Source organism: Canis aureus, chromosome 27 (genome assembly GCF_053574225.1).
Source record: "Canis aureus isolate CA01 chromosome 27, VMU_Caureus_v.1.0, whole genome shotgun sequence".
NCBI classification, from domain to species: Eukaryota; Metazoa; Chordata; class Mammalia; order Carnivora; family Canidae; genus Canis; species Canis aureus.
Window position 1 is genome coordinate 47,454,055 of NC_135637.1, and position 144,179 is coordinate 47,598,233.

General features: G+C 43.9%; 3 protein-coding genes and 2 pseudogenes across 6 annotated transcripts; 4 read left to right on the plus strand and 1 right to left on the minus strand.

Annotated features, from left to right (window-relative positions):
* The first annotated feature begins 22,310 nt into the window (after positions 1-22,310).
* Positions 22,311-43,301, plus strand: LOC144299420 (uncharacterized). 4 transcript variants are annotated; one of them, XM_077874958.1, is made up of 8 exons: positions 22,311-24,932; positions 25,575-25,669; positions 31,347-31,452; positions 32,808-32,980; positions 40,428-40,711; positions 41,471-41,613; positions 42,204-42,290; positions 42,463-43,299. In XM_077874958.1, the coding sequence occupies exons 5-8, from the start codon at positions 40,496-40,498 to the stop codon at positions 42,989-42,991; spliced, it is 975 nt and encodes a 324-aa protein (XP_077731084.1). In that variant the 5' UTR covers positions 22,311-24,932; positions 25,575-25,669; positions 31,347-31,452; positions 32,808-32,980; positions 40,428-40,495; the 3' UTR covers positions 42,992-43,299. The 4 variants fall into 4 exon arrangements, 3 of the variants coding, with proteins under 3 accessions (XP_077731084.1, XP_077731085.1, XP_077731086.1); XR_013366164.1 differs by lacking the exon at positions 41,471-41,613 and having other exon boundaries at positions 42,463-43,297; XM_077874959.1 differs by lacking the exon at positions 31,347-31,452.
* LOC144299421 (peroxisomal trans-2-enoyl-CoA reductase pseudogene) lies at positions 29,137-31,340 on the plus strand (annotated as a pseudogene).
* Positions 43,302-60,208: 16,907 nt separating the features above from the next.
* LOC144299423 (DNA topoisomerase 3-beta-1-like) lies at positions 60,209-65,544 on the plus strand. Its single transcript, XM_077874961.1, has 6 exons — positions 60,209-60,340; positions 61,596-61,702; positions 62,353-62,427; positions 63,749-63,945; positions 64,394-64,550; positions 65,338-65,544. The coding sequence occupies exons 1-6, from the start codon at positions 60,214-60,216 to the stop codon at positions 65,527-65,529; spliced, it is 855 nt and encodes a 284-aa protein (XP_077731087.1). The 5' UTR covers positions 60,209-60,213; the 3' UTR covers positions 65,530-65,544.
* A 5,745-nt stretch (positions 65,545-71,289) lies between these two features.
* On the plus strand, positions 71,290-73,368 carry LOC144299588 (melanoma antigen preferentially expressed in tumors-like). Its single transcript, XM_077875001.1, has 2 exons — positions 71,290-72,166; positions 72,584-73,368. Exons 1-2 carry the CDS (start codon positions 71,877-71,879, stop codon positions 72,738-72,740), a joined length of 447 nt encoding a protein of 148 aa, XP_077731127.1. The 5' UTR covers positions 71,290-71,876; the 3' UTR covers positions 72,741-73,368.
* A 69,045-nt stretch (positions 73,369-142,413) lies between these two features.
* LOC144299590 (large ribosomal subunit protein uL1 pseudogene) lies at positions 142,414-143,054 on the minus strand (annotated as a pseudogene).
* Positions 143,055-144,179: the final 1,125 nt, after the last annotated feature.

Here is a 144,179-nt window from a genome sequence, read left to right on the forward strand (position 1 = left end):
CCCGTCTGCTAAGGGCGTGCGGGATCCTCGGCGGGAACCGCCCGAGCACCGATTGGCACAGCCCCGTCGGTGAAACGGACCCGGCCGGCGTGTTGTCGGGCGGCAGCCTGCATTCGCTCCCTGTCCTCTGGTGGAAGGGGGGTGGTCTGCACCACATGCAAATCCTGCCAAGTCAAGCAAGCCCTCTGCCTGGGCCAAATACTGAATTCTTGGCTGCAGTCCCGGGTTAGCAGAGTAAGAGCCCAGCCCCCTTTTCCATGTGGGAAAGGTCCTGAAGGGAGAAAGCGTGGACCCGAACGATCCCTTCAGCTCCCACCACCTGTCGCAGGGGGCCGGCCAGGTCAGGGGAGGCGAGACCTTGTGGGATCTTGTGCACCTGGATCGGAGGGGAGGTAGGGGGGTGAAGGTTGGGGGTCAGAAACGGGTAAGGAGGTGTGTGGTTGGGAGGCAGGAGGAGGAGAAGGGGGCAGGGGGCAGGGCTGGCGTTCCCCTAGTAGGTGTTCGGGCCAGGGTGTCAGGGGACCCTGAGACAGGGGAAGGGGGAAAGGATTCGGGGGCTCTTGGAGCTGAGGGAATGGGTGGAGGGGGCGGAGGGAGCGGCTCCCGCGCCGAAAGGACCTGGGGGGTGGAACATTGGGAGCAGAGAGAGGGGCGAGAGCGGAGGTCCCAGAAAGCCTGCATGTCTGGGACCTTGGTCCGCTTGCCCTGAGGTCTAGAGATTGTCCTGGGCCGTGAGAATTTGGTAGTCAGAAGTACCCTCAGGGGCCGTGGAGACTGATTGTCCAGGTAATATTGGGGCCGGGCCACCGTAGAGAAATGAATGAGGCTGAGGCGGCGCCTTTTCAGGTCCTGGGAAAGGCCCCGGGTTTTCTTTCTTTTCTTTTTTTTTAAGTTTTTATTTATTTATGATAGTCACACACAGAGAGAGAGGGGGTGGGGGGCAGAGACACAAGCAGAGGGAGAAGCAGGCTCCATGCACCGGGAGCCTGACGTGGGATTCGGTGCCGGGTCTCCAGGATCGGACCCTGGGCCAAAGGCAGGCGCCAGACCGCTGCGCCACCCAGGGATCCCGGCCCCGGGTTTTGAAATTGGACAGTAGACAACCCGTCGGAGTTTCGGGGTCCCATTGGGATTGGGCAGTTCCATGATTCGCACCGGGTAACCCGGAGACTGAAGACAGGCGTCCCCGTTTGCAGCCCAGGGTCACCAGAGAAACAGAGGTGGCCCTAAGGATGAGGACGTCTCCTGATCCCCAGGGAGCACCGGAGAGCCACCCGCTGGCTCTGTGGAGTCGCCCTGGCGCGGCCGCGGCTTCCGGCAGGACCAGCGGGACAGGGGCACGGAATCAGGGGGCGCCTACCCGGCGTCTCGAGGCGTGGGGTTCAGTTCAGGTCCTGGTGGTGAGAGGAGAGGGGCTCCCTCCAGAGCGGGGCCTCGAACTCCTCCCGGGTTTCGGCACCAAATCTCAGGTTTCATGCGACTGGTAGGCAAATGAACTAGAGAGGCCAGGCAAAGGTGGGTCAAAAGAGGCTTTCAGTGGGCGCATCTGGGGCGAGGTTCCCAGGCCCCGAGAGGGAGCAGAGCCGGGGAAGGCGGCTTTTGAAGGGGGAGTGCTAAGGGCTCGTGTCTGTACGGGCTGATAGGCATTGGGGCATGTGACTGGAGGAAGCGGTACGGGGCGATGAGCGCTTCTGCCTTTCTATGGGGTCTGGGTAAGTAAGGTATGGTTCAGGTTTCCTACCTGGGTCCTGTCTCGCCAGTGACGTGTCCTTGGGCGGCCACCAGGGTTGAAGCCGGGGAGACCCCGATAAGTAGTGGGAGAAAGATCACTCGTTTGTGCTTCTCCGGGAGGCTGGCCAGGAGGGCTACTTCTGCCCGACTAGAGAGAGTTCGTCGCGGAACCAGGGAGACAGGCAGACAGAGGAGAGAGGCAGAGGTACCTAGAGATTCAGAAAGGCTGCCCGTTGCGCCAAGAGAGACCACGGATCGGGGCGTGATGAGAGGTAACATTTGACAGGGTGACTACACGCAGGGAAGACCTAAGGGTGGAGTAACACAAAGGGAAGTGGTGGTTGAGAGGGTCCGTGAATAAGGCATTGTCCAGGAGAGAGGGAGAATGCAATGCCCTGGAGGTGCGGGTGTGAGGTTGGCGCAGTTCAATGCGTTAGGGAGGGGAACGGCCACCAGGGAAGAGGGGGGCTTTGCCCCAGGCGGCACAGATAAAACAGTGGGACAGATTGCCCATGCCTGAAAGGCTGGAGCGGGAAGGAAGTGCCTTGTTGGCTAAGTTTCATCTAGCAGAAGGGGCCCCGCCCCGGGCCTGAGCTGGGGTAGCCTGTAGGTGGGTTTGGAGAAGTTGCTCCTGTGCACGTATGGTGGGAGTCTGGTTCCTTCGGTCGGGTTGGATTGGTGGAAGTGAGAGCCGCACGTGTGTATGTCGTGTAGATGCGGGGAGAGAAGACGGTAGGGTAGGAGGAAAAGGGGCAGCGGTACAATTTTGCGGTTACCCCCGTCGCCCAGTGGGAATCCCAAGGGTCCAGAATAGTTAGGCTATAGTTACTGTGTGTTCTGTAGAAGCGGCCTCATGGGTCACTGGTTGCAAAGGTGCCGGCGAAAGGGTCCCGGCACAAGTGGCCAAGGCGATGAATATTCCAGTAGCGATAAGGGCAGCATCCGTGGATTTCAACCGGGTAGTTTTGGCAGGTAGGATGGGTCTTGATCATAGGTGGAAGAGATTCTAGGATCAGATGTGGATACAGGAATTGACTGGCAATTGGGGATGGAGAAATTGATGAGGGCCTGGCAACCCAGTGGTTGACAATCAGTGGTGGACATTCCCCGGTGCCAGGTTTCTGTCATGTAAACGTCCACCTAAACCAGGGTCAGTGGTGGAGTAACTAGGAGGTAGGACCAGGAGGAGGAGGATGGAGCTTTGAAAGCAGTATTGGAGTAGGTCCCAAAGGTGGTCCTGCGCATCCGTGTCGTGAGGGGCCTCGCTTTCACTTAGAGCTGTGTACCCCGCGGGTGGTGTGCTAGGAGTTTGGCGGCCGTGGGGGTCGTAAGGGCCACCGTTATCGGGACCGGTGCACTTAGGCTGTAAGGTTTTTGGGTATAGTTCTTGTAGCAGGACGCAATCCCCTGGGGCCAGGGCTTGGGGAGTATCTGCTGTGGGTTCCCCTGGAGTCGGGCTGACTGAGTCGCATGGGCCCGCAGGAGGGCTCTTAGAAGAGTTAGGTAAGGTAGGCAAGATAGGAGCAGAGGAGGCGGTGACGGGAAGATTTTGAGTGAGCAGGAAGGGCCGCCCACGAGAAGCTGAAAGGGACTTGGAGCCCACGGCCCTCTAGGGGAAGCTCTGAGCCTTGTTAAAGCCAGCGGGAGGAGGGTGGCCAGGACGGGCGGGCTTCAAGGGCAGTTTGGTGAGACGTCCCTCGAGAAGGCCGTCGGCCCGCTCTCCCTTACCCGAAGACTGGGGTTGGTATGGGATATGGGGTTTCCAGGTAATATTTAGGCTCTCGGAGACTTGCTGGGTGATGCTGGAGATGAGGCCGGGCCGTTGTCAGATGGTAGGGTCCGCGGGAGGCCGAACCTCGGAATGACGTGTTGGAGGGCTATGGTGGCCGCCGCCTCCGCAGTGTCCCGAGGTATGGAGAAAGCCCCTATCCACCGTGTAAAGGTGTCCACTGAGGCTAACAGGTAGGGAAAGGATTTATGGCGTGGCACGTGGGAAAAGTCAGGCTGCCAGTCCTCGCCAGGTTGGTGTGCGCAGAGCTGGGGATTGGGCCCCGCCGGGCCTGCGAATTCCCCCTCGAGCGTTGACCGTGGAGCAGGGTTTGCAAGACTTCGGCGCCTCTCCGGTAACCTGTGGCACATGTGGAGGGTGGAAAAGGGGTTGTAGGAACTGGTGTAAGGCCTTGGGCCCGACGTGTAGGGACTGCCGTATGTCTGAAACGATCATGGGGGCTGAATGGTCTGGAAGAGCGAGTTTCTTTGGAATGAAGATGCGGCCTTTGTCCCTGGCGATTCCTCCCATCCTTTTGGGTGTCTGTCTGAGTTTCCTGGTGTGTGTAAGAGGGGGACTGTGGTGTGTGGAGGAAGAGGAGGGGAGCTGGTGGGGGTCTAAGGCAGTGGGTCGGGCAGTGGAGAGTCGGCTTTGTTGTTGCCTCGGGACACCAGGTCCTCGGAGGGTCGGTCCACGACAGTGGACAGTGGCTACTTGAGTGAGGTTGGGGGGTCTGAGGGTCTGGGCTGAGGGTCTCCAGTAGTTGTGAAATGAGGTGCCCATTGATTATGGGTGGTACCCTTGGTGGTAAGACACCCTCGCTCTTGCCAGAGGACAGAATGTGTGTGTGTGATGAGGGAGGCGTATTTGGAGGCAGTGTATGTGGTGTCCCGAGGGGGAGGGCAGCCGCCTCCAGGACGGCATCGAGGGTAAGCAAGTACGGCGTAGGCCGCGTGTCTCTCTCTGGCCGTCCGGGGCGACGAGAGAACTACCATCCACAAAGAGGATTCGGTCAGGCTTCGGGAGGGCTTGATAGGAAAGTCCCGACGTGGAGGAGTCAGCCCCTGCAGGAGTTGAGGGCAGGAACGGGAGGGTTCTGAGTGAGTCGCGGGGGGAGTACCCACCCGCGGGAGGGGAGCAGGATTTAGACGAGAGGTTGGTGGGTGGTAGATGTCCGGGTTTTCGATGAAGAGGAGAAGATCAAGTTGGAGTCTAGCGGGGTCCAGATGAGAAACAGATTTCTGGCTCAGTAGATCTGTGTCCCAGGCGGTGAGAGGAGAAAACGGCGAGGGGCCTTGGAGAGTGAGTGTAAGGGCCTCCTTTGTCAGGGAGGCGGCCCCAGCCAGGGCTCTGAGACATGGTTGCCAGCCCTGAGCGGCGACATCTAGCTGTTGTGAGAGGTACGCCCGTGTCCGCTCCGTTGGTCCTGTTGGCTGTACCAGGAGGCGAGGGGCCGAGCGGGAACGTTCATCAGTCAATAAGTAGGGAGGTTTTGGGGGATCTGGAAGAGCTGAAACGGGTCCCAGAGTAAGGCAGTCTTCCCGTTTGGAGAGAAGGTGTTTGACAGGGGAGGGGTCTGTCCGTGGCCCCCGTGGGGTTGGTTTGGCTGCCCTGTGGAGGGGTCGTGCCAGGAGAGCGAAGTCAGGCATCCAGTACCAGAGGAAACCCACGAGAGCCAAGAAAGAGAGAAGGTTGTCGGCGTTCTGGCGGGGAGAGGGGAGGCCGGAGATGCTGGTGTTGTGGTAGGCGGAGGCGGTCTCCAGTGAGTGTTTTCGAGGTGTAGGGGTTAAGGATATACCCAGCTAGGTAACCGTGGGGGTGCAAAGTTGCGCTTTGGAGGGAGTGACCGGGTACCCTTTAGAACCAAGGAAGCTGAGGAGGAGAGCAGTGTCTTCCTGTGAGGAAGGTCGGGAGGGCCTACAAAGGGGAAGGTCATCGACTTCTTCGAGGAGTGTGCTCTGTGTGAAAGAGCCTTGTTGGAGATGTCTAGAAAGGGCCTGGCCAAAGAGATGGGGACTATCCTTGGAGTCCCTGAGGCAGGACCGTCCAGGCCAGTCGTCCTGAGGTATGTGTGTCGGGGTCTTCCCATGGGAAGGCCAAGAGAACGTATGAATGTGGGTGTGGAGGAGCAGTGAATGAAGAAGGCGTCTTTGAGGCCTAAGCGTGAGAAGTGAGTAGCGGTGGAGGGAACAGTAGAAAGTGGGGCGTATGGGTTGGGCACCAGCGGGTGGAGAGGGCTAGCAGCCTCGTTGATGAGTCTTCAACCTTGTAGTAGGCGATAGGCTCCAGAAGGTTTCCTGGCAGGGAGAATGGGGGTGATGCTCGGGGAGCTGTTGGGGATAAGGAGGCCGTGCTGGCCAAGTCGGTCTGTACTAGGTTTAAGTCCCCGTCGGTGAGTTTCCGAAATGGAGAATTGGGGCTGAGAAGGAGAGGAGGCGGGGGGGTTTGATCTTTTAAGTGGGTTTTGACTGGGGGGTGGTGAGTGGCCACCATTGGTTTAGAGGTGTCCCAGACTTGGGGGTTAAGGGGTAGAGGGAGACGGGGGGCGTGGAGTGGAGGGATCAGGAGAAATGAAGGGTAAGACGAGGTGAGCAGAGGCAGTGGGTGAGGGAGAAAGACGAACGGTGGCCTTGAGTTTGTGTAGGATCTCCCGGCCGAGGAGAGGAGCCGGGCAGGAAGGAGTTCTAAGGAAGGAGGGTGAGAGGGGAGCCCGTCCGTGGAGTCGATGGAGGTGCCATCAGTTCCCACCACCACCACCACTGGAGAGGGGAACCCGGCACCCGAGTGGAAGGCAGAATGGAGCCAGTCGCCCCGTGTCCAGCAGGAAAGAGACGGACTTCCCCGCTCCCGGGAGCAGGACCCCACGTTGTGCCCCAGGTAGCAAATCCGAGAAAGCCCCCAGGAGCCGACACCGATGCAAACACACGAGGGTTTCTTTACAAGCTCGAGCTTGGGTCCAAGTATACCCGACACGGCGGAGCAGGGACTTGGACCCCGGGGCTCAGAGGCGTAGCAGCTTTCCGGGGGCCAGTGGCCCACGGGATTGTAACACACACAGAAGGTTGCACAGTCATGTGAGTCCGCCCGCAACTGGGGGCCAGTTGACTCCCAGTTTACCCTCCCTATGGTGACCGTTTGAACTGGCCTATCACTCTGGTCAGAATTGGCGCGCAGTGTTGGGGGGCACAAGCGGGGGTTACATTTTTATGATCTGATTTCGGGTAAGGGTGTGCTCAGTGGCTTGACTAGGGTGGGGCAGCGCCTTAAGCAATAAGCAGGTCCTGTGGGGGTCATAGCAGGAGGTGGCGGGTGCAGCAGAAAATGGAGTTAGTCCTGCTCCGCTTGTCCAGGGGTAGGGGATTTTTGTGCTCGCTTCGGCAGCACGTATACTAAAACAGGGGTAGGGGATTTTTGTTAAATTCCCTGGGTGCCACATTCTCCTCTTTTCCTAGGATCCTAAGCAGGACCCAATTTCCGGTTCTGGGTTTCTGTCTAAAGAGGCAGTGGTTGTCATTGTTGCCTGAGTACCATGAGTTGGACTGTATTGACTCCGATCTTTGACAAGAAGCTACTCATCGATTAATGATGCAGGGTCTGAAGGTTAGAAGGAGGAGGCTGATGATGAGTGGGATGGCGGGAGGATAACATGGTAGTCAGCCAGGGGGAATGATTAAACCAGGGTTCGATCCAACCTTGTTCCTGTTCTCGCCCCGATTTACATTTCAGCATAGAAGCAACAGCCTTCGTTTGTGGCAGCACATAACCCCCCACCCTTTGTTGTAAGAAGACTAAGTATAATCGCCTTCTATTTTGAAGGACAACCTAAGACTAGGGAGTCTTGGAGGTGGGAAATAAGTGAGATTAGCTCAGTCTTAGCTTTCGGGGATTGACCTTTTCTGGTTGGCTTTTCCATTCTGGAACAAAGTCCTTGAGAAAGGCGTGTGGGTCAGCTGGCTGGTCGTGGGTGTAGTGGAACCAGGGCGTAATCCTGTCAACCTTGAGAGTGGTGGAAGTGGTCACGATCACGATGTAAGGGTCCCTTCCCTTCCAGGGAGGTTGAAGTGTCTGGTGTTGGTATCTCCACACGTACACCCAATCACCTGGCTGATATTGATGGGGGTCCGGGGGTGGCCCAGTCTCCTAGAGGGCCCTCAGCTTAGGCCACACCTGCTCATGGGTTCATTGTAACATTTGGAGAGTGAAAAGAAGTGGGTGATCATCCAATTCAGCAAGCACCTCAGGTTTTAAATTGGGGATAACAGGTGGAGGAAGACCGAACATGATCTCGTAGGGAGTCCGTCCCCCCTTATATGGGGAGTTCCTCACCCTATATAGGGCAAAGGGGAGGAGAGTCACCCAGTTCCCGCCAGTCTCCAGAGCTAATTTAGTTAAGGTCTCCTTGAATGTTCTGTTCCTCCTCTCTACCTGTCCTGAGCTTTGGGGCCTATATGCACAATGTAATTTCCAATCTGCCCCAAGTATTTGTGCCACTCCCTGTGTTACCTTAGAGATGAATCCTGGGCCATTGTCTGATCCAATTCTAACAGGAAAACCATACCTCGGTAAGATGTCTTTAGCAGTTTCTTGGTCAAGGTCTGTGCTGTTTCATGTTTGTTGGGAAATGCCTCTGTCTGCCCTGAAAAAGTATCCACAAACACTAGTAAATACTTGTCCCCGTATTTTCCAGGTTTTTTGTCAGTGAAGTCCACTTCCCAGTAGGCTCCTGGGCGGTCCCCTCAGAGTCGGGTACCTGGGTGAGATCCACGGGCAGTGGCATTAACTGGTATGCGTGGCAGCTCGCCAATATCTGCTTGATCTTTGCTCTAGAGCCTTTAATAGTGATCTTTTCGTGCCGTTTGAGGTCTTCCATTTTCTTTGTTCCCATATGAGTACTCCGATGCATTTTGGATAGGCCTCGCCGTCCTAGTTCCTCTGGCTGGATGAGGCTGGAGTCTGCGGCCCTCCACCAGCCACGCAAGCATTGGGTCGTAGGCAAGCGTTTGATCCAGTGCAAGTCAGTGTCAGTATAGTTGGGAGTATCAGGCAGGGTTGCAGCCCCCGCATCAGGTAGTGTGGTTGTTAAAACCTGGGTCATCATAAGGGCCACGTCCTTAGCTTTGGAGTCGGCTATTCGGCTTCCCCTGGCTACTGGTAGTACTGCTCTGTGGCGTTCCGGACAATGAGTGATAGCTAGGTCCTTGGGCAGCCAGGGGGCCCTTAGGAGTTCAAGGATTTCTGTTTTATTTTTATTTTTTTAAAGATTTATTTATTTATTTATTCGTGATAGACACATAGAGAGAGAGAGATGCAGAGACACAGCAGGAGGGAGAAGCAGGCTCCATGCGGGGAGCCCAACGTGGGACTCGATCCAGGACTCCAGTATCGTGCCCTGGGCCAAAGGCAGGCGCTAAACCGCTGAGCACCCAGGGATCCCTGTTTTATGTTTAATAGTTTTTCCCTCTGCTGTCAGAAGCCCTCTCTCCCTGTGAAGGGCTCCGTGGATATCGCGGTGGCAAAGGCATACCTGCTGTCAGTATAAATGTTTATTCGTTTACCTTTCTCCACGGTTAGCGCCTCGGCCAGTGCGATCACTTCTGCCCATTGAGCCGATATTCCGGCTGCCAATGGTGCTGCCCAGATGCTCTCCGTTTCCATGGTTACGGCTGCCCCCGTGAATCTGATTCCTTCTAGGACAAAACTGCTGCCGTCCGTGTACCAGGTGGTGTTCACATTAGGCAGTGGCTGGTCCTGGAGATCAGCTCTGATTCCATGCACCTGTGCCACAATTTCTTGACACATGTAGAGGGGGGTCCCAGTCTGGGTTAGGGAGTAGCTTTGCCGGATTCAGGGTTGTTGGTGCCTTAAATCAAATTCTGGTGGGGTTTAGCAGCAGGCTCTGATAATGGGTCAGACGGGCATTGCTGATCTAGAAGTCTGGGGGCTGTTTAAGTACCCCTTCAATAGCATGTGGGGTGGTAACATGCAGTTCTTGCCTCATGGCCGGTTTGTCTGCGTCCTTGACCATAGTGGCCACCGGCAATAATTTTTAAGCATGGGGGCCATCTAGTGGCTACCATGGCCAACTTTTTCGAGAGATAGGCTATCGGTCTCTTCCAGGGACCTAGGTACTGGACGAGGACCCCTTTTGCCACCCCGTCTTTCTCGTCCACATACAGGTAGAAGGGCTTGGTTAGGTCGGGCAACCCAAGAGCTGGGGCAGACAGCAAGGCCTGTTTAAGATCATTAAAGGCTTTGTTCATGGCCTCTATGCATTCAAAATTCTGCTGGTTCCTGGTGGCCTCATAGAGGAGGGTCTAGCCATCTTGGCAAAACCCGGAATGGATAATCGACAGAACCCTGCTGATCCCAAGAATTCATGTACCTGGCATACGGTTTGTGGCTGTGGGATCCTTAGGACAGTTTCCTTCCGTGCGTCTGTCAACCATCTTTGTCCATCCTCTAATGTGTACCCTAGGTTGCTCACCTCTGCTCTTCAGATCTGGGGTTTTTGAGCTGAGGCCGGTTATCCTAGAGCCGCTATTGTCTGGAGCAAGTCCCTGGTGCCTCGCAGGCATGTGTCCTGGTCTTCCGCTGCCAACAGGGTATCATGTACATATTGCAATAAGGTCGAATGAGGGTGCTCGGACTGGAACTCACCCAAGTCTTCGTGTAAGGCCTCATCGAAGATGGTCAGTGAATTTTTGAATCCTTGTGGCAGTCGAGTCCAGGTGAGCTGGCCATTGATGCCTTTCTCGGGGTCTGTCCATTCAAAGGCGAAAAGGTCTTGGCTCTTGGTTGCTAAAGGCAGGCTGAAAAAGGCGTCTTTTACATCTAATACAGTAAAGCAAAGTTTGTGTGGAGGCAGGGTGGATAGGAAGGTGTATGGGTTTGGGACCGTAGGGTGCATATCCTCCACTCGCCAGCTGACTTCCCTTAAGTCCTGGACTGGCCTGTAATCATTAGAGTGCGGTTTCCGCACCGGCAGAAGAGAGTGAGTGTTCCATGCCGACTGGCAAGGTCTCAATATGCCCAAGTCCATTGGTTACCATATGTGGGGTGTGGTTCCCGTATGGGCTATGGGAGGCATGGGGTATTGGCGGACCCTGACAGATCTGCCCCTGGCTTTAGTTCTATGTAAATGGCCAGTCGGTGCCAGGCAAGCCCAGTTCCCCCAATTTCTGCCCATGCTTGGAGAAATTCCTGCATCCAATGGTCAATGTCAGTCACTGGGGCCGAGGGCATTTGGTGAAGACGATATTCGTCTTCTAAACTCAGGACAAGCACCTGAATCGGGTGCCCCTCCTTGTTTAGGATTTTTGCCCCTTCGGGGTGGAAGCAAATTTGTGCCCCCATCTTGGTGAGCAAGTCCCAACCTCACGATGGGTAGGGACACTCAGGGATGACCATGAAGGAGTAGGACACCCGGCCCATGCCTAGATCCACAGTTGTCCGGGTAGTCCATGAGTACTGTTTGGTGCCCGTGGCCCCTTGCACCCATGAAGTTTTGCTAGCCAATTTACCTTGGGGTTGTAATAAAACCGAATGTCGTGCCCCAGTGTCCACTAGAAATTCAGCGGGTTGCCCCTCCACTCTGAGAGCTACCCTGGGCTCAGGGAGGGGCGCCGAACCCCGACTCCTCTAGTCGTCCATGTCCTCTATCTCCAAGTTTTTGGTAGGGGCCTTGGGTCTTTTGTTAGGGCAGTCTTTCACCCAGTGGCCCTCCTCCTTGTAATAAGCACATTGGCTTTTGTTCAGTTTAGGGCACTCCGGATGGGAACCAGGGCCATCGTCCTTACCTGTCCCTGAAGCCAGTTTCTTGAGGTATCTCCGACTTTCCCGTGGGTCGTCCATGGTTGTGGCCAGGAGGATCTTGGCTAGGTTTCGGGTCTGCCGGTCACTTAGTTTGATGCTCTTCCAGACTTTATTATTATAGACTTTTTCTGCTACTATTACTAAGTCCTGCAAGCTCTTCTCCCCCAGTCTCTCTACTCTTTGCAATTTCTTTTTAATGTCCGGAGCGGCCCGGTTAACAAAGGCCATGATCATTGCGGCCTTCGTTTCTGGGGCTCCTGGGTTCATAGGGGTGTACTGCCTAAAAGCCTCTATGATCCTTTCTAAGAAGGCTGCTGGACTCTCATCCTTACCTTGTCTTACTTACATCATACTCCTGGGCCAGATTTGTAGGCTTGCCGGGAGGACGGAAGTCGGCAGGCGTAAGGGATGTCTCCCAAGACCCTTGGTCGACGGTCTGCCAGCACAACCGCCTAAGCCAGTGTCGACCTAATACAGATTGGAATTCCTACAGGTAAAAATACAGTTTAGAGCTCTCGGGAAATATGCGCGCAAAAGGTGGAAAAAGTTGAGTATACTCTCCATGCCTGGCACCCTCCAGATGGGGTCCTAGGGGTCTCTTGGATCCCGGACGAGCCCCCAAATGTTGTGCCCAAGATTGCATATCTGAAAAACCACCAAGGAGCCGACAGCGATGCAAACGCATGAGGATTTATTTACAATCTCGAGCTTGGGTCCAAGTATATACCCGATACGACAGAGCAGGGGTTTGGACCCTGAGGTGGGTTACAGCTGGGTTTTTATGGGCTGGTCTAGGGGTTTAAGATGGTAGCCAGAGATCTTCTCTCTCTCGGCCTCCACAGAAAGAGGCTTGCTTTCAGTACTTGAGAGGGTCTAACTATAGCCCATCCGGCCTCACTTATTCCCTGCTCTACAAAGCATCTGCCATCAGTATACAGATTCCACTCAGGATTGTCTAGTGGAGTCTCCTGCAGATCCTGCCTGGCAGCATCATCTTGCATTATCATTTGTTCACAGTCATGTTCCAGTTTAGCAGCCTCCGCTGGCAAGAAAGTTGCAGGATTTTAAGATGTACAAGTTGTAATGCAAATATGGGGTTTCTCTAGGAGTAAGGCTTGATATTTCAAGAGGCGACTATCAGCCAGAAGCCTCCTTTTGATTCCCATAGTCTTGTTACATTAGGAGGGGGGTAACCAGTTCTTTCTGCCCCCAAGGTTATCTTAGTAGCTCCAGGTATTAGAAGCTCAATGGTGCTGCCACCCGTAAACAAGCCAGCCCTCCTTTTGGCACCATGTCTGATTCTTTGCTTAGGTATCCTGTTGGTTGCTGAGTTGATCCCCTCGTCTGGGTCACAACTCCAAATGCTATTCCCTTTCTTTCTGTAACATACAAGTTAAACTCTTTTCCTACAGGAAATTAGAGCTGGAGCTTTTAATGAAGCTTGTTTAAGTTTGTAAAAGGCCCGGATGCCTGAGTGGCTAAGCTGTTGAGCATCTGTCTGCCTTTGGCTCAGGGTGTGATCCCAGGGTTCCAGAATAGAGTCCCGAATCCAGCTTCCTGAATGGAGCCTGCTTCTCCCTCTGCCTAGGTCTCCCCCTCTGTGTGTGTGTGTGTGTGTGTGTGTGTGTGTGTGTCTCTCATAAACAAAAAAATTTAAAAATCTTAAGAAAAAAAAAGGATTCAGCATTATATCTCTGCAATCAAATTCAAGCATTTGGCTTGTATTTTGACAGACTTCAGTATAGTGGTCAGGATTATCTACAAATTTGCCCAAGTCACTCTTGATCTGTTTATAAAGTCTTGGAGAGAGAATGGCACGTGTACCTTACTTGGGCCAATTCTACTACGCTGTCAGTTCATGGGTATAGCTAGTGCACCTTCCTCTCATTGGAAGGTTTCTCAGCTTGAGGCAAGCCTGGGTAAGGCCGGCAGGGAGGTTTGACAGGTACCTCTTGATGGGAGGGAGCCTCAGGGGGCAGGTTATCAGCATTTGCCCCTTGTGATCTTTTGCTTTGGCTAGGGAGGTGTTTTCTTTGCAAGATTTACAGAAGTCGGCCTGCTCTTGTAAGGCACAGAAGGGACTTTGGACCATTTAACTCCCCTTTTACAGTATGAATCTAATTGCAAGATAGCTTTGTTTCAATACTTCCCTTGGGGGACCAGGTCTCTCCATCCTCCAGATGATCCTGAAGCCAAGCCTGGGAACAGAAAAACATCATACACTTCCTTTTCAGTGTCAGTGGGTCAATTTCCCCAACTTTTCAGAATGCAGTGCACAAGCATCTCTGCAAAGGCTGATTGGTTCCCACCTCGAAATTCTCGTAGGAATCTCCTGCCCTGTACCTGTTCTAGAGAGGTGACCATCCCTACAAGTCAGTTCTCACCTAAACCAAGGTGCCCCTTTGCTGCCTATCCAAGGTGATAGAGTGGCCTGACATCTTGGGATAAGGAGGGGTGAGGCCAGCGGGAGTAGCCACTCTCACCCGTCTGCCACCTAAATGATCCTGCTTCCTCTGGATCTTGTGAAAAACCGAGTCCTAATCCAGAGCTTAGCGAAGCTTAATAATTTTTTTTATTTTTATTTATTTATGATAGTCAGAGAGAGAGAGAGAGAGAGAGGGAGGCAGAGACATAGGCAGAGGGAGAAGCAGGCTCCATGCACCGGGAGCCCGGCGTGGGATTCGATCCCGGGTCTCCAGGATCGCGCTCTGGGCCAAAGGCAGGTGCTAAACTGCTGCAGCACCCAGGGATCCCTGAAGCTTAATAATTTAAACGGTGATATTCCTTTTAGAAGGCTGAGGAAGTAAGTGGAACACCTATGGTCTCTCAGCGGGAGGCCTGTGCTGCTTTTGGATGAGGCTTCCCAGGGTGTCACCCCCAGGGCCAGTCTCCTTTGTTTTTGTTTTTTTTTAAAGACTTAATTTATTTATTCATAAGACACACATACAGAGAGAGAGAAAGCGGCAGAGACACAGGCAGAGGGAGAAGCAGGCTCCTTACAGGGAGCCCGACCTGGGACTCAATCCCAGGTCTGCTGGATCAGGCCTGGGCTGAAGGCGGGGCTAAACGGCGGAGTCCCCGGGGCTGCACAGGTCTCCATCCTTTAACCTGTCTTGGGGACCCCAAGGCCACCAGAGGTAAGCAAAGGCAGGTTCAGAGTGCTGGATTGCCAGTCCTTATGTGCACTCTCCAGATGAACCTTAGGCTAGCAAGGAATCCTATTTTTGGGGTTTTTTTTGTATATTTTTTTATTGTAGTTTGATATGCCAGCATGTAGCATAACACCCAGTGCTCCTCCTAGCAAGTGCCCCCCTCGGCGCTCATCACCCAGTCACCCTGTTCCCCCACCCACCTCCCCTTCCACTACCCCTTGTTCATTTCCCAGAGTTAAGAGTTTCTCATGTGTTGTCACCTTCCCTGATATTTCCCACTCGTTTTCTCTTCCTTCCCCCTATAATGCCTTTCACTATTTTTATAGTCCCCAAACGAATGAGACCATATGATGATTGTCTTTCTCAGATGGACTTCACTTAGCATAATTAATACCCTCCAGTTCTATCCACATCAAAGTGAAGGGTGGGTATTCGTTGTTTCTAATGGCTGAGTAATATTGCATTGTATGTATAGACCACATCTTCTTTATCCATCCATCTTTCGGTGGACACCCAGGTGCAGGTATCCCGCTGTTTCCCTGCCTCTGTATCATTGGGGTAAATCCCCAGCACTGCAATTGCTGGGTCGTAGGGCAGGTCTATTTTTAACTCTTTGAGGAACCTGCACACAGTTTTCCAGAGTGGCTGTACCAGTTCACATTCCCACCAACAGGGCAAGAGGGTCCCACTTTCTCCACGTCCTCTCCCACATTTGTTGTTTCCTGTCCTGTTAATTGTCATCATTCTCACTGGTGTGAGGTGGTATTTCATTGTGTGTGTGTGTGTGTGTGTGTGTGTGTTTTAAGAGTTTATTCATTTATTCATGACAGACAGAGAGAGAGAGGCAGAGACACAGGCAGAGGGAGAAGCAGGCTCTATGCCAGAACCAGACATGGGACTCCATCCGGGTCTCCAGGATCACACCCTGGGCAGAAAGTGGCGCTAAACCGCTGAGGCACTGGGGCTGCCCTCATTGGGGTTTGGTTTTGTTTTGTTTTGTTTTTCATTGTGGTTTTGATTTGTATTTCCCTGATGGCCAGTGATGCAGAGCATTTTCTCTCGTGCTTGTTAGCCATGCCTGTGTCTTCTTCTGTTAGATTTCTGTTCATGTCTTTTGCCCATTTCATGATTGGATTGTTTTTTTCCTTGGTGTTGAGTTTAAGAAGTTCTTTATAGATTTTGGATACTAGCCCTTTATCTGATACGTCATTTGCAAATATCTTCTCCCACTCCGCGGGTTGTCTTTTAGTTCTGTTGTTTCTTTTGCTGTGCAGAAGGTTTTTATCTTGATGAAGTCCCAATAGTTCATTTTGCCTTTTGTTTCCCTTGCCTTCATAGATGTATCTTACAAGAAGTTGCCGTGGCCAAGTTCAAAAGAGGTGTTGTGTTGCCTGTGTTCTCCTCTAGGATTTTGATAGAATCTTGTCTCACATTTAGATCTTTCATCCATTTTGAGTTCATCTTTGTGTGTGGTGTAAGAGAATGGTCTAGTTTCATTCTTCTGCACGTGGCTGTCCAATTTTCCCAGCACCATTGGGTTGAATAGACTGTCCTTTTTCCAGTGGATTGTCTTTCCTGCTTTGTTGACTATTAGTTGACCCTAGAGCTGAGGGACAATTTCTGGATTCTCTATTCTGTTCCATTGATCTATGTGTCTGTTTTTGTGCCAGTACCACCCAGTCTTGATGATCACAGCTTGGTAGTACAACCTGCAATCTGGCATTGTGATGCCCCCAGCTCTGGTTTTCTTTTTCAATATTCCCCAGGCTATTTGGGGTCTTTTCTGATTCCACACAAATGTCAAGATGATTTTTGCCAACTCTCTGAAGAAAGTCCATGGTATTTTGATAGGGATTTCATTAAATGTGCCAATTGCCCTGGGTATCATTGACATTTTCACAATATTAATTCTTCCAATCAATGAACATGGAATCCTATAAATCACCTTATGTTCCTGGGCTCTCCTACAGGAGACCTCATCCTTTGGTCACATAAATTCACTTGCATCCCTTGCCCCATGGTGCCTGATGAGTCAGGCCGATCATGATTGTTGTGCCCAAGATTGCGAATCCGAGAAACCACCAAGGAGCCAACACCGATGCAAGTACACAAGGGTTTATTTACAAGTTCGAGCGTGGGTCCAAGTATACTCCACACAACAGAGCAGGAGCTTGGACCCTGAAGTGGGTTACAGCTGGGTTTTTCATGGGCTGGTCTAGGGAATTTTCAGAAGGGGTGGAGGAATGTTTTTTTCCCATTCCAATATGAGGGGAAAGGGTGGGGGAGTTTCTTAAGATCTGTAAGGGATTCTCTGAGCTCTGTAGTCTTTCTGATATGGGACTTCCTGCCAAGGGCGTTCTGAGCTTTGTTCTCATTCTAATATGGGGCTTAACTGAAGGAAGGTAAAGTTCAGCTCTTCTTCACAGGGCCTGAGATGGCTGTATTTGTGCTAATGCTGAACTTGAGGTGAATGGCCTTAATTTTCTCGGACTCCACAATGATCAGTTGCAGTTAAGTTTCCTGCCTCACCCTTGCTTCTCTCTGTTCCAGTACCTGGGGCCCCGTTTGCAAGCATGACCCCACAATAAGCGAAGGCCCTCAGGCGGGGGGAAAAGCCAATGCAGAAAGCCAGAAAACAGAAAGTGGAGCTGGTTAGGCTTAGGCCAACATTCCCTTCCTTTAGGGAAGGGGGATTGAGCAAACCTTTCTCCAGAAGCCTGTCAACGTGAGTCTTTAAGACCAGCAGCCTCGCTATCTGCCTTTAACTGGCTGACAAGTACCTGGTTTTGCTTTTTGTTACAAGAAGCGGTTACCGAAGGGAGAGATGTCACCCAGGAAAGAAAGGATAGAATCCACATTTACTCACCCTTTAAGGGGAGTGGCCCCCGGTTTGGGCACCAAAATGATACAGGAGAGCTTGGTTCTTGTCTCAGGGAGTCAAGGAATGAATCTAGAACAGACGACACAGAGTGAGCAAAGTGATAGAAGTTTTTTAAGCAGACATGCAGAGAAAGTTCTCAGAATTGAGACGGCCCCCCTGACAGGGGTGCCACTGAGGGCTTTTTATGGTCTTTTATAGGAAACTGCTCAGGGAACTTGGTAAATTTCTTGTCAGTATCTGGATGGATATTTAGAACAAAAGTGGTGGATTTGTAACTATCGTAATAACAAGATGTTCTTATAAATATCATGAGCAAGGTGTTCCTTTGTCTCTGGTTGATCCCTCCTCCATAATATTTCTCTACATCTGGGATATCTGTGAGCCTGGTCACGTAGCCCATGAGCTTGCGATTCTTGTGATGTCTTGGTTTGAGCAGGGACTGTATTGAAAACATCTTAATGACCTATTTCTTTTTAGTCTGGTGAGTTTCTGTGATTACTTAGTAGCCATGCAAGGGGGGATAGTCCCTAGCATTTTGGAGTTAGGGAGCCACGTTTATTTCTTCTGTTTTTGCTGTCTTATGTCTGTTTTCTTGGGATGGGTAGGAGCCTGACTCTGGGGCCTTTCCTTGATCTTTCCCTGCTTAGGCCCCCATCTGCCACTAATTCGTTCCTACATCAATTCCATGGAGGTCAATTTGCAAATAACAGCATCAATCAAATTGAGTAAAATTAGTAAATAGGGAATATGTTGCCTTTGAGAACCCAAAAAGACAAAAAGATTTTCGACTTCTGTGCTGAGAAGGTTAACAACTGTTTCTTGACAGTGTCAGGGACGGTTTACCAAATAATTTTCAGGTACTTTAACTGAAAATGATGTGGTGGGACTTGCATTGTGTATGGAACATTGAGGACCCATCCTCCTTTTGTGAGCTCTGGGATTCATATCTTCATAACGAGTGTGTCAGAAGACTCTCTTTGGAGGAGGTATGTCATCAATATAATGTCATACCTGTGCGTGTCAAGAAAGTTGGGTCCAGTTAAGGGCTTGCCCTCAAAGATTGTATGTGATGGATCCCAAAGCTGTTGAGGTACCCATGAGGTACCCCCATGGGTAAAGGTGTATTGTATCCCTTGGGAGGTGAAGACAAACTATGGCTGAGAGGCATTGAAATACACAACGAACAGAATTTATTAGCCAAATCTGTAATCTCAGAATATTTCTTTGTTACTGATGGGATGGACTTGGAAATTTCAATAATGTTTGGTAATGGAGCCTTAGGGAATGGGACCTCAGAATTAAGGTTGCAGTAGTCCACCATGAGGTGCCTGCCTTCTTTCCAAGTTTATTAACGGGCAAAGTTTAATAGGTAAATTTAAGTTTTTAAACGGAGCAGTAGTAGGGATAATCACTTCTTCAATCATTAGGTTTTCCCAAAGTTTCAATCATTGAAGGAAGGCGTAATACCAGCCTTGGACCCAGAACCCTGAGACCAAGACCTGAGCTGAGCTAACAGTCGGACCCTGAACTGACTGAGCCACCCAGGTGCCCGAAGGAAGTCCTATTTTATTTTTAATTTTTATTTTGCACTGGGCTATATTAACTGTTTTAATAGATGAGGGGCATCCATGGGGATTCACTTTTGTCAAGCCAATTTGTTACTACCAAAGTCTTTTTTTATTATTATTATTTTTAAGGTAAGCTCCATGCCCAGCATCAGGCCCGAACTCACGACCTTGAGATCAAGAGTCACATACATGCTCTACCAAGTGAGCCAACCAGGTGCCCCTGTAATTACCAAAGTCTTTTATTTTTTTTAAGATTTTTAAAATTTATTTTTTCATGACAGACACAGAGAGAGAGAGACAGAGAGAGAGCAGTAGAGACACAGGCAGAGGGAGAAGCAGGCTCCGTGCAGGGAGCCCGATGTGTGACTCCATCCCAGGTCTCCAGGATCATGCCCTGGGTCCAATGCGGTGCAAAACCACTGAGCCACCGGGCTGCCCCCAAAGTCTTAATTTTAATTTATTACTCACTTGGGCAGAGCTTTCTCACCCAATGTGGGATATTTTGAGGCAATGGGTGCTATGACTGTGAAGATTTACGCAGGACAGTAATAGTTTGGATGATTAAGGTAAAACTTACCTATTTGTCCTCCACTTCATATTCAGTAACTCTACTAAAGGGTTATAATGAGTACCTTGGTTAAATTTTTGGGGTCTCCAGATACAACTATAACTTGAGCCTCAGGATTAAGGCTGTGAAGCTTTACCAACTGATACATTTAAGGCAAATATTAAAGAATCAAAAAAAAAAAAAGAATCTGTGTTAATAGCGGCACAAAGCCAATGTGTGTCTTTTTGTTATTGTGCCCAAGATGGCGTATCCGAGAAACCACCTAGAAGCCAACACTGATGCAAGCGCATGAGGGTTTATTTGCAAACTAGAGCTTGGGCCAAGTATACCCGACACAGTGGAGCAGGGACTTGTACCCCGAGGGTAAGAGGCGTAGCAGTTTTATAGGGGCCAGTGGCCAATGGGATTGTCACACACACAGACTTGCACAGTCATGTCGGTCCACACGCAGGTGGCCAATTGAATTACAGTTTACCCTACAGTGACCATTTGAACTAGCCTATCACTGTGGTCAGAATTGGCGCGCGGGATTGGCAAGCAAAAGGCGGGGTTTACATTCTTTGCGGTTTAGGGGTTCCGCATTCCTATATGAGCCCGTTTCCAGTAAGGGTGTGCTCAGTGGCTTTACTAGGGTGGGGGGAGTGCAATAAGTAGGTCTTGTGGGGGTCATACATGAGATGGCGGATGTAGCACAAAATGGAGTTAACCCTGCTCTGCTTGTCCAGGGGTAGGGGATTTTTGTTAAATTCCTTGGGTCCACAGTTATCATATGAAATTTTTAGTAGATTTTGAATTTCCAATTGGATCAAGTGGTGGATCCTTATTTTAGCTTTGCTTCAGTTCCTCACTGTCAGGTTTCTTCCTTCCTCTAGACACTCAGTATACACTTCAGTGATTCTCCTACATTTCTTCTCATCTGTATAAATTTCTTTCTCCAAAAATTTTCCAGTTAGCACCCTCAGGGTTAGGAGCCTCCCTCATGGTATGATGGCTTTATAGTGCTTAAGGACCCTGGGCTTCCAATTAGTTTGAATCAACCCCTTCACTGTGCTACAGGCATGCCATAAGTGTTTTTTCCCTATAGCCCCGACAATAAGGATCTTTGTTACAACAGAGGAAAAGGTAGCAGAAGGGTGCTGGACCCCTAACCCAATGGTCAATGGATCAAGACCATTCTGTGCTACAATCCTGCTTTTTCTGCCAATGCCATTTTTTCTTCTCTTTTCTCTTTGTACAAAGATTATGTTGGGTTTCTGGCCACATAAAGTCATAGCTTTCAGTTTCTGTCTCTGTCCAGTCATTCCTACTGCAACTCTTCTGGGTAGTTATGGGAAAAGTTCAGGAACCCAGTAGCCAGGCTCATAGGTGGGTGTCTATTCCTCAAGAGAAGGCTAGTCAATCTCCCACAGAATGGAGTTCACATCCAGTAAGGTCATTTTGTCTATGGTATATTTATTACCTAAGCACTTATCTCTTAATTTCTTTCTAAGCACTGCTGTAGCTGTGCCCCACAGCAGGGCTCTTGAACAACATGTTTGAACTGCAAAGGTCCACTTAACGCAAGGGTGGATTTTCTCTTTTTGGACAGATACAGTACAATAGTATAAATGTGATTTTTCTTAATGATTTTATTTTCTCTAGCTCTATTTTAACAATACAGTATATAAGACTTGTAACATACCAAATGTGTGTTAATCGACTATTAGGTTATTAGTAGTTACATTTTGGGAAATCCAAATGTATATGTAGATTTTTGCCTGTGTGAAGGTTTGGTGATGAGAGGGTTAAATTTTTCAGCCTCATCCCTAACCTTCTAGGAGGGGAGAGGCATCAGAGATTGAGCTCAATCACCATGGCCACTGATACAGCCAATCACGCCTGTGTAATGAAACCTCCATAAAACCCCTCAAAACAAGTTCTAGAGAGTTTCTGGTTGGTGGGCACATGGATGTGTTGGTAGGGTGGCACCCTGGAGGAGCCCTGGAAGTTCTGTGGCACCCACCCTCTACAGTGTCCTATGCATCACTTCCCTTTGGCTGTGTCTGAGGTAGATCCTTTATAACCAGTCATTGTAAGTCAAGTGCATTCCTAAGGTGAGTCGTAATCATACCTGAGGGGTCAGGGGAGCCCCCACATTTGCAGTTGGCAGAAGCACAGGTAGCCTGAGCACCCCCCCCCCATTCCTATCTGGCATCTGAAGTGCACATAGTCTTGTGGGACTGAGCCATTTAACCTGTGTGGAATGTGATGGTAACTCCAGCTAGGCGGTGTCATTAAATTGAATTTTTAGATACCCAGTTAGTGTCAGAATTGGTGTGGAAAACAACACATATTTGGTATCCGAGGAAAAAAACCACATTCTTCTCATCTTACTATTTTTATTCTGTTTGTTCCTTCCATTTTTCTATTCCTGTTTTCCCTTTCCTGCTGTCTTTTCCTTTCCTGGGTTCACTGTTAGAGGCGCCACTTGCCCAGGATGGGGAAGGGGCAGGAGGAGTGAGCTGGCTGAGGTCTCAGGCAACAGAGATGCTGACTTCCGGTTCTCCTGTCTCCCCCAGGACCTTGGAACCCTTCCCCCCATGGTGCCGCACATCAGAGGCTATTTTGTTGAGTTCCTCAGACTTTCTGACTCTGTGAGCCTTTTCGATCTGAACAATAGGCTTTTCTTCTCCCTGACAGGTGCTATTAAATTCAGTTTCTAGAAAGTACTTCTACCCCTGCCTAAACGAATTTAACAAACATTTTTAAGGACCTGAGCGATAGGTGGCCATCTCCCCGTGATATGCAGGGAGTGTTAAGTCCGCAGAGACCTGCTCCCAGCACCACTGAAGACAGATGACCCTGCTGTGAGTCCTGTTGGTCTTTGTTGGTGCCACCAATTCTTCTACCTACTGCTCACTTATACAAAAGATCTCTATCTTAAAGGGTTAATAGAAAAAGAAACTGAGGGACACCTGGGTGGCTCAGTCAGTTAAGTGCCCTCCTCTTGATTTTGGCTCAGGTCATGACCTCAGGGTCGTGAGATCAGATCTTATGTTAGTTAGGCACCGAGCTGGGTGTGGTGCCTGCTTGGGATTCTCTGCCTCTCCCTCTCCCTCTGCCCTTCACCCTCTGGTCATGCTGTCTCTCTCAAAAAAATAAAAAATAAAATAAAATACAGATTTTTTTAAAAAAGATCAAAACAAACTGAGGGCAGACCCCTCCTATTTGGATTGGTGGAGTTATTTTAAGTTTCATTCCAATCTCCTGATAGTGACCAACCCCTGCGTTTTATGGAATATAGGCTATTTATGGGAGTTGTGAAGTAGGCCACTGTGTAGACAGGCCTCAGCTCCTGTGACATCATGGAATAGCATGAACTTTGAACCAGGTTTTGGATGCTGTCACTTACCACCTTTGTGCCAGGAGCATCTTGAGGTCAGCACATTCCCCTAAAGGGACTGCATAGATCCAGAGCAGCAGGGAACTGCACAGAACAGGATGCAGAAGAAACCAGAAGTAGAACCATGAAAAGACGGGACAATCCGGTGAAAACGATGGACATGTATTTAGCCACCCAGGATCAGGGTGATGTCCAGAGTAAAAGAGTCTGTGGCTAGGAGTACGCAGTGGACTTGGTGGATAAGAGGTTTACGTGTGCATTGCAGGTCATTGTTACCTGAACTAGGATAGTCTGTGACCTGGCTTGTGAATTCAGTCATTTGAGAAGTAGTTCAAGTGATCTTATAAAACCAACTTGAAGAATCAGTTCCCCTCACTTTTATGAGGAGAAGACAATAACAAGTGGCTCTCAGAAAACAGCTGGAAAAAAAAAAAGAAAAGATAACAGCTGGAGCCTGGATACACAGTGCCATCGTGCCCCGACAAAGCTGAACAGAGTGTCTGCTACTTTGGCACCCCAGTCCTGCATGAGACCCCCAGGACACCACAACATTCTATGATGGGATCAGGGTCTTCAAGGTCCACACCATCCCTATTCCTCTTGCACCTGAACTCTTCTGGTCCCAAGCTTCTCAGAAGGCTTCCCTTCAAAGTCACCGGGGGAATGGTCCCCTGAGTCCACACAAAGCACTACTGGAATGCCAGGCGCTGCAGCCTCTCAGGCGGGGAGCCTGCTTCTCCCTCTCCCTCCCGTCTCCTCTACCCCCCACTCCTGTGTTCAGATACTCTCCCTCTCAAATAAATAAGATCTTAAAAAAAAAGAAAAAAGACTGGAGGACTCTATTTCAGGGTGGTCTTGGGAGTTAGCCTTTTGAGTTCTCAAACATATTTAATGGGAATATGGGAGGGGAACAGTCGATGAGCATTAAGCACAAACTCAGTATCCATTGCTGTTCCCCAAAATTAGTACCATAATAACTTGTAAGTTATTTTAACAACCAAGAAGGATCACAGTTCTCAATCTACATATCTCAGTCCTTCTTTGTTGCAGGGAGGAGATCATTGGGCCACAACAGGTTAGAGTTAGATATAAGCAGATGCCCATATCTTTAGGTCCAGAACACCAACTAGGGACCCAGAGCCTTAGGGGTCCTTGAACCTGAAGAAAGGAATAAGAGAAACTGGGAGGCTCCGTGGTTTCTGCTTATACCAGAAGCTGTGGCTCAGGGTGCAAGTGAGTGTGGCAAGTCGATCCCAGGGCTTTGGAGGGCAGCTGAGAGAGCAGACACACAGATCACTGGGCTGGGCCAGGTTCCACCTGCTCTGGGGTCTGAGTCCGAGGGGGCCGACCCATCTCTGAGGACTGTCCCTAAACTCAGTTCAGTGACAGGGCAACTATTTCCTGTTGAGGGAAAGAAGCTTAAGTTGACTTGCATCTAACTTGGGTTTACAACCTCCAGATGACATTAATTCATTCAAGCATATATTGAGTTCCTGCTATGTGTCAAGCTCTGTTCTAGAAGTTAGGGATATGGCAGTGAACAAACATCAGAGAACCTGCCATTCTAATGGAGGAAGGCAGACAATCTAGGAGGAAGTAAGATAATTTTAGGTAGTGATAACTGCTACCAGAAAACAAAACACATAATAGGGGAGAGATTTGGGGAGGAAGAACTCTGGTTAGGGAGATTCCCTAACTCTGGTTAGGGAAGTGATTTCCAATGGACCACCTGTGAGCAAGAATTTGTTCTCATTGCTAGGACAATAAGGGGATAGAATAGCCCCTTCTAGGAGAGGTATGTCTCTAATTATATATACACAATTGATAATATGATTTAAAGATTACTTATTTGGTTAGTTTGGTTCATTTTAATAATTTCCAAGAGCCTCAGTAATTTTCCATAGACTGACTAAGTTGAATTTCTGGACTGCAAGTGTTGAAAGTCAGACTCCAGAATGGAGTACCCATCCCAAAGTGCTGCCGATGGACTCCTGACCAGAACATTGTCCAGCAACTAGGATGGCCCTATTACCTATTACAACATCATCCTGACCCACAATTTCACAAATGGTGAGTTAAAATTTGAACTGTGAGTACTTCTGTATTCCTAGTCTTAACCCTTTATTAATTTATAATCACAAAGTTGGAGATATTCTCACTTGTGTGCTATATGATCTTGAAGTACAGGAATTGAATAAAACGGTTGGAAAACCTATACATAGGACCCAGATATGCACAATGAATAACTTAATTGTTTTATTTGTATTAATATAATTTAATATTAAATAGTAATGATTCAATACTAATGGCGATCATATAATGACTACTTACTCCATGGCAGGCAGGAGGCTAAGGAAACAATGTGCCTCAGCACATCTAATCCTCAGAACTGCCCTTTGAGTTCAGTAGCATCCCCAGGGTGAAAAGAGTATGCAATGTTAAGAACCCCTAGCTCCAATTACTAGCTGCATGACCTCAAGCAGAGCATTCCTCAGCTCTGAAATGGGAATTAAGATGCTATATACCACATAAATTGTATGTGTGTGAAGATTAAATGAGATAATGGTTATAAACTAATATTGAACGTGCTTAATGGGAGCTTTTAGAGTTACTGTTGTAAGTCTAAAATGTTCTGTACTGAGTAGAAATTTGGTAGTCATTCAGTTCCATTTTCTTTTTGCTCTCCATGTTTTTATATGACCAATCTGGAAGGCTTCTGGCTGAATGTATGCCTGCTTACAATTTATCACAAAAAGAGCCTCGTGTGCACTTCCAGCCATTCCCCCAATCCCTGAAGCCGAAGGGAAGTAAGTATACGTAAGCCAGCTGGAAGGACTGTGTGAGCTAATGAGAATGTTTATAGCAGTGTGTGAAGAGTGAAAACAATAACATTTTGCTGTTTTTTCTTTAAGGTTTGTTTGGAGCATATATATCTGTTTTAAAAAGATTATTTATTTATCTATCTATTTATCTATCAATCAGAGAAAGAATAGTAGGGGGAGCAGCAGGCAGGCCCAACACGGGACTTGATCCCAGGACCCTGGCATAATGACCTGAGCCAAAGGCAAACATTTTAATTGACAGCTTCCCAGATGCCCCTGGAGCATATATATCTTAATAGATTCAAACACACTACAGAGAGAAAAAATTTTTTTGCTACACATAACTTTATTTTTCCTTTGGGTTAAGAAGCTTTATTACAAATTTGACAGCATGACCAAAACAAATAACACATGGATAATTACCATAAAGCTTTATGGATCTAAAAATATTTGCCATGAAAAATAAGTCACTGTGTATCTCTCGTTTTAAGAATCACAATGAGGAGCACCTGGGTGTCTCGGTTGAGCATCCAACTCTTGATTTTGACTCAGAGCATGATCTCAGGGTCATGAGGTCAAATCCCACATCAGGCTCCACATTCAGTGCAGAGACTGCTTGTCCCTCTCCCTCCTCAACTTGTGTTCTCTCTCTCTAAAAGAAATAAGTAAACTCTTTAAAAAAGAAAAAATCATAATGATACCACAATTTAGATTTATTGCCCACCTTTACAATTAAATATTAAAACCTGTTGGGGGATCCATGGGTGGCGCAGCGGTTTGGCGCCTGCCTTTGGCCCAGGGCGCGATCCTGGAGACCCGGGATCGAATCCCACATCGGGCTCCCGGTGCATGGAGCCTGCTTCTCCCTCTGCCTGTGTCTCTGCCTCTCTCTCTCTCTCTCTCTCTCTCTCTCTCTCTGTGTCTCTCATGAATAAATAAATAAGATCTTAAAAAATATATATCCAGCAATTTTACTTCTGGGTATATACCCCAAAGAATTGAAAGGAGGGTCTTGAAGAATTTGTACAGCTGTATTCATAAGCACATTTATTCACAATAGTTAAGAGGCGGAAGGAACTCAAGTGTCCATCAATGGATGAACGGATAAACACGATGTAATATATAAGTACAGCAGAATTTTATTTCAGTCTTTAAAAGGAAGGTAATTCCTAACACATTGTAAGCATGGATGAACCTTGGGGACATTATGCTAAATGAAATAAGCTAGTCACTGAAGGACAAATACTGTATGATTCCACTTGTATGGATCCACTTATACCCCTTGAGTTGGAGCAAGGTTATTTTAAACTGAAGTCATTTATGACACAGCAAATGCAGAAGCCTTTCTGGGTCTCATGTATCTGACTAAAGGCTTATCCTTCTGAGAGAGAAGCTGCCATAAATCCCTCTTTGGGGTAGTTTCACTCTCAGCCTGGACCACTTGCATCTGAGAAGTGGCAAACATGACAATATTATACTTTCCATTTGTTTTCCTAAAAGCTCCTTAGTCTTTTCCAGAGAAGCTCTTTCTTTGCTTTCCATCGCTTTCCCCTGTTCAGTTGGTATATAAACGTCTATCTCCAGCTCTTTAGGGAGCCTCTTCATCTGAATGCTCCTGCGTGAGTGTGTAAATTAATCTTGTCTTTTCTCCTGTAAATCTGTCAGTTAATTTTTTTTTAATTTTTTTATTTATTTATGATAGGCACACAGTGAGAGAGAGAGACGCAGAGACACAGGCAGAGGGAGAAGCAGGCTCCATGCACCGGGAGCCTGACGTGGGATTCGATCCCGGGTCTCCAGGATCCCGCCCTGGGCCAAAGGCAGGTGCCAAACCGCTGCGCCACCCAGGGATCCCAAATCTGTCAGTTAATTAATAGTCTCTAGATCACTGCATCTGAATTGGTAGGAAGTATTTCCTCCTAGCACACTTACAAAGATACGTAGAGCGGTCCAATTTATAAAGACAGAAAGTTGAAGGGTGGTTTCCCAGGAGCTTAGGTGATAGAGGAATGGAGGGTTATTATTTACTGGGTACAATTTCAATTTAGTAGGATGAAAGAGTTCTGGGGATGGATGGTGGTGATGGGTGCACAATAATGTGCTTAATGCCACTGACCCGCATATTTTAAAAAATGGTTAAGATGGCAATTTTATGTATATTTTACATAAATATACATAATATAAATATATTTTTACAATAAAAATAGATTATTTAAAAATGATAAAATCATGACTCATGCAGATACAAAAACGAACAAGTGTTAAAGATTTATTTAACCGGCTAGTGAGGAGAAGTCAATTGAATAGGACAGAATGTACATGTCCAGAGACAAGAATTATTTTGCATTGCTATCACTTGTCTTCTGAAGTAGCTTAAAAACCATGAAAGACTAGGAAATAGTGAAGACTAGACTGAACAAGTAAGATATGAGCAATGCATAGTTTTTCACGGAAGTATCCTCTTTCCACCTATCACAGGATAGGGTCTGTCATTCAGCCAGCTCATTCACCCCAGACCACACTAGATTCAAGTCAAAGTCCAACACAGATCAAAATTGACAGAGCTATTTCACTAAAAAAAAAAATCCCAAACACAAATTCACAAAACGGTCTCTAAAAGAAAATTACAGACGAATCTCATTGATAAATACTGGTGCAATGGCATTGATAGTCATAATAGCATGTGACTAAGTGAGAAATACTAGAAATGCAAGGATAGTCCAATATGAGGAAATCTTTTAATAAAACCCACCATATTGGGGATCTCTGGGTGGCTCAGCAGTTTAGCGCCTGCCTTCGGCCCAGGGCTTGATCCTGGAGACCCAGGATCGAACCCGTATCGGGCTCCCTGCATGAAGCCTGCTTCTCCCTCCGCCTGTCACTCTCTCTCTCTCTCTCTCTCTCTGACATGAATAAATAAAGTCTTTAAAAAAGACAAAACCAAACCTCACCATATTGACACAAAAGAGAGGAAGAGATCCCACATGATCATCTCCATAAAGGAGAAAAAGATGTAAAGGAAGCATATACTCAATAACCTGAAATTTGGATAAAGGCATTTAACAAAATTTATTTCTGGGTTATTTATAGTTTGAAATTCAAAATAACTGTCAATAAGAGACTTCTGATGGAATATCAGTATTTAAAATGATAATCTATTTTTAATAAAATGAGATAATTTAGACAGGCTATTGATTTTTTTTTAAACATAAAAATTTTCCTGTAGGGACACCCGGATGGCTCAGGAGTGGAGTGTCTTCTGCCTTCGGGTCACGGCATGATCCCGGGGTCAGAGATGGAGTCCCACATTGGGTTCCTTACAGGAAGCCTGCTTCTCCCTCTGCCTATGTCTCTGCCTCTCTGTGTATGTGTCTCTCAAGAATAAATAAAGTAAAAAATATTATTATTATTATTATTATTATTATTATTATTATTTTTTACCATGTAAGTGACTTTAGCACTCCTAAGACTCAGATGCTTGGTGGAGATGGGCACTTGGGACAAGGGCAAGAGCTGGCTGGTTGCTGGCTTGCTGCAAGACCAACTGGCCATCATCACCAGAGGGGACACAGGTATCAGAAAGGCCATCATGACCAAGATCTTGCAGCTGGGGTGTAATGTGGTCATTGCGTCACGTAACTTTGATTGACTAAAATCTACTGCAGATGAACTGAGCCCACCAGGCTCAGGTCACTCCCATAAAATGCAACATCTGCAAAGAAAAGGCGGTGAACAATTTGGTCAAATCCACCTTAGATATTTATGGTAAGATCAATTTTTTGTAAACAATGGAGGAGGTCAGTTCAGGTCTCCTGTAAAACACATCAGTGCAAAGGGATGGCATGCTGTGATCGAAACCAAATTGATGAGCACCTTCTACATGTGGAGAGCAGTTTACAACTCCTGGATGAAAGAGCATGGAGGATCCATTCTGAATAATATTATCCTTGTTTAAAATGGATTTCCAGGACTTGTGTATAGTGCAGCTGCCAGAGCAGGTGTTTACAATCTCACCAAATCCTTGGCTGTAGAATAGGCCAGAACGGAGTAAGGAGCAACTGTGTTGCCCCTGGCGTCATTTATTCCCTGACTGCTATTGACAACTATGGCTCTTTGGCAAAAGACGTATTTGGACGGTTAAGAAAATTCCAGCGAAGCAAATTGGAGTTCCTGAGAGATCTCCCTATTGGTCTGCTTCCTGCTGTCTCCTGTAGCTTCTCTTATCACTGGAAAATTGGTGGATGGGGATGGGGCCAGTCTTTGTATATGGGAGTATTTGATATACAACTGGCCTTAGCGAGCGGGGGATATTTCTGTTGTCAAAAGGATGAGGGAGTCTTTCAGGAATAAAGCCAAGCTATGGAAACTACATATGTTTTTTATCCCCAAATGTCTTAGTATCTCCAGAATGCCCTTTGGTACTTTAGAGTTATAATAATTTGTACGGAAAAATCACTTTCTGCCTTTTGAATGTTATCAGTTATGCCCAAGCAGAAACTATTCCTGAAATAAATGCATTCTTAAGCCCCAACCAATGTTGTTTAGCCTGTGTTTAAAGACTTTTTTATGAATGAAATTAACATACTTTATTTATTATTTTTTAAAGACTTTATTTATTTATTCATGAGAGACACACAGAGAGAGAGGCAGAGACACAGGCAGAGGGAGAGGGAGAAGCAGGCTCCATGCCGGGAGCCCAATGTGGGACTCGAACCAAGGATTCCAGGATCACGCCCTGGGCCGAAGGCAGGCACTCAACGGCTGAGCCACCCAGGTGTCCCTCTAGAAAATTATTTTTTCACGCTATACGTCCACCTACCAAAAAGTCCTATTCATTGTGCATCATGGATACATCAGGGATTGGCATCTCAGTAATCAGTATGGGCCTTACCCTCACTGGGTGTTTTATTGGTAGTGGATTTTTTTCTTTCCTATGTGATGCATCTTACAAATTCTTTTTTTTTTTTTAAAGATTTTATTTATTTATTCATAGACACAGAGAGAGAGGCAGAGACACAGGCAGAGGGAGAGGGAGAAGCAGGCTCCATGCAGGGTGCCCGACGCGGGACTCGATCCCGGGCTTCCAGGATCACACCCCAGGCTGCAGGCGGCGCCAAACCGCTGCGCCACCGGGGCTGCCCGCATCTTACAAATTCATCTCTCTCAAAGCTATCCGATGTTTGTGAAGAGAGGAGCATTTTATTTTAAAGATTTTATTTATTCATGAGAGACACGGGGTGGGGGGGGAGAGAGAGAGGCAGAGACACAGGCAGAGGGAGAAGCAGGCTCCATGCAGGGAGCCCGACGTGGGACTCGATCCGGGGAATCCGGGATCATGCCCTGGGCCCAAGGCAGGCGCTCAACCCCTGAGCCACCCAGGTGTCCCTGAGACAGGGAAGCATTGCGGAGGGTTTGTTGCTGCTGGATTTGTGGGAAAGCTCTGAGAGTGGAGGTTGGAGGACGAAGAGTTAGCTGCCAGATTCTCCTGCTGCCTAAACCTTAACTGTGACAGGCAGTTTCCCTCACTTTGCTGAGCCACCTTTCACTGGAATCTTCTCCAAAGAAGCTCGTCTTTTTGTCTTAGCTATCTGTAGTCAACAATCTGGATACTGAAGACTAGATCCTTCTTTTTTTTAAGATTTTATTTATTTATTCATGATAGACAGAGAGAGAAGCAGAGACACAGGCAGAGGGAGAAGCAGGCTCCATGCAGGGAGCCCGATGCGGGACCCGATCCTGGGACTCCAGGATGGCGCCCTGGGCTGAAGGTAGGCGCCAAACCCCTGAGCCATGCAGGGATCCCCTGAAGACTAGATCCTTCAATAATACAGTGAGCTCTTGGGAGAGCTTCCTTTATTTATGTTCATCAGTTGGTTTTTGTTCTTGGGTCAATATTACTTTATGCAAATATCTGGTAAAGTTAGTATCTTTTAGCATTCTCTTGTTTTGTTGTTTCTTCTAGATTAAAGTTATAATTATTTAGACAGATTACCAAAAATATTCTGATTATAACAATAAGTTAAGAATTTATATCTTTTCAATATTTGCTTTCTGCCCTTTGACAAGTCTTTAGTTTTGTTAATTTTATTCCATTACATCAATAATTTGCTATTCTTAATTTTATTTCACATATTTATTATTAATGTCATCCCTAGTGATAGCCTGGTTAGGGTGTGGTTTCTTTCATGTGTCTAAGTTACTTTGCCATTGTACATTTACTATTCAGTTCTTGCTGGATATACTCAACATTCCCATCCAGTCACATCAATAAAAATATTCTTATTATATTAGCCTTTAAAAAATTTTTTTCTTTTAGCTTTCTATTGGTAAAAAAGGTAGAATCATGACTCTCATATAGAGTTATAAAGTGAATATGTGAGGCAGATGTTCTAGCCAATTCAAAAGAAGAATCCAAACAGTGCAGTTATATGACATAAAGGGATGGTGAGATGAATTATGAATAAAGATAAAACTGCTTTTCCACAGGTGGAAATTAGTGGAAAGTCACTACCAGGCTAGATAGAATTATATATCTATCAGTTACCTACAACATACAAGGAGTTACAAAATCGCACAAAGATAATGAACAGGAATCTGAGCTGATAATCTAGAATCTGATAATCTAAAAGGGTATACATTATAAAGGATGCATAGTTTTCCACTGAAATACATGGGTTTTTTTCTATCTCTTTTTCTTTTAATTGCTATTGAGAGCACCAGCATTACATGTCATATTGCATTGGCCACAGCTTTCCCAATGTTGATAGTGTGTATGCTTGTCCTAATTCAAACATCAACAAAATACTGATAGTGCTGCTCGTTCTGTCTTTGTTTCTCTTGGTTCTCATGATATGATCCGTGTCCATAGGTATAGTCACTTTGCCATTTCTAATTCTGATTAGTTCTTTTTCTCTTCTTTACAGTCTGCCTATTTTTCTCCTAATGCTGTTTTTCTGCTAATTATTTTATCTTCAAGTGCTCGTAATTATGCCCTTTCTTCTGCTGCCTTTGTGGTTGATTTTATTCTTATTAAATGAATTGTAGAGTTTATATGTTCAGTGTTCTTTAGTAATTGAAGAATCTGACTATGAATTTGCCTCTAACTAAAAACTTTACTTTACAGCAATGTCCACAATAGCCAAACTGTGGCAGGAGCCTCGGTGTCCATCGACAGACGAATGGATAAAGAAGACGTGGTCTATGTATACAATGGAATATTACTCAGCCATTAGAAACAATGAATACTCACCATTTGCTTCAACATGAATAGAACTGGAGGGTATTACACTGAGTGAAGTAAGTCATTTGGAGAAGGACAAACGTTATATGGTTTCATTCATTCGGGAAATATAAAAAATAGTGAAAGGGATTATAGGGGAAAGGAGAGAAAATGAGTGGGAAATATCATAGAGGGTGACAGCACATGAGAGACACCTAACTCTGGGAAACAAACAAGGGGTAGTGGAAGGGGCGGGGGGACGGGGGGACTGGGTGATGGGCACAGAGGGGGGCGCTTGACGGGATGAGCACTGGATGTTACACTATATGTTGGCAAATTGAACTCCAATTAAAAAATATACAAAACAAATAACTTTGCTTTAGTCTCAAGAACTTTGATGTGTCCCTCGTGCCAAAAGGGAAAGAACACTTTCTTCCCCTGCTTTTCTTTCCAGCATTTCCTTTTGAAAATTTGTGATCCGGGATCCCTGGGTGGCACAGCGGTTTAGCGCCTGCCTTTGGCCCGGGGCGTGATCCTGGAGACCCAGGATCGAATCCCACGTCGGGCTCCCGGTGCATGGAGCCTGCTTCTCCCTCTGCCTATGTCTCTGCTTCTCTCTCTCTCTGTGTGACTATCATAAATAAAATAAAAATTAAAAAAAAAAAGAAAATTTGTGATCCTAATCTTCTTTGTTCTTTTCACACATATGTAATCTTTTAAAAAGCTGAACAAGCCTTTTGCCCGTTTTGCATTCTAGGTGTGTCTTTCTGGAGCCACCTCTGTGAAAGGTGAACACAGAGGAGTGTGGGGTTCTGTCTCCCTAACTCTGTGGAAGTTTTGTCCAAGCACTTGGCTCCAAGTTTTAATTTTTCCTTTGGACTAAGACAGTTGTATGTATGTAATGGATTGTTTCTGCCTAGCTATCTAAAAGGGTGAGATTTCTTTATCATTCCAATTTCTTTAGCTGAATGCCTGTGATATGCATCATGGTCTGGTTTAATGCTTAATAACAAAACTTTCATTCTTGTCTACATTTTGTGAAGGGGTTGTACTGGGTTGACAGGAGATTTTTTTTAAAGAGTTATTTATTTATGATAGACAGAGAGAGAGAGAGAGAGGCAGAGACACAGGAGGAGGGAGAAGCAGGCTCCATGCTGGGAGCCTGACGTGGGACTCGATCCCGGGACTCCAGGATCCCGCCCTGGGCCAAAGGCAGGTGCTAAACCGCTGAGCCACCCAGGGATCCCCTGACAGGAGATTTTATTTAATTATTTCTCCCCCCCCCAAAAAAAATTTTATTTCTCCCAACAGTGTACTTTTTTAATTACTTTATTTATTTATTTATTTATTTATTTATTTATTTATTTATTTATTTATGAGAGCCCAAGAGGGTGGTGGGGAGGGGCAGAAGAAGAGGGAAAGAGGGTCTCAAGCAAACTATATGCAGAGCGCAGAGCCTGGAGCCCTCTGCAGGGCTCAATCCCACAACCCCTGGGAGAAACCAAGAGTTGGACGCTCAACTGACTGCACCACCATGCAGCCCCCCAGCAGTGTCCTTTTGCTGTCTTAACAATCCGTGTGTTATGGTTGTTATTATCTAAAACTTATAAGAAAGTTAAAAGTCAATTTAAGTGATTGTCACGTTATATATACTCTGGTCCAAAATTTTGAAATCTTTTAAAGACATCTTGAGAAACATTTGTTGCTTTTATTTATTTATTTATTTATTTATTTATTTATTTATTTATTTTGTTGTTTTGTTGTTGTTGTTGTTGCTTTTATTAAGGACCATCTAGTACACTGGTGATTGGGACCTTATAATCATGAGGATTACATTTTTCAAATGGTTGTTACTGATACATACTAGCACCACTGATGTCTATATGTCAATCTTATGTGACACAACCTGGCTGAACTCTATTATTCTGTAGGTTTGTCTAGGATTGTCTTGGATTTCCTGTGTAAAGAGTCATATGATCTACATTTATTAGCACTTTTGTTTCTTCTTTTCCTGTTCTCATACAACCTTTTTCCTTGTAAAAGTGTGACAGGATGTCCAGTACAGTGTTGAATAGAAGCGGCGATATGACATCTGAGTTAGTCCAGGCCCCACAGGAACCAGATGCTAAGATAGGAAAATGTGCAAGGATTTTACTAGGGGAGTTGTCTATGAAGGAAAATGAGGAAGGAGCCAAGGAAGGCTTGGAGAGCTACAGATGGACATAGGCGATGAGGCAATTAGGGAGGCAAGGTGAGGTGGAAGTGTGCCAGATCCACCAGGCACTCTCAAGCAGGTTCAGCAAAGTCCTTGGCAAGTCCTCAAACCAAAGTGTCTCCCAGGAGCTAGTCTGTTGCACGCAGTCCTTGGTGCAGAGCAACACATGTGAGGTGTGGCCCTTGCTCCAGGCTGCCAGGGATTCTTGTGGGCAACAGGGTGGGCCCTGGATCAGTGACACTCCCTGAATTGGACGTGCAGGGTGCATCAGGTGTGCAGGATGTGAATGGTGGCTCTTATTTGACTTTAAAGGCAGTGTATATAGAACACCACTACTAAATATCAGGTTCAGGAATTTTCTTCCTATCCCTTACTTGATTTTCCTGTCGCCATTGACACAGTTAAATAATTAATGACATTAACCCTTCTTGCATTCCTGGTATCAATCATACATGATCATCTTTTTAAGAGAACGATTTGTCAGTGTTTCATTGTTTAGGACTTTTACATCCAGCTTCAAAAGTGAGGGGATCCCTGGGTGGCTCAGCGGTTTGGCAACTGCCTTTGGCCCAGGGCGTGATCCTGGAGTCCTGGGATTGAGTCCCGTGTTGGGCTCCTGGCATGGAGCCTGCTTCTGCGCCTCTCTCTCTCTCTCTCTCTCTCTCTCTCTCTCTCTGTCTCTCTGTCTCTCATGAATGAATGAATGAATGAATGAATAAATAAATAAATAAATAAATATCTTTATAAAAAAGTGAGATTGGCCAATAATTGCCAATATTCACTGTTCCTTAAAAAGGGACATATTATATTTCTCAGTTTTCTTGCCAACGCCATAATAGCATCATAGGAGTGGATTTCATAGCTTGGTGAGATTACGAATGAATGTTTCCTGTCTCTGACTTCTATAGATTCTAGTTTTGTACTGTCCAAAAATGTAGCATGTAGCTACATGTAGCTATTAATTGAAATTAAATAAAACTAAAAATTGAGTTAGTCCCATGAGCCACATTTCAAGTGGTCTGTTGTCACATGTGTCTCATGGCTTTCACATCAGACAGCACGGGTCTAGAAAATTTCTGTCACAGCACAAAGATCTGCTCTGTAGCCTGGGTGGCCTTGGAGGGTAATGGGATGGGGCTACACTTCCCTAGGAAGTGTAGGAAGAAAGCCTAGGAAGCCTAGGAAGAAAGGAGGGTTTAGGCCGTGGAAAGAATATAAGTGACCTGAAATTAACCTGATGCTTCATGAGTGAAGAAAGAAAACCTCCGGTTAAGGACCATCCTGCTAAAAGATAAAAGGGTCAACCAGGAAATTAAGGAAGAATTAAAAAGATTCATGGAAACTAATGAGAATGAAGATACAACCGTTCAAAATCTTTGGGATGCAGCAAAAGCAGTCCTAAGGGGGAAATACATCGCAATACAAGCATCCATTCAAAAACTGGAAAGAACTCAAATACAAAAGCTAACCTTACACATAAAGGAGCTAGAGAAAAAACAGCAAATAGATCCTACACCCAAGAGAAGAAGGGAGTTAATAAAGATTCGAGCAGAACTCAACGAAATCGAGACCAGAAGAACTGTGGAACAGATCAACAGAACCAGGAGTTGGTTCTTTGAAAGAATTAATAAGATAGATGAACCATTAGCCAGCCTTATTAAAAAGAAGAGAGAGAAGACTCAAATTAATAAAATCATGAATGAGAAAGGAGAGATCACTACCAACACCAAGGAAATACAAACGATTTTAAAAACATATTATGAACAGCTATACGCCAATAAATTAGGCAATCTAGAAGAAATGGACGCATTCCTGGAAAGCCACAAACTACCAAAACTGGAACAGGAAGAAATAGAAAACCTGAACAGGCCAATAACCAGGGAGGAAATTGAAGCAGTCATCAAAAACCTCCCAAGACACAAGAGTCCAGGGCCAGATGGCTTCCCAGGAGAATTTTATCAAACGTTTAAAGAAGAAATCATACCTATTCTCCTAAAGCTGTTTGGAAAGATAGAAAGAGATGGAGTACTTCCAAATTCGTTCTATGAAGCCAGCATCACCTTAATTCCAAAGCCAGACAAAGACCCCGCCAAAAAGGAGAATTACAGACCAATATCCCTGATGAACATGGATGCAAAAATTCTCAACAAGATACTGGCCAATAGGATCCAATAGTACATTAAGAAAATTATTCACCATGACCAAGTAGGATTTATCCCTGGGACACAAGGCTGGTTCAACACCCGTAAAACAATCAATGTGATTCATCATATCAGCAAGAGAAAAACCAAGAACCATATGATCCTCTCATTGGATGCAGAGAAAGCATTTGACAAAATACAGCATCCATTCCTGATCAAAACTCTTCAGAGTGTAGGGATAGAGGGAACATTCCTCGACATCTTAAAAGCCATCTATGAAAAGCCCACAGCAAATATCATTCTCAATGGGGAAGCACTGGGAGCCTTTCCCCTAAGATCAGGAACAAGACAGGGATGTCCACTCTCACCACTGCTGTTCAACATAGTACTGGAAGTCCTAGCCTCAGCAATCAGACAACAAAAAGACATTAAAGGCATTCAAATTGGCAAAGAAGAAGTCAAACTCTCCCTCTTCGCCGATGACATGATACTCTACATAGAAAACCCAAAAGTCTCCACCCCAAGATTGCTAGAACTCATACAGCAATTCGGTAGCGTGGCAGGATACAAAATCAATGCCCAGAAGTCAGTGGCATTTCTATACACTAACAATGAGACTGAAGAAAGAGAAATTAAGGAGTCAATCCCATTTACAATTGCACCCAAAAGCATAAGATACCTAGGAATAAACCTAACCAAAGAGGTAAAGGATCTATACCCTAAAAACTATAGAACACTTCTGAAAGAAATTGAGGAAGACACAAAGAGATGGAAAAATACTCCATGCTCATGGATTGGCAGAATTAATATTGTGAAAATGTCAGTGTTACCCAGGGCAATATACACGTTTAATGCAATCCCTATCAAAATACCATGGACTTTCTTCAGAGAGTTAGAACAAATTATTTTAAGATTTGTGTGGAATCAGAAAAGACCCCGAATAGCCAGGGGAATTTTAAAAAAGAAAACCATATCTGGGGGCATCACAATGCCAGATTTCAGGTTGTACTACAAAGCTGTGGTCATCAAGACAGTGTGGTACTGGCACAAAAACAGACACATAGATCAATGGAACAGAATAGAGAATCCAGAAGTGGACCCTGAACTTTATGGGAAACTAATATTCGATAAAGGAGGAAAGACTATCCACTGGAAGAAAGACAGTCTCTTCAATAAATGGTGCTGGGAAAATTGGACATCCACATGCAGAAGAATGAAACTAGACCACTCTCTTTCACCATACACAAAGATAAACTCAAAATGGATGAAAGATCTAAATGTGAGACATGATTCCATCAAAATCCTAGAGAAGAACACAGGCAACACCCTTTTTGAACTCGGCCATAGTAACTTCTTGCAAGATACATCCACGAAGGCAAAAGAAACAAAAGCAAAAATGAACTATTGGGACTTCATCAAGATAAGAAGCTTTTGCACAGCAAAGGATACAGTCAACAAAACTCAAAGAAACCTACAGAATGGGAGAAGATATTTGCAAATGACATATCAGATAAAGGGCTAGTTTCCAAGATCTATAAAGAACTTCTTAAACTCAAGAGCAAAGAAACAAACAATCCAATCATGAAATGGGCAAAAGACATGAACAGAAATCTCACAGAGGAAGACATAGACATGGCCAACATGCACATGAGAAAATGCTCTGCATCACTTGCCATCAGGGAAATACAAATCAAAACCACAATGAGATACCACCTCACACCAGTGAGAATGGGGAAAATTAACAAGGCAGGAAACAACAAATGTTGGAGAGGATGTGGAGAAAAGGGAACCCTCATACACTGTTGGTGGGAATGTGAACTGGTGCAGCCACTCTGGAAAACTGTGTGGAGGTTCCTCAAAGAGTTAAAAATAGACCTGCCCTACGACCCAGCAATTGCACTGCTGGGGATTTACCCCAAAGATACAGATGCAGTGAAACGCCGGGACACCTGCACCCCGATGTTTATAGCAGCAATGGCCACGATAGCCAAACTGTGGAAGGAGCCTCGGTGTCCAACGAAAGATGAATGGATAAAGAAGATGTGGTTTATGTATACAATGGAATATTACTCAGCTATTAGAAATGACAAATACCCACCATTTGCTTCAACGTGGATGGAACTGGAGGGTATTATGCTGAGTGAAGTAAGCCAGTCGGAGAAGGACAAACATTATATGTTCTCATTCATTTGGGGAATATAAATAATAGTGAAAGGGAATATAAGGGAAGGGGGAAGAAATGTGTGGGAAATATCAGAAAGGGAGACAGAACGTAAAGACTGCTAACTCTGGGAAACGAACTAGGGGTGTTGGAAGGGGAGGTGGGCGGGGGGTGGGAGTGAATGGGTGACGGGCACTGGGGGTTATTCTGTATGTTAGTAAATTGAACACCAATAAAAAATAAATAAATAAAGAAAGAAAGAAAGAAAGAAAGAAAGAAAGAAAGAAAGAAAGAAAACCTCCATCCTCCGTCACCCTAAGCTCAATCAGTGGGATTGTGGTGAGCTTACAATGTGCAGACTTGCTCTTGTAATGCACTTAAAATATGCCTCAGTTGCCTGTTATATGTTGGTCCCTCAGACTACAGCAATGATAAGAGCAGACACCTCTTTTATTTCATGGAGCTTACAGTTTAACAGAGATAGACAACAAGCAATGATACGTGTGTGTGTGTGTGTGTGTGTGTGTGTGTGTGTGTTTGAACGAGTGGGTGGTAGGGTAGAAGTGGTAGTACAAGAGCTATGAAGCAGAGTAGGATAGAGTCATCATTAAGGGACGGGAGTGTTATCCTATGTGAGTGTTCAGTGTTCAGGGAAGACTTCTCAAACAAGGGGAAATATAAGCAGAGACTGAAAGAGAATAAAGTGAGGGAGCCAGCCAAGTGGATTTCTAGGAGAAATCTTCCAGGCAGAGAGAAGAGTAAATGTAAAGGCCCTGAGATAGTTCTGGGCCCTGTGCCACCAGTGCCTGGGGTGGGGGGTTGGGGGAGACAGTCACAGAGTCAGGTTTGCAAGACCCAAACTCTGGATGTGGAGTCATGAATGGAGGGTGGAGCGAGGCCTCCAGTTCCTTGGCTAACATCTGTCCTGCGATGGACATGAAGGACTTGGAGCCTCCGTGCTGACTTGGGGGGATGCTGAGGCAACAAGTCTCCTGACTCTTCACCAGGTCCATGGAGATGAGCAATCCTGCACCACCCAAGATCCTGGAACTTGCAGCCCACAGCCTCCTGAGCAATGAGGCTTCACCCATACCTGCCTTGGAAGAGTTCACAGTCAAGTACTTCCCACCACTGCTCATGGCTGCTTTTGCCAAAAGGTGGCGGCTCTGAAGGCACTGGTGCAGGTCTGGTCCTTCCCCTTTCTCCACCTGGGCTCCCTGATTGTACAGTGGCCCAACCAAGACAGCCTGCAAGCTGCGCTTGCCTGCCCTGCCCAGAGGACTTGTCCCAGGTAAGGGGGTTGCTGGACTGAAGTATGGGTGCTGAAAGAGCTCTGAGTTGGAGGTAGAGCTGGGAAGGAAGGGAGGGAGTACTGGAATCTGCTAGGGCTGTGAGTGAGGATCTCTGCGTGAAGTGGTTGATGGTGTAGCTGAAGAGCATTAAGGGGTGTGCTTTTTACCTTCTAGGGATTGTGGTAGAGGTTGTGTGAGGAATAGGGACTGGAAAGTAGGAAGGGAAAAACCCATTAGAGAGGAGAGGACTAGGGGGGCACCTAGGAAGGGCTGATGCTGAGACTGGGGACTTAGACTCCACAGTGGCCCAGGGCTGCTGCTGCTGCTGCTGCTGCTGCTGCTCTGCTTACCCTGGGCCCTGATGGGCTCCCCAGATGTCAGCATCTCCTCACACTGCTCTCATCTCCACAGGAGGTCAGAACTGAGGGTGCTGGATTTGACCTTGGACTCCGAACAGGTCCAAGGTAAAGGCGCCTCTGAGGCCCTGGCCAGGTTCCCTTTTTGGTTACCATTCACAGTGATGCCCCCGGCCAGGGCCAAGCCCAAGCCAGCAGAGTCTGCAAGAACTAGTGGAATTACACATGGATCTTTTCCTATGAAGGCCCCTCAAGTTAGATACATTCCTCTCTGGCCTCCTGAATAAAGTGGAAGGGAGCTGTGGGTCCCTGCCTCTCTGCAGTAGAAAGTTGCATATTAAAGAAATGCCTTTTAATAGCCTTATAGGGATCCTGAAAATCCTGAACCTAGATTTCATTCAGGAGCTGGAGGTGTTTGACTGGTTCTGGGCACTGTCTGAGCAGAGCCTGTTTGCCACCCAGCTGGGCAGGATCTGCAACCAGCAAGGCCTCAAGCTGGCCTGCTACCACTGGGCCTTCTCCTCTGAGCCTGAGCAGCCCTCCAGGTACTTCCTGTCATAGCTCAGCAAGCTGGGTCACCTTCAGAAGCTCTACTCTTACTCCTACCTGTCAGGCAACCTGCATCAAGTGCTCAGGTGAAGGGGTGGGCAGGGTCCTCTAAAAAGTACCCAGGATGCCCCCTCAAGTCAAGTCAGGGCAGAGGGTAAGACAGGAAGTGGTGGCTCTCCTTACTTGCTCATGGCATCGCAGGCAGTCTGGGAACTTGGGCTTCCCCTGTAGCCAGTGGCTGGGATCTCCTTAGGAAGAGAAATTTAATGGGGAAAGATGCATGCAGCGATTTCCTCAACAATACTTTTGGGCTCTGCTGAGTGCCTGGCATTGTGCTGGGCCCTGAGGAAAGAACTAGAGACAACACAGATCAGTCCTGGTATTTGTGCTGCCCTGGAGAGGAGTGTGCACGGCTCCCAGGATGATTATGGGAGGGAAACATCTGCTCTGTGCTGCCTCCCAGAAATTTCTGGGTGGAGGCCTTCTGCACACCCCAGCCAAGCTAAGCTCCCCCAAACCCAAACCTGTATAAAAAACAAGTTTATGCTATGGATTCTTTATGGTCATATAATCTCTTTCCAAACAGCTCCTGTCAGCAGTCCTACCAGGTACTAATGTGGTCTCCATTTCACCAGAGAAACTGTGTCGGAGGTGTTGGAAGAGAACCTAGGAGGTAGGTCTGTTGAGACTGGGCCAATCCTTGGTACACCAAAGGACATACTCCTAAATCTATTGGTAAATGGCAGCCCAGGTGAGGTGCTTGCCGCAGGACTGGCCCCGACAGGGACAGGCAGGTGTTTGCCGGCCCGGCCCTCCCCTGACAGAGCCGCACCCTCTCTCCTCAGTCACCTGCAGGAGCCACTGCACTCCCTGGAGATCCGCTCCTGTACGTGGGCATCACCTACTTGTCTCAGAACTTTTCACACCGCCTCCCTGAAGAAGCTGGATCTGAGTGGTGACAACCTGTCGTACATGGTCCCTGGGCCCTTGGAGACTCTGCTGGAGGAGGTCTCGGGGACACCGCAGCACCTGTACCTGAAGCACTGCCAGCTGAAGGACGCCGACCAGGCTGCAGAAGCTGTTGGAGACCATGCAGTGGAGCTGCCCCTGTGGCTACTGCAGCTCCAGAGGGGCGGTTCGGGGGTGGAGGGGTCTGGAAGCTCGCCTGGGGCCCCAGGCTTCCTGGGGGGTTCTGTGCTCTCCTTCCTTTTTTTTATTTTTATTTTTCATTTTTTATTTTGTGTGTGTGTGTGTGTGTTTGTGTGTGTGTGTTTTTTGTGTGTGTGTGGTTTTCTTTTTTTGTGCTCTCCTTCCTCAGCTGCAAGCCTCAGCCCGGTTCCGACACCCATTTGTTCCCGTCTCCTGGGCATGTGACAGAGATTCCAGGAGCCCAGCCCTCGGGGAGCTCTTCTTTTCCTCAGCATGCCCCTCTGGACACTCGTTGGTTTTTTTCTTCTTGTCTTTGCTTCTGGGTAGAAGGAAATTGGGGGGATCCCTGGGTGGCTCAGAGGTTTAGCGCCTACCTTCGGTCCAGGGCGTGATCCTGGAGACCCGGGATCGAGTCCCATGTCGGGCTCCCTGCATGGAGCCTGTTTCTCCCTCTGCCTGTGTTTCTGCCTCTCTCTGTCTGTGTCTCTCATGAATAAATAAACAAAATCTTAAAAAAAAAAGTTTTCTTATCTGTAAACATGGGCTATTATTTATTCGTTTTTTAAACTTATTTTTTAAAGTTTTATAAGTATCCCCATATAGGTTTTCAAAAACTTTTATAGATTTTCACTAGATATCTTATAATTTTTTGGTGTGGTATATAGTTTTTATTATTAAATTTTCTGCTTATTACTGGTATATAGAAATGTGATTGGCTTTCATGTATTGATCGTATAAGTCACCTTGTAAACCTCTCCTGTAATTTCTGTTAATTTTTCAATTGATTTTTCTCAGTATTCTAAGTAGAAGATCATATTATTGGCAAATAATTATGCTTCATTTCTTCCGTTCCAAACCTTATGCTTTTAATCTCTTATTTCTTCTCCTACTAAATTTTACCAAATGCTTTTTCTACCTCTATTGAGATGATAGTATTTTTTTCTTTCATTTATTTTTGACCAAACCTAATTTCATTTACTTCAGCCTATGGGTTTTCTAGTATTAAAATGCATTGCTGGAGTGAATATAACCTGATTATGACATGTCCTTTTAATATTCTGTTGGATTTGGTTTGCTAAATATTAGTTTTGGATTTTGTATATGTCTTTTTTTTTAAGATTTTATTTATTTATTCATGATAGTCACAGAGAGAGAGAGAGGCAGAGACACAGGCAGAGGGAGAAGCAGGCTCCATGCACCAGGAGCCCGATGTGGGATTCGATCCCGGGTCTCCAGGATCGCGCCCTGGGCCAAAGGCAGGCGCCAAACCGCTGCGCCACCCAGGGATCCCTGTATATGTCTTCATTAGGTGATAACAGCTAATCGACACAGCTGTACTAATCACCCACCATATAGGGGTTTATTAACTCCTCCCTGTAGTTTTATCAATTTCTGTTTTATATATTTTGAGAATATTTTGTCATGTGCATACATGTTTAGAATTATTACATCGTCTTGATAAATTGATCTTCCCCTCCTAGATAGTTCTATTCTAAGGGTCACAAAGCAGTTATTCCTGCATGCCTGGGGGAAGAGGGCCAGAGACTGAATGACTCTCCTCTACCCTGTCCTACCCACGTCTTGAGGATTTGGACTGTTTCTAGTAGGGATCAATCTCAGTACTGGGGTGGGAACTCCACCTGGTTCCTGGAAGCCCAAAGTATTGGGATGGTCCTATTCCCCAAGAGGGGGCCTTGCCTCTTGGCTCCTACCTGATGATCAAAGGCAAGACATCTACCAAAGGAAGCCAGTCAGAAGCCTTTCCCAGACCATAGCTCATGTTGCCCAGGGGGCCCGAATCAGCTTCACTTCTTCCTATGTGTGCCTCAGCTAAGTCTGCCCAGTGAGGGCTCTTCTAGCCTCACATGCCCAAGCTTGGCATCTTCAATTTTCCTGAAATTATACAGAACACATTTTCTGGGGTTCTTGTATTGTGGGGCTCTATCACTAGGCAGAGGCAGAGTTGAGGATTTCAGGTTCTAATGCAGAGTTAGACCAAGGTTAGCACAGCTCTGGCTTCTCCAGAAGCAGCTTCTGAAGAGTATGAGTAGAGGCTTGAGTTTTCCTTCCCTGTCTTATGAGGGACAACATGCCTTGTAAATGTGCTCTCTAGAATTCTGTTTTACCCTGCAACAAATTCCATCCTGGCAAGGAACCCAGCCCCTTCCATGCACTTGGTACGTGCGATCTGGAACATGCTGGGAGGCAAAGCCTCAGCTCTTAGCCACCTGGAAGAGTTCCCCAAGAGCCTCTTCTCACCTCTGATTCTTGCTGCTTTTTCTAGTTGACCAAAGAGGCAGTGAAGGCCATGGTGCAAATCTTACCCTTCCTCAAGATGGAGCTTGTTTCCATAACATTAGGGTTGAAGGCAAGTAGAGAAGGAGAGTCAGAGAGTTAGAGCCATGTGAGAAAGGAGAGGCTGAGATGGTACAAAGCTGATTGGGCCAAGGTTGATCAAGATGAGATTGATTAGTGAGAGCTATATACCTCCTATAGGTGGTAATATGGATGAGTACTAGGGATGGGAATGAGGGAATATCTGAGAGGGAAGAAGGATGGATGAGGTAGAGGAGGGACAGGCTGGCAACAGGGACATAGGCCTAAGGAAAAGGAATCTGGCCCTTGCTCGAGGTCTCCAACCTCTGCTGGGTTTATTGTGTGGGGGTACACTGTCCTAAAAGGCAGCCTCTCAGGCCAACCTCTCCCATCCCCACAGAAGGTCAAAGCTGAAGAATTTGACCTGATTCAAGACTTAGAACAGGATCCCTAGAACACATAATCATCTGTTCCCAAACAACAGCCATAATTGTGCAGTCCAGCCAGTGGCCCAGCCAGAGAGGAGGCGAGCCCAAGGCAGGGGAAGCACAAAGCAATAGAAAAATGCACAGATCTTGTATTGAGCTGTTTATGCAAGATGGATGAGTCATAGGTGCCTGGGTGGCTCAGTCAGTTAAGCATCCAACTCTTAATTTTGGCTTGAGTCATGATCTCAAGGTCGTGAGATCGAGCCCTGCGTTGGGCTCTGTGCTGAGTATGACACCTGCTTGAGATTCTCTCTCTCCCTCTCCCTCCCCACTTGCTCTCAAACTCTCTCTCAAATAAGTAAATCTTAAAAAAAAAAAAAAAACAAAAGATGGACAAGTCCTCTATCTCCTAAAAAAGATCAAACTAAGCCTTGGCCCTCTACTCCTCTGCTGCCAGACTGTGTGGTCAAGATAGCATCAGAATCTTCATCAAGATGGTGTTGTGGGTGTTGGACTGGACCCAGACTTCCTCCAGAAGGCAGAGATGCTGGAGCGGGACTTTCACCCTTTTGCTATGAGAAGGCTTTGCCAGGCATGGCACCCGTGACCAAACTGAACAGGGCCACGATTCCACTAGCATCTCTCTGGGAAAAAGGGGTAGGACAAGATCTCAGCAACCTTGTTGTCCACCTTAGGAGTCTGGGCTACTTTGAAGCAAGGATTTTTTTCTCAGGTGAGCAGGGAACAAGTGGAAGTATCCTTTTAGACACAAAGGCCATGAACCCCTTGAATACTCTGAAGTATTCCCCCCGCCAAGCCAGGTGGGGACTATTCAGACACTCATCATAACTGGGAAGTTGCTGTCCTGGACTAGTTGGGGGTAGTAACCCAAGGGGAGGAGAAAGTTATGTCTGAAAAGCAACAGTCCATTCATTATTCTTCCAGTGAACATCTCTTCCAGAGACCATGCTAAGCATGAAGATTTCAGGGGTGCTGGTGGCAGCCTTGCCTTTCTGGAGGATCCAGTCTCCCCAAGGAAGGTGAGGGAACAAATAGCTAAATGGCAGAAGCCCTGCCTTATCAGTAATTGCTTTAAATGTAAATAGATTAGGGATACCTGGGTGGCTCAGTGGTTGGGCAACTGCCTTTGGCTCAGGGCATGATTCTGCAGTTCTGGGATCGAGTCCTACATCGGGCTCCCTGCATGGAGCCTGCTTCTCCCTCTGCCCATGTCTCTGCCTCTCTCTTTGTGTCTCTCATAAATAAAAAAAAATCTTTTAAAAAATGTAAATAGATTAAATTTTCTACAAATGGCAGAGATAGGCAAAATGCATTTAAAAAATTATTCATAGATATGGTTCATTTGAGATATAAAGACTCACGAGATACAGAGACACAGAGTTGAGATAAAAGAGTGGAAAAATAGGGATCCCTGGGTGGCGCAGCGGTTTGGCGCCTGCCTTTGGCCCAGGGCGTGATCCTGGAGACCCGGGATCGAATCCCACGTCGGGCTCCCGGTGCATGGAGCCTGCTTCTCGCTCTGCCTCTCTCTCTCTCTCTCTCTCTCTCTCTCTCTCTCTCTCTCTGACTATCATGAAAAAATAAATAAAATCTTTAAAAAAAAATAAAAAAAAAGATTATTTATAAAAACAAAAACAAAAAAAAAAAAAGAGTGGAAAAATATATTCCATACAAATAGTAACCAAAGACTGAAGTAGCTTATGTAGCTCTGCCAATATCAGAAAAAGTGCATATTAAGTCAAAAACAGTCTCGAGGGGATCCCTGGGTGGCGCAGCAGTTTGGCGCCTGCCTTTGGCCCAGGACGCGATCCTGGAGACCCGGGATCGAATCCCACATCAGGCTCCCGGTGCATGGAGCCTGCTTCTCCCTCTGCCTGTGTCTCTGCCTCTCTCTCTCTCTCTTTCTCTCTCTGTGTGACTATCATAAATAAAAAAAAAATAAAAAAAAAAACAGTCTCAAGACAAAAGTGGACATTATATCTTGACAACAGAGTCCAAAATGTATGAAACAAACATTGACAGAATTGAAGGGAGAAATAGTTCTACAATAATGGAGACTTAGTTATACCTTTTTCAATAATGAATAAAACATCTAGACAGAAGATCAACAAGGAAATTGAGGACATGAAGAACACTGTAAGCCAATTCAACCTAATAAACATCTATAGAACATGCCACCCAACAACAGAAGAATACTCATTCTTCTCAAGTGCACATGGGACATTCTCCAGGTTGACCATATGTTAGGCCACAAAACAAGTCTTCATAGATTTTCAAAGACTGCGGTCACCCAAAATATCTTTTCTTATCACAAAGGAATGAAGCCATAAGTCAGTAACAAAAAGAAAAATTTACAAGTGTGTGGAAATCAAACACACTCCTAAAAAGTCAGTGGGTCAAAGAAAAAAGCTACAAGCGCAAGGAGAAATAGTGGAGAGGAATGAAAAAGGAAACACATAATGGCAAAACTTATTTTTTAAAAGATTTTATTTATGCATGAGAGACACAGAGAAGGGCAGAGACACAGGCAGAGGGAGAAGCAGGCTCCATGGAGGAGGCCCGACTCAGGACTCGATCTCAGAATTCCAGGATCACGCCCTGGGCTGAAGGCAGGCACTAAACCGCTGAGCTACCCAGTCGTCCCCATCATGCCAAAACTTATGGGATGCAACAAACACATCACCCAGAGTCAAATGGAGAGCTGTGAGTGCCTATATTAAAAAAGAAGAAAGATCTCAAATCAGTAACCTAACTTTATCTTGAGTACCCAGGAAAAGAAGAGCATCTAAATATAAAGGTAGCAGAAGGGCAGCCCTGGTGGCTCAGCGGTTTAGCGCCGCCTTCCCTGGGCATAATCCTGAAGACCAGGGATCAAGTCCCATGTCGGGCTCCCTCCACGGAGCCTGCTTCTCCCTCTGCCTCCCTCTGCCTCTGTCTGTCTCTGTCTGCCTCTCTCTGTCTCTGTCTCTGTCTCTCTCCCTTTCTCTGTGTGCCTCTAATAAATAAAATCTTAAAAAAAAAAAAAAGCTAGCAGAAGAAAGCACCTACCTAAGCCCTGTCTTGGGTCCCACAGGCCCCCCACTTCTACGGTGCGACTCCACCCTTCCCTCCCCAGCACCCTGGGAGAAAGGCATCCTTTCTGCACAATGGTGCCCCTCCCCTGATCCTTTTCATCCCCACCCCACCCCACCGGCTGGGACATGGCCCCAGGGACCCTTAGCAGAGGTTGGCATGCAGGAAACCAGGGGCCTGATTGCCCCACTGTGAGTGGACCCCAGGGACAGCCCCATGAGCCCCTGCTGCTTCAGGGCCTAGGCCCTGACTCTACCCCTAAAGAACACTCTTGTCTCCACCCCCAAAGAATAATGCCAAGTGATATCCACAGAGAGAAATGAAATTGGAGTGGAAATGGGAAAAGATGGAGAACAACGCAGTCTTGGGGAGGGAGGAGCTTAAAAGAATAATGTAAGTAAATTCATGTCCATAAAATTGACAACCAAATGAAATAGACAAATTCCTTGAAAACAGATTTCAAAAGGTAACAGAATACACATAGAAAATCTAAAATGTCCTATATCTGCTAAAAAAATAGAATCTCTGATTTTAAATTTTCTCAGAAAGAAAACGTATGCCTAGATGGTTTCCCTAGTGAATTTTTCTAAGCATTTAAAGACCTAATACTAACCCTATCTCCAAGGCCCCACAGCTGGAGATGAGCAGTCCACCATCTCTCCTATTCTCCCAGTGAGGCAGGGAGATTCTCTTTGTGCAGATCAGCTCCCCTCCTTAGCACTGTTCTCTATAGGGAGGTGGTCCTGTGAAGGGTGGCCTGGGTAGGGGCTGGAAGACAGCTCTGGACTCCAGGGAGCACTGAGCACCCACGGAGTCAGAGTTGGCGTCCTATTGCCAACACCCTGGGCATCTATCAAGGACATGCCCACAGCATCCCCAAGAAGAGATTACAGGCCCTGCTTCCTCAGTGGAGCCTGAATCCACACTGAACACACATGTATACACACACACACACAGAGCACAGGGCAAATTCAACCTTTACCAGCAGAATATGAGGGAGTACTGACTGGGCAGCCACTAAGAGTCCCTTTTGGGGTGTTGGAAATTTTCTTTGTCTTCATCTGGAAGGTGGTAACACAGGTGTTTGCATACAAATGGAATCATCGTGTGTACATTAATGATGACTGCCTTTGCTGTCTACAAATTTTACATTAACTTTTTTTAGTCCATGGAAATGGAAGTTTACTTGTTTCCAGCACCACTTATTGAAAGGACTTTGCTTTCTCCTATTGAATTGCTCTGATGCTTTTGTGAAAAATCAATTGATATTACATATGTTCATCCTTGACTGGCAGCTGTATTACATTTCATCGAGCTGTCTTTGTCTTCTCCTTATGCCCGCACCATGCTGGTATAAGGAGACTTGCTGGTTTTCTTTGTGAGAAAATTTGATGACTGCCTTATAGAAGGGTTGAGGACAGGTTATGTAAGTTCCCACCTGTGTTCTTCTCATTCAAGTATGTAAAATAAGCAGACTGACAAAATAAATTTGAGAAAAAAGTTACAAGTTTAGAAGATAGGTGCATACACACACAGATACACACACACAAGGAGCCAACACCTGTATAATATAGGAGACTCTGAAAAGAAACAAGAGGATAGTACAAAGTCAAGTACAAATAGTACAGATTTGAGAGACCTTTCCTTAAATTAGAAAAAACATCTTTGAAACCATATATTCCAAGGGAAACTGTAAACCTGAGAAAACTGATCCAAGTGACCGACACCAGGATGTATTCTAGCAAAAATCAATAAACTTAAAAAGAAACTTGGAGCATTGAGGCAAAAAAAAAATCACAAGAGAAAGAAAAATCAGATTATCAGACTTCTTGAGAGCAACATTTTATACCAGAAGGAACTAGAGTGATATATTTAAGATATTCAGGGAAGGAAAACATGAGTGAAGGATTTTATGTCCAGCTACACTGACTTCCAAGGATAAAGACCACAGTTACCAATACGCCACCAGCAGCCAGGAAGGCAGAGATGCACGTGGAGCCAGCATACGTAAGGTGTGAACACTAAAACCACAAAAATGCCAGAATTGACTTAAAATCATCATGGTGACAAGAAAGTAAGATTTACCCAGCAGATGTCATGAATGTGCTAGAAGAGCTAAAAGGTTTGTGTGTGTCACTTACTCTGGGGTCTGGAACTCTGAGCCATGCAGGCTCAACTGAGGCGTCATAGGATTGACAGTAGTAACTAGCTTTGTCCTCAGCTGAGAGCCCAGCAATAGTCAGAGGGACTGTGGTGCCCAAATTGGAACCAGAGAATGAGTCAGGAATCCTAAGGACTGGTTGTTGTTCTTGTAGATGAGGACTTCAGGGACCTGGCAGTTGCTGATGTGGCTTAAGATAACACATCCTGCAATGTTGCTGCCCCTTCCTGTGGAGGATACAGTGACCTTGTCTCTCAGGGATCTGACCTTGAGGCCAGCTGAGTCAGCATTGACTGGGCTTTGGCAAGAACGCTCTTGAGATCCCCCAGAACTGAGCACGCCGTGCCCCCTGCTGGGTCCAGGCCTCAGATCTTACCTCCTGGTGGGCAGAATGATCCCCAAATGGAATTAAAGAATAAAGGGGCTCTGGTGCTGCCTCTCTGCCAACTGGTCTCACCCTTTAAATCCAGTCTTAGACCTGACCGCTAGAATAGTGTGGGAAACAGACCATAGGGCGCAGAGTGAGACTAGGAGACCAGGAGGGAGATGGGCTTGGGTCAGGATGGTGGCCGTGGAAGCAGGGAGGATTGATTGCATCTCAGATATATTTTGAAGACAGGGATGGCAGGATTTTCAGATGAGAAATAAGCGAGAAAAAGAGAGGAATCCAGGACGCTGTCAGACACTGGGCTTAAGCAACCAGGAAGATGAAGCTGCCATTTTGGAGACGGAGACCTTGCCAAGGAGTGGGTTTGGAATCAGTTCCGTTTTGAAAATGAGTCTCATTATGACTTTTAATTCTTGGCATTTCTCGACCTTAATTTGACCATAAGATGTTTCTTTGTCCAGAGCATCTTTCAAGGCTCCTACTCAAAAAAGGCAGATTGGAGAAAGAGCCTACAGGGAGCAGGGGAAATGTGTGTCTGCTATTACTTAGAACATATTTAGGGACACCATAAAAGATATTGAAATAAGGCCATGAAAAGTTTTTTAAGCCTTCCATAATCCTAATGCTTTAACACACACACAAAAAAGTTGTTTTTATTGCCCAATTCATCTTCCAGATGGATTTTTTTTCAGATAGATTTTCTATTCATTCATTCGTTCATTCCACAGTCACAGCATTAAAAAGAGTCGGCTATACGCTCATCTGCGAATTTGATTATTTTAATTTTTTTTTTAAATGGGGACATGACCCTTTTTTTTTTTAATTTTTATTTATTTATGATAGTCACAGAGAGAGAGAGAGAGGCAGAGACACAGGCAGAGGGAGAAGCAGGCTCCATGCACCAGGAGCCCGATGTGGGATTCGATCCCGGGTCTCCAGGATCACGCCCTGGGCCAAAGGCAGGCGCCAAACCGCTGCGCCACCCAGGGATCCCTTGATTATTTTAATTATGAACAGCATATATATTTTCATATTTATCATTCCGTTTTTACGACCATTGTAACAGCTGCCTTTCTTGCTTTCCCGGTGGCGGAGAAGAGTAAGGTGGGGGGTTTGGGGAGGCCGCGGGGAGGGGTCAGGAGGCAGGGCCGGTACCCGCGAGCCACGGAACCCGCGGACGCGGACGTGCGCGCCCCGGAGGACAGGCGAGGGGACGCCAGCCGCGGGGACGCCCGCCGCGGCCGGACCGGAAGTGGAGGCTGCCGAGTCCGCCCCCCGAGCGGAAGCTGCGGCGGGAGCCCCGGCGGGGGCCGCGGCGGGGCTGCGGGTGAGCGGCGGGCGGCGGGAAGCGCCGGGGAGGTGGGCCCCCAGCCCCGGGGCGTGGGAGAGGAGGCGGCGCCTCGCTTTCCCGCGCCCTGCTTCCCGGCGGGGGCGCCCGCACCCCGGGGCTGGCGGTGGGGGTGCCGGGAGGTGGTGAGGGGCGACCTCCATCGACCCTCCCGCGGGGCTCCGAGGTGCGGGCTGCGGCCACAGGTGGGGAGACGGAGGTGCGGGGGGCCGCCTGCCGCCCCGGGCCCGGCCCGGCCTTGAGGGCTCCGGGTGTGTTTCTCCGAGTTGTTGGTGGACAGACTCGCCGGATTCAGTTCTCGCAGGTGAAAGGGAAGACTGGCCTTATCCTGCCTCTTTGCCACTCAGCCTTCGGGAGAGGACGTGGGAAGGTCCGCCCAGAGTGGGCTTGATGGCCGCGGAGCCCCGAGGTGCCCCTAGAGCCGCGGCAAAGGTCGCCTGGGCCTCGGCCGCATTGTTCTGAGCCTCGGTCCGCTCGCAGTCAGAAAACTGCCCAGGCCAGCCTCGAGGCGTGACGGGCCAGGCTGGAGAGAGCGGCGGCGTGCGGAGCGGGCTTGCGTGCAGAGGAGGGGCTTGCTCTCCGGACCCCGCGGCACCGGCTTAAGTGGCCAAGGTGGAGATCCTGCTCTCGGTGCTGTCTGCGCCACCGCTGGGCCTCCACCCCCAAGCCGAGTTCCGTTGTTCGTAAGACGGACAGGGGAGGACTTGGTGTACCGCGACCCCCGAGGGCACCCACCGTTGCTGATCCTGCTGCCGAGAGGAGAGTCCGCCGACCGACCGGCAGTAAGTGCCCACCTGACGCTCTCACTTCACAGTTCCAGTGTGTGTTGTTTGCTGTCAACACGCCCTCAGCACTGGCTGATTCTCCCTTTTGAAATGAGAGAACCAACTTCAGATGCAGCTTTAGCAGGCGACGAGATCAAATGTGATGAACCACATAGGTTATGGAAAAGAAGGCGATCACATTTCCCTTTAAAAATAACAGACATTTAAGATTTTATTTATTTATTCATGAAAGAGAGAGAGAGGCAGAGACACAGGCAGAGGGAGAAGCAGGCTCCATGCGGGGAGCCCACGTGGGACTCGATCCCGGAGCTCCGGGGTCCCGCCCTGGGCTGAAGGCAGAGCTAAACCGCTGAGCCACCGGGGCTGCCTTAAGATTTTTTTTTTTTTTAAGATTTTTTTTAAAATTTTTTTATTGATTTATGATAGTCACAGAGAGAGAGAGAGGCAGAGACACAGGCAGAGGGAGAAGCAGGCTCCATGCGGGGAGCCCGATGTGGGACTCGATCCAGGACCCCAGGATCACGTCCTGAGCGGAAGGCAGGCGCACTTAACTGCTCAGCCACCCAGGTGTTCCAAGGAGAGAGAGAATCTCAAGCAGACTTCCCACTGAGTACAGAGCCGGATGGATGGATACCAGACTTGATCCCAGGACCCTGAGATCATGACCTGAGCCAAAGTCAGACACTTAACCTGAGCCACCCAGGCGCCCCTCTTCCGTACTTCTAAATCGTAGTTCTTTTTGACCACTTATGTGTGTCTACTGCACTAAATGTAACAAGTAAAAAAGGAAGTATGGTTAGCAGAAGGCCCCCCCAGGTCCAGCTTCCAGACCCTAACCCCACTCTTGCCCCCAGGTGGTTGCTTTGCCATTTCTTGAGTGTGTGTGTGCACGCATCCATAGATGGCAGTGCTTTGTACAGTCACACACTTCACTTCTTCATGTAATTTCTCTGAAACTCAATTCACATTAGTATTTACGGAGCAGATGCACTTCTTTCTCATTGCTGCTTGGTGTTCCATTGTCTGCCACACTTTATTTAACAGTTCCTTGTTGGCATACCCTAGAACGTTTCTAATGTCTTCTGACTGATAATGCTGCAGGGGATTCCCCGGCGGTGTGTTACCCGCTGTGTCCTGCCTCAGGAACCCAGTGTCCACGTGGACAGTCTTGCCAGCGCCCACTGCTTACTTCTGCAGTCTCCTGTCCCCCTGCGGCCTCATCCCCCACGCCATTCAGGCCCCCACACCAGTGCCCAGGCACCTTGCCCTCTGACTTTTTTTCTTCTTCTTCCACCCCTGCTCCCCACTCTAGCACATAAAGATTTTAGACCCCACCAGCGCATGCCCTGCGTGGACCTTCCCACGTCCTCCCCTCCTCCTTGCCCATCCTAGAGTATCTTTCCCCTCACCCTCTCACTCCTACTCACCTGGCACATCCCATCCCTGCTAAATCTAGCCCTTCCCCTGCTGGCAGCCTGCCCCCAGTGCCATCTCCTGTCCTCACTGCTGACCTGCTGACATTTGTACTTCTTAGAGGGGCCCTCTGGCCAAGGACAGCCACTGCTTCCCACCCAGAGACATCACTCCAGCAATTCCCCCCTCACCTCCTGCATCTTCTCTTTTCCCTCTACTCTACTACTTCTATCCTCCTTACAAACATGCTGGTTTATCTTCCATCTTAAAATGTAAAAACCTACTCACTGTTCCTCTTCCCTCCTTCCAGGTCCTCTTGAGCTCACCCCCCTCAGGCTTTTCCCTTTGGCACTCCTGCATGAAACAGCTCCCATCAAGGTCACCTGGCGCCTGTAGGTCTCCAGACCCCAATGTCAGGTCTCCATTATCACCTCCCCCAGGCTGCAAGTATCTGTAGCCTTCGATGTGTGATGTGCAATGACTTCCTGCCTCCCCTCCCGCCCTCCCCACCCCCGCCACCAACCCAAGTGCCTCTTCTCTGGCCTTTGAGGATCTCCCCTCTCCTGAGTCACCTTATCTCCCCAGCCCCCAACTTGGGCTCCTTTCCCTGCTCCACATGCCACCACATGCCACCGCCTCCTCCATGGCCCAGCTGGCTATTAGGCAGCTCACATTTAACATACCTGACAGCTCCTGCATCTTTGTCCCAAACTGCTCCTTCCTCCTAACTTCCCATCTCAACAAATGGGAATCCCATCCTTTAGCTCCCTAGGCCAAAGGCACTGGAGTCATTCTGCACTTGCCTCACTTCCCCTTCTCAGTCCTGTTGGCTCTGCCTTGGGAATCAGCCCCAGACCCCAACTTTCCCTCAGCACCTCCATCGCTGCCCCCAAGGCCCAGTGACTCCCTTCTTAGAGCCAGAGGGATCTCTTGAACACTTGAAGTCAGGTCATCAGGCTCCTGTGCTACCTCCCAGTTCCCTCAAAGCAAACCCAAAGTCTGAAACTGCCCTCCCCACTGTCCCCCAATCCTCTGTGGGTCTTAATGCCTGGACTTTGTCCCACGTGGCACATAGCAACACATACTGAGCATGTAGTATGTGCTCAATAAATTCTGGTGGGGTGATTGAATTCATTCCCAGGGGTGGGATTGCTGGGGATGTGCACTTGTAGTTTTGAGAGAGATCGTCTAATTGCTCCGCACAGAGGTTGGTCCAGTTTTACTTCAGCCACCTACCTTCATAGTTTGCCTGTCACCAGACCCTCCTCCACGTGTGCTCATCCTGTGATCATTGCTAGTGAGATAAGCATGAGCTCATTTTACTTCTAATTTGCCATTACAAGTGTTGTTGGCCATCATATCACAAAGGGCTAATTTCCTCATTATATAAAACAATTACTAAAAATGAGAAAACAGCAGTCTGGCTGGGGAGAGAAAGGGTAAAGAAATAGGAATAGACCATTCACAGAAAAAGAAAGCAAATGCTTTCAAACATGAGATATGTTTCTGAGCTTCTGAAATCCTTATGTGTCTTTCCTTCATACCAAAGTTTATGTTTTCTTCTAGTATTTTTCTAGTTTTTTTTTTTTTTAAGATTTTATTTATTTGAAAGAGTGATGGAGGGCAGCCCCAGTGGCTCAGTGGTTTAGCGCCGCCTACAGCCCAGGGCGTGATCCTGGAGACCCGAGATGGAGTCTCACGTCGGGCTCCCTGCATGGAGCCTGCTTCTCCCTCTGCCTGTGTCTCTGCCTCTCTCTCTCTCTCTCTCTCTCTCTCTCTCTCTCTCTCTCTCTCCCCCCTCTCTGTGTATTCTCATGAATGAATAAATAAAATCTTTAAAAAAAAAACCCTTTAAAAAAACAAAAGAAAGAACGTGATGGAGAAAGAGCACAAGTGGTGAGAGGGGCAGAGGGAGAGGAAGAAGCAGGCTCCCCACTGAGCAGGGAGCTCGATCCTGGGACCACAGGATCATGACCTGAGCCAATGACAGACACTTCACTGACTGAGCCACCCAGGCACCCCTAGTATTTTTTCTAGTTTGATCTTTTTGCGTAAATTTCTGCCAGCTCTGGAATCTGTTTTGGTGGCAATTCTAAAGTAGGAGTCTAGGGCAGCCCCGGTGGCTCAGCGGTTTAGTACCACCTTTGGTCCAGGGCATGATCCTGGAGACCCGGGATCAAGTCCCACGTTAGGCTCCCTGCATGGAGCCTGCTTCTCCCTCTGCCTGTGTCTGCCTCTGTGTGTGTGTGTGTGTGTGTGTGTGTGTGTCTCATGAATAAATAAATGATATCTTAAATAAATAAATAAAGTAGGAATCTAGCTTTAACCCTCCCAGCCCACCCAGAAGGTTGCCCAGTTGTTTAAGTAGCAGTCATGTTGTTGGGTTGGTTTTTTTTTAATACAGTGTCATATTTGTCAATGTTAAGGCCATATATATAGTGATCAAAAAGACAGCAGGAAGAAAAAAAAAAGCAGGAATTCAATGTCCTGTAGCAATCATGGAACCAGTTGTCACAGTGGCCTGCAGTGATCCAGACCTCAGGCAACTCGTGCTGGTGTAGAATGAGACAGTAACTAACCGTGGCGTGGTGCGGTCTATTGTAACGGACTCGGGGCAGCAGGAAATGCTTTGTCCCGCCCCAGGGTGTTGGGAGAGCTCTTTAACCAAGAGTTGGCACTAGAGCCAGGCCTTCAGACAGTCAAGCTGCATTCTCTGGGCTTGGTGGTACATTCCGAGCAAGGGAACAGAGGCTTAAGAATATGTTTTTCTTTAGATATGGTGTCCAGTTTAATTGGCCAGAGCATGATCTGCAATGCTAGAGATTGTGAAAGGCAGGCAGGAAGGTAGATTGGAGCCCATTGGAAAGGGGCTGTCGAGTACTACTGGGGTCTGGACTCCATTGGCCAATGGGTCTCAGGCCTCTTTTGGATCAGAAAGATCTAGGGAACATGGCCTGGCATCTGCATTTTATAAAATGTCCCAGGGTGGGGCGCCTGGGTGGCTCAGTCAGTTGAGTGTATGAGGACTCTTGATTTCAGCTGGAGTCATGATCTCAGGGTCCTGGGATCACGAGCCCTGAGTTAGGCTCCCTGTTCAATGGGGAGTCTGCTTCTCTCCCTCTGCCCCTCCCCCGCCTGTGTACGATCTCTCTTTCTCTCTCAAATAAATCTTAAACAAAACCAGAAAATGTCCCGGGGCATCCCGATTCTCCGCTGAGGTGGAGGTACTGCTCTCAGCCCTGGGGAGCAAACAGAAGTGTGCCCTGGGTGGAGGGCTGGCCCTCTGCGCTACCCCAGCCTGTCAGTCCAGATCCAAAGGCCCCCAAGTCTCCCTAGCACGGATTTGGTGACATGACTAACCTGAGGTCAGGGAGCCACATCAACTTCTGCCAAAGGAACCCAAATTCCCAAGGTGTTCGTTTCTAAGCCAATTCCATTGCCCTGGTTTATCCCATGTCTTTTTTTTTTCTTTTTCTTCAGGTTTGTTTGTTTAAGTAAACTCTACACCCAGTGTGGGGCTTGAACTCACAACCCTGAGATCAAGAGTTGCATTCTTTACTGACTGAGACAGCCAGAAACCCCTATGTGTGGAGTTTGGGTTTTGGGGGGGGTGTTGTTTTTTTTAAGTAGGCTCCATGCCCAACGCGGAGCCCAACACAGAGCTTGAAAACTCACAACCCTGAGATCAAGACCTCAACTGATATCAAGAGTCAGATGCTTAACTGACTGAGCCACCCAGGAATCCCAAAGAAATTGTGTCTACTTGTGTTTTGCTTTTTGGGTTTTTTAAAAAGATTTATTTGTTGGGCACCCGGGTGGCTCTTTTGGGTCCTGGGATTGAGCTCCTGTTCAGCGGGAGCCTGCTTTTTCCTCTCCCTCTGCTGCTACCCCTGCTTATTCTTTCTCTTTCATAAATAAATTAAAAATCTTTTTTAAACATTTAAAAAATATTTATTTACTCGAGAGAGAGAGGGAGCGTGTATGAGCAGGGGTAGAGACAGGGAGAGAGAAACCCAAGCAGACTCCCCACTGAGCATGGAAACTGAGGCAAGGCTCCATCTCACTACCGTTAGGTCAAACTTGAACTGAAACCAAGAGTCTGATGCTCAACCAACTGCACCACCCAGGCACCGCTGGTTTTTGTTTTTTAAAATGAGTTTCCTTCTTGGTAGAGTTTCCATTAGAAGCATTTGTTTTCTGTGTGTCTTTCAGAGGAGTCAGCTTTGATGGTAGTGTTGAGCTGCAGAAGAACAGTTTCTGAACTTCATCTCCATCCCTCTGAAACTGGAGTGTGAAGGGCCAAAGCCCCGGGCAGCTTTCAGACAAGATGAAGACCGTGCTCATGGTTGCAGAAAAGCCGTCCTTGGCCCAGTCCATTGCTAAAATCCTCTCGGGGTAAGAAAGACAAACCGGCGGGTTTGTGGGAGGAATCACTAAACATGGTCATTTCTTTTTTTCTGGAGTGTGACTCCAGCCCTCTGGAATTGACTTGGTTCAGGACAGTGGGTGTTACTGAAGCATCTCAGTATTAGTTTTTGTGGGTGCATTTACTGCTACATTCAGTGTGCGGTCCAGGACTCCCAAAAGGTACAGACACCATTCACAGCGTAGCACCGGGCAGTCCACTGTTGCTCATAAAGCAGCACCCAGCCCTGGTAACTTACACAGAAAGAGAATTCACTAGAAGGAAGAATACAGAGCCAAGATCTCGCCCTGGTCTAAGTCTGAGGCCATGCCACAGACCGTATCGCCACAGGAGCTTTGCCACTGCCCTCAACCACTATAGCTGCAGCCTGTGTGCCTCATGTCACTCAAGAGCAGCATTAGGCTGGCCCTGGTATATAGCCCTACTGAGACACCAGGGCACTAAGAAAGGGGACATCTGTCCCTTAACTCCATCCTGGCCACTGGGGTAGTTGGTGGGGTGCTCCTTTCCTTCCTATCTCTGACTTCCCTCCAGATAGGAAGGGTGCTTGGGTGCTCTGGGTACCTAGAAATGGCCTATGTCCACCGTGACCTCCCCTGGGTCAGGACAGTGGGATGGTGTCTCTTTGAAGGGGAGGGGAGAGCTGAGAAGTGCCCGATCCACAGAAGCTAAGAAAGTTCAGTTGAGAGGCTGTCAGTGGGGAGCGGGAGCATGAGAAGACGTCAAGGGACCTGGTAATGAGGAGGTCCATGGAGACCTAGTGAAGTTTGAAAGAAGTGGGGCAGAAATGAGAGGAAGGGCCCAAGTGTCTGCTGTGGAGAGCCTTCAGAGAGGGTGCTCCTGGCCTTCAGCTGGCCCAGGGCCCTGCGTGGTGAGCATACCGTGCTGGTTGGTTAGCAATGAGTGGTGTTCCCCGGAGGACCACGACATTCGTCAGCACTGTTACATGCAGTGGCCTGAGGAACGCTGCCACTGACTGCTCTGGGGAAGGGGGACTCTGGCCCTGTGAGTGGTGGCTTCTGGGTCTGGGGCCTCTGTGGTGGCTGTGGCCTGCTGGAGCAGCCATCACTGTGCTTCTCTGCAGGAAACATGTCCTCCCACAAAGGGCTGAACGGAACATGCTCCGTGCATGAGTACAGCGGGACCTTTGCTGGCCAGCCCGTCCGCTTCCAGATGACATCCGTCTGTGGTCATGTGATGACCTTGGATTTCCTGGGTGAGCCCCCTGCACCCTGCCCAACCCCTATCCCACTGAGGGAAGCCCGGCAAAGTGCTGCCCCAAGTCTAGATGGAGCCAGGGAGGGCTCCAGGCAGACAAATTAGTGCAGAACCCATGAGTCCTGAGGCCAGCAGGTCCTGGGTCATCTAGAACCCAGGTTTTAGAGCTCAATGCCCGTGGGTCCCCATCCCAGAGGCACCCCTTAGTCACTGCATGCCCTATGCTCCTTCCTGTGCTTCCTAGAGGTGGTGGATGCCCACCTCAGAGGGGCTGGCCCATGCAGGCACTTGGGAGGTGAATGTGACTGTTGCCCAGTGGTCGTTTGGTGGCTGTCATTGTCATCTTTGTTATCTGTTACCTTGGAAGGGCCAGCATTAGTGACCCAGCAGAGCCACATGCAGGGCCCTGTGGTTGATGAGAGACTCCAGCCTAGGCTCTGTCTCATGCTCTACAGGCTCATGGGCTGGGACTGGAGCCTCTAGAAATTTCTGTTCCACATGTGTGATGTGAGTCTTACGATAGTGCCATCCACTTCCTAGGATTGAGGACTCAGTGTGACGGTGAAGGAAGAGAGCTTAGTGCACAGCAAAGTCTCAATACTTCTTGTTGCCCAGTGACAACAAGGACATTGATTCAGTCGTGTGGCCAAGCATTTGGACTCTTGAGTTTTATCACCAGCCAGCAGGTGGGGAGCTGGGATTTGAACTTGACTCTGTATGACCCCGTTCTCCCAGGCTGTACGAAATGGGGACAAAAAGAAAGCCAGAGGGCTAAGCTTGCAAGCACTGAGCACTGAGTAGAGAAGTAGGTGGATGTACCAGACACGAAGCCCAAGAGACTGATTCCCCATGGGGTTCCCCTGAGCACCTGTCATGTGTGCAGTCAAGTGCTGGGTAGGGGGAGAGTGCAGCTATTCAGGCTGGAAGAGAAGACAGAGGTAGGAGGGGTGTGGTTCAGTGCTCTGGCAAAGTGAGCCAGCCCAGGAATGGCGCTCCAGCCACAGGGCATGTCCTGAAGTGAGGCTGGAGCAGCAGCAGCCCTGCCCAGCGGTGGCTCCTGGAGGTGACCAAGGTGTGGTGTCACCTCAGCAGCCCAGGGGAATGAAGGCCCAGCTCTGCCTCCAATTGTGGGGTTCCCCTGGGCAAATTGTTCTCCAAGCCTCCCTCTCCTCCTGGGCCTATGACAATTGGAGAGATCAAGCTTGGTGAGCCAAGAAGTATGATTCAGCTGTCACTGTGGCTATGGTTTGTAGGAAAGTACAACAAATGGGACAAGGTGGACCCCGCAGAGCTGTTCAGCCAAGCCCCGACAGAGAAGAAGGAGGCTAACCCCAAGCTGAACATGGTGAAGTTCCTGCAGGTGTGTGGGCGTGCTAGGGCATGGGCACCTGAGAAGCCTCTACTCTGGGCCCTCTGCACTGCAGGTGGTCTCCAGAGTCCTCTCTTTCATGAACTGGAGGCCTTTGCTGGAAGCCCTGGGTGGGCCTCGCAGCCCTTTCTGCGAGCTCCCCCTGCTGGCCCACGAGGCACCTTTCAGACTGTTCTCACAACCATCCACTGGCCCACCTGGGCAGCCGGGTCACTCAGCCCTGGAGAGCAGAAATTCTGCTTTTTAAACTGTTTGTTGGTGGTGGCGGTTTTTCTAATCTTAAATGCACACACATTATGGAAAATATTAAAAAGTAGAAGGAAGAAAAAATATATAATCACACTACCTAAGACAACCACCATTAACATTTAGGCTTATTTCATTTCAGCCCTCTTCCCATGCAGTTTTGGGGGTTAAGATCATTTTGCATTTATAATTTCTTTGTGTCCAAAAAACAAAGTCCTGAGTGAAGTTCTCTGAGTGGCTAAGGCAGCCTAACTGCGTCTAGCGCCGCTGCTCAGCCCGGGCCCAGTCTGGGTGGCAGTCCTGCTCCATGGGGCTCAGGGTGTGGTTGGGAGCACCGTCGGTGGGCACTACGGGCCGGGCCACGGAGGGGCCAGTCACTGTGTACTCTGTGGCAGGTGGAGGGCAAAGGCTGCGACTATATTGTGCTATGGCTGGACTGCGACAAGGAGGGAGAGAACATCTGTTTTGAGGTAAGAGGGGGCCTACTGCTGTCCTTAGTTCGAGCCTTCCCACGGACCTGTCCTCGCATTTGCGCCATGCCAGGGGTGCGGCTGGGAATCTGCTGCGTTGCCTTAGAAATGCCTTTTTTCCTCCTTTAGTTTGGAAATTGCATAGACACTTTGAAATGTATGGACTCTGCCAAGGGCAGAGGGGTATTACCTATTCCCCTACTCGGGTGCACTGTGTGAGCAAACATACAGACAGAGGGCAGAATTTTCTCAGTGGATAGGAAGGTTTTCAGGCCTTCTGGGCACCTCTCAGGGACCTATGGCCAAGGCTGGTTGCCACTTAGCTACCTTTCTTCCTGCTTTTCTCACTTCCAGCCTTCACCGTCCCCTCCAAGATGCCATCAAGCCTCCCCCTCCCGTCTTGTTTCCACCCTCCCTGCAAGGACACAGGTGTCTGCCTCTCTTGTGGCTGTGACGCCCTCACGCGGCTCCTGACTGCAGGTGTCCCCTGGTGCAGCTCACGCTCCTGCCTCTTGCACCCCCAGTTCTCACCCGGAGCCTGTTACACTTTGGGGCTTAGGAAATGCTTCCTGTGTGGCCAGGGAGCTCAGGACACCCCAAGTTCCAACACAGCACCCTCAGTCAACATGATCACGCTTTGTCCCTTCCTAGGCACTCTTGTCCCGGCCCCACCCCTATGGGACTGCTCCTTCCCTGGGGGCGGAAGCTCGGGGGCTTTCTCCCCTCAGCAACAAAGGCACCCCCCACCAAAGAATCTACATGGCCAGGGTCCAGTGTGACTCCCCTCCCACTGCACAGCCTTCATAGTGAGTCTGGCTCCAGGCCCCCTGCTGGGCTTAGCCCTCAGTCCCTAAGGTGGGGGTCCCCTGTGCCCTCCCTGCTCCTGCCCTTTGTCTTTTCCTCTTCATTCTGTTTTCCCTCCCTGGCTTTTCTTCAGCTTCTTAAGAGTTCCACCCACCCCTCCTTGCACTCTGCCCTCTAAAAAGAAGGGAAATGGGTCAAGTGGGGTGGATTGCATGACTGAGTTTCCCTGTGTCGTGGCATTAGCATTTCCTGGTTTGGCAAGGGTGAAAGCAGATAAGAGAAAGGATGGTAGTAAGGGGGGGTGTTTGAACAAGTTTGTCAGTGGAAGGAAAAGAAGCCATGTAGCAGGAGTGATGTGGAGAGACAGACTTCTGGACAGGCAAGGAGGTGGAGGAGGGTCTGGCAGGATGGAGAGGAAGTCACACCAGCAAGGTTCAGCCCCAGAGAGGAGCCCTCACACGAGAGGCGTGGAGGCAGAGATTTGGAAGGTGAGTGACAGCTGGGCTGCCTCCCCCAGGTCCTGGACGCTGTGCTGCCCGTCATGAATCCAACCCATAGTGGCGAAAAGACCGTGTTCCGGGCCAGGTTCAGCTCCATCACAGACACGGACATCTGTGCTGCCATGGCCCGCCTGGGCGAGCCAGACCACAACGAGGCGCTGTCGGTGGACGCCAGGCAAGAGCTGGACCTGCGCATCGGCTGTGCGTTCACCAGGTGCCGGCTGCCCTCCCTTTGGCCAGGGCTCCTGCCTCATGGGTCCCCATTTGCTGCCCCTGGGCCTGGTTAGTACTAGGCCAGTGTCCATATTCTAAAAACCCTGAAGGCAACTGTCTCTCTGGCAGGGTGTTTGCCTCACTGCATGGGTCTTGAGGAGAGGGTGGAGGGCATAGAATAGAATAGAAGGGTTTCCCAGCCCCAGGATGGGGGAAACTCTTCTCTCTTGCCTTCCGTGCCATGTGTGCAAACACATGATTCCTCTCTACCCACACACACCTTTCCCGGCCCCTGTGCTGAGCCACGTTCTCACTCTGTCCCCTGTCTTCTGAGCAGGGGCACTGCCGCCAGCTGGCCCCATGCTGGACTCAACGTGGGTGATTAACGATGGTGGCTTTGAGTGCATACGTGACCAGAATATCTTTCTCTACCCCATGCCTCCTTGTAGATTTCAAACTAAGTACTTCCAGGGAAAATATGGCAATCTAGACAGCTCCCTCATCTCCTTTGGGCCATGTCAAACCCCTACCCTGGGCTTCTGCGTGGAGAGACATGATAAAATCCAGTCCTTCAAACCGGAGACGTACTGGGTGCTGCAGGCCAAGGTTTGCTTTCCCTTCCCTACACACGCTGGGTCTTTCCAGGTTCGGGCTGTGGACTCTGAGGGTCTTCTGTCATCATCCGGCCCATTAAACCCCCGAGGCCAAGGGCACAGGAGGGACGCCAGAGTGGTCTGTGGGGTGCTCAGGGAAGGGATCCCAGCCTTCATAGGCCTGAATGCATTGAATTTAGAGAGGCAAGAATGAACTCAGCCTTGAGGGGGAGGGGGCCGGGTAGATCATGCCTCAGAACAGTCAGCTGTGATGGTCAGGTCCGAGGTTTGGACCAAGGGCCATAAGCCACTGACTTTCAGACTTTTTGAAGTCTTAGAACCATTTCTCCAAATAATGCCGTCCGTGTAAGCTTCTTACAAGATTTAAAGCAATACAGAGCTGGTCTGGTTGACATAGGGCTGGGGGCCCCTGTAAGGACTACACCTAGTGCTGGCCAGGTGTCAGAGGGTGGGCAGGGATGGCATTTGTGACGGAGGTTCCAACACCCTTAAGGATACAGCAGCCTTGGCTCTGGGCTCCCCTTACGAGACTACTTGCCGAATCTCAGGGGAGAGGCCTGGAGTCAGGGCAGCCTTTCCTTGGGACAGGGCTGGGTCTCAGCCTACATATCTGTGCACCTCTGCACACCTGTATAGGTATGGCTGTGAGACCTTAGAGCCGGGACCATTTTCTTCCCAGAGGAGGACCAGCTTCATCTACCTCGATTCTCTTCCCTGGCAGTGTGTGCTCACCTGGACATTTTCTTTCCCGTCTTCTGCCTTTGTACTTTTTCCTATAGGTCAATGCCGATAAAGACAGATCTCTTCTTTTGGACTGGGACCGAGTACGAGTGTTCGACCGGGAGATCGCACAGATGTTTTTAAACTTGACAAAGCTGGAGAAGGAAGCCCAGGTGGGCCTGCCCCACGTGTATCTGTCACGTTTGCTCGGGGCAGGGGTAGACCTTGGATGCCTCTGGCTAGAAGAGTAGCTCGTGACCTAGGGTCCCATCTTTCTTTCCTTTCTGGAAATAGACATCTTGTAGAAAGATGGACAGTTATTGATGCAAGCGGTAACTGTGTGCTACATCCCTGCTCTGTACCAGGCATTGCCCCACATCCACGACCTGCAGCCCCTATCCATGTGACCCCAGGGGCATTATCTCTTTTTGGCAGGACTCCATTTCACACCAATGTGCCTTTTCTGTGATACGGACGCTAACAACTCTAGAGGGACCTGTGTGCATGTCAGTGAACTCGGCCGAGGTCACACAGCTAGCATGGGATATCCCAGCCTCAGTCAGCTTTCCTGGCCTTTATGGTGCTGTGTTTTTTACTCAGGTTTTTTATGAATTTGAGAGTCATGTGCTGGGCTTTTAGGAAGAAGGTGATGCCACCTGGCAGGGGGCTGGCTGCCTGGGGTGGGGGCAATTCCACCGCCACTGCAGTGGCCCACAGCCTTACCAGCTACCACAGTCGTGCAGGTACGGCCTGGCCTTCTTCAGCTGCCTTCTCGTCCTTTTCAAGCTTTCCTTGGGTGCCCTCTGCTTAGACATGCAATTGATGCAGGCTTCCAGAACTTCCTCCAAAGCTGCTTCACACTTTTTCTTTTTTTTTTTTTTCTTAAGATTTATTTATTTATACATGAGAGACACAGACTGAAAGAGAGAGGCAGTCATAGGCAGAGGGAGAAGCAGGCTCCTTGCAGGGAGCCCAGTTTGGGACTCGATCCCAGATCCCAGGATCACAACCTGAACCAAAGGGCGCTGCCCAATCGCTGAGCCATCCAGACGTCCCTGCTTCACGCTTTTATCCTTGATCGTGTTCTCAGGATACCCCTCGCCACCATCTCCAGGTCTCACCCATAGTGATCCCAGCTTCCACTGCAGCACACACCCATTTTGGACTAAATTTGCCCCCACATTTGTCCTTCTGGAATCCACAAGGCACTGCCCTGATGCATGGCTGGTCTCTGTGGTGTTAGGAGGGGCAAAGCATCACAGCTGTTTGGATTGTTTTAGCCACAGGCAAGACAGTCCTCTCTTCTGACAACCGTTCAGCCCAGAGTTTGAAGCTGATTGATATTTTATTTAAACTACATGCTGTTTACAAACATTTCAAAACAGTTACCAACATTGGAAAATTACAAGATTTCACATAAAAGGCCTGATTTGCAGCTTTTGTTGACAAACTGGAAGATGTAGCAACACCAGTAACCCCTGGTGGGAGCACTTGGGTGCACCGAGAGGCAAGTGGCTGCCCAAGGTGGGCCTGCACTCCGTGGCCTGCCGCAGGCCTCACCTGCCGTCCCAGTGGCCTGGCTGTTTCTGGCTCCTGTAGGATGAGTTTGTAACCCCTTCTCCTGGCTCTTCCCCATTCCCCATATTTACCAAACAAGACCCTCACATGTGGTAGACCTGCAGGTTCAGATGGAAAGGGTTGCACTGACTAATGCAATATCTCCAACATTTCAGGAATAGGGAAGAAATGGTCATCATAAAACTGTGGGGTGGGTTAGTTGTTGCTAAATGCCAGCAGAGCACTAGGAGAAAATGGTGGGCGCAGGACAGCCAACAGATGTGGGAGCCAGATGGCTTCTATGGCAGTGCTTAGAGAACTTTGCAACCTGTGGCCAGAGGGAAGACCAAGATCTGTGGCTGGAGTGTAATGGAAAAACAAGGTGACGGATATTACAACCCCCGCATCTCTGACACCAAAGTCAGGCTGTGACAGGGAAGGCATGAGACCTGCAACTTGGCATGTCTAGCTGAATGCACTTGAGAACTTATAACTCCGATTCCCTAAAACTCTGGGCCAAGGGGCTTCCTCCTTCCTATAGGTCTGGAGCTTCCAGCTTCACCTGGAGACATTGCAGAGACCGCACCCAAAGGCTGGTTCAGGATTATGCGTGCCTTACTCAAGAAATGTCCCAGATCCCATCATTTCTTTTGGACTAATAACCAATGTTAAGTATCAAAGTGTCCTGACTAATGGCTATTGTCTCTGGATGACAGGAAGGATAACTAAAAGGACCTAGGCAGTCATGCCTAGACGTGTCTTGAGGTGTTGGATCAAGAAGAGGATAAAAGGCTGGATGGGGAGAATTTATCAATCCTGGTGCAGTCCCCCATGATTCAGACCAACTTAGAGTTGGTCCTGATGGGATAGTATCTGAAACTTGGATAAATGGGATCCCAGTGTCAAAAAGATGGGGATGCTGGAACAGAGTCAAAATGGTGAGAAAGAAGAGAGAGGGAGCAAGAGCAGGGGGGAAGGGCAGAGGGAGAGGGAGAAGCGGACTCCCTGCTGAGCAGGGTGCCTGATGCCGGGTTCCATCCCAGGACCCTGAGATCGTGACCTGAGCTGAAGGCAGATACTTAACCAACTGAGCAACCCTGGAGCCCCTGTTTTTGTTATTTTAACTGGGCTCCACACCCTACATGGAACCCAACATGAGGCTTGAACTCACGATCCTGAGATCAAGACCTAAGTTGAGATCCAGAGTCAGACACTTAACTGAATGAGCCAGCCAGGTACCTCTAATTTGTGGTTTTAATTCTCTAATGATTGATGATGTTGAGCATCTTTTTATGTATTTGTTTGCCTTCTCTATGTCTTCTTAATGAAGTATCTATTCAAAAATTTTCTCATATTAAAACTGAATGGATTGTTTTCTTATTAATGGGTTTTGAGACTTCCTTATATAGTCTAGATACAAGCCCTTTATCAGGCATGTGTTTTGCAAATATTTTCTCCCAGTCTGTGTATTTGAAATTTTTAAAAGATAATTTATTCATTTATTTGAGAGAGAGTAAGCATAAATGGGGGGGGGGGGGGCAGAGGGAGAGAAAGAAGCAGGCTCCTTGCTGAGCAGGGAGCCCAATGTGGGGCTCCATCCCGAGACCTAAGATCATGTCCTGAGCTGAAGGCAGACATTTAACCAACTGAACCACTGAGGCTCCCCTGTATTTGGATTTTCTTAAGAGTATCTTTTGAAGAGCAGACATTTTTTTTTATTTTTATGAAGTTATCAACTTGTTATTTTATGGACAGATAGTACTTTTTGCTGTATCTTTAAGAAATCTTTGCCTAACCCAAGGTCACAAAGATTTTCTCCTGGAAGTTTTATAGTTTTAAAGTTTCTATTTAGAGCTGTGGGTTGTTTTTGAAATAGTTTTTGGATATGATGCTACACAAGTATTTGTCAAAGAGAGGATGGTTATACAAATGTGGTAATCCGGGGATCCTGGTGGCGCAGCGGTTTAGCGCCTGCCTTTGGCCCGGGGCGCGATCCTGGATCCCGGGATCAAGTCCCACGTCGGGCTCCCGGTGCATGGAGCCTGCTTCTCCCTCTGCCTGTGTCTCTGCCTCTCTCTCTCTCTCACTGTGTGCCTATCATAAATAAATAAAAATTAAAAAAAAAAAAAAAAAAACGGGACATAGAAGGACACCTGGGTGGCTCAGCAGTTAAGCATCTGCCTTCAGCTCATGGCGTGATCCTGCACTTCTTGGATCAAGTCCCACATCGGGCTCCCCGAGGGAAATCTTCTCCCTCTGCCTCTGTCTCTGCCTCTCTTTCTGTGTCTCTCATGAATAAATAAATAAAATCGGAAAAAAAAATTAAAACCAGGGCATAAAGAGCAATAAGTTTGACTCCCAGGAGATTCATCCAGGACCCTCTTGGTATTCCCTTGCCCCGTTGTGACAGTAAAAAGACAAGTGCCACAACCCTTGCCAAAAGAGGCCTGGTGAGCTGGGGCTCAGAAATTTTAGAGATGAAGGTGTGAGGAAGGCCACCTGGCAACTTAGCGAGGAGGACAGCAGAGTTTGTAGGGACCTTGAGGGGAATCTGCAACAAATAATGCAGGGAGGACAAGATGAGTATCCATCATAGCCCAAGACCAGCTGCAGTGGCCAAGGCCATCATTTACTCACTGGTCTTCCTCTTCTGAGTCTTCCCCAGGATTAGAGGCCACTGGAATCTCAGGGGAGACCCTTCCCACATAGGTGAAGTGCATTCAGGCGGTGCACGTGGTCAGTTGGCCAGCAATAGATCCTGGATTTTGTGGAGGAGAAGAGGAGTGACCCATTGTTGGCTGCACTCAGAAGCCAGAGGCCTCATCTCCTCCTACCTGCTGGGCAGAGGCCCGAGGCCTTGGGCTGAGAATCTCCACAAAGGGAGAAAGCAGAAGTCAGTGTGACAAGTAGACTGTGCTTAAACAGCCACCTCAACTACAGAGGGAGGTTGATGAGGATCGTTCAGGTGCAGGTGCGCAGCGGGGAGATGCTTAGTGGCTTCAGGTGGGAGCAGCTGTAGGTGGGAATGGCTCCTCCTCAGAAAGGCATTTGGGAGGAAGGCTGACAGGCTGAGGGGGAGGGGAATGGAGGTCGCCTCAGAGTGTGGGAGTTCTCACTGCCGACCTTTGGAGAACCTCTTTTCTGTGTCCTCTGCAGCCATCAGTAGGATATACATCCCTCATGAGGAGTCAAGTAGTTGGACTGACTTTTTTGCTGAGTGAGAGGGGCATGAGGGAGGGGCAAGGGCAGAGACACCCCTCTGGGTTCCAGGCATGTGGCTCTTCTTGGGCTGTTCCTTCAGAGAAATGGGACATTTCAGAAGCACAGGGGAGGGTTCACACACAGCCACTTCTGCAGCAAGGGCCCTCCTGCTTCCGAGGAGCTCTGCCATCAGAACAGTTGGTGGTTGTGACAGGGGCCTGGTGTGCCCTCCTGTCCTGCCTGCTCCATAAGCTGCCTCCCGGGCCTCAGCTCTGAGCAGGTGCCCCTTCCTGCTCATACATAAGTGGAGCATGCTCAGTTGGGTCATAGTCCAGTGTTTTGGTGGTTCTAAATGCTCATGTACCAAACCTGCCCCAGCGCATTCCCCTTGTGCCCCACAGAAGAGCAGCCTGCCATGGGATGTGAGGGCTGAGCACTGCTCCAGGGAGCAGCAGAGCAGTCGGGGTGGGAAGTAGAGGAAGGTCGGGCCCGGGTGTGGATTGCTGGCCGTGCTGGTGGTGGAGGTAAACGCATGTGGTTGTAGAGCCTCCTCGAGTACCACAGTGCTGGCGGGTGGCTCTGGCCCTCGCCTGGGGCCCTGCCTGCGGCTGTTGCTCCTGAGGCCTCGTGGGTTCTGCAATTGATTTCTGATTTCACCACCTGTATAGGCTTAGGTGTTGGCTTCTGTAGTCTGCACACTAGTTTCCCAATCCACCTTTTTCAGATTCTAAAAGTTGGCTTTTCTTGAAGAGGGGGGCTAATTCATTCTCCTTGACTTTCTGGTCTTAGCTATTCCTTTACTTCATTTAGGGTTTCAGGAGGCAGCTGAGAGCACTCAGGCTCAGTTGTCCATGTGTCATCAGAAGTTCACTGAGAGATTCTCAAATGTGTCAGTCTGCTCTTGTTCCTAGAAGAAATGCTTTGTGATTCTGTTCAAAGAACACCAATTAGTTCTTCTTAGTAATGTTTTAGTAACGACCTTTGTATCTACTTATACTTGAGATGGTACATTTTAAAGAAGATTTATTTACTTGAGATAGGACAAGCGGGGAAAGAAGGGCAGAGGGAGAAGCAGACTCCTCGCTGAGTGCAGGGAGCCCCATTCGGGGCTCAATCCCAAGACCCTGGGATCATGACCTGAGCTGAAGACAGCCGCAGAGCTGAGCCACCCAGGCACCCCACGATGGTGCTTTAATGTTCCCTTCTCTTGTCTTTTTCTGACATTTTATGTCAAAAATTCACTAGCCCCATAAGAGGGGTTTTTTATGTCTTCTTGATTTTTTAAAAATAATTTTCTAGTCTCTGAATTGCTCTGAGCTTGGTAGAATGTGAATAGGAACGTATTCCATAGAGCAGGAAGGAGGACAGATCTGAACTTGTGGAAAGTTGCCGTTACTGTTTTAGAAGCTCTGCTTGCCAGAGAAGGCAAACAAAACCTCAGGACCCGACCTCTTACCACTGGACTGGGGTAAGAGATGGGTTATTCTGTCCGGCTCCTTGAAATCACCTTGGAGATGGTGATGATCTTTGGGAAAGTTCAGGAAATTAGGTTTGGAACAATTTATACTCTCTGAAGTCCAATAAAGAATGGAGATGAAGCCATAATTGTTTTCCTTCACTTAGCTGGTATTAAGGGACACTGGGTGAACCTAGCAGAGAAAGAGCTGAAGATTTAGGACTAGAAGTTGTAGGATGGCAGGAGAGGTGGAGGACCGCCTAGGGTCTCACTTCCTGCTAAGATGGGTGGTTGAGGCTGAGTGTCCTGTGCCAACAGGAGGAGGCTGAGCACTGTGAAAATCTACTTAGGCTTTTCCCTTAACCTTGTGCCAGGTTGGTGGAGATGAGTGGACAAGACCCTCTCAATCTCTTGGATCTTGCAGCACAGAGCCTGCGGAATGAGAAGGCCTCAGCTGTACGTGACCTGGAAGAGCTCCCTGTGGGCCTTTTCCCAACTCTGTCCACAGCAGCCTTTGATGGGGGACACACGAAGACTGTGACAGCAATGGTGCAGGCCTGGCCCTTTCCCTGCCTCCGTCTGGGACCGTTAAGAGATCAGTCAAGAACTCAAGACCTCTTGGAAGCCGTCCTGGATGGGCTGGAATTGGTTCCTCCTAAGGCTGTTTGGCCCAGGTAACTGGAGAGATGGGGTGCTGGTAGGGGCACAGTGAATTGCAGAAGTGGGAGCTGGATTCAGGGATGTGGAGTCCAAGCATGTGCTAGCCTCTCCTGGTGGTGCAGCATCTGTCATCATGAGGCCCTGAGGCCATTGTCAGAGTCCCTCCGTGAAGAGAGTCCTGGCATAGTTCAGAGCTGATCATGCTACTGAGGTGGTTAAGAGTGTGGCTGGGTTCCTGGGTGGTATCCCGGCAACGTATAATGTGGGGAAGCAAGGAGGGCACCTAGAAGGCGTAGTGGACGGCAGAGGGCAGGGCTGCTGGTTGGCACAGTGGTGGGTCCCCAGGGTCTGCCGCTGCTGCTGGTCTCCTGCCGGCCCCGCTCTACAGGCCTGAAATTCCTCATGTCTGCTCTCCTCCTCATTCCCCACAGGAGATCAAAGCTGAAGGTGCTGGATTTTACCCATGACGTTGAGCACTCCAACTGGGAGGAGTGCTCGGAGGCTACTCCTGCACCCTTTGTCATCACTCACATGCTAGAAGAGCCGGAGGCGGACAAGCTGACACCCAGTTACAAAGAACAGCCTTAGCATCACCGAGAACCCGAGGAAATACACAGAGACCTTTTCCTAGGTGGTTTGTTCGGCTTCTTCCACCTGTCTGGGTTCCCCTCGTACATACTCCAGAGAGTCGAGAAGAACCATGGCGGTCTGCGCCTCCACTGTCAGACACTGGTCATTGTCCAAGTGCCATTCCTCAGCCTTGTCGAGATCCTGGGGATGCTGGAGCTGGAGACCATCCGGGAGCTGAGGCTTCATTACAGGAGTACGTTCTGCTCCCGTTCTGACCTAATCCAGTTTTTTTACCTGCGCAAGGGTAAATGAGCAACCTGGGCAACCTCATCATGAACGACATCCCCTGGGATTTCCCTGCAGACTGTTTCTTTTTGCTGAGTCCACTGGGCCGCCTCTAGAAGCTCCATCTCATCTTTGGCTGTCTCTCGGGCCAGCTGCATAAGATGCTGAGTGAGTGTGCGACAAGTCCCTCTGAAGGGCCAGGGGCCAGGATCCCTGGAGTCTTCCCTGAACCCCGCTGCGTCGGAGCAGAGACAAGCCTGGATTTCCAATCCTGTGAGGCCGCAGAGTCACTGAGGACACAGACTGCAAGGCTGAGGTCTTGGACCAGCCAGTGGCTGTCGATTGCTATAGAAGAGAAAGATGCAGGTCTGAAATTGGCCTGTCATTCATTTTCACGCACTCAGTCCATGCCAAGCAGACAGCTAAGAATGGATATGAAACTCTGACCAAACTCAGGGTCTCGTCTTCCTAGAGCTTATGTAGAGAAAGTGAACCAGGATGGTAGGTTGTCAGGGTGGTGTTTGAGGGAGGGAACTGCCCCCTCACCAATGTCTAAGCTCAGCTGATTTGATGAACTCCTTCCTCTCTTTTGTGTCTCACAGACTTCTCTGTAGCCTGCCCCCCCCTACCCCCCCGAATACAGAACTGTTCTCCTGGGGCCTGGTCTTTGAGTAAATAGAAGCATGGGGAACCATCTTCCCAAATTCTCCAGCCAGTAAAACCTATGCTTTACCATGTGTAGGAGCTATAGCTAAATTTCATTAATTCAGCCACACTTTGTGGAGCATGTGCGATAATTGTGTTGATGGGGCTTATTAGGAAGCTAAGGCTGAGAGGTGCCTGACTCCATAGTCTGCAAACAGAGAGGTCCCATGGCCAGCGGGGATGGGTTTCACTCCACACTCTGTGGTCTTAACCACTACAGAAGCCTGGCTCCCACCATGTGCATCCAGACTCGGGTAGGCATTGTGCCAATTTCTCAGGCCAGATTTCTGGATCTTTCCCAAATGTATCTAGTGGGACACTCGAGTTTCCAAGAAGTGACTGTGTCTGTCTGTCCACAATGGCCTGCAAAACCACTGGAGACGCTGGTGATCAATGGATGCAGGCTCATTGAGAATGACATCACCTACTTGTCCCAGAGCATTCGTGCCACCTGCCTGAAGGAGTTGGTTCTCTGTGGCAATAACCTGTCCCACACGGTTCCTGGGCCCCTCCAGGTTCTGCTGGGGGAGGTGTCTGGCACTCTACAGCACCTGAACTTGTGCAGCTGCCGGCTGAAGGAAGCCCAGCTCCGAACCCTGCTTGCCTGCTCTGTGCTGCTGCTCGAGCCTCCCCTCGCTCGTGTTCTACGACAATGTCATCTCCACATCGGGCATCACGAACGTGCTTCAACAGTTAGGAGGGTTGAAGGAGCTGAAGCGTGTGCAGTCCCCTGTTCCTGCTGAATGTGTTGTATACTTGGATGAATACAGGTGGGGGAAGCTCAACAGAGTGGAACTTGCCCGGGTGCATGCCAAGTTGCAGGAAATGTTGCAACCACCCCAGCGGGCCGACATGGAGTCAACTAATTCTACCTCAGTGGCCTGACACTGAAAACGCACAGCTGACCTGATCGGGAAGAGGAGCAGCATCTGTCCTGGAGCTGTGGTTGTGGATTTCCCGGATGGTGTGGCTTCAAGGAAAACTATCAAAACAAGAAAACACAACCAACGCTCCAGTGGGGACTGCTGTTTCTGGATCCAGCTGGGGCTCAATTCTTCATGAAATCGACAAGCACTGGTCAAACATGGACATTGTGCAAGTGTTCTGATGCTGCGTATAAAAGGACAACTTCACCTGACACTGGTACTTCTAGTCTGTTTACCCAGTTTCCCTTTCATTATGCTTCAGTATTCCCACTTTGAACAACACGCAGTTGGGTGAGTGAATTCTCAAAACATTAGTTTATAAAGTGAGGTCAATGAAATGTTCATCAAAGGAATAGGTGAACGTGATACGATCAACACGGAGCGTTCATTCAACTATTTATTCAAATATTTGTTGACTTCCTGTTTTGTTCAGAAACTGCTCTCACCGGGAAGACGGTGTAAACATTCGGGGTGTCTGCTCTCCAAGAACTTAGCTTTGAAAGAGGATGGGGCCCACTAAACCAAGTCAGCAGACCCGTAAGAAAGCTGGTTTCAAAGGAGCGCTGTAAGAATGACAGAAGGAATACCAGTCTGATGAGGGCTTATTGGAGTTAGGAGCACTATGAGATGATTGAGAATATGCATCAGTCTCTGCCCTCAGTTGCTGGCACAGAGCTCCTGAAACCTTGTCATTTCCTAAGTAATAACACTAGGAACATCCTCTGTTCCAGCATTTGGTCTTTGACCCCCATCCCTGACAGAGGGCTTTTGTTCTTTTAAGATTTTATTTATTCATGAGAGAGACAGAGAGAGAGAGGTGCAGAGACACAGGCAGAGAGAGAAGTAGGCTTCCGCCCAGGGAGCCCGATGTGGGACTGGATCCTGGGACACTAGGACCACGCCCTGGGCCAAAGGCAGGGTAACCCACTGAGCCACCCAGGAGTCCCCAGAGGGCTCTTGAAAGCTTTATAAATTCCCAAGTGATAAGGGTGCTAGGATCATCTTTTGTTCTAATGAGGTGGCTCAGGCTGTGCTCTCAGATGGCTCCCAGATGGGACTGGTCCCCAGAAAGATGAGGCCATGATTACGAGCTTGGAATTTTAGGCCCCATCCCTCATCTTCCAGAGCAGGGAAGAGGGGCTGGAAATGGAATGATTGATCATGCCTATGTGAGGAAACCTCCCTAAAACCCCAGTCATAGGGGATTTGGAGAGCTTCCACCTAGATGTACCCCAACACCACAAGGACAGAAACTCCTGCACGTCCTCCCCCCGCCAAGACTTCACCCTGTGTAAGTCTTCATCCGGCTCTTCATCTGTATTGTTTGTCCTTTTATAACTGGTAAATGTGTTTCCCTGAGATCTGTGAGTCACTGTAGCAAATTACTCCAACCCGAGGGGGTGCTCATGGGAGCCTCTGATTTGCATCCAGATCAGACAAGTTGTATAACCTGGGGACTTAACTACTATTGGCATCTGAAGTAGGGCGGGGGCGGTCTTGTGGGACTGGGCGGGTAAGTTGGGATCCGCCACTATCTCCAGGTGGATGGTATCAGAGATGTGATGTGACTGAGTTCTCATTGCAGGGAAAAATCGCCTCACGCCTAAAGTGTCAGAAGTCACTTGTGTGAAGAGTAACGGAGACACAGGAGAGACTCCCAGCAGGGAAGCCCCAGGTTTTTCCCTTTGAAGGAGGTAGACAGAACTGGGGTTTTCCTTTATAGCCCCTATTCTTTTTGAGGGGGGTTGTGGTGGGGAAGATCAGGGAATTGAGGCTTCTGTGTGAACCTTCTGATGACTCATAGGTGAGTGTTGAGAAGCACCCAGATATGAGGAGAGCTGGGGACACCCCTCCCAGGCGGAGAAATGAGAGAGACGGTGAGAAGGAGTCAAGGAGATGGAGGCTTCACTTTGAGTAGTATGGATAGGTTAACAGTATTTTTCCAATCCAGGAACTTGGAATGTCTTTCCATTTATTTGTGTCTTTGAAAATTTCCTTCATCAGTGTTTATAATTTTCAGCATACGAGTCTTGCACCTCTTTTGGTTCCTAAGTATTTTATTCTTGCTGTTGTTATGGTAGATGGAATTGTTTTCTTAATTTCTTTTTTAGATATTTCATTGTTAGTCTTTCGAAATGTCTCCAATTTTTATATGTTGATTTTATATTGTGCAAGTTTACTGAATTTTAGTAGGTTTTTGTGGAAAGTCTTTACACTTTCCTACATATATGATCTTTCCACCTGTGAATAGATAATTTTACTTTTTTCTTTATGACTTCTATACCTTGTGTTTCTGTGTCTTGCCTGATTGCTCAGGCTAGGACTTCCAGAACAGTGTTGAGTAGCAGTAGTGAGAGTGGAGATCGTTGCCTTGTTCTTTCAGGTTTAACGCACTGGTTATATTAGCTGTAGAGTTTTCATAGATGGGCTTTATTGTGTTGAGGTTTTAGAAGTTTTACTGAACATGAGTTGGTGTTGAAGTTTGTCACATGTTCTGCGTCTGTTGAAATGATGATGATGTAATATTTGTGTCTCATTGTTTGTATTGTGTCTCACATTGATTTGCATTGATTTTGCATGTGTGAGGCCAACTTTGAATCCCAAGGATAAATCCCACTTGGTCAGGGTATAGGACTCTCTTGATGTGCTGTTGAATTTAGTTTGTTAGTACAGTTGACCCTTGAGAACAGCATGGTGGATACGGATGCCAACAGTGAGAAATCTGTATATAACTTTTGTCTTCCCCCAAAACGTAAGTACTAATGGCATACTATTGTGAGAAGCCTTACCGACAGGAATAACACATATTTTATGTTATATGTATGATATACTGTATTTATATAGTAAAGTAAACTAGAGAAAAGGAAATATTAAAAAAATCACAAAGAAGAGAAAATAGGGGTGCTGGGTGGCTCCTTCAGTTAAGAGTTCAACTCTTGATGTCGGCTCAGGTCTCAATCTCAGGGTCATGAGTTCAGGCCCTGCATTGGGCTCCACGCCCAATGGAGTCTACCTTCAAGGGTGTGGGGGCACCTGGATGATTCAGTTAAGCATCTGACTCTTGATTTCAACGTAGACCATACATGATCTCAGGGTCATGAATTCAAGCCCCAGTGTAGACTCCATGCTGGGCATAGAGCCTGCTTAAGATCCTCTCTCCCACTCCCTCCCGCAACTTGCCCACCTGCACTCTAATAAAAAAGAGAAGATAGGGTCAGGGTACTGTATACATACTTACGTGAGTGTACTGGCTCGTGACAGGAATGGTGGCCCCGAGATGGCCATGTCCTGCAGCCTGGTAGCCTTGGCTCATCAGTAGGTCACTGGGTGGGTCTAAAGGTGGCAGCAGTTCTTGGAGGTTCAGTATAGCTGCCCCATCTGCCTGCTGGTGTACCACAAGCCATGGTCAACAGCTACTGTAGCCAAACTTGAGTGTGCTGGCCTCCAGGAGGCCATGGGGCCAGGGCACCACTAGGAGGAGGAGTCCACACCCAGCCCAGGAGGGGCCCAAGGCCTGCAGTCACACCTACTGCATGGAGGACTTGGGAGGGATGAGGGCACCAGGGGTGTGGGGCTCTCTTTGTGGCACTGTCTCTGCCCTCTGGGCACTTTCTACTTTAGCCCAGCCTTCTACCTGCCAGCCCCAGGAGTTCAGCCCAATCACCCCATTAGTACATGATGTGACCTGCCCAGTCCTGGGACCTCCTGTGGTGGGCGGATGCTGGCAGCCTCACTGAGCCTCTCTAGGTACTCAGAAGGCAACAACAGATGGGACGTCTGTGCTGAAGGCCTTCAGTTTGGTCCTATGCGGTTGTAAATAAATGCCTTGTGGCTTAATGTTGGCAGCTCTTTGAGAAGCTACATTTAAGTGAACCCATGCAGTTCAACCCTGTGGTGTTCACAGATCAACTGCATATCCTGTTTTTTTCTTAAACATCTATTTCTATGATAAAGGTTACTTTATGAATTAGGTACCGTGAGATATTAACGATAAAGCTAATATACAAAAAATTGTAACAACATGGCCTAAAAAAAGTTATGTGAATGTCTCTCTCTCACAAAATACCTTATTGTACCATACGCACCCCTTTTCTTATGATGATGTGAGGCGACGCAATGCCTGTGTGATGAGATGAAGTAGGTGAATAACGTAGGCCTTGTGACGTAGTGTTAGGCTACTGTTGACCTTCTGATCTTACCTCAGAAGGAGGAGGGTCATCTGCTTCCAGATCACAGTTGATCACAGGTAATTGAAACCATGGAAAGCAAAACCGTGGGTGAGGGGGATTACTGTCTATCACTGTGATGCTATGATGTGGGGTGCATGTATATTTACAAGTCTTATGTTTTACTTCTGGGTTAACCCTTTTATCATTACATAATGGCATTCTTCGTTTCGTGAGACCATTTTTAACTTAAAGTCCATTTTGTCTGACATAAGCAGAGCCACCCTTTCTTTTAGTTACCATTTGCATGGAATATTTTCCATTCCTTCACTTTCAGTCTGTGTGTATTCTTCAATATACCACAAGTCTCTTATGACAGCATGTTACTGGTTCTTGTTTTATTTATCCATTCAGCCACTCTATGGCTTTTGAGTAAAGAGTTTAATGCTGGGGCACCTGGGTGGCTCAGTCGGTTGAGCATCTGACTCTTGGTTTTGGCTTAGATCTTGACCTCAGGGTCAGGAGATCAAGCCCCATGTCTGGCTCCACGTTCAGGAGAGAGTCTGCTGGGATTCTCTCTCTCTTCTCCCTCTGCCCTTGACCTGCTCACATGCATGTGCACTCTCTCTGGAAAAATACATCTTTTTCTTTCTTTCTTTTTTTTTTTTTTTTAATGAGTTTATGGGCAGCCCCGGTGACTTAGCAGTTTAGCGCCACCTTCGGCCCAGGGCGTGATCCTGGGGACCCAGGGTCGAGTCCCATGTCAGGCTCCCTGCATGGAGCCTGCTTCTCCCTCTGCCTGTATCTCTGCCCCCTTCTCTCTAACTCTCAGGAATACATTAATAAAATCTTTAAAATATAAAATAAAAAAGTTTAATTTTTAACATTTCAATAATTATTGATGGATAAAGACTTAGTATTGCCATTTTGGTTGTTTTCTTTTGCTATTGTGTTCCTTTCTTTGTCTTTTGCTGTCTTTATTATTTAGTCATTTTTTTTATAGTAATTTGCTTTCATCTTTTGTGTCTCTATTCTGGATTTTTTTTCTGCATTGGTACCATGAGAGTGTTCTCAATGGCATCTAGAATGGTGAACCCTTCCCAGAAGTTTTCAGTTTACTTAGCCTATATCCATCAGAGGAATCACTGTGGAAGCTGTAGCCTTACAAACTTATTTATTATTATTTTTATGTTTTTTAAAGAAATCTCTAGACCCAACATGGGGCCTGAACTCACAACCCTGAGATCAAGTCACATGTCTTCCAATTGAGCCAGCCAGGCACCTCCAAAATTTGTTTCTTAAATATAAGACCTGAAAGTCATACTTATTCCTTGATCCATGCACTACAGAGCAGATGTGTAGCAGTCAGGAAAACATTAATGCCATTGTACAACTCCCATCAGAATGTGTCTCCAAGTGTATCGTCAGCGGTGATATTTTGAAAGGAATCTTTTTTTTCCCCCTTGAGCAGTAGGTCTCAACAGTGGGTTTCAAATATGCAGTAAACCATGTTGTGAACAGGTGTGCTGTCATCCAGGCTCCATTTGTCGAGTACACTTAGCATAATTCATAAAGGCACTAGGATTTTTGGAATGGTAAATGGGCTTAGATTTCTACTTCAAGTCATCAGCTGCATGAGCTCCTAATAAGGGAGTCATCCCCTCCTTTGAAGCCTGCCATGACTTCTCTTGTGTAGCCATGAAGTCCCAAATGACATCTTCTCCCCATATGTCTGTTTGGTCTCTGTTGAAAATTTATTGTGGGGCTCCTGGGTGGCTCAGTCTGTTAAGCATCCTACTCTTGGTTTCTGCTCAGGCCATGATCTCAGGGCTGTGAGATTGGGCCTTGTGTTGGTCTCTGTGCTCGGCGTGGAGTCTGCTTGTAGTTTCTCTCTCACTCTCCTTCTTCCCCTCCCCACTGTGCACTCACGAGTGTGCGGGTGGGTGCTCTCTCTCTCAAATCTTAAAAAAAATTTGTTTAGTGTAGGCACCCTCATGAGTTGTCTTAGCTTGATCTGGGTAATTTGTTACCGCTTCTGCATCAGTACTTGCTGCCTCACTTTGCACTTTTATGTTATAGAGATGGTTTCCTTCCTTCAATCTTAGGAACCAACCTCTGCTAGCTTCAGTCTTTTATTCTACAGCTTCCTTATATCTCTCAGCCTTCCCAGAATTGAAGAGCGATAGGGCCTTGCTCTGCATTAAGTTTTGCGTTGAGATATTGTGGCTGGTTTGATGTTCCATCCAAACCACTAAAATTTTCCCCATATAAGTGGTAAGATTCTTTTGCTTTCTTAGGATTTATGTGTTCTCTGGAATAGCCCTTTCAATTTCCTTTAAGAACTTTTCCTTTACATTCACAATTTGGCTCACTGGCACAACACACCAAGCTTTTGACCTCTTCTCTAGGGATTCAACATGCCTATTAAGTTTAATTGTTTCTAGCTTTTGGTTGAAAGTGAGAGATGAGGGACGCCTGGGTGGCTCAGCGGTTAAGCATCTGCCTTTGGCTCAGTTCATGATCCTCGGGTTCTGGATTTGAATCCCACTTCAGGATCCCTGTCGTATTCCTGATCTTAGGGGAAAGGCTCCCAGTGGTTCCCTACTGAGAATGATATTTGGGGTGGGCTTTTCATAGATGGCTTTTAAGATGCTGAGGAATGTTCCCTCTATGCCTACAGTGTGAAGAGTTTTGATCAGGCATGGATGCTGTATTTTGTCAAAAGCTTTCTCTGCATCTATTGAGAGGATCCTATGGTTCTTGATTTTCTCTTGCTGATATGATCAATCACATTGATTGTTTTAGGAGTGCTGAACCAGCCTTGCGTTCCGCGGTGAAATCCCACTTGGTCATGGTGAATACTCTTCTTAATGTATCATTGGATCCTATTGGCTAGTATTTTGTTGAGAATTTTTGCATCCGTGTTCGTCAGGGATATTTGTCTGTAATTTCCTTTTTGGACAGGTCTTTGTCTGGTTTTAGAATTAAGGTGATGCTGGCCTCATATAACGAGTTTGGAAGTATCCCATCTCTTTCTATCTTTCAAACAGCTTTAGTAGAATCTGCATGGTTTCTTCTTTAAACATTTGATAGAATTCCCCAGGGAAGCCATGTGGCCCTCGTATTTGTGTCTTGGGAGGATTTTGATGAGTGCTTCAATTTCCTCCCTGGTTATCGACCTCTTCAGGTTTTCTCTTTCCTCCTGCTCCAGTTTTGGTAGTTTGTGGTTTTCCAGAAATGCGTCTATTTCTTCTCCATTGCATAATTTATTGGTGTATAGCTGCTCAGCTCATAATATGTTATTATAATCCTTTGTATTTCCTTGGTGTTGGTGATCGCTCCATTCTCATTCCTGATTTTATTAATTTGGGTCTTTTCTCTCTTCTTTTTAATAAGGCTGGTTAATGGTTTATCTATCTTATTCTTTCAAAAACCAGCTCCTGGTTTTGTTGATGTGTTCCACAGTTCTTCTGGTCTCTATTTTGTTAAGATCTGCTCAAATCTTTATTAACTCTCTTCTTCAGCTGGTGGAAGGTTCATTTGCTGTTCATCTCCAGCTGCTTTAGGTTCAAGGTTAGCTTTTGTATTTGAGTTCTTTCCAGTTTTTGGATGGATGCTTGTATTGTGATGTATTTCCCCCTCAGAACTGCTTTTCTGTATCCCAAAGATTTTGAGTGGTTGTATCTTCATTCTCATTAGCTTCCATGAATTTTTTAATTCTCTAATTTCTTGGTTGACCCTTTCATCTTTTAGCAGGATAGGAACTCCAGTTTGGATTGCATCTCATTTAATTGATTTTTAATTTTGGACAGATTAGATCGAAATTCTACAGTCATGAAGTCTCTTGAATCCTTTATGCTTTTTTCCAGAGCCACCGGTAGCTTCATAATTGTGCTTCTGAATTGGCTTTCTGACATTGAATTGAAATCCAAATTCTGTAGCTCTGTGGGAGAGAGGACTGTTTCTTATTCTTTCTTTTGTGGTGAATCCTTCCTCCTAGTCATTTTGCTCAGTGCAGATTAGCTAAAAACAACTAGTACAGGAAAAAGAAGAAAGGGGGCGGGAAACAAAAAACAAGAAGGGGTATCCTCTGATTTTATATACTGTAAGTGCCTAGACTTAGCCTTGAACCTTCTAGCGCTGCTTGGACAGGAACTTGCTCTTCCCCTGTCCTTCCAGCTGGTCTTCTGGGGGAGGGGCCGGACATGCTGATTCTCAGGTGTGTGCACATGTGGGACATGCTTCGCCCCCTAGCAGGTGCAAGGCTCCTTGGGAGCTGTTTATCCCGTGAGGCCTCTGCTCACTGGCGGCCCCTATCTGTCCGAGGTACTAAGTGACACTAGGAGGAACAACAGAAGCGGCGGCCAGGTCATCTCCCGCAGTAACTCAGTCTGTAGGGGCCTGGCCATTCCAGGGGCGGTTGAGAATCGGTGGTTGACAATCAGTGCTGAAAATTCCCCGGTGCCAGGTTTCTGTCATGTAAACGTCCACCTAAACAAGGGTCAGTGGTGGAGTAACTAGGAGGTAGGACCAGGAGGAGGAGGATGGAGCTTTGAAAGCAGTATTGGAGTAGGTCCCAAAGGTGGTCCTGCGCATCCGTGTCGTGAGGGGCCTCGCTTTCACTTAGAGCTGTGTACCCCGCGGGTGGTGTACTAGGAGTTTGGCGGCCGTGGGGGTCATAAGGGCCACCGTATCGGGACCGGTGCACTTAGGCTGTAAGGTTTTTGGGTATAGTTCTTGTAGCAGGACGCGATCCCCTGGGGCCAGGGCTTGGGGAGTATCTGCTGTGGGTTCCCCTGGAGTCTGGCTGACTGAGTCGCATGGGCCCGCAGGAGGGCTCTTAGAAGAGTTAGGTAAAGTAGGCAAGATAGGAGCAGAGGAGGCGGTTACGGGAAGATTTTGAGTGAGCAGGAAGGGCCGCCCACGAGAAGCTGAAAGGGACTAAGACCCCACCGCCCTCTAGGGGAAGCTCTGAGCCTTGTTAAAGCCAGCGGGAGGAGGGTGGCCAGGACGGGCGGGCTCCAAGGGCAGTTTGGGGAGATGTCCCTCGAGAAGGCCGTCGACCCGCTCTCCCTTACCCGAAGACTGGAGTTGGTATGGGATATGGGGTTTCCAGGTAATATTTAGGCTCTCGGAGACTTGCTGGGTGATGCTGGAGATGAGGCCGGGCCGTTGTCAGATGGTAGGGTCCGCGGGAGGCCGAACCTCGGAATGATGTGTTGGAGGGCTATGGTGGCCGCTGCCTCCGCAGTGTCCCGAGGTATGGAGAAAGCCCCTATCCACCGTGTAAAGGTGTCCACTGAGGCTAACAGGTAGGGAAAGGATTTATGGCGTGGCACGTGGGAAAAGTCAGGCTGCCAGTCCTCGCCAGGTTGGTGTGCGCAGAGCTGGGGATTGGGCCCCGCCGGGCCTGCGAATTCCCCCTCGAGCGTTGACCGTGGAGCAGGGTTTGCAAGACTTCGGCGCCTCTCCGGTAACCTGTGGCACATGTGGAGGGTGGAAAAGGGGTTGTAGGAACTGGTGTAAGGCCTTGGGCCCGACGTGTAGGGACTGCCGTATGTCTGAAACGATCATGGGGGCTGAAGGGTCTGGAAGAGCAAGTTTCTTTGGAATGAAGATGCGGCCTTTGTCCCTGGCGATTCCTCCCATCCTTTTGGGTGTCTGTCTGAGTTTCCTGGTGTGTGTAAGAGGGGGACTGTGGTGTGTGGAGGAAGAGGAGGGGAGCTGGTGGGGGTCTAAGGCAGTGGGTCGGGCAGTGGAGAGTCGGCTTTGTTGTTGCCTCGGGACACCAGGTCCTTGGAGGGTCGGTCCACGACAGTGGACAGTGGCTACTTGAGTGAGGTTGGGGGGTCTGAGGGTCTGGGCTGAGGGTCTCCAGTAGTTGTGAAATGAGGTGCCCATTGATTATGGGTGGTACCCTTGGTGGTAAGACACCCTCGCTCTTGCCAGAGGACAGAATGTGTGTGTGTGATGAGGGAGGCGTATTTGGAGGCAGTGTATGTGGTGTCCCGAGGGGGAGGGCAGCCGCCTCCAGGACGGCATCGAGGGTAAGCAACTACGGCGTAGGCCGCGTGTCTCTCTCTGGCCGTCCGGGGCGATGAGAGAACTACCATCCACAAAGAGGATTCAGTCAGGCTTCGGGAGGGCTTGATAGGAAAGTCCCGACGTGGAGGAGTCAGCTCCTGCAGGAGTTGAGGGCAGGAATGGGAGGGTTCTGAGTGAGTCGCGGGGGGAGTACCCACCCGCAGGAGGGGAGCAGGATTTAGACGAGAGGTTGGTGGGTGGTAGATGTCTGGGTTTTCGATGAAGAGGAGAAGATCAAGTTGGAGTCTAGAGGGGTCCAGATGAGAAACAGATTTCTGGCTCAGTAGATCTGTGTCCCAGGCGGTGAGAGGAGAAAACGGTGAGGGGCCTTGTAGAGTGAGTCTAAGGGCCTCCATATGCACAAGCTTTGTAAAAAGGAACATTGTTTGGAAGGAAGACAGGTATTTGCACTTGGGGAATTTCATACTAATTGATGCCTGAGAATTCCCTGACATATTTGAAATACTTCACCTTTACCCCTCTTGAGAAAGCATAGAGCTTAAAAGGTTAACACAAGCAAAAAATAATAATAATAATAAATAGAAAAGTTACTTACTGAAAGAAATCAGTCTTGTCTGTAAATTTTGACTTATTAAGAGATTTCCCACACACAGATGAAATACTTAGGAAGCCCTGTTTATGAAATGGGGATGAAGGTTATTCATCAGGCTAAAATGAAAGGATAAGAAAACTTTTAGGTTTTGATTAGTTTTAGAATATAAGATATTGGGGCACCTGGATGACTCAGTGGTTTAGTGTCTGCCTTTGGCTCAGGTCGTGATCGCGGGGTCCTGGGATTGAGTTCTGTCTCCCTCTGCCTGTGTCTCTGCCTCTCTCTGTGTGTCTCTCATGAATAAATAAATAAAATATTTTAAAAAAGAATATATAGGATATCATTCCATGAAGGTTGCATATTGATATATCCAATGTTTTCCTGATTCGTCAAAGATTTAGGCAACATTAAGCTGATCTTATGATGTCAACTGTAAAAAGGAAAAAAATGCTAAATACTTTACTTTTAGCAGTGATATTTTGATAATCCCTTGAATTAAATATTTAATTATGCATTTATTTTTTTCATGTATTCAGTAGGTGCTTATCACTGCCTATTTCTTTTTTGTGTTTGCTTTTGTTTTGAGAGAGAGCATGCCATCGAGCAGGCAGGGGGGAAGGGCAGGAGACAGGATCTCAAGCTGACTCCAAGCAGAGCACAGAGCCTGACCTGGAGGGCTCCATCCCAGGACCCTGAGATCAGGACCTGAGCCGAAACCAAGAGCCAGACGCTGAACTGACTAGCCACCCCAGCACCTAATTCTATTTTCTCATTGTGGCCAAGCCACCTCTTTTCTCATTTTATTTCTTTGACCCTTAACTGCCATAGCATTAGGTTAATTTTAAGCATTCCAGCTGATCTCAACATGATAATTTTGCTTTCCCCATTAGCTATGGGCTCCTCCAGAAGGATAATGGCTACATCTTTTACTGAGAATAACTTTAAAAAGTTATTCTCATCAAGTAGGGAAAGGATGGGACTGTAGATAGGGGAAGAGAAGGGTCCCCAACTAGGCTCTGGGGTTTTTCAGGTGTGCAGATACTGAGACAGAACAAAGACGGAGATCAGGAAAATTTAGACCACCTTATCCTAATTACTAGGGTTAAGATGTTTTTCTAAGAATTGCATTGTAACCACAGAAAAGAAAAATAACCACAAAACCTCATCAGGCCTCAAAGGAAAAGTTCACTGTAAAGAATAACCAGACCTACAACACATACCTATAGATCATAGAACCAGACCTACAACACATATCTGTGGCTCACAGATGTCACAGGAACAAAAACTCTCATGATCTATGAGCATCATATCTAGTTCCAGGCCACTGACCTAACCACCAGCGAGCTTGGTAAAGTCCTAATGAAAGGCCAGAGATGAAAAGCCCTCACTGGCCACTCGATTGGGACCACCTCACTCCTGAGAGGTCACTCTGTGTCCATGTTTAATGGAACTCTATCGCTTTGCCTGCTCTCCTTTGTGAAATTCATTCTTCGACTCTGTGAGACAAGAACCTCACTCTCCTGCTTCCGTATCACCACATGTAGGGCATTGACCGAAAGTAGTTGCTTCTTATTCCCTTGCCTCCTTTTTTTTTTTTTTTTAGTGAAAACAAATATCTTTTAGCTGAGCTAAAAAATATATATTTCCAGGTACCACTTGCAGTTAGGTGGAATGAGGAGATTGTGGATGAGACTATAGGATAAAAAAGAAAATGTGATTTGTTACTCCCAGGAAGGAGTCTTTAAAACTGAGGAGAAGTTGGGATCCCTGGGAGACGCAGCGGTTTGGCGCCTGCCTTTGGTCCAGGGCGCGATCCTGGAGACCTGGGATCGAATCCCACATCGGGCTCCCGGAGCATGGAGCCTGCTTCTCTCTCTGCCTGTGTCTCTGCCTCTCTCTCTCTGTCTGTGACTATCATAAAAATAAATAAATAAATAAAAAATAAAACTGAGGAGAAGCAAGAAGAATCAATGAACTTCTTTTGTTAATGGCAGCATGGTTTACACAACACTAACATCCTGTCAGTAACAGTATAAATCCTACATATCCAGCCAATTCCACATATCCCCCATAGGTTCTGTACAGACACAAACCCTATTTACACTTATACTTACTCGCTGGGAACACTGAATTATTGCTCTGAGGGAGAGTAAGCGTGTGTGAGAGAAAATATATACGTATCTGATGATCTCAAATCCTAAAATCTACTTACCCTGGTAGTTTCTGATTTCCTTGTCATACAAGAGAGTGAACAAGGCTCAGAAGTACTGAGTGACTAGCTAAGATAGCCCTGCTAACAGGGATGGCCAGCACTGGAATCCGTTCCTGGTCCGCTGTCCCCGGATCCCACAGAGTGATCTGCAGACAGTGAAGTCTTACTAATCTAAGAAGCGAGAGGTCCAAATTCAGAGCTACCAGAAGAGCTGGAAAATAAATAGGATCCCTAAATTAGGAACCCGTAAGTGGGAAAGCCGCAATATTTGAATAGAAATCCCCCTCAAGTCTTTCGGCAGAATTCTTAACTGAGTAATGCAAGAGTGTGCTTAAATTCATCACAAATAAACAATGGAAAAGCTTAGAAGTCTAAACAGAGATTTCAGAAACTCCTGAGTAGGATAAACTAAAATTCATAGAATTCTTGTCCCAGCATAATCATACCACCAGTAGTAAATACTAAGTGAAGATCTACAAGCAAAAAGGAAATAATAGATAAGAATTCATATCTGGAGGAAGGAATGATGAAACGGTAAATATATGGGTAAATATAAATAACTGCTTTCTTTCTGTCTTTAAATACTATAAAGAAAGTCAATGGTTTAAGGCGAAAGTTATAATAATGTGTTCTCAGGCCTATAATATAAGTTTAAGTTAAAGCATGACAACAGTAGTGAAAGAAATGGAATAGATTGTTAAATATGATTATGGGACAAATAGATAACAAATAGTAAGAAGAGCAGGCATATCAATAATTATATTTTTGCAGTAAAATCTCCAAAATAAAAAGCAGATATTGATAGACTAGATTAAAAGTAAGACCTAATTATGTCAACATGTTGTTTATAAGAAAAGACTTTGAATATAAAGACACAGGTCACTAAAACAATGGAATACCATATAAAGAATGGAAAGGAAAAGATTTTGAAAAAACATTCCATGCAAACACTAATGGAAGGAAAATGGCCTATGTTGCTATCAATGAGTTTCAAGAAAAAGAACCATAGGAAATATACAAAAGTCATTTCAAAGTGAAATTAAGCAGCAGATCATCAATAAGATCTAACAGCCCTGAATGTGTGCATAGCTAGTAACAGTGAAAATTAATAAAAGGAAAGGAAGAAGGAAACAAATGTACACTCCTAGTTGGAGAATTTAGCAATCCACTATTGGGAGTTGATGAAACAGCAAAAACAAGTAAGAATAGAAAATATTTTAATAATACTATCAACCAAGTTGATCTCATTGGTGCTTACACAACACTCTCACCAGCTACTGTTGCACATAGTCCTTGCCAGTAGAACCATGCACAAAATAAGCTGATGTAAAAGGCATAAACAAAATCTCAATAAATTTCAATGAATTTTTAAAATATAATCTTATTTCTAAGCACTTAGTTAAATTGCAAATCAAAATAAAAAGATATCCAAACCAAACAAATATTTGGCAATTGGGCATCACTTCCAAATACCACAATCAGAAGAAAATTAGAAGCAAAAATTAGAGGTGAGAATTTTTTTTTCACTTTGAAGTGAAAGAAAATTAAAGAGAGCAAAAAGACAAAATCAAAATACTCAAAATGTATAGAATATAGGTGACACCTATACAGAGAAATGTATTGCATTATGTGCTTATAACAGCAAAAAAGGCAATAATAATCTAGAATCTAACCTAGTTTAGAAGAAAAGAGCAAATCAAATTGAGATAAGAAACAGATAATAAGCAAATAATAAAGACAAGAGAATAGATCAATGAAGTACAACACAAACGTAGAAAAATAAATATTAATTGTGAAAAAAATAGTAAAGTTGATTAAACTCTTAGAAATAATAATCATAAAAAGAAAAAAAGAAAAATATAAATTCATAATACCAAAAATGAAAGAAACCTTATATTCTGAAGACATTTGGGGATAAAGAGATTATTCTAAACATGTTTATACTAACAAAAAATTTAAATAAAACTGACAAAAGATGAAATAGGAAATATGAATAACTTCATAATTTTATTATAGCTAATACAATGTATGAAAAGGTACATCCCAAAAGAGATACTCAAATGAATCATTGGGGACAGCCCAGGTGGCTCAGTGGTTTAAGCGCCGCCTTCAGTCCAAGGCGTGATCCTGGAGACCCAAAATCCAGTTCCACATCGGGCTGGCTCCCTGCATGAAGCCTGCTTTTCCCTCTGCCTATGTCTCTGCCTCTCTCTCTCTCTCTCTCTCTCTCTCTCTCTCTCTGTGTCTCATAAATAAATAAATAAATAAATAAATAAATAAATAAATAAATAAATAAATAAAATCTTTAAAAAAATGAATGATTGGGACATGAAAATAAGCTCAACAGTACCAGTCATTAAGAAAATGTGAATTAAAACCACGAGATATCACTATAAACCAGTAGAATAGAATTAGAAAGACCGTATTTCAATGATACGGTGCTTCCAGAACTTTCATGCTTTGTAGGCAGTACAATTTCTTTGGAAATGATTACTTGTTTTGTTTTGTTTTGTTTTTATGAGGTTACACAGACTCTTATTATATTATATGAACTATCCATTTTATTCTTAGGCATTTACCCAAGGGAAATAAAATTATATGCCCACAGGGGAACTTCTACAAGACTGTTTATAGAAGTTTTAACTTATAATACTTCCAAGTTGGAAAAAAGCCTAATTTTCATCCAGAGGTGAATCGACAAACTATATGCATGCAATGGAATGCTATTGATAAATCGAAAGAACAGACAATTTATACTGATACAGACAACAGGAATGAGGAATATACACTGATTTTCATTAATATGAAATTATAGAGCAGAGAGAGGCAATCTGTACAATGGAAGGCAGATCAGTGGTCATCTGGGGCAGTGCCTGGGTTGGGGAGGGGGTACTCATTGATAATGGACCATGTAGGAATATTTTGAGACGATGAAAATGTTCTGTATCTTGATTTTGATGGTGATTTAATATGTTTATATTTATAAAAATTCATCAAACTGCATACTTACAAGTCATTGCATTTTATTTTCTGAAAACTTTATTCAATATTGTTAAATAAAATATTTAACTATATACAAATAACACTTTAAATGCAACTTTACACAGCAATCAGGATGAATGGTCATATTTTGCTCCTTTTTTTTTTTTTCCACTGGAGGATTGGAAAGATAAAAAAAAATCTTTCTGGCTAAAGATGGAGACTATAGTCGGGACACCTGGGTGGCTCAGCAGTTGAGTGTCTGCTTTCAGCTCAGGGTGTGATCCTGGAGTCCCAGAACTGAGTCCCGCATCGGCCTCCTTGCATGGAGCCTGCTTCTCCCTCTGCCTATGTCTCTGTCCCTCTCTGTGTGTCTCTCATGAATAAATAAATAAAATCTTAAAAAAAAAAGATGGAGACTACAAACCTAAAGACTATATATTCTAAATAAGACAATCAGATGGATAATTCCCTGTGAGTCATTAAGCAACTAATTTAAATCTCTCCGATCCTAGGTTTGCTGAGTGATGGCTACCAGACTCACCATGTAGCAAGTACCTGTTTTAATTATTAAGCAGAACTCCATACCTAGCTAAAACAACTAAGAGTACAAAATAAGACATAAGTGTCTTAGGTCAAAGTAGTCCTCATGATGCATTCTTTACAACTAAAATATCTGGCATATGTGTATACAACATATAAACTGTACTGAAAGCCCCATTTTCAATAAAATGGGCCTATGTCAAGTACACTCATCTTTAGAGTAGAAACAAAATCTAGGTAGGAAAGCCTATAGCATGCCTTGTTCAAAGATTTTCTAAATTTAGCTGTTCTAAACTATATGATATGTATGAATGATTAAAACTCTGACCCATGTTTTCTCCGTATCAAAGTTTTTGTCTGGGAGTGAGCTACAGGAACTAAATCGAACTATTCTGGATGTGTGACCTCCATGAGCTCCCAAAGTGAGGGCTAATTTGCTAAGAATCAGGCCAGAGGAAAAGTCACTGGCCTAAGAATAAAGAGACCCATGCCCTACAATAAACAAAACAAAACAAACAAAAAAACCTCTCAGTAAGAAAAGCAGTGGCTAGCTTCATAATAAACAAATCACAGCCAATTTAAAACCTATTAAAGTAATAATCTCTTAATGAAGAATGCAGATAAACCCTTCTAATGGTTTTTGAAAAGATGTATCCAAAAAGGTTTATCAGTAACCTCAAACTTTTAAGATGAGATAGTTCTATGAAGAAAAAGTAATGCAAGAAGGAAACAGAGCTAGGGAAGAAGAGATGGAGACCAAGAGGCAGAGGGGACACATCAGGGCAGATAGTGGGGAGGACGCTGCCCTGCCCTATGCATCACTTCCCACATACACACTTCACTGAAACCTCAAAAAAAAAAAAAAAAAAAAAAAAAAAGCAAAAACTTGCATGTTTCCAAGGATTAGTTGCTTTTTATGGATGTGAGATACACACACACACACACACACACACACACATCCAGGGTTTTTAAATTACTTCTACTGAAAAGTTCAGTCACTGATTTCAATGGGATGTAGAAACATTTACTACAGGTGATGGAGAGATTATGTTTTCTCATACAAAACAAAATGATATATATATATATATATTGTTATTTATGAAGAGGATGCTACATGTTAAAATTATTAATAGTGTAAGTATAATTTTCCATTCCATAATTTCTATCATAATAATCATAAATACTATAGGCCTTCTATCTAGTTTAAATTTTTAAAAAACCAGTAAAAAGTTTAAGACTGGTGTCTATATAGAATCTTTGAGATTCTTTAAATCTCAGACGAAGATGTGAAGTAAATTATCTGTGGCATTTTTACAAAGTACATGGTTTTGATACAATATGGATTTTTTTTTTCAGGAGACTAAGTGACTAAAATGCAAAATTGGACTGAATCTCCAGTGAAAATATGTTTGAGTGGCATATGGCAACCTAATATATTCCCATTGCTTTGGAAAAATTAATTTTGGATTTGTATGCTTGTTTTCCTTTAGTCTCCACGAGCTCTGATTTGCATTCCAGATAAATCAGTCGACTAAGCATAAACAATTTCTGATGTTTGGACATCGCCCTGCTTTGTAACAGTGATGTGAAGATGGAAGAGCCGCAAATGGCTGTGTTCTCCCCGCAGCATGCCCCATTATCTGAACAGTATGGAGAGAGGAGCGGGAAGGATCTGTAATTGCAGCCTGTGACATCCACGGAGATGAGGAAGGGTGGGACTGTCCTGCACAGTTGCCCAAGCCTTGTTTCCGACTTCCTACACCACTCACTGGGAAAGTCTCCCAGGAAGGGGAGCCTTGAGCTCTGGGGAGAAGTAAGTATTTGTTGGTCACACAGGAAGACAGATATACCGGGGAAGAGCCAGAATGTTCCAGATGAGACACTAACTCCAATTTAAGGTTCCTGCAATTAGCACCTGCCTATTGACATATATCACTCTGCTATCTTCCCATAAGAGAACCCAAGGAAGATGCCAAGCCTTCCTTGGGAATTAGCCAGGTCCTTTGTTGGTCACCAGATTTGATGGAAGTTTGAGAACTAGTGGTCTACATGAGACAAAGGGGCACTTGTCCTAACCCCTAACGTTATGTAGCTAACAGCACTGCCCTGCTCTAACAAAGTACCAAAACTTGGCAGTTTAGAAGCAACATAAATTTATCATATAGTTCTTAAGATCAAAAGTCAGGATTGAATCTTGTTTGGTTAAGATGTAAACAAGATGTTCCTTCTGGAAGTTCTAGGGGAAATAGATGCTTTCCTTTCCCAGCTTCTAGCCCCCTATCTCCCATCTTCAAAGGCAGCAGCGATTGGGCCAAGTCCTTTTTAGCTGTATCACATCATCATTGACTATCCTGGTCCTTCTTGCACTTGTAAGGACAATTGTGATTGCTTTGGGCCCATCCAGAAGATGAGGAATAATCCTCCGATCTCAGGTCAGCTGCTCTACAACCTTAATTTTACTTGCAACCATAATTCCTCCTTGCCATCTGATATATCATATTTATATGGTCTGGAGATTAAAATTGGGATGCCTTGGAGGAGAGGGAATTATTTGCCTGCCACACCTACTAACATTCTAAAAATCTGAATAACTGAGTGATATGGAAAGTGAAGATTTAAAATGCTCTTTTAAAGGTTCTTGCACTCAGAACCTTGCCAAGTGTCACTGAACCACTGCCAGAGATGAGGCACAGGAGGTACAATTCATTTTAATAAGCTTCTCCTTCCATGTAATGTATAAAGATAGAAAGCAGATGGGGGTCTGTCTAGGGCTGAGGTTGGGAGCAGGGGTTAACTGTATGGGCACAAGAGAATTTTGGGGGGAGGATGATAGAAATGTGCTGAAACGGGGTTGGGGTGGTGATTGTATAACTATATACACTTAATTTAAAAAACGATTGAATTGTAAATTTTATAGGAAATAAACCATACCTCAAAAAGGATATGAAAAATTTCACTTTGCTTTCTCACACATACATTTTATTACAATTGTAAGGCTATCATTTGTGACATTATTTGGAATTATTTGAGTATCTGAAAAGCATGAAACTGAGGCACTGTCCTTGAGATCGTTTAAGTGTGTCCATTTCTTACATTTTTTCTAAAATTACTCTATCTTCCCTCAGACTTAAATGTTAAAGACACGAACAGACATTGATATTTAAAGAACTTATAAATGTTTTCCACGATTTAGGGAAATTCTAGTAGGTGTCCTTGATGGCAAAATACAGGTCTTGGGAAAACGATGTGAAACGCCATGCTGTCATTCCCTGAGAGGGCTTCTGGAGTGTTCTGTCTGCAAACAATCATGTGAGCCAAGCACATGTAGACATCTGCTAACACTGACCCTTCTCTTCACCTGAGATGACCGGGCCCTGCCAGTGGCACAGGAACAGCAGAGAGGCATGGCAAGCCTTGATGACTATGGTTCTTTAACCATGTGCAGAAATGGCACCAAACCTAAGCCCTTTCCATGCCCCTTCCCACCTGTCCCGTCATACATTGTCAGCTACATCACACTAGGCATGGATAGACGGTGAGGTTGTGAAAAGGCCTGGTGGGAGCTGAGACCCAGATCCAGGCCCACATCCCCTCACACACCATTCCAGTCTGGCTTAGTGGCAGCTGGGATCATCCAAGAAGACTCCACACCCCAACCTCTCTTGTCTCCTTATTCATAGATTTCTACTTTCTGCCCAGAATTCAGTTACTTGGAAAGGTCTTTACGTGTTACTGTGTCATTTATTCCATGTGTCACCCAATATAATTATGTATTTACTTATCTAATTAGATTTACTGTCCACATTCCTCACCTTGTTCATTTTTATACACACAATGTGTTGTATACGGCCCAAAACAGAGTATGTTACGTACGCTACTTACAGATGGAAAGAATGGACGAGTAAATGGAAAGTGTCCGAAGGCATGACTCTGCCAGTTACTTGGTGTGGACACTGAGTAAATCGCTCGCCATCTCAGAGCTTCAGGTCCTCTTCTCTCTAAGATGGGAAAATAATAACTTCCCTGCTTTCCTCAAAGGATGACATGGGGGTGAACTTGCACACATCTAAACCTCGCAGAAATATAAGAAATTGACCTCCTGTGAAGAAAGAAAGTGGAGAAGTTAATCCAACAGAGTGATAAGATGCTCATTGTTGCAATTAGGCTACATTTACTAAACTGAGGGAAACGACTGTGGATGACATTATATAGATCTCAGCCGGGCACAGAGATGTTTCCCTCTTCCCTCTGATGTGCAGCTTATCCAGAAGTTCAGTTGGACTGAATTAGCAGTCTCCCCTCCACCCCAGGTGTGTCTCCCCGAGTTCTCCCAAGAGGTGGAACTAGGCCTCTGATCAAGCCTCAAAGGCCTTCTTACAGGATCTGCGGCTCAGGAACCTGCAACCAGCTCACCGTCCCCGTATTTAATGATTGAGAGCCAGAACCTGATATCAGGACTCCAAGCCTTGACGTTAGTCACAAGAATATTGTGTAATTAAAACAATTCCACTGAAACTAACCTCATTTTTCTATCAAGTGGTAGAAAATACAGGGAGAGAGGATCTTTACGATCATTGCCTTTATATATTGTAATTGCAAATCAAAGCAAGACCAAGTCATTTTTGTAGTATCTTTTCAACTCCCAACCATTTCTCTGAATTTGCCCACAACCTATTGGTAAAGCTGTAGGATGAATTCGGAAATGGTGGGTATCAATTGCGAGAGGTAATGGCAGTTCAGAAAAAATGTTGTCTGTGTGAATTCCAATTATGGAATTCCTACCCCAGGTATACTCGGTGGCTCTGTCATTCATCTTACTTTGTGCTGCCCACAAGTCCATTGCCTAGAGGAATAAAAATAAAGGAATGCAGTGTCTTTGGTTAAGGCCTCTGAGGCAATTTTTTTATTGAATCAAACTAAGAATATCTTTCCCATTTAATGCATAATAAAAGCCACGGGTAATGTATGTCCCGATTGCTATATAAATATAGTGTATGCTATTTTCAAGGGAACAATTATTTAACCCATGATGAGAATATATATACAAAAACTATGTCAGCCAGCGAACTTTATCCACTCCATGGAGTGCAGGCTATAATATGCATCTAATTTGATATGCAGCCAATTAGCTTTGCTCAGAGTAGTCCTACCTCCTTATTGTTTTGTTGGCAATCCAGGGACCCAACGCCATCATTCACCAGAGGACAATCTTAACACTGAGAATGCCACTTGGACAGCCAACGACAGAATTAACCTAAGTCTCCACATGTTCTCTCAACTAGCCAAATTTCAGTGTAAGTGGTTCATTCTCTTCATGACATCAGTTGCACTAAAAAGTTTGATACTTGAAATTAATTATCAGCTCATAGTACATGAACTTATCCAATCACTTCCCATTGAGAAACATAGTATAAGGGCACATGGGTGGCTCAAGCAGTAAAGCATCTGCCTTTGACTCAGGTCATGGTCTCAGGGTCCTGGGATCGAGTCCTATATCAGGCTCCCTGCTCATCAGGGAGCCTACTTCTCCCTTTGCCCCTCCTCCTGCTTGTGCTCTGTCTCTCTCTCTCTCTCTCTCTCTATCTGTGTGTCTTTTAAAAAAGAGAAGAAACATAGTAGAGAAATCTTAAGGGAGTGAGAAAATACTCATCAGATATTCAATAAATAATTGCTAACAAAAACTCTATTCCAGGCATTGTTTGAGGTGCTTGAACAAAATATAATGATGAAAAATATTAAGTCCACACCAAGCAGCCCTGCAATAGTGGTATAGAGTGGCTAGAAAAAACTTACTTAGAGGTTTCTGGGTACAACAGGGAATGATCTATAAAATTAATCATCCGGTTTCCATATAGTAACTGTTGTCATCAGGCTTCCTAGAATCTGCTTATAAAAGTTTCCAAAATTCAAATAATAATAATAAAACTTCCAGGTTTTCACTAGCAGCTGAAATGAACTCACTATTCCAAGAAGAAATGCATCAGTTCTATTCCCTTTCATGCAAATAAGAATAACTGTAATAAGATTTGTTGCGAATTCATAATCTCTCCTTTTATGGTTACTCTTTTGAAACGTTTACTTGGTTTAAGTCTAGACAGAACCAAAATCTCCAGTTTTTCAGTAAATTAACCATTGGAATGTCTGGAAGAAACAGACAGATCACATCCCTTTTATAGGTCATGTCAGGATTGTGCCCAATAATGCCAGTATTAAGTAATGAATTTGGCAGTTTCGGTATTTTCAAGGTATGAGTGCTGTCCTATGTGTGCGGTGTTTAGATTTATTTCCTCAAGCTATCTCTAGAACAACATATATGTTTGAATATAGTGCTTAAACAATAAAAGCAAACAGTGATACTTAAAAGTGTACTTGCGCATGTTTCTGTATAATTTCATCCTTCCAATAATTGAAAAAATATATATTTTTAAGATTTGATTTATTTATTCATGAGAGACACAGAGACACAGGCAGAGGGAGAAGCAGGCTCCACGCAGGGAGGCTGAGGTGGAACTTGATCCCAGGACCCCGGGATCATGCCCTGAGCCAGAGGCAAAAACACTCAACCGCTAAGCCATCCAGGTGTCCTGAAAATATTATTAAAAACTTTTAATTTGTACTGTGGAATGCTTCAAAAAATCTTAAAAAGTTGCTCCAGGTGGTTTCAACAATGATAAATTCACAGCCAATATTGTTTCATTGTGTCTTTAACTAAACTACTCTTACTACTCCCTGGATTTTTTTGAAACAAATGTAACTCACGTCATCCCATATCAGTATGTGTCTTAAAGATAACACTTTTTCATCATAAACACAATACTGTTATCCCACCTGAAATAAAATCATCAATTTCTTGGGATGCCTGGGTGACTCAGCGGTTGAGTGCTTGCCTTTGGCCCAGGGTGTGATCCTGGAGACCCTGCATGGAGCCTGCTTCTCCCTCTGCCTGTGTCTCTGCCTCTCTCTCTCTCTCTTTCTCTCTCTCTCTCTGTGTGTCTCTCATGAATAAATAAATAAAATCTTTAAAAAATAATTAATTTTTTCACTTTGTCAAATACCAGATTATGTTCAAATTTCTCTGAATGCCCCCATTTTTCTGTTTGTTTTATCAAGATGTAAATATAGTCTGTAACTCTGAACTAATAGTTGTGTCTCCCCAACTCTTCTCATCTACATAGCTCCCTCCCTTTATTTTACTTTTCCTTGTAATTTTTTGTGGTTGTTGTTAAAGAACCAGGTAATTTTCCCTAGGAGGTTTTCTGTAGTCTGAATTTTCAGAGAATATCAACCACAGGAATACTTCTCTAAGACTGTATTTCCCGTGCATTTATTGTTATATCCAAAGATGTGATCAAGTTTTTTATGGGAAAAATCCGTAGGTATTTTGTGTGCTTCCCTGAACATCCATGTAAATTCTGTCTTTTTCTAAGGTTAAGTGCTATCGATATCATTGCCAAGATGCTCTACATCATGAGGGCTGGATAGTATTAATATCACAATTCTGCTGCATCTTCTTTATCAGCTGGGATACCTTTATCGAGGCATACTTCACTTATCAGTTATATGGTTAAACAGAGGCATAGTTTCCACACACACAAAAAGCAAAATAAATGGTTCTTTATTGTTTTCTTCCAGTTTTAAACAGTGACCTGGAGATGAATACCTTTGAGGATCTAATGTACAGCATGGTGATGAGGGTTCCTCATTCTGTATCGTATACTGGGCATTTGCTGAGAGGAGAGCTGACGTGTTCTCACACACAAGACAAGGATAAGTATGTAAGGTGATGGGAGTGTCAATTAACTTCAATGTGGTCATCATTTCACTATATATACAGATCAAATCATCACATTGTACATTTGAAATACAATTTTATTTGTCAATTAGACATCAATAAAGCTGAAAGATATAAAATAAAGTCATGAATTGATTGTCTAGTATGATCGAAGCTAGTTATGTATCATTTTAAACTCCTGCCCTTAATCATATCTGATGAGTTCAATCCATTGCAATTATTCTTATTGATGATTGAATTATCTGCTTGGTGACAGGAGATATTTTCCACAAATTTGCCTCTGAATAGTCTTGCTGTGACCCTAGCAGAAGTCTTTGATAACTTTCTTACTACTTGATATGACAATGTGTTCTGGGATTATCTCATAAACTTCTTAATATCCTGAACCAGAATTGAAAGAAACCATTTCTCCAGGAAGCACTATTCCTTTTACTGGACAATGTTTTATAGATACTATAACAGGTGGCTAAGGATTCCTGTGGTTGGTGGTTATTTTTCCTAGTTTTTTTTTCCAGTGAACAGACATGAATAAATATTAATTTTAATTAGTAAAATATAAAGTTCAGGCTAACAAAAATATAAGATTTTTACTATAATTTTTGGTTTTATGTATATCATCATCTTCTTTCATTTAAAATCTACCTTCCACATCAACCTAAATATTTGTTTTACTGCACAACAGACACACATACACACATAGAGTGTAATATCTTTCTACCTATCTATATGTATCAAATGTATACACAACACTCAGAATAGCAATAACAGCACTTAAAGTAACACTATCATTGCTAAAACAATTTGTTTTACTTTTGGCTTCTTACATCATGGAATACTCCACCAGGCATATCAGGAAAAGTATTGGAGTTAGAATCATTTCAAGTTACCACTTCCTGTGTGTGTTAAAGCTCCAATTTGATACACGGGCTCATTCATTCCATTTGTCCTTCAATGTTTGGTGTGCCTTTATTTAAATTTGTCTTGTAATTATTAAAATAGTAACAGGTTTCTAAAGTCAAGACTAGAAAAAAAGATGTCTTCAGAAAAAGGAGCTACTCTCCCTTCCAGCGTGTTCCATTCTTATGACCCATAGTAACCACTTTTAGATTGTTTTCTTCCATTTTGAAACATGCAAATCTATTCATGCACACACACAAGAACAGTTATCCCTTTAGGCAGCGTGCTATGCATACGGCTCCCCACCTCCCCTTCTACAGTTAATCATGGGTGTTGGAGGCCACTCTTACTCTGAATAGTCCTCATTTCTGCTTGGTGCTTCAATATATGCATGCACCACAGTTGATTTAACTGGTTCTTGGAGGATGACCATTTGGGTTGTTTCCAGAGTTAAAATGTTGCTATAATGCACAGCTTTGTCTATGTATCTTTCTGTAATGCTGTCAAGTGACAGGGGTTCCTCAGGGTGGAATCTCTGGATCAAAGGGTAACTGTGACATACTGTTAGAAATTGCCAGGTCATCCACAGAAATGTGCCTTTTATATTCTTACCAGAAATTTTAAAATATACTCACTTTCTGTTATTGATATGGAAACATGCTCAAATTCAAAATTAATAATTCGGAAATTCAAAATATAATAAAATATAAATAAAGTTATATATAACTATATCATATATAAATATATAATAATATATGTGTAAATAAATTCAAAAATAAAAAATAAAATAAATAAAAAATAAAAAATAAAAAATAAAATAAATTAAAAAATATAAGTGAGTTTTCCAAATTCAGTCTTTTCCTAGTCTTCTTATGGTCTGCCACAGAAGTGTCCATTTGGAGATATATTATATATAATTTAAAATTCTAGCTCACGTAATGGAAGCTACAAGATAAGACCAGATGTATCCTAGACTCACTTAGCCTCACAGAGGAGTAGATGCAGCCAGTCCTCTGTGCACTCATTGAATGATGTTAACAAAAAAGTGACATGATTGGGTTCATATTTAAAGAAATAGTTCTAAAAATACCTCACATGCTTAGGGTTGCATTGTACAGAAAGAATTAGTTTGGTACAGAGAAGATGTGGTTCTTAATAGAGGTGAGAGGACTCGGGGCGCCCTGGCATCTCTGTCGGTAGAGCATCTGCCTTCAGCTCAAGTCATGATCTCAGGGTCGTGGGATCGAGTCCCACGTCCAGCTCTCTGCTCAGTGCGGAGTCTGTTTCTCCCTCTGCTCCTGCTCATGCTCTCTCTCATTCTCTTTTCAAATAAATAAATCAAATCTTAGAAAAAGAAGGAGAAGCAAGAGGACTCATAGGTAGCAGAACTGACGGTTATGAACTGAATTGTCCCTTTTCCCCGCCACTGCCCAGATTCATATGCTGAAGTCCGAACCTTCAATGTGACTACATGTGGAGATAGGGATGCAATTGAGATTAAATGACTTCTGGGGCGCATGGTGGCTCAGTCAGTTAAGCATCCAACTCCTGAGTTCAGCTCAGATCATGATCCCAGGGTCCAGAGATGTACCAGTGTGGAGTCTGCTTCAGATTCTCTCTCCCTCTCTGGCCGTCCCCCTCCCCCATCAACAAAAGGAGATTAAAGGACTTCTGAGGGTGGGATCCTAATCTGATAGGATTGGTGACCTTCTAAGAAGAAGAAGAGAGAGAAGCAAACAGGATCTTCCCCTGATGCATTAAATTGGGCCCTCTATCCCTGCTCCTCCCCCCTCCATCCTTGCCCCTCCCCCATCCATCCCTTCCCCTATTGCCCCCTACCCTCTCTGCCTCCCCCTCTCCCTCTTCCTCCCATCTTTCTCTTCCTCACTCCTTCTCTTCTTCTCTCTCTCTGTCTCTCTCTCAGTGTGTGCACTAAGGAGGCCACATGAGAACACAAAAGGAAGGTAGCCACCTCTCTTGAACCAAGGAGAGAGTTCTCACCAAGAACCAGATTTGCTGCATCTTAATCTTGGACTTCCCAGCTCCCAGAAATTAAAGATATAAATGTCTATTGTTTAAGACACCCAGTCTGTTTTTTGTTTAAACAGCTCAGGCTGATGAACGCAGTGACTGAATTACTGGATTCCATAGTCCCAATGCTCCTCTGTTCTGGGAGACACAGTGTATTCACCAGAGGAAGAGGGTGTGTGGTCCTCTCGATGCCTGCTTCCCACTCAGAGTGTGGAAGAGCCTGGAGTTTCAGGGACCCCTCCACTATCTGTCAGTTATCCTGCTGCCTCTGGGTTTCCAGATTATTGGGGTCTATCAATTCATTCAAAAGTACTTACTAGACATTTCCTACTTTCCAGAGACTATATTGCTTTTTTTTAGTATGACAAAGGCAGTCTATTCCCTTTTAGAGATTGAGAAAAATTCGTTGCTGCTCCTGGCTCACTTAAGTGTATATAATTTTAGTGCTTCCAATTTTTTCAGATATTTTGTCAATTCCATTGGAGAATGAGTATAGAAAGGAGGTAAAATATTGTAGTATCTTCTTCTACTTAGATCAAGAACGGAAGGGACTCCACACTACTGCAGCATCCCAAACTCCTCTAACTTCTAAGTATAGGAAAAGTCCATGAAATCCCATTTATTTCCTTCATGAAACTAGGGCCTGGGGATAGATTTATGACTAAGAAAGAAAACACTAATTTAAATGTGATTTTTTTATTATTAGGAAATTTGTATTTGAATGGCAATTTTCAAATTGACTGCAGACATTTGCTAGTAAGAGGGCAGTAAGTTACTTTTGCCTGGATCATCTGTTAATTGGGCTTTAAAAACCTTGGATTCTCAGTCAATACAAATTCTCATTTGCATTTTTTTTATAATAAATTTATTTTTTTATTGGTGTTCAATTTGCCAACATACAGAATAACACCCAGTGCTCATCCCGTCAAGTGCCTCCCTCAGTGCCTGTCACCCATTCACCCCCATCCCCCGCCCTCCTCCCCTTCCACCACCCCTAGTTCATTTCCCAGATTAGGAGTCTTTATGTTCTGTCTCCCTTTCTGATATTTCATTTGCATTTGGATGAGGAGTCAATGTGCATACTGGGTTCTTTCCTTGAAAAGGTTGAAACCAAAAAAAAAAAAAAAAAAAGGTTGAAACCAACATGTCCCATTGTAACTGCGAACAAGAAAGGGCCTTCCATGAGATTTGTTCCTTGAAGGACAATCATAGACTGTTATGCTTTTAACAATGTAATATCTGCTTTTATCACCTAATGAAGAGGTAGAAGTACTATATTTACAGCTCTTTCTAAATGAAAAAAAAACATTGTCAGTTCACCTTATGTTTCCCTTTCTGTTTCCAGTGTGTTTCTACTCAACCAATGAAAACAGAAAGTTTAAAAAAGAGGAGATTAATCAGCATGAGAGACATGGATATACCAGCCCTGCCATATGGGAACAGTCATTGTGATGCTGTGATAACACTGCTCCATCAGGGGCCACAAGCTCATGTGAGACAGAGATGCCACTGTCCATCCAGAGGCTGGTGTCCCCAAGGCCAGGCGCTGGGCTGCACACAGGTGCTCATCAAGCATCCCAACTACAAAACAAGCACACAGGGAGGAGCCCTAGCACTCACATGACTTCACATGTGCCCTTTCTCCTTTTACCTTCAAGATGGTTTGAGATTGAAACTCAAGCAATGTAGAATCATAAAAAAGAAAGTTGATGTATTTCATTACAAACCGGTAGCTCTGACTTTTTTAAAACCTCAAACCTTACTCCTGGAAAGGAAAGGAAGTACTCTGGGACATATTGGACTTAGCTTTGCCCTCTGACACAGCCATGATCCTGACTGAATTCTTCCAAACAGGGAAGCCCGCATGGGTCTCTATTCTTCCCACCCAGCTCTTCTCAGGGAACACCTCATCTTGGTCCTGGTAGCCAGCCATCCTCAGGATCCTCAGGGTTAAATGTAAGGATTCTTGAGATGGACCATCTGAGCTTGACTCTCGGACCCACTACCTCCTACTTGACCTGGGGCGAGTGGCTTCACTGCTCAGTACCTCAGTCTCCCCATCTGGAAATCTGGAACAATAAAAGGCAGCTAGGACAATATCAGATCAAATATTACAGTTTCCTGTAGCTGTACTTCTTGACATGTTGCTTAGAAAGAGGCTCAGTTAAATTCTGGCCTTTACTTTATCCAGAGTGTATCAGATATAAACGAGTAATCAAGTCAGTGGCATTTGAGATATATCTCCACTATACAAAGATATCTCTTCTTAGTCAAGGGAAAAGCCCCTTGGAGAAACATCTTGGGTCTGGAGTCAAACAGTTCTGAGTTATAGTCATGGTGCTACCATCACCAGCAAGGGAACCCTGTGCAAATCTATTCGCCTCTATAAGCATCAATTTCCTCAGGAGGAGAAAAGAAAAGAAGGCTAATTCTCATAATTCTTATCTCACATAGAGTTTTTGTGGGTTTTCTTATGAAAAGAACTATGTCACATGGAGGAGCTTACTAAATTTCTAGCATGTGAAGGTTAATCCATTTCTACCTGTTTTTATATCACAGACATGTTGTATATTTGAGTCTAGGGCACACGTTAATATCCTCTCCAATTATGAGATGACACAAAACATGGACAGAGGGCAAGAAGATATTTGAAATGAAAAAGCAAAGAGACTGCACCATTGCTATGTCCTCACTCTGCTGCATCTCAGCTTAGAGGAGCTCAGAGCCCTGTGGTCTGTGGACAAGTAATCCCTGAACAGTCAAGAGGTCCAGAATTGTCCCTCAGTCTGCAAGGGCCTTTGACTGAGGACAGCTAACGGTCATCACCAGGTCATCACCCACACCAATATGAACCTCAATGCCATATTTGTCGGTGCTGTGGGGTCCCTTCTGTGGCCATGCTTGCAGGCTCAGGGATTGCCATCTGGAGTCCAGTAATCTAACCTGGTCAGTCAGAAACAAGCCTACACGAAGAATATTAGAAACCAAACTCTGGCAGCGCCACCCTGGCCAGCTTTTGCATTTATTACTGAGCTGGGAGTTGTTGAAGGAGTCATCTGACATGCACAGTGCTGCAGGTACCAAAGATACTATGCTGAGGGAGGTGAACAGGAATACTATTCCATGGAATCTCACTGAGGCAGGGAAGAGGAATCCACATCTGAGTAGAACCTGAGACATACAGAGGGATGATGCCGTATATTGTGAGGCTACCTGAAGGATAGTAAATACCTGACATGCTAGAAGATATTGAGACAGGAAGAAAACAGTGGAGATGAAGTCACCAAGGCAGTTACAGGACAGTCCATGTAAGGTCTTGTAGGTCTGGGCAAAGAGGTTAAACTGTGTACTCCATATGAAAAGAAGCCATTAAGATGTTTTAAGAAAATGATGTGCTCGAATGTGCATTTTAAAAAAGATAACTTGAGTTGTGTGTAGAAAAGGATGTTAACAATAAGTATGAAAGCAGTACGAATAGTCAGAGGCTACCTAAGTGACAATGGCCAGGCAAGGTTGGTAAAGAGAGGGATCCCACAGATGTTGTAACTAAACCTTCCTAATGGCTTGGATTTAGGGAGTGAGGAAAGAGAAGTGGAGTCCAAATCCTATATGACCATGAGCAAATGGACAAATTGAGTACAGAGATTGCAGATGGGGAAATCTAGAAGTGGGGAAGATTTTTCTTTGAGGAGTAATACCAAGAGTTACCTTTGAACATGTTGAGACAGTAATTAGATTTCTAAGAAGAGGGTTAGATAGAAACCTAGAGAGTACTTATTTGGCTAGAAATAAATTTGGAAACTATTAGTACTCAGTATATAAAATCATGAAGCTAAATGAGATCACTCTAGGTAAGGACATGTAGGTTCTGAGAATCTCAAATATTTCAATGTTAGAATAAGGACACAGCAAATTAGAACAATATAGACTGACTCATGGAATGAGAAGGAAACGGGGAATGTGGTAATCCTGAAGCAATGTGAAGAAAATAGTTCAGGAGAAGATCAAATGATAAGACAGGTCAAGTAAGATGAGAACTCAGAAGTGTTAAGACAACAGAAAATTGCCCATTTTTATAAAAATAGTTTTGGTGGAGTGATAAAGATAAAAACTTGATTAGTATGCAAAGTGAGCTATAAGAAACTGGAAATATACACAAATATTCTTGTTTAAATATTTTAAAGTTTATTTTAGAGAGGGAGAGAGCAGAGCTAAGTGGGTACAAGTGGTGGGGAGCAGAGGGAGAAGCAGACCCCCCTCTGATCAGAGAGCCTGACGTGGGACTCGATCCCAGGACTCCAGGATCGTGACCTGAACCAAAGACAGATGCTCAACCCACTGAGCCACCCAGTTGTCCCTATACACAAATATTTCAAGAAATGTTCTTCTAAAGGGAAACTGAGACACACATCAGCCTGGACAGTGGTGTGAGTCAAAGGAAAGAGGTTTAGGATGAATGATAATAAAAAGTTTGTATTTTGATGGGAATGATGCAGGGAAGAGGGGAAATATAAATTGAGAGAGGAGACAGTGACAAACGGAGCACTCTTGAGTAGGTATGCTTTGTTTCAGCCATCCTGCAGGTAGTTGCCAGGAGGCTAGAGAAATCCTCATGATTGCTTGTGTTTGTTTGTGAAATAAAAATTTGTCCCTGGCAAGAAGTGGAGGAACAGGTGGTTTGAGGAATCAGGATGAGATGTGAAACAGTTGTCTCCAAGTATGAAAAGGGACATTACCAGGGAAGAGTATTAGCTGGTTGGGTAGCACTGAGGATCTCCTGATTGTTGGGATGTTAAATCAAAGGTAAGGGTGTATTATATCTTTTTAGCTTCCACTTACTTCCACATAAGTGAAAGTGCGGAATAGTAAGAAATTTGGATATAACTGCAATCCTGGAATTAAAATTTGAGTATTATTAAGAGAGAAAGAATCCAAGTAGTTATGGGTGTATGTATTAGAGTAATTAATGTGACGGGTCTCAAGTTGAAGAGAGTGAAGAGGAAGAAAGAACTGGCCAGGGCATAAAATAAAAGCCGTTGGGTCAATAGGTACTAGATCTTGGCAAGATCGTATGTGTTAGTGTTCACGCTAGAATATATGAGCTGGAGAAATAGGAGATGGTGTTGGAAATGGAGATTTCAGAGGCAGATATTGAAAATGACTGTGGGAATGGGAGAATGAGGTGGAGTTGAACAAAACTTTTATTGAACAATGAGGAAGAGTCCAAAGACCAAACACAACTTATGTGGACGTCAAAGTCTCTTTACAGATGAATAGAATAGAATAGAAAGAAGAATAGAATAGAATAGAATAGAATAGAATAGAATAGATCATAGAATAGTGGAAAAGAAGACACCAAGCAAGAAGTTAAAATTTCCAGTGAAGAAGGAGGTGTTTGCAAGAATGTTAGTGACCAATCTTGACCCGCATGAGGCAAAAGTTTCTAAGGGATGGAGTTTCGTTAATGAAGGAAAAAAAATCAGGAAGCGGTGATTATTAGCATGAAGAATAACTGCTCCACCTTTGGGACTTGTCAGAAGAAAAAAAAAGACAGACCCCACTTGAAAGAGATGACCTAGACCAAAATGATTCAATATGCGAGGCAGAAGTTAAAAGTATAGAGCTTTTTGTTATTGAGTTTGGAGTTTCAGGGATCCATCAAAGTCTTTAGAATATCAGGAAGGAACAGGAAATTGAGGTAGTCTAGGGACCTCAATGTATCTTTTTAAAAAGTAATACTGAGTAAATTTTTATCCCTAAGTGAACTGTTATATATTTCTAAAATCATAATTAATGAAAAGTAAGTGTCCTCATGGAAATATCCTTTTGATACAGTATTACAGTGGATAAAGCAGTGAACAGAATTGCACGGGTGTTCAATGTGGGAATACTCTCCCGTGTGTGGAAAATCCCTCAGAGAGAACACGCAACATTGTCTATGTTCATGACTATGAAAATAGTCATGCTGAGGTGTGAAGGTATTGAACTCTTCTTCCGTTTTTATCCAGCAAAATTTAAGGTCAACATTCTATCTTTGAATAATTGCCCCTACCCTGTTAAATATCTTCAATGGAAACAACTAGAGTCTCTTAAGGACTATATACTCAAATAGTAACCCTCGCTTTCTATAACACAGACGTAAAATGATGGAAATTGACATTTCTCACTGTTGCAATTATAAAAACTTAACCATAGGTTAAGTTGACTCTTCAAAGTGACTAGTGAACTCTTACTACTAACAGAATAGAAATAGGAATGAAGTGAGACAATGTCTTCAAACTGTAAGAAATTATGTCTAACATGAAAAGATGCTCAACATCACCTGTCATCAGGGAAATACAAATCAAAACCACAATGAGATACCACCTCACACCAGCGAGAATGGGGAAAGTTAACATAGTCAGGAAACAACAGCTGTTGGTGAGGATGAAGAAAGAGGAACCCTCTTATACTGTTGCTGGGAATGCAAACTGGTGCAGTACTCTGGAAAACAGTGTGGAGGTTCCTCAAGAAGTTAAAAATAGAGTCACCCTATGACCCAACTGCACTACTGGGTATTTATCCAAAGGATACAAACACAGGGATTAGAAGGGGCACCTGCACCCCAATGTTCACAGCAGCAATGTCCACAATAGCCAAACTGTGGAAGGAGCTGACAAATTGACAAATGATTGGATAAAGAAGATGTGATCTATCTATACAATGGGATATGACTCAGCCATCAGAAAGGATGAATACCCACCATTTACATTGACATAGATGGAACTGGAGGGTATTATGCTGAGTGAAGTAAGTCAATCAGAGAAAGACAATTATCGTATGGTTTCACTCATATGTGGGATTTAAGACACAAAACAGAGAATCATGGGGAAAAGAAAAAATAAGACAAAATCATAGAAGGAGACAAACCATAAGGGACTCTTAACTATAGGAAACAAACTGAGGGTTGCTGGAGGGGAGAGGGTTGGGGGGATGGGGTAACTGGGTAATAAGCATGAAGGAGGGCACTGGGTGTTGTATAAGAGTGATGAATCACTGAACTCTACCTCTGAAACTAATAATACACTATACGTGAATTAATTGGATTTAAATAAAATAAGATAAAAATGTTTCTAAAATTAAATCACCCACCTCTAGTTTTCTTTGCCACTTTTCCTAGCTAATGAACACAGACAGTTCTTACATTGTTTCCTCTCTAAAACTACATGGGTATCTGTACTCCCAACATCCCAGAAAGATAATACAAACAACAACTGACTAAAAAAATTAAGTATCAGCTTAGAATCATGAATCATCAGGTCGATAGCATCAGAAAAATTCCCTTGTTTGTAGGATTTGTTTTATCCACTTGTAATAATTTAAATTTGCTTCAAAAAGTACAGAGATGTAAAAACATGTGCTTAGAATAAAATATAGTTTTAACTAAAACCTTCTAAATGTTTCACTTCAGCATGCACTGCATTTTAAACTCCTTGTTTGGGACGCCTAGGTGGCTCAGCAGTTAAGCATCTGCCTTTGGCTCAGGTTGTGATCCCGGGGTCTTGGAATAGAATCCCCCATCAGGCTCCCTGCAGGGAGCCTCCTTCTCCCTGTACCTATGTCTCTGCCTTTCTCTCTATGTCTCTCATGAATAAATAAATTAAAACAAATTTAAATTCCTTGTTTGTTTGTACATGAGGAGTTTATACCTGAGCCAAAGTGAAATGACTCTGCAAGTGACGTTGGGGTCTAGGATTAGAGCTCCGTGAACAGTCCCTGAGACTTCATATCCTAGATACCAAGCTAATGAAGAAAAACCACAAGTTGCAAAACTTGTCATTTTGATGTATTTGTGACATCAAACTCATAAGTAATACTTGCCTAAGACATTTTCCTCTTATGGGCCATAATTATCAATTGGCTATCGTCCAAAGTAATAAACACTTTAAAATATTTCATTATTTGCGACATGCGGGATGGCACATATTCATGAAAAAGTCAATACACAGGAGCACCTGGGTGGCTCGGTCGGTGAAGAGTCTGCCTTCAGTTCAGGTCATGATCTCAAGGTCCTGGGATCGAGTCCTGCATCCAGCTCCCTGCTCAGCAGGGAGTCTGCTTCTCCCTCTCCTCCCCTGCTCACACTCCTCTCTCATAATTAGGTAAGTAAATAAATAAATAAATAAATAAATAAATAAATAAATAAAATATTTAAAAACAATGCCAACACACTTTTGGGTACAGTGTGTGCAACAAGGAAAGCCATGGTTTGTACTCTGAGTGGTAAAGTGAGATCACTGAAGTCTGTCCATATAGAGCACCAGGCTATGGATTAAGTGCAAGCTGTGGGACATACTTTGCATTATCTTTATTCACATAAAGTAACCAGATATGAAATCATTTTTAACTATGCAAGTGGTTCCCAGATTTTTAATTTTAAGTTTTATTAAGGCTTTTAGTGATGTACAAAGAAGCTTGAACTTCATTTTATCCAGTGTTTGAATTCATTCCCTTTCTAACTTTATCTTCTAAGCACCCTCCCAAACCAAGAAGTGTTTGTTGGATTTTGTAGTCTATATTCAAGCACAGAGGGGCATAAAATACATTATATTGATACATCAGGTCTATTAAATATGTCTTTACAGACTCTACTGCGCTACCTCGAGACCTGCATTGGAGGTGGCATTACTTTCTGTGTTTGTTTCCAATTACTGTTGTAACAAATTATTTAAAACTCGGTGGTACAGCACAACAGATTGATTATTTTATAGTTCTGGAAGTCAGAGTCTAAAATCAACATTCTGGAAGGAACACCCATCTCCCTGTGTTTTCTAGCTTCTAGAGACCAGTTGCATTTCTGGGCCTCTGCTCCCACCCTACATCTTCGAGCCAGCCCTTGTACCTTCCCCATTCCATTGCTGAACTCTGCTTCAATCCTGGAATCTCCGCATGATTTTCCCTTCTCTCTTGTGATTACACCAAACCCACTTAGATAATCTAATCTCAAAAAAAAAAAAAAAAAAAGATAATCTAATCTCTCTCAAGATCCCTAATCACACTGCCATATAAGATAACATATTCACAGATTCTGGGAATTACATAGCAGAGACCATTAAGGCCATTATTTAGCCACCATGGGAACATAAAGATAGGGTACCATTTGCCGAAAGCAGTACCTATGTTAACAGCTGTCTTGACCTGGGTTCATTGCTGTAGTTTTCAAATAAGCAAAAATTATTTTTTCCTAGGATAGTCAGGCCATCTTTTTGACTCTCATACTTGTCGTGAATTACTTGTGTTTATCAACTATTTTAGGCACTGTGACTTTTCCCCATACAGAAAAATCAATGCTATAATATAGTAAGTAGTAAATGGTTAAGAAATATTTTTAAATGAGCTGATACTTTATCTTGAAACTCCCAGAAAAGACAGATACAATAACAACCTCAACCAGTATAAATCTCCTTGGAAAATAGCTGTTGTTAACATGTACAATTCAAATTTGGGCATTTTTTTTCTGCTAACAATTGATAGCTATATTTTTACCTAATACATGATACTTGAGCCTACCATCACTTTTTCCTCGAATTTAGGCCATTAACGATTTTTTCCTAAATTTTCTGGTAAAAAAAGGTATTTATTTTGAAGATAAAATTATTGTTTTAAATGCTTTATTGAGCTCACAGGTCTAATTAATTGAATCTTCAGCTTTGGTATTTAAAATTAGGTCAGAGAAAATGTCTTCAGTTATAGGTTTTATTATTAAAGATTTATGAAATACTTTAATAATTAAGCCCAAAATTCTCATTATATGGAAAGGTTTTCTGGCCAGGCTGTGCTTAACCTCCTACAAAGTTGAACAACAGAACATTCCATGATGAGCTGAGATGGTAAGAGGTGACGAGGGACCTAAATACAGGAGATGTCAGATTCTCTTTATAATTTACCATCTCCCCAGAGAGACGTTTGCAAATTCCATGTCTTCTAAAATATGACAGTAACACTTTGGGCAAATGTCATTCTTCCTCATAAGTAGTAGATGCTATAAAAATTTCAGCAAGCGATGGCCTATAAGACAAACCCGGTGCATCTCCTGTATGTAAGACCCATGAGTTAAGAAGAGTTTTTACATTTTAGTCTATAATCAATCAACATACAATCAACATACATAGAATCAACTCACATATACCAGGTAAAGGTACTGGTATCACCAATTTTAGTACTTTAAAAAAATTCTAGAAGACAAATTTAAAGCCCTTATTACAGAAGTTGGAACCAATGGAAACTGGATTGAATTTTAAATCAGTAATTATTTAGAAATATGTTAGTTGCTTAACATTTAAGAGCCAAAATCTCTCTTCTTAAGTAATTTTTATGGGAACGGGATGAGTACTAAAGATGATTGTTCACTGCTCAACCATTAAATCTTCCTGTAAAATAATAATAACAGCTGAGCTACATCCCGGAAACTGGATAAATCAGGTACTTCCATCCTCATGCAATAGTTAAAAGACAAACAAACAAGGATTTTCTTCTCTTTTCTTTTTTACTGCATAATTCATTTGCAGTAAAAGAGAATACTCTCATTTTTGTATGGTAAAAAGAAAGATTTTAACTGAGGTAATTCCTTCATAGACCTCAGATATATTTTAAGAAGTAGTTGTGGTCCTAATAGATGAAAATTATACATTATACATAGATACATTATATAGAATAATCTGTTCATTGTAATATATAATTATCTACTAACAGATAGAGATACAGACATACACACAGATATAGACATATACCTACAGATATACAAAAGATATACATATAGAAATACAATTTATATAGATACAAGTTGGTACAGTATAAAGATACACACTAAAGCAGCCAAAGGCACACAGATTAAACCAGCGCTAATGGAAAATATATTTTCTCTATAGAAATGTTAAAATCAAAGCTCTGGCAAGGCTGAATTAGATTGTTATTACTAAATAAATGGCTTTCAAACTTTGGTAGACATCTAGAAATGTCTGTAGAAATTATAAATAAAAAGTGGTATCACTATCTTAACAGATTCTGAAGTAGTAGACCTGGGTAGGTTCTGATCATCCCTATTTCTTCTATTTTCATAATGATTCTGAAGTGATCCAAAGTTTAAGAAGCCTTGAATTAGAAACAATGCTATATTTGGTATTTAGATCTGTCACTGTCTCTCCATAACAACTGGAACAGAAACTCTGAGTTTGGGGTCCAGGAATCCACATTTTTTAAAGATTTTATTTATTTACTTTTAGAGAGAGAAAAAGAGAGTCCTGAGATGGAGCCCTGTGTTGGCTCTGCACATGGCTCCCAGTCTGCTTGAGATTGTCTCTCTTTCTCTGTGTGTGTCTCAAAATAAATAAATAATCTTTAAAAACAAAAACTATACCAGATACCAGGAAATTAGGGAATTCTCACAGAAACACAATCAGAGCAGTAGACCTGAAAAAGCTTAAGTAATAAGGATAATCCTGTGGCTAAAGCAAATAAAATGATTACATAAAACATGAGTTATCAACAATCACCCTGATCAAAAGAATTACACTGAGAAGTAATTTCCATGTGGCAGAGCCCAGAAGAAAACTGAAGGACAGAAGCTGAAGCCCAAATCCAGTCAACTCCCAAGATGGGGAGCCCAACATAGGACTTGATCCCTGTACCTGGGATCACACCCTGAACCAAAGACAGACGCTCCACTGCTGAGCCCCCAGGCATTCCAAAAATGTGTATTTCTTGAACATGGGATGCCATGTAACGTCACATCGAAGAACCTGCTTTACATAGCAACAAAGATTCAATAATGGGTGAGCCCCCAAATACAGAATTGGTTAGTCACACTGCTCAGACCCTGTCAATCTTATGGAACAGAGTGTTATAGGCACAGCCTTCTTCCAGGATGCAATTTGCTCTAGTTCAGAGTTGTATATGGTGAGAATGAACGGGTGTGGGAGGAAAGAGGTTGGGGCAAGAGTGGCCTTACTCATTGTCATGTGCAACATCCCTGTTGGAGAACATGTTTCCCATCCTCACAAGTCTGGGCCCTGTAGCTTCAGAGGTCTGGTTTACTAAATCAGAATGCACAGCAAGAGTTTCTTTAAACTTAAGAAATGTGTGCTTCCTGGGCTCTTGGGACTCTGTGACAACCTAACAGGTAAGGAGCTGTCACCTTAGTATATTTCCTAGACAGTGGTCATCAGGATTGGGGGCAGGAAGAAATATGTTGACACACAAGTGACCCACTTGGGACCCTTGGGACCCCTTGACCAGCTATGCTGGTAAAAGCAGAGTCATAGCTTGAGAAGAGAATGGTGACTAGGAGCTCAGACCTCTCAAGAAGAGGTCTGGGTGACACTACCACGTACGTCCCTGAGACCAGCAGAGATACTGAGAGTGAGAGCACTTCTGAATTGACAGAGGAGGAGGAAGACAAGCATCAGCTGTGAGCCCTAGTCTATATTCACCAGGGAGAGCTATCATTCATCCAACTATCATCCCTCTCCTAAGTGTTTCTGTGAATAAAGTCTCCCTGGAATATTAGAGGAACTATTCTCTAGATTTATGTCAGAAAATGTACCCTGGAAACACAAGGGGCTCATGATAACATCTGCAGTGCTACCTGCCCGGATTCCACCCTGGGGTGAACAACTTACCACCCCGCCATTGTTGGGTTGTTGGGGGTGCACCAGCAGTCTTCAGTTATAGATGTGCTTCAGAACTGCCTCATTTAAAATCAGCTACCCAGCCCAATGACATGTTCCCAGGTTTCTGCTCCTCAACCTTCAATATATCGGTATATTATGTGGTGGGTTTTTTAAAATTTTAAATGAAAAATATATATGCCTGCTGAGATCCTAAGGCATTAATTTTATGAGAAGCCCATGGAATCATCTGACCAGATTGCCATTTTTCCCTCTCTACAGTCATGCCATTATTGTGTGGCAGCCAGAGCATCCACATTCAATATTGTTCCTTTTCAGGCTGTAACACATTGGTCAGAAGAGAGTGTCTTCCCTAACTGGACCAATCAATCCCCGAGGATGGTCCCTCTGTCTTCCTTGTGACTGGCGCTATAAAATATGAACCTTGGGATCTCTCTCAAAACTTGTGATCTATTGGTTTATCAATAATAATCTCTATATAAGAGTATGGAACCGCAAATGTTGGAGAGGATGTGGAGAAAGGGGAACCCTCCTGCACTGTTGGTGGGAATGGGAACTTGTGCAGCCACTCTGGAAAACTGTGTGGAGGCTCCTCAAAGAGTTAAAAATAGACCTGCCCTACGACCCAGCAATTGCATTGCTGGGGACTGACAACCAAAGATACAGATGCAGTGAAATTCTGGGACACCTGCACCCCGATGTTTCTAGCATCAGTGTCCACAATAGCCAAACTGTGGCAGGAGCCTCGGTGTCCATTGAAAGATGAATGGATAAAGAAGATATGGTCTATGTATAGAATGGAATATTCCTCAGCCATTATAAATGACAAATACCCACCATTTGCTTCCATGTGGATGGAACTGGAGGGTATTATGCTGAGTGAAATAAGTCAATTGGAGAAGGACAAACATATGGTCTCATTCATTTGGGGAATATAAAAAATAGTGAAAGGGAATAAAGGAGAAAGGAGAAAAAATAAGTGGGAAATATCAGAAAGGGAGACAGAACATGAGAGACTTCTAACTCTGGAAAATGAACTAGGGGTGGTGGAAGGGGAGGTGGGGGGGGGTGACTGGGTGACGGGCACTGAGGGGGGCACTTGATGGGATGAGCACTGGGTGTTATTCTATATGTTGGCAAGTTGAACACCAATAAAAAATAAATTAAAAGGAAGAGTATGGATTTGAACCAAATGAAAAATGTGTCATCATTCATTCATGCATTCACTTTGCTTTACAATCTTTCAATTACATGGATAATATTTTTCTACCCTGGAATAAATAATTCAGTTATAATCTTCATGCATATTAGTCATTAAATTATAAATGTATTATAAATATGTATATGTTAATATACATATTTGATACATGTAAAATAAATAAGTACATTACATTGCTTTATTATTAACTTATTTTAATCTAAGAGTACTAGAATTCTCAGTTTTTATCTGAAAAGTTCCTTTCAAGTCTAATGATTTCTTTGTGTGATTCATAACTTTTTACTAGTTTCCTAACATTTTATATCATTTGAGAAATAGTCACAATTTATACTTATTGACACACCATTAAATGTCATAAGAGAGTAAATGTTGACATGTTGATCCAATAGTCATATTAATGGATACTACTAAAGCTTAACCATTTACTGCAAAACTTTTAATAACTAATTTGTGTTCAGTTATCTATATATACAAATATATTTATTATACTTATTTATATTAGTTTTAAGTACTTATAGATTCTGCTGTTTACTTTTATCACAGTATAAAATTAAATATTTGTCTTTAATTTTCCTTAAATTGAGAGAGAACTATTCCTATTCATGCTAAAAAGTACTCATTTTTTCCATTAGACTCAAAAAATGGACATGCAAACACAAGAACAAAAGCAAATGATGTGCTCTCTATGCTAAACACATGAAGTTCTACAAGAAAGACGACTAAATCATGATTAAATGTTGTTTAAATCCTATAAAACACCACACAGTATCTGGCATAAATTTCTCAAAAAATATAGCTAACGTACAATTTGAAGTCATCCAGTGGGAGGTGGGACTATTTGGATGCCTTATATCTCTTGAGCACTGCAGTGCAACTCCCAAGAGATCATGTTTTAAATTAAATATTACCTATGAATATACAGTGTGGCAGCACGGTGCCAGCAACGCAGCAGCCCTGACTGACCTCCACTTAGAGTTCTCCCATCACGGAGATCTAGGCTCTCAAGGGAATAGAATAAATCCAGAAGCTGTTTCCCAGTGGTTAAAGCAAACTGATAGAGCTTGGAAATCACGCTGTTTAAAATTGTATTGATACCAACTATGTAAAACACATGGTATGTGCTTGGTGAAAGCATACAATTGTGAAGCAAATATGAATTCCATTCTCAACAACAAATTTTTAATTGAATGAGAGATCAAAAAGTTTACATAAATGGTCACTAGATTTAATAAACGCTGTCCAAATCGGAAAAGAGTTGCACCTGCTGCACTGAGCAGAAAAATCAAGCACGGCAGGAGAGCAGTCTTGCCCACAGCTGGTTGGGGAGGGACCGCCACAGAGTCTGTAGGGATCATAAAGCCAAAGAGAGGAACTGATTTACATTTTAAAGCTTTATGGGAGTTTGCAATATTTTGTTTTTATTACTGACTTTATTCAAAAGCATACTAAAGATTGTTCCCCATCCCCAATTTGGAGCACTTTGTTAAAAACACAACCGTGAACTGTACGTAAGAGAGAAACACGTACTTATCTTCCAAGAGCAGAAGAAAGGATTCCAGTGGTGTGTTGTTTTAAGTGTATTTTCCCTGGTAAGTAACTGTAACCAAGGGAAGCAGTTATTGATCTGAAGAGGAGGGAGAGGGAGGGGGGTGGGTATTGAAATTGGAACAAGCTGGCCTATTCCAGCTTGTAGCTCTCTGGGGCAGCAGACCTCCTCTTGCTCCGCTTCGCTCTTGTCAAAATACAGTTCAATGCTGCCTCCTAGCTTTTGGAAATGCTTTCACCTCTCCTGCACTTGCTTCCCTCAGGCCACAGTTATCTATGATCTGGCACCAGGTCCAGCTCTTGCAGAAAGCACTGGAGCAACTGCTAGGTCACAGTCCCCTTTCCTCACCTGAGTAGCCTACTGAATCTCCTCCCCAGGCCAGAAATACCATCCTTACCCTAGGACTTAAAAATATTTAAAACTAATAACTCTTTCTGTTTTTTTTTTTCCTCGAAACTTCTCTCAAACATCTAGTTTTTTCTCTTCCAGACAGTGGTAATTATATAAGCTTGAGCCTTGGTCTCATAAACTCTTATTCCAAACCTTCCCTTGTTCCTCAATTCCAGTATCCAGGCTCCTCCCTGGCTCAGGACCCTCTGAGCCACAGCCTACACTACTACACTACCCATTGCCCTGTGTTGTTTCACCCATCAGCTGCCAAGTCTGCCCGGATATATTCAGGCAGCCTTAAAAATATTTATACTAATGAGGAGCCCAGAAATAACTTGACACTTGTGTTTTCTATGGTTACTTGTTAATTTTTATGGCTTCAGCAATACAAGCCCAGCTAATAGTCTCTGCTTTGGCTTTTTGTGAACATGCTTCTTTAAGGAATTTTATAGTCCCACTAATAAATCAAAATAACATTTAACCAAACGTATGAATGCTGTTGGCAACCATGGGCTTGGACTTAACTACCTATAAGTTTAATGTGTGATTTTGCATGCTGAATACCAACATTTCCTTGTGGTTGGGTTCTACATATTTCTGTGTGTGTGTGACATTAAGATCTTCTCAACTCCAAAGTAATAAAAGCAAATGCTGACCACATCAATAGGGAATATTCAGAAAGCAGTGTACGTTTAAAGAGGATTCATTTATCCAATTTTTCCCATTAGACTTCTGTTAAAATCTTTCCATTAATGTGTGTATGTGTGTGTGTATAACTTATAGTTTCAGTCTACATCTCTGTATTAGTGCTGTGTCAGTGCTGCGAGCCTGTTGGAGACAGAGGGCAGTAAAGTCTAAGGCTTCAAAAAAGGTTTACTTAGAATTAAAACAATAAAGGTCACAGTTTACTTTGAGAAAAAAATCTTCAAGTGTTTACATACGCAGGCAGACACACACAAAATAAACTGCAAAGGAAAAATTTAAACGGCCATTAAGGAAATTATCCTTGTGACATGTTTTTGCTCTTCCCAATTTTCAAAACAATGCCATGACCAATAGAATAGAGATGATAAGTGCCAGAAGATATCATCCATGAATATGAACACAACAGTTAATCAGATCATTATAATATCCTCTTAGGCAGTCTTGCAAGAACATAAACATACACAAACTCTAACAAATGCAAAATGTATTTTAAAAGCCCAAATGCAAACAATGCATTCTAGAGAAAAATCAAAAGAGGTATTATCTTAAAACAGCAAATTCTATAAATTAACAGCTAAATTCGTCCTCTTTGGCAAGAAATGTAAGACTTCTTTTGGATTATAAACCATTGCCTATGGGCAGCCTGGGTGGCTCAGCAGTTTAGCGCTGCTTCAGCCCAGGGCGAGATCCTGGAGACTTGGGGATCGAGTCCTGCGTCGGGCTCCCTGCACGGAGCCTGCTTCTCCCTCTGCCTGTGTCTCTACCTCTCTCACTCTCTCTGTGTGTGTCTCATGAATAAATAAATAAAATATTTTTAAAAATATATAAAATAAACCCTTACCTATCCATATGCAATTAAGAAAAGAAATACAGTTAACCTTCGAGCAACAGTTTGAAGAGCACAGGTACCCATATACATGGATATTTTTTCAATACAGTAGAGCGCTGGAAATGTATTTTCTCTTCCTTTCTATTATCTTAATAATAATTATTGTCTAACTTTATTATAAGAATACAGTACATACAGAATATATATGTGTTTTTTTAAAGATTTTATTTATTTATTCATGAGAGACAGGTCAGAGAGAACGAGAGAGAGGCAGAGACATAGGCAGAAGCAGGCTCCATGAAGGAAGCCTGATGTGGGACTCGATCCCAGGACTCCAGGATCACACCGTGAGTCAAAGGCAGATGCTGAACTGCTGAGCCACCCAGGCGTCCCTATATAACATGTGTTAATCGACTTTGTGTTATCCTTCCTTACCTTTTCTTACCTTATTTCAGTAAAGCTTCAATTCAACAACAGTAGGCTACTTGTAGTTAAGTTTTGGGGAGTCAAGAGTCATAGGTGGATGGGGTGAGTGCCATAACCCCTATGTCGTCCGAGGATGCCCTGTAGATATACAGCTTCCACCTTCCCTCCCTTTTCCCTGAGATGCACCAATTTCCTCCTGCATTTGGGTGTTTTCATGGCTGCCCCCTCCTTGTCACTGCCCTATCTCCTGTCCTTGGATTAGGATGGCCTGCGAAACATGTGTCCGAAAGTATCCTAAGACTCATGCGAATTAGGATATGTGATCTATTGGAAATAAAATGGTACCTTATGGTCTTGCTCCTTCCAGTACAACATCTGTTCTATCATGCCAAGATAAGATTTCAGCAGGTGCTTACTTTGCTTTTGAGCATAATGAATGATGGCTTTTCTGCTAACAGAATTTTGAAGGCCATTAATTTTATCTGTGCCCCCCTTTCAAACTTTCCTCAATATTAAGTTTGTACCTTTCCCTATAATCACAACTCCATATGCACCTGAATCACTGTATTCCTCCCATCACATTTATTCGGGCTCAGCCTCCTCTTCCATTTCCCAGGAGACACACTGACAAAGTACAAAGCTTTAATTTTATTTTTTTTCTTGATGGGAAAATTATGATATGATGGATAACTTACATCCTCCTTTCAGCCAGCATTAAATCGTGGACCTGAATGCTATAGCAGTTTGGAGGCCTCTCTTGTCTAGACTCTATAGTATATATAGACTTTGTTTAGAAAAAATAAGTTTAAACAAAAGACATCAAGTACAAAAATGTGATTTCATTCTATAAAATACATGCACTGTATCTCACTAGAAAAAGTTGATTAGGACTTCACATCCTCTCCTTATTTAAAAAAAATATTTTAAGGCTCCTAGAGTATGGGTCAAAAATATTAAGTCAGAGGCACTGTACTTTTCCACAAGCTTGGGTGTTAGCTTCTCAGTCTCAAGGCAGCTGGTGAAAAATAAGATTGAACAAACATGCTTCTTTCTTTTCTGTTATAATTCCCCTAAAATGATAATAATAGTGAATACGGATATAAACCTCTAGTCAAGGAGAGATGAGAAGACCAGCAGGATGAGGTAATACAGAAATACGTTTCTAGAAAGAAAGACCAGAAACAGTAACAGTAACCAGAGAAATTGGCCTGAAAAATGTGTCTTTGAGTTTGTAAGATAGATATACTCCAGATGGAGCAGGTGCATCTGACAAAAACCCGGGAGCTTTAGTTATTCAAAGTTCATTTTTAGATGCTCAAGAAAGTGAGACTGAGTAGAGACACAAAGCATGTTGCTGCTCTACATGCAGAAGCTGACCAGCACCTTTTCCTCACCAGCATCTAGATTTCTGCAGAGATGGAATAATGTGAGAGAAAAATTCTACTGAGGACAACATGAATATTTCTGGAACTGGGGGACAGTCCCTGGAGACACACATGGAGGCCAGGCCCCCACAGGGTCAACTCCACCAAGAAGGGCAGACTCCCAAGCCAAGGCTGTCCAGTGAGCAGAGAATGGGGGGAAAACCATAGGAAGCATCCTCAAGGAGATTCAACCCATAAAACAACAACAGCATGTTAATGAAAAAAGAACAAAAAGCAAACAAAAAAAACCCTTTCTCTAGAAAATTTATAGAAATTATAAAATAAACAGTACTTTAAAATAAATGGAGGGGCACATGGGGCTGGATACTCAGCATGGAGTCTGCATGAGGTTCTCTCTTTCCCTCACACATGCTCTCCTCTCTCTAAATAAATACATAATAAATAAAATTCTTTAAAAAATAACGGGAAACAAATGTTGACAAAATTGTGGAAATGAGAGAAATAAATGTAAAACCAAGATGATCTCAGCACACCATCTAGGGTAGGAGCTAATATATAGATCCTCATTCTCATTTCTGTCTCTTTCAACTTTCAGGACTGGAATGTGTGTTCTTCAATCAGTGATCTACTTTGTATCAACTACATAGATACATCAAATATCCCCAAGAAACCACATTATTAAACACTTCTCTTCTAAAAATATTATATATATATATATATATATATATATGTATAACACATACATACCCAATATACAAATGCATTTGCTATATGGAAAATATTTTATATACAAATTTTCTTATAATTCTGTATATATTTTTGCAAAAATACATATTTTATAAATTTCAAAATATTTATAATTATTGTTTGCAATATGCAATTGTGAGCATCTCATTAAAGGCAAATTAATCAGGCATAACAGGTGGTGAATGTTGTGTGTGTTTTGCGGTCTGTTGGACTGGAAGTCTTCTCCTCCACACACTCCTGTAGTCCATGAAGCTTTGCTGCTCTTAGTTCTCTAATCCTCCTGAAAAGGGGCATTCCTGTATATATAAGATGCAAACAAACGTGTGTGTATACACATCTACAAACATATGTATTTATACGTTTTATTCAAAACAATAATCTTGAAGACCTATGCCATGAAGATAGATGTGAACTGCTCATTAAATGCTAATTCACTTCTAAGGCCCTACTGAGAACTATGCGGAAGAGAGGAATGAAGGAAAAGACGACAATGAAACGACTACAAAGCTCCAGTGCTCTGGAAGTGTTGTTGAGCTTCTTCCATGTGTACATGTCTACAGAACTCATCTGTGTGACACTCAACCATAGAATAAGAATTTCCACTTTTAAAATATCAAATTTTAATTATCTGAATGTGACTAAAGGACATAACCAAGGTAAGGAGTTTTCTTAATATTTTCCCACAAAATTATGGTAACTTCTGAAAATAAGTATTTCTGATATTAAAAAGGAAGCAAGACTGAGATATTGACCAAGCTATTTTTGTTTTTCTTTTCTTGTTTTAAATATTTTATTTATTTATTCATCAGAGACAGAGAGAGGCAGAGACATAGGCAGAGGGAGAAGCAGACTCCATGTAGGGAGCTGGATGTGGGACTTGATCCCGGGTCTCCAGGGTCACGCCCTGAGCCAAGGGCAGATGCTCAACTGCTGAGCCACCCAGGCATCCCAGACTAAGATATTTTTGGACTCAGGTTCATATTTCACACGTCAATACTGATGGGAAGGCATGAAAATTGAGAAGATTGCCTGTTATAATTCTCCCCAACTTCTCATCTCTTACCTTCCAATCTGTTTGGAAATTCATCATTATTTCTACTTTGTCAAATTTGGAACATTTAAGTTGTTCTCTAATGAGATTTCTCCTAAAATTTTAAGGTTATTCATGTACTACCAGTCATTTTATCACAATTCAGTTTGAACAACCTGAAGTGGATTGCATTTCATTTTAAGCAGTATTTTTCCCTTCAGAAAGGCACACGAATGCAGAGTTTTATAAAAATCTTATTAATTCTCTTTCAATTATGAAATGTAATATGCACAGAAAAATACTGAAATCATGAAGTATAATAAATGAATAAAGTCAATATCCTTATTACCATGTCAAAAAACAGGTCATAACACTAACTCCAGACTTCCTTCTCTTTCCTTTTTTTATCCACTATAGTGACAAGAATGATAACCATTTATTGATTTTTAAAAAATATTCTGCAATTTAAATATGTAGCCCTAAGACAGTATATATTTTTCTGTTTTAGAATTGTATACAGATTGACTCAAACTATCTTGTTTTGTGTCTTGTTTCTTTCACTGAAACATATAATTGACAGACTTAATCCATGTTGTTTTGTGAAGTGGTAATTTGTTTCCATTGCTGTTCAGTATTCTATTATATGACTCATCCACTCTATTTTTTTTTGTTTTTTTGTTTTTTAATTTTTATTTATTTATGATAGGTACAGAGAGAGAGAGAGGGAGGCAGAGACACAGGCAGAGGGAGAAGCAGGCTCCATGCACCGGGAGCCCGATGTGGGATTTGATCCCGGGTCTCCGGGATCACGCCCTGGGCCAAAGGCAGGCGCCAAACTGCTGCGCCACCCAGGGATCCCCATCATCCACTCTATTTTTGATGAAAATTTTTGCTGATTGCAATTTTTACCGTGCACAGCTCTGCTGTGAACATTCTTCTATACCCATCCTGGCGTCCTGGTTGGGTTATACACATGCGTTGCTTTCACTTAACTAGATAATGACAAAATGCTCACCAGGGTCCTCATACAAGGTTACACACCACAGGGAAGTGTCCAAGAGACACTCTCACTCCACATCCTTGATTTTCCTGGTCACAAATGAAATTGAATAACTTTTCAATTCATTCATTGGGTATTTGGATTTTTTTCTATGTAAAGTGCCGCTTTTCCTCTTGGTAATCTCTTTCTCTTTCTCTTAATGGTTTATTTCTTCTGTTCAAAAAACAACAATTAGTTGGCTAATTCCTTCTTATCTTTTTAGATTTCCAACATAGAAAGATTTTGTTTTCTGTTATTTGGTTTTTTTTTTTTTTTTTTGAGAGAGAGAGAGTGTGAGCAAGCAGAGTGAGGAGGGGCAGAGAGAGAATCTCAAGCAGACACCCTGCTGTATGTGGGGCCTAATGTGGGGCTTGATCTCAGGATCCTGAGATACAACCTGAACCAAAATTGAGAGTCAGACACTTTTTTTTTAATAATAAATTTATTTTTATTGGTGTTCAATTTGCCAACATACAGCATAACACCCAGTGTTCATCCCGTCAAGTGCCCCCCTCAGTGCCCGCCACCCATTCACTCACACCCCCGCCCTCCTCGCTTTCCATCACCCCTAGTTCGTTTCCCAGAGTTAGGAGTCTTCATGTTCTGTCTCCCTTTCTGATATTTCCCACACATTTCTTCTCCCTTCCCTTATATTCCCTTTCACTATTATTTATATTCCCCAAATGAATGAGAACATACAATGTTTGTCCTTCTCCGATTGACTTACTTCAGTCAGCATAATACCCTCCAGTTCCATCCACGTTGAAGCAAATGGTGGGTATTTGTCGTTTCTAATGGCTGAGGAATATTCCATTGTATACATAGACCACATCTTCTTTATCCATTCATCTTCCGATGGACACCAAGGCTCCTTCCACAGTTTGGCTATTGTGGACATTAAGAAAATTATTCACCATGACCAAATAGGATTTATCCCCAGAACACAAGGCTGGTTCAACACTCGTAAAACAATCAATGTGATTCATCATATCAGCAAGAGAAAAACCAAGAACCATATGATCCTCTCTTTAGATGCAGAGAAAGCATTTGACAAAATACAGCATCCATTCCTGATCAAAACTCTTCAGAGTGTAGGGATAGAGGGAATATTCCTCGACATCTTAAAAGCCATCTACGAAAAGCCCACAGCAAATATCATTCCCAATGGGGAAGCAGTGGGAGCCTTTCCCCTAAGATCAGGAACAAGACAGGGATGTCCACTCTCACCACTGCTATTCGACATAGTACTGGAAGTCCTAGCCTCAGCAATCAGACAACAAAAAGACATTAAAGGCATTCAAATTGGCAAAGAAGTCGTCAAACTCTCCCTCTTTGCCGATGACATGATACTCTACATAGAAAACCCAAAAGCCCCCACCAAGTTTGCTAGGCTCATACAGCAATTTGGCAGTGTGGCAGGATACACAATCAATGCCCAGAAGTCAGTGGCATTTCTAGACACTAACAATGGGAGTGAAGAAAGAGAAATTAAGGAGTCAATCCCATTTACAATTGCACCCAAAAGCATAATATACCTAGGAATAAACCTAACCAAATACGTAAAGGATCTATACCCTCAAAACTATAGAAGACTTCTGAAAGAAATTGAGGAAGACACAAAGAGATGGAAAAATATTCCATGCTCATGGATTGGCAGAATTAATATTGTGAAAATGTCAATGTTACCCAGGACAATTTACATGTTTAATGCAATCCCTATCAAAATACCATGGACTTTGGGGGAGGAGCAAGGTGGCGGAAGAGTAGGGTCTCCAAATCACCTGTCTCCACCAAACTACCTAGAAAACCTTCAAATTATCCTGAAAATCTATGAATTCGGCCTGAGATTTAAAGAGAGACCAGCTGGAATGCTACAGTGAGAAGAGTTCGCGCTTCTATCAAGGTAGGAAGACGGGGAAAAAAGAATTAAACAAAAAGCCTCCAAGGGGGAGGGGCCCCGCGAGGAGCTGGGCTGAGGCCGGGGCGAGTGTCCCCAGGACAGGAGAGCCCCTTCCCGGAGGAGCAGGAGCTGCACCAACCTTCCCGGGCAGAAAGAGGCTCGCAGGGAGTTGGAGCAGGACCCAGGAGGGCGAGGAGCCCTCGGGCTCCCCGGGACAGTAACAGCAACTGCGCGCCCAGGAGAGTGCGCCGAGCTCCCTAAGGGCTGCAGCGCGCATGGCGGGACCCGGAGCAGCTCGGGGGGCTCGGGCGGCGGCTCCGCGGAGGGGGCTGCGCGGCCCTGGGAGCAGCTCGGAGGGGCTCGGGCAGAGGAAGAGGCTCCGTGCGGAGGGGGCTGCGCGGTTCCAGGAGCAGCTCGGAGGGGCTCGGGGGCAGCTCCGCGGAGGGGGTTGCGCGGCCCGGGAGCGCGAATCCAACAGCTCAGGCCCCGGAGCACAGGGCGCAGGGACACAGCCCAGGATCCGGCCTCCCCCGGGACAGGCAGAGGCCGGGAGGGCCCAGGACAGCAAGGACGCTCCTGCCCCAGCTGAGCAGATCAGCGGCCCCGCCCCGGAGCCTCCAGGCCCTGCAGACGGAGTTCCTGCCGGAGCTGAATCCAGGGCTCCAGAGCTGCCCCGCCACTGGGGCTGTCCCTCCTGCGGCCTCACGGGGTAAACAACCCCCACTGAGCCCTGCACCAGGCAGGGGCACAGCAGCTCCCCCAAGTGCTAACACCTGAAAATCAGCACAACAGGCCCCTCCCCCAGAACACCAGCTAGACTGACTGACAACTTCCAGGGGAAGCCAAGGGACTTAAAGTACACAGAATCAGAAGATACTCCCCTGTGGTTCTTTTTTTGTTTTGTTTTGTTTTTGTTTTTGTTTTTGTTTTGTTTTTGTTTTGTTTTGCTTTTTGATTTGTTTCCTTCCCCCACCCCCTTTTTTTCTCCTTTCTTTTTCTTTCTCTTTTTCTTCTTTTTTTTTTTCGTTTTTTTTTTCTTACCTTTTTTTTCTCTTTCTCTTTTCTTTCCTTCTTTCTCTCCTCTCTTTTTCTCTTTTTCCCAATACAACTTGCTTTTGGCCACTCTGTACTGAGCAAAATGACTAGAAGGAAAACCTCACCTCAAAATACCATGGACTTTCTTCAGAGAGTTAGAACAAATTATTTTAAGATTTGTGTGGAATCAGAAAAGACCCCGAATAGCCAGGGGAATTTTAAAAAAGAAAACCATATCTGGAGGCATCACAATGCCAGATTTCAGGTTGTACTACAAAGCTGTGGTCATCAAGACAGTGTGGTCCTGGCACAAAAACAGACACATAGATCAATGGAACAGAATAGAGAACCCAGAAGTGGACCCTGAACTTTATGGTCAACTAATATTCGATAAAGGAGAGTCAGACTCTTAACCAACTGAACCACCAGGCAGCCCTAAATAGATTTTTTTGAATTAATATGTAAGGGGTAATTATTGTCATGACAAGGATGATCTAAACAACTTTCAGTACTCTTTTTTTGCTCTCTGGAAACTTTTAGAATCTTCTCTTAAGCTAAATGTTCTGAAATTTCACAATGATTTGCCATAGCACAAGGTTCTGTGCAGGGCATTTGGTGTAATCTCTCATTCTAAAGGGTCATATCCTTGGATTCTAATACAGTTGATCCATATTATGTGCATATCCCATATTTAAAAATAAGTTTAGTCACTGAAATTTATTTGTACTTTCCAAATCAATACTCGGGCACTTTGTGGTTATTCACGGACATTCACAGAATAGCAGAAACTTGAGTTACTGGGCACAAACATTCCCAGTCAAACAAAGCAAAGCTCTCATGCTGTAAAAAAGTGTCCTTTTCTCACTTTATTTATTGCCACATCTTTTTTACTTTTACTTGGTGATTTAACTGTTCAAAAAGTCTCCTAAGTCTAATGTTCAACTGTTGTGTGATGTTTCTAAATACAAAGCTGTGATATCTGTGGTTTATGGAAAAAAATGCATGTGTTAGATAAGCTTCATTGATGCATGAGTTACAGTGTTATTGGTGAGGAGTTCAACGTTAATGAATCAATAAGCTCCATTCAAAAAGAAAAAAAAGAAAAAAGAAATCCACCGATCAATGAGACCATTCCAGAAAGTCTGAAAATAACATCTATACTGCATGATGAAGCTACAGAAAAGAAGAGAAGGTATGAATAAGTTTGTGAATTCATGAGGTAATGACCCATTTTTTTAAAAAGCATAGTGGATGGCATTATTGTGAAGCTGAAAGCAAAGAAAATTATAGTCACATTATCCCGAATCAGGAAAATGTTAGACTCTTCTCAGAGAGTGCTGGCTGACTTGGACATTTCAAAACGTAATGCAACATGAAAAATGTGAAACCCACAGGTGAGGCAAGTTCTGCAACCCAAAAGACAGTGGAGAAATCTTTAAAATGCCTGCTAAGTGCTATTCAGGGAAAGGGTTTTATGGAAGAATAGGCTTTCAACAATGAAGAAACGAACATAAATGGTGTTTTAGTCGATAAAATCATCATGACTAGAGGCTTGTAAGCACTTAAGCCTGTATTCCCCCAAGGAGCCCAAGTCCAGCACTCACCGACCTTCTAGAACATTACTATGGGGCACCATGAGAGTCAACGACATGCATGGTAGAAGTTCCAGCTAAAACTAAGCTTTATAATTCCTATTCCAGGTTAAGCAAGATATAATATCAACTTATAACTAATGCTATTAATTAGAAAAAAACACAGCAAAGAAATAACAAGTATGCAAGATTTATAGAAGAGATCTTTATGAGATCCAATTCAGCAAAGACTGACTTAAACAAGGTTGTACACAAAACAGAGATCAAGAGAGGAGGACAGAACTTGTTTGTCAAGAGACCACAGAGAGTCTATGATGTCGGAAAGCATCTTGGGTATTTCAGGAGTCTATACGGTGATCGGTGTCAACAATCCAGTACTCATGAATCTGTTCCTGACTCAAACTTGTCCATGCACCTTGTGCGCAGGAGGCGAAGCTGCCTTGCACTGTTGAGTTTGGGGACAGCTTGCATCCATGAGAGCTGGGTAAGAGGTTTCTTGAGACCATGGTGGTGGGGAGGGGTCTTGAAACAATCCAGAGGTGTATGCTTAGTGACTGAGAAGGTGCTATCAGGACCTGGTACACTCAGTTACCCAGTAGATTTCTAATCAGTGGGTAAACAGGAAGCAGAGATAAAGAAGGCAAATTAGTGATTGATTGAGCATAAGGTTAAGAGGTGTATAAAATATAATTAAGTAGGGAACAAAACTGAACATGGAGCTAAGTTAATAATGCAACTAATAACAACTATAGTCGTGCTGGTGCTTTAAAAACAGGTCCAGGAACCAAGAGTCCAGCTTCAAATCCATAATCATAATTCATCGGAATCAATACAGGGAAAGATCAATGACTAGCTCGTTATCCTGGTGGCATGTGTGAATTGTCGTGTTTGCTGTCAATGTAGCAGCCTATAGCCAGGGAATATTTCTGCTGCCTCTTACTGAGGAAAAACAATCTGAGTCCATTGAGAAAGAGGTAAGATGTACGTTAAGAGTATCTGAGAGAAAATTGGGGAGAGTTAGCCCAAGGAGCCTTTGGCAGCACACAAAGGGCATCCTAACATCTGAGCACATGGCATGCTGTGTATCTAACATTTTTTTTCTTAAGATGTTAGACCTAGAAGCAATGTTTGAAAAGTTACAAAGAGAAAAACTTCAACTAACTGTTGCAGTAATGTTAAACTTACGCATTCATCCAATAACAAAAGTGGATGCACCCAGGTAGTCTGTATTCCCTTCATTGGCATAATTAATCAGATACAGAGCAGTGCTTTGTCAGGGAGGCGTGGGGGGAATCTTCCTTTGGGCACAAGGAGGTACCAAAGGATGTTCAAGTTCCTCTTAGTGCTAATTCTCCACAACGGTGTATATTACACTCATTATGAAATGTACTAGTACAAGGAAGTAAATAAATAATTAGGTAATAATGTGAGTGAGCAGAAAAAAATGTCAATTAGGTAAATCTGACCTTTACTAAAACTCACTTGCTTTATATAAATAATTTGCCATGGAATTGTGCTACATTATTTGGAATAAAGATACAACTCTTCTTTTAAATATGGTTCAGTAGAGAACTATAAAGCACAACAGCATTGAATGGTGTATAGCAACAGTAGCCACAGGGGCAATTGGTAGAAAGAAAGGATGGATGCCCAGGATTAATTAAATTACAAATGCAATCACCTCAGGGGAAACTAAACACGGGCTACAGAACAAATAGTCATTCATCAACAATTGTATTTAATTAGTTATTCTAGAAGTTTAAGAGATTGGCCCTCTGGAGTTAAACAGAACTAAATTCATATACTGGTGCCACCATTTCTGGTTTTGTATCCTCATCTCTAAGAGTGACAACATGTTGGTTTCCTCATTTGTAAAAACAAATAAATAGTAATAATAACATCTCATTGAGTTTCTATAAAGATCATATTAGACAATTAATGTAAAAGACTTAGTTTAATACCAAGAAAAGAGTATAACCACCAAAAATGTTAGTAATAATAGTAACATCAATAATAGCACCACCATCATCCTAACAGGTTGGGGATAACAGAGATGATTTTGTTGAAGAGAAAGCATAAGAGTAGGTTCTTAAGAAAGGCTAAGCATCAGATATGAAATGGTAGTCAGGGAATATTCCTGGGGACCAGCATACTATGGGGGAAAAACTCATAGATAGTATGTAAGACAAGACATGGTTTGACTGCTAATCTGATGACCAGTTCTACGAAAGTAAAGTTAATAAAAACCCCAGTTTTCCCATTGGTCAGATTTATAAAAAAAAAAAAAAAAAAGATTTAACGTCTTCGCTGACTCCTCTCATTCTCTAATACTCCACAGTTGTTAAATCAGTAAGGCTTTTCTGCTTACCTTTATTTTTTTTAATTTTAATCTAAAATATATTTTTAAAACTTGGACTACTTGTCATCATCACCATGACCACCACCATTGTCATGAGAGAAATCATTTCCCACTTTATGTGATGTTTTTAAATAAACTAGGCTATGAAAAAGAAACTTATCCAAAACTTACAAATCACAAAGAAGTTCAGCAGGTCCGTTCAATGTCATAGAGGATCATTGTTTAACAAGCATATAAGGAATATTTAGTTTGACCAAGATGGCCTTAGGTTCCTGCCAGCTTGACTGAACACTAGGCTGGCTCCTTCCAGAGTTTGGGCTCCTGACCCCTTTCCATAGAGCATTTACTGCAGAAAAGCTGTCATTGTAAATTCCTTCTCAGTCTGTTTTGTGATGTATGTAAAAGGTTTTTAAAGCCTCTAGCCAGTTTTATGACCCAGGAATATTTTTCTCAAGGTCCTAGGAGCCATTCTTTTGGAATATAAATTTAAGGAAGATAGAGTGTCTTTCTCCCAGTCTCTGTGAGAGGGTAGCAGTGGAACTTCAATGGGTGACAATTAGCAAAAACATTTGAAAACTCAGGGATGACAGACTACATTGATCAATCTCCACACTAACATCTTCCAGTATTTTTCCACTCAATCAGCTCAGAATTAAAACTCTTCTACTTTTTTTTCTCAGTGGTGCTAAGTGCAGACGTTAGCTCTGGCTCTCTACCTTACTGCAATAGCCTTGAATAAAACTTTCCCTGCCTATATAACTTGGGTGCAGATTTTGCTTTGCCATCCTCCAAGATTTTGTACCTGTCTTTGATTTTATTATATTTTGTTACAGTTCAGACACCATAATATATATTAACTTGTGGATTTCCCTAAACCTAATAAAGGCATCTACCAAAATCCTGGAGCTAATATTATACTTAATGATGAAATACTGAAATTTTGTTCCTAGTAACAGGAATAAGACAAGGATGTCTGCTCTGACCACTTCTATAAAATGGTACTGAAGGTTTTAGCCAGTGCAATAGGACAAGAAAAAAAAAAAAACTAAAAAGTCATCAAAGTTAGAAAGATATAAAATTGTCTATATTCAAAGATGACACAGTTATAATTCTAGAATATCCTGAGAATCTAGGAATTAAGTATTGGAACTGAGAGTCAGTTTAGTAGGGTCTTAGGATTCAAGATCTGTATTCTAAAATTAACAGCATTTTATCCAGTAATAACAGACAAGTAAAAATTTTATTTTTTTAATTTTTTTGAAAATTTATTTATTTATTCATGATAGAGAGAGAGGGGCAGAGACACAGGCAGAGGGAGAAGCAGGCTTCATGCTGGAAGCCCAACTCGGAACTCGATCCTGGGACTCCAGGATCACTCCTCAGGCCAAAGGCAGGCGCTAAACCGCTGAGCCACCCAGGGATCCCCACAAGTAGAAATTTTAAAATATCACTTATAATAGTGCTAAACATACCCAATACTTAGGGGGAAATTTTCCACAAGATGTGAAAGACCTATACATTGAAAACTCCCAAACTTTGCTATGAGGAACTTAAGATGACCTGAATAAATGGAGATAAATACCATGTTCATGGGACAAAAAATCAATATTATCAAGAAAGCACTTCTCTCCAAATTGACCAATAGCTTCAATGCAATCCCAATAAATATTACACCAGGCTTTTTTCTTTCTTTTTTTCACAGATGTTGACAAATGTATTCTAAATTTATAACAGAAATGCAAAGACCCTAGAATGCCATATAACTTTGTCATCTTTATCCCTCAATTTTTCCTTCCCCTGTCTCTTCCATCCTTTCTTCTGTCTTGTCTTCCCATCTTTTCTTTCTGTAATTTCCATGTGACATATGTTAAATAATCTCACATTATCTTACATGTGTCCATTCTCCTTATTCTCTCATACTTGTAAAATATTTATTTCTCTTTTACATCTTTTATTTTTTTAATTTTTTAAAATTTTTTAATAAAATAATTTTTATTGGTGTTCAATTTACCAACATACAGAATAACACCCAGTGCTCATCCCGTCAAGTGTCCCCCTCAGTGCCCTTCACCCACTCACCCCCACCCCCCGCCCTCCTCCCCTTCACCACCCCCAGTTCGTTTCCCAGAGTTAGGAGTCTTTATGTTCTGTCTCTCTTTCTGATATTTCCCACACATTTCTTCTCCCTTCCCCTATATTCCCTTTCACTATTATTTATATTCCCCAAATGAATGAGAACATACACTGTTTGTCCTCCGATTGACTTACTTCACTCAGCATAATACCCTCCAGTTCCATCCACGTTGAAGCAAATGGTGGGTATTTGTCGTTTCTAATGGCTGAGGAATATTCCATTGTATACATAGACCACAGCTTCTTTATCCATTCATCTTCCGATGGACACCGAGGCTCCTTCTACAGTTCGGCTATTGTGGACATTGCTGCTATAAACATCGGGGTGCAGGTGTCCCAGCTTTTCTCTTTTACATCTTTTAGTAATGACATACAGAGAGAGCTCATAAAACTCAATTTGTGCATAAGAATGAAATATAAACCTATTCATCTCTGAGAACATAAAACCAAAAGTATAAAAAACAGAGGGTAGATGTTATAACATGATAAAACCAGTGGTGGAATTGTAAGGGCAATGATCCACAACTTATCCAATGAGGAATTATAACAGCCACAGTGGAGGGTATTGGTGAGAAGAACAAAGTACCTAATTGCAATATTTGGAGTTACTGAAATAATCAATAAGAAGAAAGAATAATTTGAAAGCATTCAAGCAGGGGTCCTTTTTCCATGTTTGAAAAAAAAGCAAAATTAACAATATACCTCAAAAATAAAGGGAGTAAATGGGGGGAGCGTCAGAGTGAGAAACCCTATTTCTCACAGCTAGAATCTATACAAAATGCCAATATTCTTAAATAACTATAGAAGAGTATCATTGAGGTACCTGGTGGCTCAGTTGGTTAAGTGTCCAACTCTTGATTTCAGCTCAGGTTATGATCTCAGGGTCATGGGATCGAGTCCCACTTTGGGCTCTGTGCTGAGCAAGGAGTCTGCTTGAGATTCTCTCCCTCTGTCCCTCCCCTTGCTCTCTCTCTCTTTCTTAAATAATTAATAAATAAATATATTTTACAGATCATTAGCATTATAGAATTAATCACAAGAACTAAAAACAAACTATTGAAAGTTTTATTTATTTTATGGGAGGCTCATTTTTGGACAAAATATTAGATAAATATGTTTAATATTTAACAAATATTTTAATTATTTTAATATTTAATAAATTTTAATATTTAATGAATATTTCAACATGAATTTCTGTATCATAATTTATATCATTATGTTAATATACTGGTTCAATTTTAAGAACTGAACTGAAATAATTTATATCTATTTTTCAATGAACCAATTTTGGTATTATGCATACTTGAATAAAAGAAAAAAAATAAAAGAAAAATACAGTTTTCAAAAAAATAAAATACAGTATTCCAATAGGAAGTAAATATAATTCAAAAAATAATACTGTTTTAAAAAATCAGTCATAAGTAATATTCAGAAAGTCAGGCAAATATATATATACAATAATGTTCCTTCCTCTAATAAATAAAAAAGTAAATGTTCACCAATGAAGAAATTGTTAAATATATTATGAAATACTATGCAGTTGTTTAAAGTCATGCTTTTGAAAAACTTTAGATTACATTAGAAAAAAATGACTCTGGTAGCAGGTTAAAAATTACTGCCAAAATTTATATACACATAATACCTTAGTTAATACTTATTTTCTCAAAATATTCCAAAGAACAGGAAGCATACCTGAACATAATAAAAGGCATATGTGAAAAACGCACAGCTAACCTCATACTCTGTAGTGAAAAGCTAAGAGCTTTTTCTCTAAGATCAGAAGGAAGAAAAGGATGTTTACTCTTACTACTTTTATTCAACATAATCCTAGCCACAGCAACCAGACAAGAAAAAGAAATAAAAGACATCCAAATTAGTAAGGAAGAAGTTAAACTGTCACTATTTGCAGATGACATGATACTTTCTATATTTGCATACATAGAAAAACCTCAAGACTCCACCAAAAACTATTAGAAGTAATAAATGAATTCAGTAAAGTTGCAGCATACAAAATTAACATATACAAATTGGCTGTGTTTCTTTTCACCAAAGACAAAGCAGCAGAAAGTAAATTAAAAAACAAACCAACAGAAAACAATTCCATTAACAACTGCACCACAAAGAATGAAATAATTAGGAATAACTCAACCATGGAAGTGAAAGATGTTTACTCCTGAAAACTATACAATTTTGTTGAATAAAATTGAAGACAATAAAAATTTAAAAAACATGCCATGCTAGATTAAAGAACTAATACTGTTAAAATGTCCATACTACCCAAAGCATTCTACAGATTCAATGTCATCCTTATCAAAATACCACAGCATTTTTCGCAGAACTAGAACAAATAATACTAAAACATGTATGAAATCACAAAACACCTAAACAGACAAAACTATCTTGAAAAACAACAAAAAAGCTGAAGGCATCACAAATCCCAGATTTCAAGGTATACTATAAAGCTATGGTAACCAAAACAGTATGATATTGACACAAAAACAGACATTGATCAAAGTGAGGACCCAGAAATAAACCCACACCTTCATGGTCAATTAATTTATGACAAAGCAGGTAAGAATATGCAATGGTGAAAGGGCAACCTCTTCAAAAAAATGAAGTTGGGATAACTGGACCGCTATCCCAAGCATACACAGCTTTCTCAAACCATATACAAAATAAATTCAAAGTGGATTAAAGACCTAAATGTGAGACCTGAAGTCATAAAACTTCAAGCAGAAAATATGGGTAGTAATCTCTTTAACATCAATAATAGAAATATTTTTCTAGATATGTCTCCTTATGCAAGGGAAATCAAAGCAAAAACAAACTACTGGGACTATCTCAAAATGAAAAGCTTTTACACAGCAAGGGAAACCATCATCAAAACAAAAAGACATCTTACTGCATGGGAGAAGATATTTGCAAATGATATATCTGATAAAGGGTTAACATGCAAAATAGGTAAAGAATTTACACATCTCAATACAAAAAAAAACAAAAAACAAAAAACAAAAAAAAAACCAAATAGTCCAATTAAAAATGGGCATAGGACCTGAATAGACTTTTTTTTCCAAAGAAGACGTCAAGATGGCCACCAGACACACGAAAAGATGTTCAACATTAGTCATCGTTAGGAAAATGCAAATCAAAATCTTACACCTGTCAGAATGTCTAGTATCGAAAAGATAAGCAATAGCAAGTGTTGGTGAGAATGTGAAGAAAAAAAAAGGAACCCTGCTGCACTGTTAGTAGGAATGCAAATTGGTACAGCCACTGTGGAAAACAAGTATGGAGGTTCTGCAAAAAATTAAAAATAGAATTAACATGCGATCCAGTAATTCCACTACTTGGATTTACCCAAAGAAAATGAAAACACTAATTTGAAAAGATATATTCACACCTGTTTATTGCAGCATTATTTATAATAGCCAAAATGTAGAAGCAACCCAAGGGTTCAAAAATAGATGAATGGATCAAGACCTGGCATATATAAAATGTTACTCGGGCATAAGAAAAAATGAGATCTTGCCATTTGTAACAACATGGATGGAGCTAGAGTGTAGTATGCTAAGTGAAATAAGTCAGACAAAGACAAATATCACTTGATTTCACTTAAATGTGGAATCTAAAAAAACAAAACGCGTGAAGGAACACATGAATAAGCCAAAGGGAGAAACAGACCCATAGATATAGAGAACAAAGAGATGGTTGCCAGAGCAGAAGCAGGGGATGGATGAAAGGGATGGAGGGGAGGGGGGAACAGGCTTTCAGTTACGAGAAGAATGAGTCACAGGGTTGAATGGTACAGTACCAGGAACATTGTCCATGCATTGTAATAGCCTTGTGTGGTGACAAATGGTAGCTACCCTTGTGAGCATAGCATAATGTATAGACCTGTCAAGACCCTATGTTGTACACCTGAAGCTAATGTAACATTGTGTGTCAATTATACTTCAATTTAGAAATAGGGGGAAAGGGGAGGAGGGCGGGGGGGTGGGGGAGAATGGGTGATGGGCACTGAGGGGGGCACTTGACGGGATGAGCATTGGGTGTTATTCTGTATGTTGGTAAATTGAACACCAATAAAAAATAAATTTATTAAAAAAAAGAAATAGGGGGAAAAATGAATCCCAAGGGAAAAAAATGTATGTACGTAAATAACACCAATAACACACATACCTTTGACTGGATACAATCTTGCAAACAGCTATGTTAGGTGGTAAGAATACATGTGATTCTCATTTTAATCATGATGGCTTTCTATAATTCTAAATTTGTATATGATGATCATGTTATGGTTTTATAGGAAAAATAATAAAAAATACTGTGAGTGGTGTCTAGAGCTCACCATGATGCCACAAATCAGTCAGCATTTCTCATCAACAGGCCAAGATGCTATTGATCCCTCATCCTGCCAACTGCCTAACTCAATTTGGTATCGCTGGGTGCTTTATGTATGCACTTTATTCACAAGACAGTGGTTAATTTTCTCAGTGAACTCTGTGTCCTTGATGTTTCTCAAGTTCTAAATTGCAAAAGAGCTTGTGAATTAGACAAGAACTAGTTCTCTGCTGTCCTGACACTATGATGCAGACTTTGAATTAAATTCAGAAGAAGCTATGAAGCATGGGTAACAATGACCTTTTTAAAATATTGATATAGAAATTGAGTTTTGTCCAACAATTGAGCTGAGAAGAAGCCAAGGAGATTTGGCAGTTAGGGAGTAAGAATCTTATTTTTTATATACATAAATATAATTCTTAGAGAAAAAAGGAAAATGAGACATTCAAATAGAAAGGCTAAGTAACAGACAGCCATATATAATTTTTTAAATATTTTGTGGCCTCGATATTTCAGGTGAACCTTTAGTTTGGACTTAATTCTGTATTCTGTAGATTATTACTTTACAAACTCTGCAATCTAGGATCTTGTGTGTGTGTGTGTGTGTGTGTGTGTTGTTTCAGTTCCAACCCATGGTGGACTGATACTTTTAAAAATATAACAAAGTATTTTTTTAAGGTTTTATTTATTTTCATGAGAGACACAGAGAGAGAGGCAGAGACATAGGCAGAAGGAGAAGCAAGGATCTGGATGTGGAACTTGATCCCAGACACTGGAATCATGTCCTGAGCTGAAAGCAGATGCTCAACCGCTGAGCCACCCAGGCGTCCCAAAATATAATAAAGTATTAGGAAAATGACCTCATGCATATGTATAATGACAATGGTAATTTCAGTAACAGTTTCCAAGTGCCTACTCTCACTTTCTAAACTCATCATGTGAGCCAGTGACAAACAGTTCACATCTCATGGTGGTCCATGACCAGCCCTCCAGAAGTACTACTCTCAAACACTCTGGACATTCTTCCTTGCACAAATTAATATACATCCCACTATTAATCTGTGTATTGAGTTTTACAATGGTAAATTCAAAGACTACATGCATTTAAAAAACAATCCATTTGTGTCTGATACTAATCCCCAGTTTTCGAAATCCTATATAAATACCTTCACTTGAATTGAAAGTATCACTAGCTGTGGATTAAGACATAAATAATGCATATACAGAGAAATACCTTCTCTGGATAAGTATTAGCAAATTATCATTCTCTGTAGTGTCCATACATGATAACATAAAAACTAAATAATAGTTTTCCTTTATGATACATAGAGTCTTGCTCTCAGGCAATAAAAACAGGTAACCCTTTTAAAAACTTAAATGTAGGGATGCCTGAGTGGCTCACTGGTTGAGTATCTGCCTTTGGCCCAGGGTGTGATCCTGGAGTCCCGGGATCGAGTCCCACATTGGGTTCTCTCTCTGCCTGTGTCTCTGCCTCTCTCTTTGTGTCTCTCATGAATAAATAAATAAAACCTTTAAAAATATATATATATAAATAAATAAATAAATAAATAAATAAATAAATAAAGACTTACATGTTTCCCATGAGTGCCTAAAATCCGTATATCTCCTAGGCCTCTATCTAACTCCTATTTATCTATCTATCTATCTATCATCTATCTATATCTATTTCTATTATCTATCATCATCTGTTTCTATTATTTATCTTTCTATCATCTATCTATATCTATGCTTCTATGTTTCTATCTACCTATGCATCTATTATCTATCATCTATCTATGTATCAATCATCTCTCATCTCTCTATCCATGTTTCTATTTTTACCACATGCACACAGTGTATATGCATTCGTATGTCTCTAGAGGGTGAATTACTTCTAAAAGAAGTGCCACAGTATGTAGCACTAAAAACATGATATTTGGAGTTGGTTCTGTCCTGTGTGACCATGAGCTGGTAATTTGACCATGTTGAACTTTAATAAAATTATTATAATTCTCAAGGACAAGGCATGATCAATGGAATGAAATATACACATCCTAAGCATAGTGTTTGGCACAAGAAAACATTCAATAAGTGACAACTGCTATTACTATTATTAATACATTCACTGATTACCAGTGACTAAGCTTGCTCCAATTCAGAAATAAATATCACAGTGCCATGGACACTGAATAAATGGATAACATATGGATACAAATAATGTCTGGGATGTTCTTACAGCACAATCTCAATATAATCCCTTCAGTTAAAATATCTAAGGTTCTAAAGTATTCTTGGGAAAGGGTTGATGCCAAGTCAAGTTTCTGTATAGATAAGATGAGTCTGGTCATATTATTATATTAGAAAATAAAGAACCACTCAAAAAAGTAATAGGGATGTGCCCACGGATGTAGCAGAGATGCTCCCTAGAATAAAAATAAAATGCCACCAAGAACATTATTAGGTCAAAAACTGGACTATAAATAACATATTTGATAAAACTGTTATATCAAAGATAAATGTGCTTCAGTTGATAACTACGAGAGTACTCTTATTCTTAAGAACCACCCAATGACATATCCAGGGAGGGGATATAATTTTCATGAATGATTCAGAAAAATAAGAGTATTGTGAATACGACACTTATAAGCTAGTTCTGGTTGTAAGAGCATAGGAAGGGCCATTCCTCCCTCCTGTCAGCCAGGAAAATCTTAGGTCTTTAGAGCCACTCACATTCCTTTGTGTACAACTGGGTTCAAATCCACAACAACACACTGAATTCTCACGCTTTGAGTCTTTCTAATCCCCTTTCTACTCTCTCCGACTTCTGACTTTTAGAGGGCTCACGTGATCATATAAGATCTACCAGGGTAAGGTCTGTATCTCAAGGTTAAAGGACTTAGGACTTTAATTACAGCTGCAAAATCTCTTCATAGCAGCAGCACCTATATTAACGTTTGATCGAATGACCAAGAAACAGGAACCTGGGAGCTGGAAGGAGGGATTTTTAGAATTCTGCTTACTATAGACAGAGACAGAAATATGATGATAAATTACAATAGATTGATAAATAATGATAGAGCAAAAATCATAAAGCAAAATCAGTAAAATGTTAATAAGTGCATCTGGTAAAGTGGATAAGAATGTTTCTGTACTACACTTAGAATCTCCTTTTAAGTTTGAAATTATTTTCAAATAAAAACAATCTCAAAAGCTATTTAGAATTTTATAGTCATCAATATCATCAATAATATGTCCTAAACTATCTTTTCTACTTTTAGTGACAGTTACTTCTGTGAGTTATTTGTAAATGCCCAGGAGAAAACTCATGCTCTCCTGTCACCCTATTTTCCTCATATTCTTTTCAGGTTGTGGTGGTTGATGTATTCCTAACACAAATCATCATCATCATCATCATCATCATCATCATCACCTCTGGGTGGAGAGGAACATAAGAAATAGTAAAGTCATCAAAATTCTATTTTAACACTGTGGGAGATCAAAACATAGAAAGGTATACTTAGTTTATCCATGTGCCATAATATTCTTGATGTGTAAAAAATGGGATTCTTTTCCTACTGAATAATTTTGGCTGGTAATCCAAACCAAAACCTACTGATTTCAAAGCATAGCTCTGCTCCAAATACAGTTGTTGCTGAGAAGGAGCAATACCCAGCACCTCATTAGCCCATTATCCATTTTTATCCTAAAAGACAAACAACTTGAGATTCATTATGAAATATCTTTAAACTCAGCCATCTATCTAAAGTGTGCTGTCCATGCCCTTCCTCTCCTGTGGCTGAATACGTCTGTGTTTTCATAAGAGGAGGGGATTCTCCTCGTACCCCTTTCACTGTCATAGACAGGAAGACAGGCACCTCAACTTTGAGCATGATTATGCACATGAGAGAGGTCACAGGTGGACTAGACATTGCTCAATTAGGGAGATAGATCGAGATTTGGAGCACGCTGAATTTTGAGGGACATGGGACAAAAATGTGTGACATTGTAAATGGTTTATCGTAGAAGACTCAAGTGACCTTTCCCCTTGAACCAGTTCTCACCCCTCAGAACCCTACAAAGTATGTGCGATAGGGTGAGGTGACTCCAGTAGGCCTCCACAGTGTGTCAACAGTCATGAAAAAGTCAGGCCTAGAACTTGGTGGGAGGCTGAATCAGAGACTGCCTATGGGAAAGATTCAACTTTGGAGGACGCTGAGACCAGCAAGGAAATGGGTGCCCAGAGAAATTTAATGGTAAAAATAGCACTAGAACTCAGAGTTTATGATTCTGATTTCCATACAGTTTCTAATAAAGTTTTAATCTAGATAACAAATATTTTTTAAATCTTTAAAAAATTAGACTACCCATTAAAATTCAAAATCAAACCAAGCAAAACAAAGCAAAATTTCCTTCTAAGATAGTATGATTATATCAATTAAAGTTTGAAAACATTTTTTTTGTAAAACAAAGGAATTTTGGTGGAAAGACAAAATGAACTATTTTTTTCTTTTTTTTTTTACTTTTTTTTTCTTACATTTTGTGAGCCATGGCTCATTTAGCCATGGCTAAATGTTTGCTTCTTTTTAAAGAAAAACTAAAACCCAGAAATGAATTTTCAGATGGAATTTTAAATAAAAAGATTGTTTGAATTTGGTTTGCGCAAGCTGTTTTGTAATGAAATCACAAAATAAAACCCAACATTATTGAAATGTGCCTAAGCTATTAAAACACAACAAAGTTGATGTGTGAAGATGTTAAATTGTGTTAGGTGGAAGATAAAACATCTTTTCAGATTTATAACAATAAGTATATTTAAGAAGTACATTATTAATTCAAGAATGGAAAACTTGTTTAAAGCTGCCTATCAGAAGAGTCTAAAGCAAATAGACTGATATTTTTAGGGTAGTTTTTCAATTTTTTACAAGTTATCTTTTTGGAAGGTCTCCAGTATTCTAATTTGTAGAAGTTTTCCCACTGTGCAGAATAATTTAAGAATTGAAATGTATCAAGCAATTTGTTTTAGAAAATGAAATTATGTTAAACATTATATTAACAAATTAAAAGACAGTTTCTTATGGAACATTATTTTCCAAACATTTTTAGCAATGGAATCTTTCTTCATTTCTTCAATTTTTTTTTTTTTTTTTTTTACGGTAGCACTAGGATTTATTAAACCGTTAGTGAAGGCACTGGGGTTTGCCCATGGTGCTCTTGATGTACAAAGCCCGGACGTTCTGCCAATTCTTCTTGAGCAAGGACACCAGGAAATTGACAGCTAAATGGATGTTGTACATGAGCTCATCTTCCGTCATCTTCACGTGGCCAACACCACTGCCAGACATAGCACCTTCTTCATCTGGAATTTGATGGTGGACTTCAATTCCTCCACTTTGGCCACCATGTTCTCATTGTAGGTCAGCAAGGAAGGGAACTTGCCAGCTTTATTCAGGCCTGGACCCAGGATTCGTGGGATCTCCTTGATCAGAGATTCTGAAGCCAAAAAGGCATCATACTTCTTGGCCAACTTCTTGACTAGTTTTTTATTCTTGTTGAGTTTCTTCAGCGCTTCAATGTCCATGTGGGGAATGTCCACTGCCTTGGCCTCATCACAGTGCTGCTGGTCCTCCAAAACATACACGGAGAACTTGGGGCGGGGGGTGGACTTAAGCCTGATGGTGCCCGAGAAGCGTTTGTCCTTCTGAGGGTCATAGTTCTTCAGGCCGATCTGCAGCTCCACCATCTCCAGAAACTTCTGGTGCTTGCACTGGTTCCCATGCAGGACCTCGTACAGGGTGTTGCAGGAGACTTTGTTTCTCATGGCTCGCTTACATTTTCCTCAAATTTGTGAGGTATAACATTAGATGCAGACAAGTCCTCAAATCATATGCACAGTCCATGTGTTTCCAGAATGGATAGGGGAGTGAGATCAGAAATAAGACAATCACCAGCACCGGGGACCTCCCCCTGCTGTGTTCAGTTACTACGTCCCTAAGGATAGTATCCTGACTCCTAACACCATAAACTAGACTTGGAACTTTATGTGAATGAAAGTATGAAATTAATTTGTGTACAGTTCTCCAATCTATATAATCTACCCCCAAAATACCATTTCTTCTAGAAGTAACTATATATACAATATGTCCTATATATTCAATGCTTTGTTGTCTAAGATCTGTCTTCAAATGTTAGACAAAGTATTTGCTTCCCAAATCTATTTTATTTAGATGACTCCATTGAGAGGACACATTGTTCTGTGGGTCTCTAATACTTTTCCTCCCGTGTTCACAGGACCAGACCACCTCCTGCCCAAATCGGGACAATCCAAGCATTAGACACCCAACTCTACTTCCCATTACAACCCTATTCATCAAGACTGTTTTAGTCATTTTCTTTATTTCACAACATTATTTTAGGTATTATCCCTTCCAAAAACTAGTATTTGTTTAACAAGGATTTGTCCTGCCCACATTAGGAGATAATATTCTGGGAATTTCTAGCAATGTCACAAGATAAAGATGAAAAGTGAATTCAAGAAAGAAGAATTTCAGATGCTACTAATTTATAACTAAGAGTAGATTCTTTCTGATTTCTCATCTCACCCTGAAAATCGTTCATAGGGAATCACAAATCAGAATAATTCTCATTAGCTTTATATATTGGTTGACTGGTCACCTACTGAAGGTTGCAAATGCCTAGATCATAAGCAAAAACGATCAAATCATTCTTGTGGCATTTAAAAAATTGCCAAGATGCTCACATAAGCTGTTTCACTGACCCCACCATACTGAGGTTTCAGGACTTGAATTCTGCAAGATTGGCCCAGTAAGATCACAAAAGTTATAATTAGAACCTTAAGGTTTTTCTTGCCCTGATTCTGAATCCATTTCCTCCTAGCTTTTAGCAGTTGGCATTTCCTGATCCAAATGTACATCGATGACGCTGG

Coding starts and splice junctions, on each gene's coding strand:
- LOC144299423 (XM_077874961.1), top strand. CDS start 60,214: ATGTCCTCCCACAAAGGGCTGAACGGAACATGCTCCGTGCATGAGTAC. Junction 61,703..62,352: donor ACATGGTGAAGTTCCTGCAG/GTGTGTGGGCGT, acceptor ACTCTGTGGCAG/GTGGAGGGCAAAGGCTGCGA. Junction 64,551..65,337: donor ACTGGGTGCTGCAGGCCAAG/GTTTGCTTTCCC, acceptor TTTTTCCTATAG/GTCAATGCCGATAAAGACAG.
- LOC144299588 (XM_077875001.1), top strand. CDS start 71,877: ATGAGTGGACAAGACCCTCTCAATCTCTTGGATCTTGCAGCACAGAGC. Junction 72,167..72,583: donor CCTAAGGCTGTTTGGCCCAG/GTAACTGGAGAG, acceptor CATTCCCCACAG/GAGATCAAAGCTGAAGGTGC.
- LOC144299420 (XM_077874958.1), top strand. CDS start 40,496: ATGAGGCTTCACCCATACCTGCCTTGGAAGAGTTCACAGTCAAGTACT. Junction 41,614..42,203: donor GAGCCTGAGCAGCCCTCCAG/GTACTTCCTGTC, acceptor CTTTCCAAACAG/CTCCTGTCAGCAGTCCTACC. Junction 42,291..42,462: donor GTTGGAAGAGAACCTAGGAG/GTAGGTCTGTTG, acceptor CTCTCTCCTCAG/TCACCTGCAGGAGCCACTGC.